The sequence below is a fragment of the Chaetodon trifascialis genome, chromosome 19, assembly GCF_039877785.1.
Source record: "Chaetodon trifascialis isolate fChaTrf1 chromosome 19, fChaTrf1.hap1, whole genome shotgun sequence".
NCBI lineage: Eukaryota > Metazoa > Chordata > Actinopteri > Chaetodontiformes > Chaetodontidae > Chaetodon > Chaetodon trifascialis.
Window position 1 is genome coordinate 11,914,657 of NC_092074.1, and position 143,680 is coordinate 12,058,336.

The following is a 143,680-nucleotide window of genomic DNA, read 5'->3' on the forward strand; positions in this document are numbered from 1 at the left end:
CTGATGTATTTTATTATGCAGTTATGCAGAATTAGCAGTAAATGAGACTTTACAGTCATCTGTCTTCCTCTCTCACAGGTTCAGAACTCCAAACATTCGTCGTTCGATCATGGAGTCATCTCCTTGTACACCCACACCTTTCAGGTCAGCCCTGGCCCTGCAGGACGCCAAGTATGGACCCCTCAAACTACTGGTAAGAAAGAGACTTCAACACTTTCTTGAGGCTTGAATTTGCCGTTTTTATCTCTGCCGTGTCTTTAGTGTCTTTGTGTCTCACGGGAGGATTTGTGTCTTTTCCAGAATGCCCCTTTGGAGCAGCAGATGGTGGAGTCCATCAAGCAGGAGCCGATGGAGTGCGCTATCGAGCAGCCTCCTTTGAAGAAGATAAAACAAGAGGTACTTTCCACTCAACATGAGCACGTACACATATGCAGGAATTCATGCAGACAAATGAAGTTTTGTTTTTTTTATTGAGAAAGCAAAGGTGAAAAGTAGAATACACTACTGGGACTGCAGCTGTAGTAGCACACGTACGTAAATGAGGAGAGCTTTTTGTAGGTTGCAAAACACACGTGATCAACTTGGGGAATAAGTTGAAGTCGCTGTAGTCAAGGAAGATCATTAGTGATAATTATGTACGTTGCGTGACCATGATGTGTTTTGGGTCCTAGGCGGAGTCCCCGTGTGAGAGGAGCCCATGTATGCAGTGGGAAGGACAAGACCTTCACACACAGCTCTTCTCCCCCAACGGCCCTGCACAGGAAGTACCTGTAAGCTCACATGTTCTCTAAAATAAAGCTGTCCTTGGTTACTCACAAATGTCCTCAAACTTTAATCTTCACCTCAGGTGACACTTAACCTCTGAATATATGAGAGTCCCCCCCCCCCCCCCCTTGCTTCCTGTACTGCTTTTCTTTGAGTACTGTTGTAATATTTGATGTAAATCAGCCTGACTTCTCTTGTTAACATATGCTTTCTACATCTTCCTGCAGGACCTGCTGACTAGCTCATTATTGAGTGAAGATGGACACAAAGCCTACCACCTCCCTCGCAGAGGCATGGGCAGCCCACTACAGGTATGTAGATGTTTGCATGCACGTGTTTCTTCATCGAAGTTTAAAATTGTGGCGATTGCATGATTAAAAACTCCTCTTTTTTCTTGCTAACTGCAGCTCAGTTCCTGGGAACAGGTGACCTGTGGGAAAACGGAGGAGCACGTTTTGGCCTCGGAGCAGAGCCACAAGTACATCAACACTTATCCTACGAGGACACTGGTCATGTAGACAGAGACAGACGTTGATCTGGAAACATCAACAATCCCTGCGCTGGACGCAGCGCCGTGGGTTACATATTTGTTGTGGTACAACAGTTGGGAGAGGCTCTACGCCATCAGTGTTTTTACACTCACACTTGTTGGATTTCAACCAACCAAAGACTATACAGTTTTTTGTTTTCAAAATCATTTTATATAGAATTTGCTTTTGGTTTTCAGAAATGTACGTCCTCTCACTTCTGGTCTCGTCATTGTATTTTTATCAATGTTGTATTATAAATGGGAAACGGTGGCTATATAATTTGCATTTGGGCTGTATTATTAATTCTGAATTTTGATATTAATATAAAGAACAAGTTGATTAATTTATTTCTTTTGCCTTGATTATGACTTTGTTGTTGTTGTTTTTTTTTTACAATTGGCCAATGGAGCAGTGTTGTAAGTTAAGTATTTAAGCCCTGTTAGCATTATCATAAATCCAAAGGCCTATTCATTAATTCAAAACTGACCTCTGTATTTCAGTCATGAAAGTTTTCTTTTTCTCTCTCTTTTTTTTGTACTGGCTACAATGGGTCTACTGAGAATTTCAAGTGTTTGGTCTTTGCCACCTCATACAAATCTTTCACTGCTGAACGAGAACAGCTACATCTTCATTGAACAATTAATTTTACTATGAATTTGTATTATCATGTTTTCCACCACAGAAGGGGCCAGCCTCATTAGTATTACCCAGTTACCGCATTGGCACCTATTTTTCACAAAAATGTAGTTTTCATTTCAACTTGCAATTTATTTTTGCCCTTGTATGAGGATACAATCAATGAACAAACATTATATTTGTTAAAATCTAAATATATTTAAATAGTATGTTTATACTAAATTTTTAAATGAGCTTCTATGTCTGAAACCATGAGCTTCACCCAGTAAGAGTAAGACCAAGCTGCACTTGAATTTTATATTCTCCATAAAAAGCAAGAGTACTAAACACTGATATATCGTGCTACAAACGAAAGCCCAGATGAAACTTTTATATGTTTGGTTTTTAAAACATTTCTTTGGATAGTTTTGTATTGTTTTGTAACGCATATCCAATCAGCATTTTGTTGTCTTACTAAGACTGCAGTAGACCATGTCAAACACTTAGCAGACAATCTTTTTATACATTAAATGCCTTGTTTTTATACTAGCTTTTGTGCTAAAATGATTTTCTAAAAGCATTTATACATGCCAAGTTTTTATGTTTTTTATACTTTTATATACTGCCTAGTAAATAAAGTGTGTTGCTTTTTTTACATCCTTGTCTTCAGTGTTATTTCTGAGAACATGATAGCAATTCAAAAGCTGTTCCTCAAAGACAGCACACAAACATTTCCATATATTTAAGCAGCAAATATGCCTTTATGAGCCCGAACTTTAGTACAAATAGCCTTTAGTGATTCAGGTCATAAGTGCTAGCAGTGTGAGCCACACTATCGTCTAGAGTGACTCCTCTGTTTAAAGTGAATGAACTGTTTGCTCTCCAGTTGCTCCAAAGTGTAAGCTATCTCTAGTATTCAAATTTTTTGTGATATTGTAGTATTCAAATACTCCACCCCGCCTCACACACAGTCTTGCAGACAGAAAGGTTTGTTGTCATGGGTTTGTGCAGGGCATATCATAAAACCTTGCCTCCATCTGCCACCAGCCAGGGAAGGAAATAAGCAAATGTACCCAACTGCCTCTTTTTCTGTGGACAAGGGACCACTCACGTTTTATACCTACGAGGAGAAAACTTTCTCTGGTGGCCCTCAACTCCTTCACACAAAGCTTGAGACTGTGAGCACATGTGAATATACTGCGTGCAGTGAGTGTATAAAACAGCATAGTCCTCATTGTTCTCCAAAAACACACACATGCACACACAGTCTCTTGAGGAGACTTGTTTTCCTGTGTGGCCATGAAAGCCAAGGGGCCCAGAGTCAGACCAGGAGCTATATTTACATCCCCTCCCTCCCTCAAGCCACCTGCACCCCCACCTCACCCTGATCCACCACAGTGCCCTCAAATATAGATTCCCATCTCAAGTATGGGTCTCGGAGGGATACATAAACAGAAATGACATTCATCACGACGGACACAGCTAACAGGAACTGTGATATTTAAGGCAGGACCAAACAGAAATAGTTTCCTCGGGGGTGCCTGCATGCTTACTGCAGTGACACATTTATATTTACATATTTAAAAGAACAAGTTGTGGTTTTAACTATTGTAACAAAAATGGCGTAAACAGAGAGCAAAGAGAGGTTGCTCAAATTCAGAAGATGGGTTTGAAATTCCCTGCGAGCAATTGTAGTGTGTGTGTGTGTGTGTGTGTGTGTGTGTGTGTGTGTGTGTGTGTGTGTGTGTGTGTGTGTCTTGTGGAAAGAGGCCAGAGCAAGAAGCAGACTTTCACACTGGGAATTTCACCATCTTCTACTACACCCAAAAGAAAAAAAAAAACACCCAAAGCCCCAAACCCCACGAGATTTTCAGACACCTGCTTCCACTGAGTGAGAAGGCAGCTGCCTGCGCGTGTGTGTGTATGTGTGTGTGGATGCACGGTGGTTTATTGACAAAAACAATATAAGATCCAGATGGATATAATAAGTCATAACATCCTATCACAGTTATTCTTTCTGGACCATAAAACTTCCAGCTCTGAAGCGTTGGCTCCTTTAATCAAGTGAAAAGTGAAACAGTAAATGAGGAATGCGACTGTGTTATCATCCACAGCAATCATTTGAGAAAGGCCACCGGAGAGAGTGATATGCACAATGGGGTACAATGCAGTCACACTGATGCTGAATTTTTTAAGTTCTTCTCAGTTTAGATCAAGTGTTTTGGGGCAATGTGAAACAAAGTAATACAGAAAAGTAGATGTTACGTATATTAATGTGCATGTAAAATAGTGAAAAAGGGCAAAGATGTCATTTATGAAAAATAAAAGTGCCATGTAAGCAAGTAAAATGCAAATCCAAGCATTTAAATTTCAGACTGAAAAAGATGACAAAGGCTGTAATGTTTTTATTTTGGTGTGTAATGGTGCAGCCGTGCAGCCGAACCCTAAATGACTCCTATTTATACCCTCTAAAAAACACTCACTGACCTTTCAGCAAAGGAGGAAATGCAAAAACGACGGCTATCTCTGTCACAGGCCCAAACACGGCTTTCGCAGTGTCCCCAACAGCACTGGTGTGATGGTAGCAAGGAGACTTAGCAGTGAAGTTAAGTTAAGTGCAGCGTGCAACTGGGTTTGAATGGAGCTTCAGATTTTTTGGGCTTTATTGGACAGTGTTTCTGACAGAAAGGTTAAAGGGTAAACATCTTAAAAAGCTTCTCAAGACAAAGGGACATTTTTCACCAAATAATCAGCTCTAAATGCCAAAGCAGAAGTTCACTCTCGCTACTACATTTTTTATTCCACCCTCCTTTCCCTTTTCAAATCAAACATGTCTGTCGCAAGCAGATTGGCTCATAAATTCAGTTTGACGTGTCACAATAGATTTATAGCCGGATGTTGCAGAAGTGGCGGGCTTCTGAACACGCGCATGCATACTCACAAGATGAACACGTTCCCTGCACTCACATGCTGGCCAAGTGTGCTCTGGGCCTGCATAGATTACTCTAGCCTGATTTCCTCATTCCCTGGGTGCTGTTGTGGTCGGAGATATTCAGGCAAGAGCAGCCGCTCCCTGCTGGCAGCGGTCAGGTAGGAGGGCTGGGCTTGGGCTGGCCAGGCCTGATAACTGCTCTACCCATCCATGGTGCGGAGATGAGGAGAGAAGCGGTGGGCAGAGAAGAAGACGAAGGATGAAGAGGCAGGGAGAGAGAGAGAGAGAGAGAGAGAGAGAGAGAGAATTGTACAGGGTTTGTGCTTCTGTGAGTTTATAGTTTCTCTCTGTGTTTAGATTCTGCACTAAGAAGGGCAAGAAGTGAACAGTTAGATGTTTGAGCAGAGTGGAAATATTCGCCTTGGCTAGTGCGCAAAAATGGGCTTCTATGTCTGAGCGAACACTGAAATTAATAGTTTGCATTAAAAGAATAGCTTGACATTTTGGCTCTAATATCATTATTCGCTGAGAGTCAGAGGAGACCATCAACACCACTCTCATGTCTGCGCGTTCAGTTTGCAACGAGAGGCGTTGTATCTCAACGATTTAGCGGTTACAAAAAACAGAAATGCACGAATAAAATTTGCGGTTTTCGGGAGAGCTACATGCTCCAGGAGTCCCTTCACAGCAGACATTTTGACTTGTAACGGCAGAAAACATTAGTGGCGCCTCTGCTCTGTTCAAGTGTTCCAGTGAGCTGTGACAATGTGACAGCGAGCCAGCACGCACAGTACCAGGACCCTAAAACTGAAGCAACTAAATGGAATTCAGCCATCATTCATTTCATTCCTCACACCTGCAGCCTACATAGCTTGTCACACATCCATAATTGATCTACCTCTGATAAAGAAATCAGACATATATATATTCATACATAAATGTGATCAAATGGCTTCTCTGTCTTAGGTCAGGAGGTCAGGCCTGAGAAACATGGAGGAACAACTCAAGCCCCCAATCGCAGCTCTTGTAGCTGAAGTCCAGCTTCGCTCTTTGCAAGAAAGCGTGCTGTATTTCCAAAAATGTCAGTATATCTGTATATTCTTCCTGCCGTGAACAATGCCTACAGATTGAGGTTCTGTGAATTATGTAGAAACTTGTAACAACCCGTGTATTCACAGTAATACAGATATTTGCGTGTCCATCAAATAGACTCAATGTGCAAAATACCACAGATCTGCCAATTTGTCAGCCAACATTACCACAGTGTTTATACTATCTGACTTATTCTGTCAGGATTTACACATGTGAATGTGAAGAAACACGGAGGATTAAAACCAGAACTTCCTACGGTTTTGGCGATGAAATAAAGTGAAATAAACTTCAGCAGAGTTTCATCAGAGCTCAAGGAGAAGTTGCGGTACAATGAGCCACCTGGCTTAATAGGTTTAAAAGTTAAGCAGCGTGGGTAATTCCAGTATGAAGTAAACACAAGCTTGATCCTGCCAGTGTGGGTCGTCCAAAAAGCTCTCGATGTGACAGAGAATCTGTTACAAATGGAAATAATATGGGACAAGTCTGCCCTGAATTGGCCCAATCACACCCACAAATAGAACAGTCTAACCTATATATGACAAACACTGCAAAGTCAGGCTTATTTAGTGTTAGAGGCGACACATTTCATACAATTACAATTCAGTAGCTGATCACTCAGACGAGCTGCTTTACTGCTATAAAATAACCTGGTATGTAAAGAGCACTATACTACAGCAAGTGCTGCTGAGATGTAGGTTGTGTGTGCGTGTGTGTGTGTGTATGTGTGCATGTGTGTGTGAATAGATGAGTTTTGAACACTTTTTTCAGTTGTCCGTTTGCAGATAGAGGTAAAGGTTCGGTACCCCAGCCCAAGTCGGTCTGTCTGCAGCCACGTGAGGACCATAACACACGGACAGCATGCAATAACCCACTTGCACCCACGGACTCACAATCACAAAATGCACACGCATGTTTATGGTCACACACAACCAGAAGACACAGATTGAGCAGATAGACCCCCGCCATGTGGAAAGAGAGACTGAGATAGAGGAGTAAGAGAGGTGAACACACTGAGAGAGAGCGAGGGTGAGAGAGATGGGGACTGTTGGAGCTGCTGCTGAAGTGATTAGACCCGTCTGTAACAGTTACTGTCACCCCAGATTTGGCTGCGATTCGTTTGGCCGTTTGTTTGTTGTTTCTCAGGACCAAAAAATGTATAGAGCAATGTGCCTGCTGCAGATAGCCCCAAAACAATAACCGTAAACACTTTAAAGTGGGTCAGGGCTGCAAAAAGTAGTGCCAACGGTGTCAAAGAGCAAAAAAAAAACCAAGACGTTTGGCCGTTTGATAACAGATTGACAAAGAGGGATTAAACAAAGCATGAAAGCATGAGGGATGGAAGCTTTGCTGTCTCACATCATAAAATACTGGACTCCTAACCCAGACATTACGTCCATCATGGAGTCCTAAACAGACTTCATTGGACTTTTATAGTTATAGGCCAATAAGCTTATCATGAAAATGAGAAATATTAAAAATATTCACACATTTTGTGAAAATCAAGCCTATAGTCTTAAAAAAACCCACACTTTTAATCAATGCAAACTTAATAGAAGGACACAGCTTCCAAATCGAGGCTGCAATCAAAAAATATTTGCTTTCTTTAGTAATGGTTTAATTATTTGGTTTTTAAAATGTTGAACCAACACAATACTGGTACCAGTGCCAGTGGGTAGACCCCTGTTGCTGGAATTATTTGGTTGGTTTTCTTCCTATCTGTAACACTAACCCAATCTTGCATCTGTGCCACACTGACCCCACACTCAGGACATTTGAACCCAGTGTCTGAGTGCAGGAAATGCCTGTCCAGCATCCAGGGTGATATTTTCATATTGTGTTCCTTGTCCGACCCGGCAAAACCCAAAGATCTTAACCTCCAGTCACATGAGAAATGTACATTTGACGGGGCTCAAACTGTAATACTTTCATTTATACTTGGGGCTAATATATCAGTTATTTACTATGTGCCCTGCACAAAAAAATACACCATACTGTTACTTCAAAATGCATCTGCTATACAGTGCATGAAAAATGTGCTGTACTGTCTTCTCTGTGCAAAGGTCTTATCTAGCATATTATGCATTATTACATATTTTTAGAATGTTAATGCAGCTGTCTGATTTCTTTAAGCTCTAGCTAGATTGCAGAATTGAATATTCCATTGACATAAATGTTGGAATGTGGACCGGAGAATAATGTGCATATAACATTCTTACAATCAGCCTGAAGGCGTATAAACGATCGTTTTCGTAGTACAAACAGTATGAAGCAACTTTTTAGAAGTACTAGAAAACATGAAGGAATATTTTTTTAAAAAAAGTATCTTCACCGCAAATAAATCTACCTCATTGAAGCAGGTGTCATGAGTTTAACAGGTTCTATATAAGAAACCACAAACACACGCGTACACTGAAATGGTGACACACACATGTGCACAAACACATGCACACAGTCATGCCCACAGCCTTCTGGTGCTGAGTTGTGTGGTCAGGTTTGTCACCCAGTTTCCTAACTTGCTGAGGCCAAGGCCTTTTCCCAGCAACACCCCTGAACACACACACAAATACACACACCCAGACACTGCCGCTCAGACCTCATTTTGTCTGCTTTCACATCGGTCTGTCTAGGTTTTCTTCATGACATGCAGGAAAACAGACAGACAGAAACAGATTTCTGGTAGAAATTTGGACGCAAGTGAAAGCAGTTTAATGATGTTTTGAATCTAAAAGACGCCTGGGAATTTCTGTGTGTGTGTGTGTGTCAGGGTGTGTGTGTCAGGGTGTGTGTGCGCTTGTGTTTCTATTTGGGTTCAGGTTTTGGTGGGGTTTCGGGGGGGTGACATGTTGCTAACTTTTTGTCTTGAGAACTTGTGCTTACATACAGTCACAAGTTGCCACCCCCCACCCCCCCACCCCACACACGCACACACACATTTACACAAAATGACATGTTTTCCCGCTCAGGCTTGGCCCAGCTTCCCTATTCACCTGGGTAAATAGAGCAGAAGGAAGGGCCTTTCAATGGAGCCCACCACACACACACACACACACACACACACACACACACACACACACACACACACACACACACACATTATTCAACATAACTCCACCCTGCACTACCATCACCACAAAGACTCACACTTCAATTCTTCCTCAATTTAACATCCACCAACACATACGTTCATCTCCTGAAACCCTCCTCTCCTCTCCTTGTCTCCTCTCCTTGTTTCGTTCCCTCTCCTCTGTCCGTCCACTCCATTGTTATCTCTAAGTGATCCCGACAAGTGGATTCACATAGCATGATCACGCCTGACCGCCCCGATTTGGGAGACTTGTCCCCGGGGTCCCCCAGCCGTCGATAAATCTGCCCTCGATCCCCCCTCCGCCCCTCCAAAACACCATCACATACCCCCTTCAGATACACCCCCTACTGCCCTTGAACTCATTTGGAGGGTGGGTGTGGTTGGAGGTAATGGGGTGAAAGTTGTGTGTGTGTGTGTGTGTGCGCGCGTGCATGTGAGCAGCAGGAGTGGGCATAATTGCACCAATAAGATAACAATACTCAGACCTCAGGCTAGTTTGTGGTCTGCAGTCCAAAACAAAGCTAGCCTGAAAAGGCAAAAACACACATGGATAAGCACACACACACACACACACACACACACACACACACACACACACACACACACACACACACACACACACACACACACTTTCTCTTTGTATGCATGACACCTGTTATGAAATGAGCTGGTGAACAGAGCGGCGACTGTCGATGACTGACATCATTAGTTCCAAGCAAATGTTCCTCTGTACAGTCGAGCTTCTCTTTTCCTGTTTGTGAGTAAGTCTGTGTTTGTGTGTGTGTGTGTGTGTGTGTGTGTGTGTGTGTGTGTGTGTGTGTGTGTGTGTGTGTGTGTGTGATACAACTGTTGAGAGGACATATGGGAGCAAAATGCATGATGAGGGATACAAAACAAAAAAACGGTACAGCTGGCAGCGAGGGCATCACACAGCTTTGTAGGACAGCACTGCAGAGCTCTGTGAAATGGTCATTATGAATAACAAGCAGATACGGACTCACATCTCGTAACACATGGATTGGAACACACAACTTATGTTGCAGTTATATAACATAATACTTAATACATGCTGCATTATGTAATATGTCGATGACACGATTCAAAATGAGGCTCCGTATAGAGTGACTGACAATAATTGCAGCTACCCAGAATGCTAAACATGAACACAAGCGAGCTCAGTGAAATGTCAGCACTCAAACATATTGTTTGACATCACATAAGACCCAAAACGGCAGCAGAATATCACATTTGAGATAATGGAGCCAGAAAATATTTGACATTTTTGTTTCAGTCAAATTAAAAAGCTGTCAATTCATTTCCTGTTGAGCAACATTTGATTTGGTGGCACGGTGGAACAAGTGGTAACATTGTCGCCTCACAGCTAGGAGGTCCCGGTTCGAATCCCGCTGTGGGCGCTGGTGGCGTGTCCTCCACCATGCCTTTGGTGCCTGCTGCTCGAGGAAAATAAGGGCCTTTCTGTGTGAAGTTTGCATGTTCTCCCCGTGTTCACCTGGGGTATCCTCCATAAAAATACCCCCACTAAAAACACGCAAGAGGATCATCACCTGACCAATGGTGACGAAAAGGGAACTGGTCCCCGGGCGCCGGTCGACTGGCAGCCCACTGCTCCTGGTCTGCCGCGGAGGAAGGACTGACCATGGATGGGTCAAAAGTGAGAAAGAATTTCACAAAATGCATGGCGTGTGCAGTTTCCCCCTCAACTCTGCGTGTTGTGTGCGAAATTTGTGACGAATAAAGGAAATCTTAATCTTAACCAAATGATTAATGACGAATCATTCAAGCTTTACTGCAATCATGATCCAGCTGTTAGAGAGCATGACAGGCACTGCTCATGGCTTTCCTCCACAGGTGGACCCCAGGTGTTGTCACATGACCTAAATGTGGGACTTCAGTCACTAGTTAGCTCCATGACAACTGAGCACGCTCCATATGAGGAAGACCAAAAAAAAGTGATTAAAAGCTACTAAACCGACCTTCAGTTCAGTCAAACTAAGCCATTGTTCTTTTCACCAGGGTTCACAACCGTTTTTGCAATACAAAAAGTCAAACATTTGGATATGATGCATAGTAAAATATACATGTTAAGTCTTCTATCTCCAGTATCCACCTTACAGAAACTCTTATTCCCTCTCTTTCAAACTCTCAGTGTTGTAGTTTTTTACTCATGTTAGCAAGTTTCATCAGCAAGACAAAGTCCAGCAGCTCAGTTGGTAGAGGTTAGACTATGTTCAGAAACAGAAAGAGTTAGATCTCTGCTGCCAGCAGACTGGAGATCTGAGGTCATAAACATGACGCATGATGATGCATTTGTTCATTCGGTTTCATACTGAAGCCCAGAAACTCCTGAATATTTCACAAAGCCAGCCTAGACTGTAAGGTAGGGTTTAGTCTGGCAGGTTCCTCCAATGTCCATTTATGGGCAAGTCAGGGCCAGGCTTAGTGTGCTCTGTCCTGACTTAAGGTGTCAGTGTTCTTTAAATGAACGTCCTGCTTCCTCGAAGTTCCTCAAAACTCAGCAAATCAGCCAGGTGTGCAGAAGTGAAAAAGCATAACCTCCCTCCCAGGCTCTCTTTTTTCATTCTTCACACAACTATTACGCCACTTTTCAGGTGCACAAAAGAGCACAGCATAAATGACTTTGAGGAGCGACCGTCTGAAAATGAGAGCCTTTATCCACATTTTAATGATTCATCCCGCCTCACCCTCCTCTATAACACTTTCGCCCTTAGACATGTCGGGACGACACAATTAGTTAATCTGAAAAATGTTACCGCGGCTCAACATCAGGAATGAAGACCTGCCCGCCAATTGATGGGGAGAAATGATAATAGAGTGATGGACTCATAAAGTAAAGATTTGTTCTTTTTTATTGGTTTTGTTGAGTGCCGGAGCGTTTACAACATACCCTGATGCAGATGTAAAACACAGAAATGCTTTTCTGCGCTCAACAATGGTCTGCGTATTAGATGATACACACACACACATACACACACCTACACTGACACTGACCCACTTCACATTGTCACCGTGAATGCTGATGTAATCCTCTTTGCTCTCATTTCTTCCGTGGAAGACGACAGGAAGAAGAGCAGAATGCTGACAAAGTACATACTTACCCGAATGTCTAAGTGTGCGTGTGTGTGTGTGTGTGTGTGTGTGTGTGTGTGTGTGTGTGTGTGAGACCATGCATTTTCAGTGTATACGCATGATGCTTATGTTGCCTTTCTTCTTTCGCCTTCAGTGCCAACAAAAGTTGTTAAAGGCCTGTGGGCCCAGCAGTCAGTGAGACAGAAGCGGAAAAGAAATGCAAACATGGGAAGAAAAAGAGGGAAAGCTTTCAGACAGAAAAACTTGTCTGTCCAAATTTGACTGACTGACATATCCACGGATTTTCATACCAAAATAGAGTTTAAAATCAACAGCAGATGAATGATCAGCATTTCTCCATCCCAAGCTTTGTTAGCCACGCAGGTCATCCATAGGCCTCCAGTGGCTGCAGAGACATTATGTTATCAGTGGCGGGAAATTCTGAGCAAACATTTCAGTGTGTGTGTGTGTGTGTGTGTGTGTGTGTGTGTGTGTGTGTGTGTGTGTGTGTGTGTGTGTGTGATAAATGTACTGAGTGATGCAGACGGCAGGTTTTGAGACACCTGTCCCCCTAAAGATAAGATTAACAGATACCAGGCGGCTGGCAAGGTGTGATTCAGAGCTCTTATCTGAGCTGATGTATCTTGAAAGTCAGAAGGCATGGCAACATAGTGCTGACACACAAATATGGGCACACACTGCAAAAAAGATTATGCAATAGGGAATAATCTATCTGTCTATCTATCTAGTACATCCTTTACATTTTGTTGTAAAGGATAAATGCTTACAAGCACCTTTCATGTATTTATTTTATGCCATTATTATGCTTAAAAGACAGTGTCCTGTCTCTAGGCTGCAGTCTATAGTTTGCATCAGATGAGATGATCCACGACAGTCAAGAACGAGATACAGAGCTTATGTCAGCGCTCAATCAGCAGTGGCAACTCTATTCATGAAGAAAATAAAGAAAAACAAAACAGAGAAATAGGAAATACACAAATATTGTGTCACAGTGATGTGCATTGTCAGCATTAAGACTGATGAACCAGCAGCCCAGTGCACAATGTGTTCTGGATTTTTTTTTCTTTTTCTCACACACGAAAAGCTTCCATATACAAAGAGAAGTGTCAGCATAATTTTGGGGCATTTCTAAGGAAATTTTTAACAAAAGTGATCTCAGCTATCCTCATCTGTTGCTCATCAATCAGCTTCATCTGCTGTCAACATGCAATTATGTTATACACCTAAATGCATTACTGTAATAACACACTGACTGGTTAAGTGTCCTGACATACATTTTCCTATTGTGTGACAGCTTTTGATTTATTTTTCAATCATGAAGTGCTCAACGGATTTCAATTTCACAACAAATCTGCAAATATAATTATAGAAATTTAATGCATTTGCCATGAAGAGTCATCACTATATAGATAGATGCATGTGTGCTTCAGTGTCTTCATCCAAGTGTGTTCATATGATGCATTCTGCAAAGACTTATGACATAAGCAGTAAAAAACAACAACAAAGTTTTTCATTTCAGATCAGTTTATTCATGTTTTACACAAAGCATCTTCGGTGGAATTAGGAATGTTACACACACCTTGAAAATTGGTTCATGCATGCATGTACACACACACATTTGTGCACACACAAAACACAAAACCACAGGCTTCACTGTGTAGTTATCTGGATGCAACATTGGGGTAATGTGACCAAGCAGAGGCGCCTGAGCTCATCAGCAAAATAAAGGGGGGGTTGAGGTGTGTGTGTGTGTGTGTGTGTGTGTGTGTGTGTGTGTGTGTGTGTGTGTGTGTGTGTGTGTGTGTGTGTGTGTGTGTGTGTGTGTGTGTGAACGTTTGCATGTGTGAGGATGTGGAGAGTATGTGAAGAGGGAGGGGGGGCAGGATTCAGGGTGGTAGGAGCACAGCCGTGCAGAGAGATAAGAAGCTGTGGGATTGTCGAGTCGAGAGGAAGAAAAAAGGCAGAGAAAACAGATGGATACAGAGACTCTTTATGTGTGTGTGTGAGAGAGTGTGTGTGTGTGCGTCTTACCACAACTTCACTGCAGTAGTGCTAGTGTTGGAGGTCATATTTAAAGTGGAAGCACTTCAAAATAATTATCAAATTGTTTGTGCTCACTAAAAATCTTTATTACTGGCTGCAGTTACACTCGCATGATTCACCCAAGAGATGATGATTACAAATATGATACATTGTTTATAGTGTATAACGTGACGCTCAGCCACACAAGGTTTACATTTTGAACTGGTCTAAATCTGATTTCAATATTAATTTCACTTTATATAAAACAGTTTTCACCAAGAATCCATTCCACTTTGATAAAGCCTGTTTTATTCTGCAGAACGTGAGTTAATAATGTACATCTGTTGGCCCTTATCCACTCACCACGTACCATCTGCTGGGTGCAGCTCTCCACCTTTCTTTTTATCAAAGAAGCCGTTAGCAGGGGATTCCCATTTCCTCTTCTTCCTCGTCTTATTCCTGCAATTTGGGAGCAAGAAGTCCACTAAAAGCAGAGAAAAGGTTGATGGTGAAAGGTCGGAGCTGGATGATATTCCTCAAAGAAGCCACAGTGTTAGAGAGCAGGGCCAGAGCCTGACTGCGGCTACACAAGACGCTGATACCCAAATAAGCGGTGAGGATTATTGTCCAGGTAGCGCATGCGTGTTGATGCTGTTGCTGCAAATACATGGATACACATACATGTCAGGGAGCTCACACACGTAGCTACTGTACATCCTGTGTACATGTAGGCACACACCAGCAGTCTCACACCTGCTTTTCATGTACATGTACACGGATGCCGTGTGACAAAAGGGGTGAGAAACAATGCAGCAAAAACAGTTTCAGCGCTGTCACGTTCACGTTTTCTCACCACACACACCCGCTGCACGGCTCAGCTGAGGTAAGCAAATTATGGCTAGGTTGTTAAAACCTGCTTTTCTCTCGACTTCATCGTCACACAGTTGCTGACACTCCTGAACACAAACAAAGACGCACACAGTACCTGTCGTGTTCCAGCCTTCCCGGAGAAATGCTTCATTTTACTCCTGACGGACGTCCACACGCTTGTACAGTGGACACTATGACAGTGGAAACCGAGATGAGAGAGCGCATGAGGAAAAGAGAAGCAGGAGTTATGCAAAAACAATCACACGACACAACTACGTCACTAACTGGATGAGTAAAAAATGAGAAACAATACTTAACGCTTAAATACAAACGCTGCCTGGTGATTAGTTTGGATTGTGATTAGTGATGTCTGTCAGTGGCGAATATTACCGGGAATGTGTGCGATGAAGAATTAATGCACACGTGTCTGTTCACATGTGTTTCTGTGTGTGTGTGTGTGTGTGTGTGTGTGTGTGGACATGAGCATCACCAGCAGTGAAGGTACATTCAGTTTAAATCGTATTCTGAGAATCCACGGGCCCACATCAGACACATGTGCCTAATGTATCACACACACTCATGCGCACAAGTGTACACACACTCGCACGCACACACACACGTGTACACACACATACACACACACACACACACACACACACACACACACACACACACACACACACACACACACACACACACACACACACACACACACACACACACACATACACACACTCAAACACACACCCTGTCATAAACAAAGAGTCCTGTGGGAGGAAGTGTGAGGGAGGGAAAGTACCCCATCAAGACAACAACAACAGCAGAGGTGCAGGGAGTGACAGCTGCTCACTGAGAGAGGCATGAGGGATCACCTCTGCACCATAACAACAAACACAACACAGTGCAGCGTGGCTGACTCCACGCTGCAGACGGGACAGACAGACAGACCAATGGACTCACCTGATGGACGACCAGATGTTGGCTGTCATGTACAGCTCTGTTGATTGTCAACTGACAGAGCATGAAGAAGATAAAGGTTTAGCCATTTGTGTATTGATAGGGGTAGATTTTTATGAAAAACAAGCCAAAAACACTTCAATGTGTGTAATGAGAATATAGTCTGTGAGCACTGCATGTCATGCAATGGCTTGTATGGTTTGTTTAAAGTCTCATATCTTATGTAAATGATGTAGCATCAATTAGAAATGCTTGCGTGTGTGTTTAATAGTTATGCAGGCATTACCTTGTGTCAACATCTCTATGTGTATTTGTGTTGTAAGTCAATATGCTACAAATGATTACAGGGGTGTGTTTGCTCCTCGCTCTTCACCTTGGCAAAGGCTGTGCTGCTGAAACACTGCAGTCACTGGAACGAACGTTTGAGTATTTCCTTCTTTCAGGCACTCTACAAAGCGTGGTATTGCATGACATAAACACACTCTTGGTCAGACACCTGAGGCACTCAGACTCTCCATGGCTGCAACATCCTGGAATCCCCTCTGTTTCATCCTGCTTTCACTCATACAGACAATGCGGCGTCACATTGCTGCTTTCACCTTTATCATTTTAATTTCTCAGTAAAGAGGCCCCATTCTTTTGTGGGCATGATAGGAACACAAAGCCCTGCCCAACTCCACCCATCCTGAGCACAAACCACACACACACACACACACACACACACACACACACACACACACACACACACACACACACACACACACACAGACAAACCATACAGTATCTGACCTCAGTAGGTCCCTCTCTTGACCACAATTGACTCCAATCAAATCTATCCCCAGCACAAACCATTGCCACACCTATAGCCCTGTGCTGCCCCAGCCCTGCTATTATGTAAGACAGAGGGCAAGGCTAATGTATAAGTAACAATCATTTCACACACAGACACACTGAGGGTACAGTCTTTGTTGTTATAATGGGAATCCCTGACTTGCTGCTTGGTTGTATCAAGATGATGACTCTTAGATTAGAGTCATTTTAGTCATATGTGGTATTGATAAGTGAAAGTTGTGAATCGCTTACCTAAGGGGAACTCCCGGCTGCAGAGTCACACTCACATACTCACATGTATGCATACACGCACACACCTGCCTCCAGGGAAACCACGTCAGCGGGCATGGCCTGAGATAAATTGATTATTCATTATCATACATAAAATGGTAGCAATAAATATGGACAGGAAACCCCCACTGCTGCACGTAACAGTCGCACCACGTAGAGGTATTTGTCCTGACTCAGTTGCTGTAAGTGTATTTGTTGGCACGCTAGCCAGGTGAGTTGTAAAGTACAGGTGCACAGCCCTCTGGACAGGCAATTGCAGGTTGAGGGGGAGTTTTTCATATGCAAACACACACACGCACATACACACACACACACACATAGGTTCATCCAGGTAGATAACAATGGTGTCATGTCATTTTATCACCCAAGATGATGTTACAGTTTCTTGTAAGGGGGACATCTCACCTGCAACATAAAGATAACCACTCCCAACACGCAGACGCTGAGTAAAACATATCCAAATATTTGCAATTCTGCCAATCAACTGCAAAGGATAATGAGAGTGTCCACCGTCTTTCATTTAACCAAAGAAATAAAACTGAATACTTGCACAACCAAACTGAGATGTTAAGAGTTTATTTTCCTCTCCTTTGTATGGCCAAGGCGCTAACATTAGCTATTACATATAGCCAACATTAGCTAGCAGCACTCTCTGAGTCTCTCCCGGTCTGTCCTGCTCTTGGGTTTCAATCCCCCAAATCGAAGCTTGAACAGGTTTATTAAGAGTCAAGAGGGTCGGTGCGCTGTGGAATGTGAGTTGCAGCGCGTCTAATATCTGCTTCTCATTTTCACGCCTGTCAACTCTGGGATTTGAACACTGGGCCATCCCACCAGCCTCACTGCTGTCAACATAGGAAGGGTTGACAGGTCTGATTTCCACCATATTTACACCTGGTATTGAAATGTGATCTGTATCTGTATACATTAAAGCACAATACATGATCCAATCCTTGTGTTTACATCTGTTTAAATCAGCCCGTAGCTGACATCAGCTTACTCAATGACTGCCAATAAACCAGCCATTGAGTAAGGAGAAACATAGATAGATAGATAGATAGATAGATAGATAGATAGATAGATAGATAGATAGATAGATAGATAGATAGATAGATAGATAGATAGATAGATAGATAGATAGATAGATAGACATGCAATACATAATCTAAAAGCACAGCAAGCAACGAATTAAAAGTTAAAAGTAGTAAATGTTTTCAAATGCCTCTCAGTGACAACTTTGGCAAATATATGTTAAGTTATCCCTTTCTTCCTGTAAATAATAATCCATTTACCATCTATATTGTTCTCATTTTTCATGCAGTTCTGTTAAATAGTGCATCTTTTGGTTGCTTTTGTGAATAGTGATATTATCAGTAATTAGGGGTGTGTCTCTTTCAGCCTTCTCACTTCCTTGCTCTTTGAACTTTGAACACAAGCAACCTATATTTTATGTTAGCAAAGAACAAATATCTGTACACTGTGTACGGACGCCAGCACGTTGTACGACTACCTCCAGCCGTGGTCAGGCAGATCCGATCACTTTCCGGTCACGAGGCATTAACAATAAATGAAAGCTTTATGATATGAAAAATGCTTTAAAGTAAAAGACAATATATATGCTAAGCTTCTGTCTTAGAGGCTGCAAACATATGGTATGCCTTAGTGTTAAATGTGTCCCTCTGAGGAGAAAACAGGCTGTTACTGAATCAGCCAGAGGCAGATCTTTTCTGGAAGGGCATGGTGAGGATTGCAAAACAGGAAACACAGGGCCTTGATAATTCACACACACACACACAGACACACATAGGGCACTTGCACACACAAAAAGTGTGTGGGCATGTTGCGCAGGGCCATTGGAAATGGGTTCAAGAGAAAAAGAGTTTGTGTGTCACAGTGACAGGGCCACTTCTGATGTTCCACACCTCAGTAAGGAGGCCCTACAGGATGTGTGTGTGTGTGCGCCAGTTGTGAAGAAGATGTATTCAGCGTTTACGGTAGGTGCCAAAATCATCGCACGGTGTGTTTGATGGAAATGAGGCTGTTGACTGTCAGTCGCTCTGCAGGACAAACAGGTACCAAAGGAACAAGGTCATGTTGAAAAAAACGAAAGAAACACGAAGGCGGAACATCACAGATGAAACGAAAGGAACAGTAACATGAGTAAGCACTCATTAAGATGGATGAGTGCCTCCTTCTCTTCATCTCTCTTTGTATATGTTTCTCTGAAATACACACACACACACACACACACACACACACACACACACACACACACACACACACACACACACACACACTCACACTCATCACGGAGTTGTCTTTTCTGTGAATTCTGGACGAGTTTGAACTCGCACATCGGCCCGTGATGACTTAAACACACACACAGCACACATATGTTGAACCAGCACTTAGCGCACTGTAACACTTCATCAGAAACATGATAGGCTTGTGTAACGAGGGAGTTATTGTTGCAGTTGTTATTTGTGACAAAAGAGGCTACATCCTTGAATACACATGCTTATGTGGCTGCCACGGTCAGGATCCCAGTTAGCAAAAGAAAACTGTTTCAACGTGCTTTGAAAACACTGTTTCTGACCTTCATCACATCCTCAAACTGCATCGAACCTTTTTCCTCTCTTATTCCTTTTTTTCCCCACAGGAATTGATATTATTGAGAAATGTATTTTATACCTTTGTCTTCATATAACATTCGGGAGCTTAAAGCTTAAAGACTGTCCCTTCTTTTAGAGTTTTTCTGTAACTCTCCTGCCTTCATCTGTAAAGCGTTTAGTCATAGGCGTTTCACATAAATGTTTGTGATGACTTTGCTTGGTCATGATACAACCACTACAGCCACAGCCATAACATCTCACAGTGTCATCTGAACACTTACAGAAAATTTCCACTGTTAGGCACATCAAGATAAGCAGTCGGTTAAAAAATTACAGAAGAAAAGGGCACAACACGAATATTTAACGAGAAGATCGCCAGTCAAACCTCAAATGAAAGAAAACTGGAAAACGCGATGGAGCTGTGGCTTTGGTTGAAGCCGCAGTGACAGCTGCCTGATCGGACTGGAAGCCTGATTTGTTCGATGTATTCGTATGGAAGAATGCATGTTATCTCTCTGTGTGTATTTAAACTTGTGCTTCAGACCAGTGAAGTGTTGAACCAGAAACATTATTAATCAAATATCATTACGTAAAAACTAATAATATTCAGACATGAGACCAAAATGTTTGTCTGAAAGGGTCTGAAGTCTTGTTGTGGTTAAGAGGCAAAGGTCAATTCTCTTGCAAAAATCCCTTTTGAGTTGTTTCACTGCTACATATGCAAATGAGTGCATGCTATTGCTGAATATTATATGTAGTTACAAAGCAAGCAGTCATTGCTGAATGAGTGTTACCATGAAGCAGCTCCCTAGAGTTGGTGTGGTGTTGTGGACTGAGTCAGCAGACCGATAGTACAGTAGTTTGACTGGGGAAGAGACTGTACAGTGTATGAGACTTATTATTGTTCCTGAGTCCATGCAGTAATATCAATCATGCAATCATGTGTTCACAAAGTGGTGAACCTCCCTCCATCCTTGCCTGTGATTGACTGAGCCTTTCCAGGATGCCCCTTTCACACCCAATCATGATACAATGAACCTGTTTACCTGTGGAATGTTGCAAACAGGTTGTTGTTTTGTTGCTCCTGTTTCAACTTGCTTGAAAGATGTTGCCGCATCAAATTCACAATAAGCAAATATTTACAGAAATCAATGAAGCTGAAAGGTCAAATATTGGCTAAACTGCACTGTTTTCAATTGTGTATATGTCAGCATGTTTTACTTATGCTTTACATGCTAACCACTAAAGCACAAATCAAACTCAAAAGACAAAGTTAAGAAGCCTTATGTAGGAGCTGGAGGCAATTTATTTAGCACTCATCGCTAAAGAGAAAGGCTGCACAAAGGTATGCTTTTGACCTCGCCATTATGAGGAACTTACTGTACTTGCTGTGTTATGGTTGGATGTGTGGTTGGGGGGGGGGGGGGTATTCTCTGGAACAGGATGTACTGTAGCTGTGCAAACGCCTGAAAGCTTCTTTTGCTTGTGTTTGCACATGAGATGAAGCACCACAAAAAAAAAAAAAAAAAAAAAAATAGATCCTTTATTGTAAGCCTCAGGTCCGCAATGTACCCATAGTGGGGACTCACCACAACCTGTCGGTCACCCTGCAAGTCTGAGGGTGGAAGAGCTACCACCAGATAATCTCAGCTTGGGATTTACTCTATCATAATGTAGACCTCCAGGCACATGAAAAAAGCACAATATTTTACAAATATACAGCTGAATGGGTAAGCTGGCAAGCAGCACAGTTGGATGCAAAAAACATGCAAATAAGATGCAAAAATGAGTCAGCGCTATGATGGAAAATTTCTTCTTGGCTCAAAGACACGTTTTCACTACAGTGAGTAAGCGAATAAAATGACTAGTCTTAAAGTTTCAGTCAAGATTACACCACAATCCAGTGGCATATTTACTGAAGTACTATACTTAAGTACAGTGAGGTCTTTGTTTGAGTATTTAGCATTTTGTGCTACTGTATTCTTCTACGCCTCATGTCAGAGGGAAACATTTCGCTTTTTCTACACTTATTTTATAGCTGCAGCTACTGGTCAGATACACATAAAAAGATGCAGAATTTTGAAATACAATGCACAATGCCCCACCTTTTTGTCCAGTATGACCCGTTACAAAAAGGCGGTGCCTTGTGAGGGCCCTTTGTTTTACATGTCTATGAAATTTCTCATCAGAGAGTTTAATTAAAACAATCATTCGACACATAAAGAGGTCACATTAATCAAGATTTTATAAAAAGGCAAAAATTAGAGGACAGACTCAGAGACAGAATTTGTGAAGCATAACTTTCTTTCCTGTCTTATTAATGATCTCACACCCCTCAGAGTTATCTTGCAACATATGTAACAGACCCTTAAGGGGGGACTGAGTCCTAGGTTGGAAACCACTGGACTAAACTTCCTAACTCTATATAGATCAGTTAAGACTATCTCCACCTTCCAGCTGCAGTAAAATGCTGCTTACACATATTCATATTATTTGATATATAATAATACATAGTGATGGTTCATTCTGAAAATTCAGCTTTTTAAAAACCAACATGGCTCAGTTCAATTTTTTGTTTCAAAACAAAACTCCTCATCTCATCTCTGACACAATTTTTGACATCAAATGACTTGCTAACTTCATAGCGATGTCTTTGTTGTAACAGAGAGAAAATGACATCTCATCTGTTACTCACTGGGACCAAAGATCCATCCATCCATTATCTATACCGCCTATCCCTTTCGGGGTTGCCGGGGGCTGGAGCCTATCCCAGCTACAATGGGTACACCCTGGACTGGTCGCCAGCTGATTGCAGGGCCACATGCAAGGACAAACAACCATTCACACTCACACCTACGGACAATTTAGAGTCACCAATTAACCTAATGAGCATGTTTTTGGTCTGTGGGAGGAAGCTGGAGTACCCGGAGAGAACCCACGCATGCACGGGAAGAACATGCAAACTTCACACAGAAAGGCCCCGCCTGACCCAGGGATCGAACTGGCAACCTTCTTGCTGTGAGGCACGCGCACTACCTGCTGCGCCACCGTGCAGCCCGGGACCAAAGATGATAAATAGATCACTGTGGAAGAGGCCATCATACTTATGTACTCAAACAAAACTTTGATTGTCAGACCTTTGCTTGTAATAGAGTATTTTTTTAGGTGACAGATGGGTTGAAATTGTATGTAGTCTGTGGACTGTGTGTGTGGCAACATGGATGATGTCTGACAAACATGCAAAATGGGAGTGTTTGCAGGTATAGCATTATGAAAATCACTTAATTGAAGCAAAGTGAGATAAACACATGTAGCAAAAGGTTAAAAACATGAGAGAAAGTAATGTTTTTTTTTTATGCAAAGTTCTTGTTCCAGGTGTTCCCCCCAAGGGGAGGTCAAAGGTCGGGGTCAGACACAGTTAGTAACCTTGTCCGAGGGCATCTCAGCTCAGCAGGTGCTCGTCAACACCAGCAGGCTATGTACATAAACTGTGTAGCATGCACAGTATATACAGGGATTAAAGGTCTAATAAACTACTTAGTGCCTGCTCAGCTCATAATAATTCCCCTGTATGTTCCCTAAAAGAGCAGGAACAGGTGGTGATGGAAAGAAATCCCTTCAGATCCAGCTGATAAATGAAGACAAAGAACAGGTTTGACAGCTCTGACTTTATCCTCCTGACAAAGACGGCGAGGGATGGATGGAGGCGTTGGGAGGAAGAAGGAAAGAAAGAGACAGACAGAAAAAAAAGTCACATCACAAGCAATTCCAGGTACATTAGTGGGTCACATGAGATGCCAGTGGCAGAGGCGGGAGGGACATGGGACACACCCTGACATTTTGTTAAAATGCGTCTGTATGAGTTTGCCTGCATGGTAAACAGCTACAAAGGTGGATTTAATCACTCAGGTTGACTCATGTGTAATCTTGGCCATGGAGCGCCTGTGTCGAAGCTTTCTGAACAGTTATGGAAACCTTGCGCTCCAGAGAAAGCCAGCTGATGCTTATCTAGCATCTTTTCTCATGAAGCTCACACTTAATCCCTCTGAATGTCTGTCTGCTGTCAGACCCTCACCCCCCCCCCCCAGCTGTAACCTGCACTGAAACATGCCCCACATTTTCCCATGCTGCTCCATATAGTATCTATCTCCCTGCCTTTGCTGACTTTTTCTTTTTTTTTTTTTTGGCTTCTACCTGGACCGAAAAACGCCGGAGGTTTTTCTCGTGGGAAACTCTTGGAGAGGTATGTTGCTCCGTGAGCAGGGAGTGAGAGTGGAATCCCGTTTTTCTGGGTCTAGTCTCACTCCCTGTTCCGCCATCCCATCCCGGGCTTGGTGTCACGATCCGCATCGTGTCAGGACTCGCAGCGGCGTTAGGAAACACTCGCCCGTTCTCGCTCAGCTGGATTCTGGAGTTTTGGTTGTACACAGCACCTGTGCTCTTTTTCACTCTGCCTTCTTCTCTGCTGCTTTCCTGCATCCCTCTGTGTTTCTTATCATCCTTCCATTATTTTTCTTTCATTTCCCATCACTCAGCAGGATTTCTCTAGGCGTCTACATTTCCATACAAGAAACACATTTACATTTAAACATTTAAACTACCTGATTTCCCTTCATGAAGTAAACTTCATACCACCTGAGTGCTGCGTGTTTACCGTCACACCTTTTTGATGAATAAAGAAGCAATTACATTTATTCTATTTTCAATTCTAACAAAAATAAGATAGATAAAAGCGATGATGGGAGTCATCATAGTTAAACTAGTATTAACAATGAAAAAGATTCAAAGACAGAGGACATTTGCTGCCAGACTTTACTTATCAAACTCACCAGTCAAGTCGGGTAAAGGACTTCTACTGAAGTCACATGATTGTCAGTAAGTCGCGTCATTTTCAAGGAAAACAACAAATGCTTTCCAGCTTAATGTGCGTTACGTATGTGACAGTGGTTTTCGAGGGAAATGTTTAAGGCTGGATATAGAATGCTTTTTCATAAATTAAAAAAGTGAAGAAACACACATAAATGGTAACTGCATTTCTACAGACCTTTTCTAGACGTGCTGACCACACAAAGTGCTTTTCAACACAAGTCAACATTCACCCATTAACACACATATTCACACTCTGGTGGCCGAGGCTACCATCTCGTCCGGAGCGATAACCATTCACAGACACACACACCGATGGCACAGCGTTGGGAGCAATGCGAGGTTCAGTATTTTGCTCAAGGACGCTTCAACACATAGATGGTAGGGGCAAGGGATGGAACTACCAGCCTTCTGATTAGTGGAGGCCCACCTCTCCCTCCTCATTATGCCGAACAATATGTGTTCCCATATTCTTCTTCAAGTGGGGAGTAATAGTAGCCTTAAAAATACATTGATTTCCCTGACAAAAGGTAAATAGGTCTCAATCATTTAATCTGTTAAATTAGGTTCTACAATAGGACCGTTTTTCAGTGCTTCCATGACGTTGATCATTGGTCTTATCTCTTTGGCTGAAAGCGTTATAATTCAGATATGGGTGTTAAAGTTGCCCAGAAGGTTAATAGTAAGGACTTTGGTTACAACGTGACCCAGCGCCACCACCAGGTCACACTTTTCTCTTGATGAACACTTGGTCCATGACAAAGATTGATGGCTGGATTTCCATTGAACTTGCTGTTCAGGTGTTGTTTGGCCTTATAGTACTTCAGTTGAAGCATAATGCAACAAATGACTGATACCATGGCATATAAAAAGTTTGGGCAGCTCTGACCTGACTGCTGTCGCCAATTGCTTGTTCATGGGGGACTTATCGGGTCTCTGGAGACTAAGAGTCCTGGTCTTGAACTGCTCGATATGGAAAGTGTCCCGAGGCAATTTCTTTAACTGGGAATAGCTGATCAAGCAAAAGATGACCTCATTTCCAAAAAGCGTAAGCGATTTCAATATTCAAAGCAAGATTACTTTTGTGTTTCCATCTTTTACAGTTTCAAAATAGCATAAAAGCAAAAGGGCCTGAAGCAAACGTTTGAGCACCCTGCATGGTCAGTAATTAGTAACCCCTCCTTTCACAGCCAGTCACAGCTTGTAAACGCTTTTTGTTGCGCACACAATGCTTTTAGTCTCTCGGTTCTTGTTTGGGGGATTTTCACTCATTCTTCTTTATAAAAGGCTTCTAGTTGTCTGAAACTCTTGCACACATTGCTCTTTTCAGGTCTAGCCACAGATTTGAGGTGTTGTTTAGGTTGGGGGACTGTGAGGATCATGGCTTTTCTTTTTACAGGTGGTGTGATGTTTACTTCCAGAATGTGCTGGTATTTAATTGAATCCATTCTTCCCTCTCCCAGTGTAATATTCCCCATGTCACAGGCCCAAAGCGTGATCAATCCACCCCCACCTTAAACAGTTGGAGAGGTGTTCTTTTCTTGAAATTCTGCAGCCTTTTTTCTCCAAACATAACTTTGCTCAAAAAAGTGGCCAAAACGTTCTTGAACTGAATTTTGTGGTGAGGACAGGGGAAACATTGGAACAGTACACCACCACACCAGAGTCTGTCAAACAAGGGTTTTGATTCACCTTTCTAGCAATCCTAAGAGCAGAAGGCTTTCTCAGTCTTCCAGACCTCAACTTGACCTCCACTGTTCCTGTTAACTGCAACAACTCTTTGCCATCTTCTTTTTTTAGCCTTCACCTGCTTTGTTGGCATCAATTCTACTAATTTTCAGAGTACTTGGCAGCTGCTTAGAGGAGCCCATGGCTACTGATAGTTGGGACAAGTGCTTGAGGAGGAGTGCTTATAAAGCTTTGAAATTTGCATCACCTGGTATTTCCTAACGATGATTGGGAGCCAGCCATAACCCTAACAAGCTGATCCAGGTCAGAGAACTTGGTAAAAGCTATCTTTTGACCAGCAGTGACCTCACTTTTCCATGCCACTGTATTTCCTCTTTCAAAATGATTATCAGATTACACCGAAATTGGAGGATGAAACCTTTCGTTTTGGACACTTCTGTGATGCTCCAGACTTGTTTAAACGACACTTTAAGCTGTTCAAGGAAATGGAAATAAAGGACTGGAGTATTTGACAGATCATATTTGCACATTTATGTTGACATTTCTTAGTAATTTGTTTGCTAAATCTGTGATCAAATCCACATTTTTAAGGGCCTGGATTGAAATTTAAAACGCACATTTCTGAAAGGTTCAGAATATTTAAAACCACGAGTTGTTCTTACCATAAAGTCTATATAAATAAACTGAACTGACTTGACTAAAACATGACTGGGGCACATGTTGATCTCAACAAAAACATGCAAATATAAGCAGATACAGTCTTTCCTTTGAACTTCCTCATTCCTGTTCTCCTCTCCCTGTTTCCCCGAAAGAGAAAAAGAAATGTTAGATGAGACCAAAACAAGTAAGAACTCTTGCGTGTGAAAAATACAAACCTCTGTGTGCATGTGTGTGTGTATTTTAATGTAACTGGAGTCGACCTTACAAACTAAGAGCCAAACATGGGTCCCATATCTCAATTATTTAAAAATATTTTTAACTAAAAGAGTCCGTCCACAAGAGCAGGAGATGCTTTTCCATTTTTTCATTTTTGTTTTGTGTCAGAATGAGGACAGGCAGCCAATCGGAGGTGTCGACGCAGAGAGAGGCAAGCAGGCAAGCTGAGAGGCCATGTGTCCGAACTGATGGGATAGTTGAATCGAGAGAGGAAAGACGAACAGACAGGCTGAGGACACGCAGGTCAAGAAAGAAAGAAGCAAACAGTCACAGACTTACGCTGAGATGAGACAGCAGCCGATGTCCCTGCGCTTCGCCATGTGGACATGAAAACACCAGGAAAGCGAATGATTCCCTGGACTAGCGTCTGAATGAGCGGACACAGAAATAGTGGATGAGAGAAGACAGCAGGAAGTGAGTGATATCATCTGACAGTATGAGACAGACACTGCAAAGCTTCCTGGGTCACTCACACACACACACACACACACACACACACACACACACACACACACACACACACACACACACACACACACACTCGTGCATCCGTGTGCATTTGAAGACTAACACTGATGCAAGTGGCACAGTGGTGACATAACCACAATCACACACCTAACTCACATATGTTAGGAAACGTTTTCTGCTTCCGCTTTAATCTCGCACATTTTGAAAATCTTCTCATGCGCCAGCCTGCAGCCTTGCCTTGTTTCACATGCGCCATCCGAACTGCAGCACCCTCTTTCTCTTCAGTGGGGAAGGTCAGCGTAGGTCAGATTAAGAGTTTGGGAGTGCGTGTTGTTGGGAAGTTAAAAGTAAAACTAACTCGATTTAAGTTGCACCAGGAAGCAAAACTGTGCAGCTTGGTCAAAAAAGAGGAAACAGTCTGCATTTTATGGTATAATCACCTCATAGAGAACTTACTGGAGGAAGTTTGATGCAGGAGGAACAACAACAAAAGTAATATCCAGTTATTTTATATGTATATCACATCAATAGTGGAACGCTGGGTGTATCCCTATACACACAATACACACGCATGCACAGAAGAAAAAGAGGAAATTGGCTCTCAATGAGGTGAACAATACTTGACATATCTTGACATATTTTTACTACACACTTCCCCTCTTTGTGACAACTTCCTCACAGTTTTCACTACTAGCGCCACTTACTACTAGAGGCTGCATATGAATGAAGAAAGATGCACTCACACACACACACATGCAGAAGGAGGGACAACGTGAAGAGAACTGTTTTGCAACCAGAAGAGGAAGGTACATGTGTCACTCATTCTTTTGTGATGCAACAGGGACAACTCAATGAACACACACTCACACTCTTACACACACAGGCTCACGGTGTCCCCGTGTCTTTTCCAGCCCTGTGTGCATTTTAAAATGTATCGCCTGGGTACATTTTCATCACAAAAAAACTCTTGTTAGCCCTGGGACAATGAGGGATCTCAGGGGGCAAGATGGAGCACGCAAGCAAGAATCCTTTCTTCTCCATGCTGGCACATGCACACGCACATACACACACACACACACTGAACTGACCCACCCCGCTTTGTACACTCACCTCTCCCCGCATCCAACTCACTGGCACAGTAGATTTGCATAGACATTTGCCAGTCAAATGAGATGCATGGAAAAAGTAGGAGTGGAACTCTGGAGAACAAACTCCCCCAGAATTCCCCTCTTCTGGGAGACTCCCGTATCACTTCCAAGAAAAAAAGATCAGGTGTGATTGGAGGATATCTATCTCGCATTGTTGGACATGCTTCTAATTGCTTCATCGTACTAAATTGTGGGGTTGGTTCAATGGGTTTGCACCTGCATGCAGTGCAGCTACAAAAACAGTGCACAGTAAGCTCCTCATGCACGCATCTGTGTTGCCCCAAATTATTTCAGAACAAAACTGTGTATTGATATTCTCAATAAACCTCAGCCAAATCAGCCTCAGGGTGGACTCCTCAAATGAAAGTGTTGTCTTTGTCTTTTGTTTTTGTTTTTAGGTGCACTGCTGATACAGATGGAACTGCTGACTTTGTGTCTGTGTTAATTGATGCTTGGTGGGTCGCTCGCAGGCCTTGATTTCACACCAGCTCATCAACCCTGTGGCCACGACCCTCATTTCAAGGTCAGGGTTTAGAAAGTGCTCCATTATTCCATGTTTTTCAGGTTGCATTTTGGAGCTTTTGGTGCTCATGAGCAGACGAATGGGTACAGAAGATCCCAGCGTCTGGTGAAAATCCCTCTACAGTCCTATCAGATGAGTTCAAGTACTCAACAGGTTTTAAAGTGGATGTTATTTAACACAATTACCTTCACCCTTGACAGAACTACATATTGTGAGTATCTATCTATCTATCTATCTATCTATCTATCTATCTATCTATCTATCTATCTATCTATCTATCTATCTATCTATCTATCTATCTATCTATCTATCTATCTATCTATCTATCTATCTGTGTGTGTGTGTGTGTGTGTGTACAGGTCATTTGGTTGTTTTGGTCAAGCTCACAAACCGCTCCCACCACATTTCAACCATTTATCCATTACTGCTAGCTAGCTAGTTCAGTTTATTTTACTAATCGGCTTTATCAATTTCAAACACGTTAATTTTAGCTAACAGGTTCAGTAGTATTTTTAGCTATTTAAAATCTGATGAGTTGCAAACAACAGTTAAAGGAAAGCACAAAGTAAAAAAAAAAAAAAAACAACAATAACTCTGGCCTGATGTGAATTGAACCTCTTTGAATTAACTAAGTGCCATTTTGACTATGCAAATGTGTGGGTCTGCCCTCGGGCGCAGTCAGTCCTTAAGTTAGAATTCTACCAAAGCAAATTTCACTCTGTTTTGGGTAATTAAGGATTCTGTAGGATGTTCCTCAGACTCCATGTCAGTCTGCCCTGACACCCCTTTGAACCTTCAGTGTAAAGATGAATAGTAGACAGGAGAAGATCACTCGCTTCACTTCCGCAGTAGTTTAAGTTATCCCTATCTACTGTATGACGCAAACATGAACACAGCGTTCTGAAAAAGCAAGAAACATGATTCTATAATGCAAGCTGCAAAGTTCATTTTACTAGATTTCACTCTCTAGATTTAACTCTACCATAAAATCTGGCCTCACAAACCACAAACAGATCACACTCTGATGCCCCAGATCTAGACAAAACAAACAGCATGCATGGACGAATCCACAACTAAAAGCCTTGTTTACAGCAGCAACAAAATTACTGAGCCCGTATAAATGTGACTTTGATAACAATATGATTGGACTAATGATGCGGAGCCGGAGGAACCGGCCCGACAGGTTGGACTGTACTTGTAATAACAAGCGGAGACGTGACTTACAGGAAGCGGCCTGCGGCAGGTCTGGGGAGGAATTGCATGACCCGGCAGAGGGTTGACTTGATGCATGCAGTGAAAACATGTGACGAACCAGGGCCCTGTTATAATGATGTCGAGGGCCACAGTCAATACTGAAGTATTAAAAACACTAGAAAAATGAATAGTCTTAAGTATTTTAGTTGTTTTTCCAAAGTATCAGGAATTCAAAGCCAACAGGAAATAACAGGAGGGAATCATAAGAGCTTCAGTGTTTATGAAAACAGAAGGTCTCTCATGTTACTGACAACCAGTTTTAGAACAAATACTCGCTGACGGCCTTTTAAAGGAGTACTACACCAACTTATTTTAATATTAGAGCTTATTAGAGATGCAGTTAAATAATCTGTTATGTGGCTCTGGAAGGGGATTTCCAAAGTTTGGGGAAAAATCATCAGAGCTACCTTAACTTATTCACTATTCAGTTCTTGGGAGTTGTAGGATCCAGCATTTTTAGAGCTTGACCAATACCTTTAGATTTTTCTTTTTAGGTCTGCTTGACCTTACGAAGAGCACTAGTCCATATTTGTAGGTTGTACCGTAAAGGTCAAAGGTTATCACCAGGGTATAGATTGGAACATCATAACATGAGAAAAAGACAGGAAACCACATTCAACCCACTCGCTTATATATTTTGGTGAAAAAAACACTCACTGTGTGATAATGAGTAAGTCACGGTATGCTGCTGCACCCTCTCTTTGGACATCTAACCAGGGAACAATCAGGCTGCTGGCACCTGGACGGAAATCTGCTGCTGAGACGTGCGTCAGATGGTCAGACAACACTGAAAACCCGACACACATCATGTACTTTTCATAGGCTAAAAGCCCTCTCTTCTGCCCACACACTCTTACACATATTTGCAGTATGCAAATTGTCAAAAGCAGCTCATAAATCTGTATGCATAAGCACACATTGAAAATAATAATAGTAATAATCACTACGCAGTGAACGCATGGACACAAACGAGTGTGTCCAGACGTACACTGCTCACTGTCCGTCATTCACACAGAGACGGAGCAGGTGAAATGTGGCAGGTGTGTTTCTGCAGGGTCTGCAGGGTTGTGTTTCATTTATCAGTGTCACAGGATAGGGGTTAAGAAAGTAAGATAAGAGATCTTTGCACGCGCGCGCGCACACACACACACACACACACACACACACACACACACACACACACACACACACACACACACACACACACACACACACACACACAGAGTCAGAGGTGCTAACAGGTTTTGCTCCTGGATATTGATCATGTACATATTTGTTTGCAGCGTGTTTTTCAGTGTGTGGGTGTTGCATGTCGGATCTCAGTACTGCATGACAAATTAACCCTTTATTTCCCCTAAGTGTACGCTTTACTCATTCCACAACACAGAGTGCTGCCTGGAAACCACCTGCTGCACAGTAGACGCTCAAAGTGCAGGGATGTAGTGGAGTGTAAACCCCTGTAAATCCAGTTTACAACCAATTTATTAGTTAATTAGTTAATGTACAGCTATATATATATATATATATATATATATATGTGTGTGTGTGTGTGTGTGTGTGTGTGTGTGTATGTGTGTGTGTGTGTGTGTGTGTGTGTGTATATATATGTATATGTATATATATATATTCTTTATAGAATCACATAATGTCATTGAGTTCAAAATCTCACAAACAGCATCAAAGAACAATAAAAACTGTATCACAACAAGCAACCAATAATCAAACAACAAATACAACTAATAAAAACAGTGCTAAAAATATAAGATAATGAGCTTTAAGATCTTCAAGGACAATTAAATAATTTAGCTTGTGGGAGCTTGCAGTTTACGGTGCTTACTACCTGGAACTAGCCCTGGAGTGACTAATGCACAGCGTGCATACAATGTGGAATATTCGAATTATTGAATGTGTACTGTAGTTGAAAGACTTAAATGAGTGAAGAGATCATTTGAAACAGTCGTGCACTGAAGATAACATCATGTGATGAATTATTCCTTCTTCTCAGTAAGGAAGTCTGTGTACCTTTGTGACACAGAAAGCAATCATGAGTACAAAATGTGTTATTAGTGATAAGGAGTAATGCTCTGTGGCAGAGAGGGGTTAGGGTTAGGCCAACTGACCTGACTGACAGCTCTGAATTTAAAATTATGATCTCATATTTAGGTATTGATGATTTTCTAAACTTATTTCTGAACATCTGCCCTGAGAACATCTGATCTGCAGTGACCTCCAGTCTCTGCCTGTGTGTGTGTGTGTGTGTGTGTGTGTGTGTGTGTGTGTGTGTGTGTGTGTGTGTGTGTGTGTGTGGTGCACGATAGCCTGAGTGGGGACAGGTGTACCAGAGCCTCGGCAGAGCCTCTCCAGCTGCATCCTATCCTGGAGTCAAGACTCCTACAGAGACACAGCTCGGCCACATCCACCCTGCCAAATCATAGCGCCTGCTCATCCAGTCTGCTCTGCCCTCGTCTCCAGCCCCTTCGTCTTGTCAGCCCCTCTCCCCCTGTCTCAGGCCTCACCTCGGCTTCTCCTCTCTCTCACAACAGAACAAACCAAATGGGGCATTTTGGTGTCTCAAGCCCGTCTCTGGTGTGACTTTAAAGCAAGGAAGAAGCATGGTGGTGTCCCATTGGTGCACAGATGCATCCTGGCTTTGGCAGTGGTGCCTGTCTCCTACACCAGTGCTGTAGGGCTCCAGTAGTTCCTTAAAATATCTGATCACATATATTATGTGCTGTCTGTTTCACAGTTGTGTGAGTAACAGACACCTCACACCTTTAAACTGACATTAATTCTTCTCATTCAAAGAAATAAAGCGAGATAATGCAAAGAAAGGAAGCATATACAGTGCATATACAGCAGGATACTGACTAACAACAGGAGATTAACCCTTTCGGTGCAAAGCACAGTGACCAGACAGACAGACACAGCATGCGAGCACCACTAGTTTCATTTTTCACTTTCTACACACACAGCCTTAAATCTTCATGTCACGGCAGAGAGCCCACAGAGGCGTCACCTCCAGAGTTTACTTGACATTTGCAGCTCAGATGTGATTATGTCAAGTTTCTTTTACCGTAGTAAAAAACATTTAAGGTGTGTTCCACTGAACGCACCCTTCATCTTCATATACGTGAGATCCATGTTACTCTCACACGGGTTTTGCCGAAAAAGGCCAAAAAAGTAGTACCTTTTCCAAGTTTGCATTTTGGAGGGAGATGTTATCAGCACAATGGGCTGATGGGGTGCATGTTTTCACAGAGGGAGTGGTTGGATGACATTTAAGGTGAAAAGAGGGGGCTCTGTTTGCAGTGTCAATATTTACAGTGACACATGCTGGATGAGTACTGACTGACTGGGGTGAACTCTGTATGTCTGTGTGTGTGTGTGTGTGTGTGTGTGTGTGTGTGTGTGTGTGTGTGTGTGTGTGAGACAGAAAGACAGAATTATCAGCATGAATGGATGTCACATGTTGTGCTCCGATGAACAGATTCAGCTCCTCAAAAACATGCAGTAACTATCTGTTTTGAGTGTGTGCGTGTGTGCGTGCTCATCTACCTAAAGCAGTACCCAAAACAGGCCCTGAGCACTGGAAAAAGTAGTGTTAACGATCCAAACAGGCCAGTAAGATAAAGTTTAGAAAAGTCAACCAGTTTAGTACAGTGTGATTTAATAGGTGACCAATCACAAGTGGACTCTGCATCTGTCACAATCTACAAGGCTCTTTTTGCATTGCAAATCAGAGATATGCAAATGAGGGAAACACAGGCCGTGTCTGTATCACGTCTCTGCTCACTACACTATCAGTATCTCTCATTCATTGTGCTTTCCCTCTTTTCAACCCTGTATTTTCACTAATTTCTTTATCTTCTCTTTTGAATACTGATCCCCATTAATCCTCTTATCATGTTTGCCACTGTCTGCCTGCTTCCCCTCCCTTTCGTTCTTTATCAAATTCTGCCTCATGCAACTTCTGCGGTCGTAAAACTTGGCTTTGAAATGGGTGAGAAAATGCGAACAACCTACTGCAAAACAGTTTCATGATTAAACAAGGTGACTCATTCAGCTTTATGTTCTCCACTGTTTGTTCTGCAAACTACAACTAAGTGCAGCTTTACGCTGTTTGACTTCAACCTGTCTTTCTTCTCTCTTTAAGTTTTTTGTGTACATATGAGCTCATAGCCCCCAGCTATGCTTATATCACAGAACTCATCATGTTGATTCACAGGTTGACTATTGTGTTTATACTGTTAACAAAGCAGCTGGGAGAGGCACCCATAATGAGACCCCTACCATTAAGAGTGATGGCTACTGCAGCTTTTCTACTACTGAAATGCTTTTACTGCCCTCTAGTGGTCAAATATTTTCTTGGAGCTGTCAGCGCCATGTGTCTGACTTCAGGTAACACACACAAATACAGGAGGACTGTTGAATAAAAAAAACATTTATTGTATTGTTCACAGTGCTCAGAGGTTGGTTGTCAGAACAGTAATATACAGTCAAGAAGTCAGATGACCCATCCAAACACCAAAATACAGAGATTAAGATTCAGTGTAAGTCTTGTTTGGATCACTTGATAGAGCATAGTGCAAACATGTCTATTCACTCAGGTGCACTGGTAGTTAGGGTTATCAATATAGAGAGTCAGAATCAATTTTGGACATCGTAGGCTTCATTGGAAGTGTTTATGATAATTACTAACAAGATTACTTTTTCTCCAAAGACATCAGTCGCTACGGTAGCTAGCATCTCTCCTGTTATCAGTTGATATCTGAAAAATCTGAACGGCTACAAATGAATGACGACTCCATCTGCTGATGGAGAGGAAGTGATACGATTGAAAAAAGAGCTAATAAAAGGAACCTATGCAGATGTATATCTCAACTCGCTAATTCTTAGTTTTGATCTTCAGCCTTTGTGGACAAGAAGACTTTTTTAGAGGAAATGAGAACATCTACAACTCCACAACAACTGGGATCATGAGGGTCATGACTGGAAGCTCTGGAACCACATCTACATGGGCCACGTGGTGGGATCTGTTTTCCCCACTGTGCATTTAAACATCAAGAATCTGACTACCATTGTACTACAGCACTCTGGGAACTGCACAGCGGTTACTTTGGACATGCATGACCCTTTAAGGGGCCAAATGAAGGGGAAACATACCCCCACCTCTGTGCATAAGGATAGTTTTATAGTTAGCAGACATGTTGGTATTTCTGTTAAATTCTGTCCATTCTTTGTGTCTGATGTCATGATGGAATCTACTGAGCTGTTTACCTAATACAAGTCTCCTTTGACCATCGCGGTAAATTCACTGACTTTATGAGTCATCCTGTTAATATGATGCTAATTATATTGAGTTTGGCATAATAATCATTCTGGCATAGAAAGGTTAAAAATACTTGTTCTTAATAGTGAAACCACCATGGCTCAGTGGCCTTGTTTCAGTGCTGATTCTGAGAGGTATTGAAAGGCAGCCTGACGCCTTCTGTCTCGACGAGGCCTGCACTACAGCAGCAATGTGTGACTGACGAAGAACAGTGTGCCCTTTCCAAAGCTTACATATAGCGAGAGTTTCAGCAAAGCCAGTGGAGTGCCAGTGAAGACATATGAATAATCTGCTTATTTATTACCAGAGCAATACATAGATATGAATATGTCCATATTCTTAAGCTTATTGCACTGCAACGCATGGAAGAGGCTTTACTTTTTAAAAAGTGTCAAAGAAATTCTTTAGTACATATATATATTTTCTATGAACATAACTTGTGAATATTATAAAAAGTACATTACGTGTAGAATATACTGTGTGTTGGCTGGGTTGTTAGAATCATAAAGCTCAGGCTATTCCTCTATAGCTCAGGGAAGACGTGGGGCCTGGGCCTCTGTTAGCACCGTGCCAGATGTGGGACAACCTCAACTATACAGATGGAGAGCAGAGTGGTTAAAAAAAAAATCAGTACACCTTACACTTGGACCAACTATATTTACAAATACTTTATAAACTCGGTTTTAGGTTATATCAGCTCCATGTGGAAATAAGCGATATGAACGATTTTAGAAGATGAGTTCTAGATTTTTCCTTTTAGTAATGATTGAACAATGAATTAGAGCCATTTGCAAATACTTATTAGCCCAAGTCTGTTCATATGTATGATATAAGTTACAGTGCACACAGTGCCTGCAGCAAGTGCAAAAAGAAAGTAATATAAACATCGTAGAGAGGTAACAGAGCGGTGAGTTGATGTGTCAGAACAGTACACTGGCACGTTGGCAATGCTGAATGGGTGTACGACGCAGTCCGACCGTACTGGGTGAGGATGAAACAGGAAACAAGCCGCTACAGTACTGTGAGTGTGTGTGTGTTCCAGTGTGCTGGTATGGCTGAAGAAAAACCAGGCAGAAACCGTAAGTGTAAGAAAGCTTGTCCAGAAAATGATAAAACACCCGTACAAAATGTATTTCACAGACAGACCAAGTTGCTGTTAAGGCTTTGTTGTAAATGAGTTTGTAAAGTGAGGTCATCGGATAAACAAATGCACCCATTAGGTTTTTACAAAGGTGACACCAGTGTAAGAGCTAGATTTCCCCAATATCCACACCCAGTAAAAAGTTAATACTCTGCTGACATTTTGGCATGTGAAGTGCTGAGGTTGGACATCACAGTAAGTTAAGATTACACTGTTTGTAACGTTACATAAACAATTAAAAAAAAAAAAAAAGGCTCTCGATTGTGTCCTTCCATCTGAAGCCAATCTGCATCAGTCCTGCAGGTTACACCCACAATAACACTGTACAGTTTTTGACACCTGGACAGACAAACTTAGTGCTCAAGTTAAGAACGCACTTCAGTGAAAAGTAGACAAGCGAGACACTTGTACGAAAGAGCATCCAACAGAAGTGCAAGCTGTACAAAAAGAGAAAAAGTGAAAAGAGCTTAATACAGTAAGTATCATCTGAAAGTTTAAAAAGCATAATATAGTGGATATATTCATATATTCCTCTCTCTTTCATATATTTTATCTTTTCCAGCACAGTCCTGCTGTATATAATTTTGGCTTTTTCATTTCTGTTTTGTTCTAGCAGCATTGTGCAATATTCGTCTTCATCGTCCCTCTTCTGTCACCAGCCATAACGGTTTAATTCTACTAGTGCCTTTCTTTGAGCCAGATATCACAGGGTTAAAGAGGAAGGCGTGGCATTGTCAAGTTAGCATATATTTACTTAGATCCATCCATCCATCCATCAGCCCCACTGCGAATCTTTCTCCATCTTCTTTTTTACCCTGCGGGGCTTCAGTCATCCGCTCCAGCAGAGGGAGCCATTTGTCATGATTCCAAGCCTCCCATCCAGCGCTCCCACCTTCAGAGCCTGTAAACAACCAGCAGCAGGAGAAAACATGCTGGAGGCCAACACGAGGTGGATAAACACTCCTCCTCCTCCATTCACAATAAAAGGATGAAACACCTCAAGAGAGAAGAGGAAGATTAAGGGATGTCTTCCTCCCCTCCACCTCCTCCTTCAGGCTCGGGCTCCTCGGCGTGGGCGTGTGTTTGCATGTCTGATGGAGTGTGTGCGTATCGTAGGCGGCTCCAGCGGGCCTTGTTCTTGTGCAGGTGACCCATCATGGTCTGGCTGAGCGGGCTGGGCTCAGTGAAGCGGTGCCACTCTTCAAACAGAGGCTCCACAATGTAGGAGATGAACCCTGAGAGAGACACAACACAGGCCAATCATCAACTGAGGAGCATCTTCAGTTAGGGATGAGTGAGGGCACAGAATACAGTTCTGGTTGTATGCAGGTGTGCACTCACCTGTCTGAATGGCTGGCACAGAGTCGGCCTGCTGGTTACACAGAGGACTGATCTCCAAGTCGAACTTTCTCTCCAGGTCACCTGTCAGGTTAACAGTATTCATATGTGTAAAATAACAATACATACTGATGCAGAACATCATAAAATCTACTGAGGCAAATCACTTTGATGAATACCAAAAAAATTATTTTTTAAGCCGTTCAAGACATCTCCAGCCGGGTTTCCGTCCAAATGTATCTGAAATTCTTAATGAATTTTGAGAAAATCCTCAAAAGAGACCAGAAATTAATGCAAATGTGTTGGTTCATCAAGTCAAGCAGTAGGTGGCGCCAATTCTCCATTCATTTTCTGCATTTATTTCTAATATATCTGACTTTGTGCTTAATAATATGTGAAAATGCAAGTGGGTTCGTGGGAAAGGTGGCCTTAATAATTTTGCTGTGAAGCTGACACTAAATCCTTCCCGCTGTAGTAGCATACAGTGTGTTCAAGGCATTTTGAAAACCACTGCAGCTTATGCGTAAGACACAAAGCACTTTTTCTCTTTGGTTTGAACTGAGAGGACGCCTGACTCACCCTGTCTGTAGAACTCCTCACACACCCTCTCACTCCACTGCCTGCTCAGCTCCCAAACCCGACAAGGATTACAGACGTCTGCACACTTCAGAGCAATCTGACGGCAAAGAGAGAGAGAGAACCACACATTACACACTGGAGAAAAATGCACGAACACACTGTGCTGACAGCTGTGAGTGCAGTATACCTGCAGTATGAAGTGCCTGTGTGAAGCCAGCTGGAGGTCCAGGTCCTGGTTGTCCAGATGTTCTCTGAAGGTCAACAAGAACTCATTCTGCCTGCTGATGTCTGTAGCCAGGATGAGAGAGCCCAGCTGCTGTTCCATGTCCTGCCTGCAGAGTAGAGGGGGGCGCCACTGAGCCAAAACATCAAAACAACTTGTGCCTCTGCTTATTTTTGTCTCTCACTGCAAATTATTTATTAGTAAGTTATCATGCAGCTGCAGTAGGTTAGCATTAACGACAGACAACTGACGCAGAGAATGGGACCGATGGCCGGCCAGCTGGCTTTCGTCGGTAAAATAGAACTGGGTTAAATAGAATTGCAGAAAAAATAGACTAAAATGTCACCAGTTTTCATCGACTAAAACTAGATGAAAATAGTCAGGGATAATTCTGACTAAAATAAGACTAAAATGCTCAGACTTTTAGTTGACTGAAAGTTGACTAGATTAAAAAGAGTATGAACGTGACTAAAACTAATAAAAACCAAAATGACAGCTTGACACAAAGACTAGACTAAGACTAAAATTAAAACAGGCCGCCAAAAACAACACTACTTCCTGTATAGTGGAATTTAGAGAAGGACCCACAGGGGAGGGGAGGGTTAGCGTTGGGGAGTGATCAGAGTTGGAGGTGCATGCTTTGTGTTGCTTTTCTGTATCGTTTACCATCGAAGTCGTAACAGTACGGCTGCATTGTGACTAAACTGTTATAAATTAATCAAGAGAAAGGAAAAAAATAGTTTATTACTGTTACTTGTTGATGTGCACTCATCTAAATAAAAAATCAGCTGTAAGAAACAGCTGTGTGTCAGGCTCTGGTGTGTGTGTGCGTGTTCTTACGACATGTCAGCAGGCAGGTGAGACAGCAGTCCTGACTCTCGCAGCATGCCCACAGTGGATCTCCAATGGTGGCTCTCCAGTACAGACGTGTTCTGTACAGGACGAAACGCGTTTCAGACGGACTCAGCGACACTAAACCTGCAGCACATGTCAACACACACACACACCGACACGTCAGCCCACCCACGTGTACCTGGTAGAGGGATGCCAGGTGATGTCTGGTCTTGATGAGGAAGGGCTGGTTGACCCCAGGATGGTCAACGTCGTGCGCGGCTGCTGCCATCAGACCCAGGAAGACATCCAGAGGACTCAACTGCTCCGCCAGCTACAACACAGCAATGGTTCACGGTGAGATGGTTGTTTCTTATGTAAGAGGGACACTTGTTTTGCTAAGCTGTCCTGCGATCATCCCATGAGGACTTTAACTATTTCACTATGCAACTGTACTTTTTGTGGTTTACATACTTTTTGAACAGGCGTTCATTTTGTGATTTAAATACAGAAGAGGACGAACATATTCTGGATAATTCTATAATGGAGAAAGCAAAACAGAAAGAAAAAAAAAACTAATTTAATTCATAACAGAGCTTGGTGTGTATCACAGCGGGAAGATAAATGCTTGTTCATTAGTACAGGACAAAGCAGCATATAGATCGAAGAAGCAGTAACCTTGACATCTTATAATGTGTGTGCTTGTTACCCAGAACACACCGGCACGTGTGCGGAGTTGAATTCAATTTATTTAAGTGCTTTTAATAAAACAGGTGCATCACAAAGTGCTTTACAAAGCAACAGAGGACACAAAAGCAATTACTGCATAAAGGGAAAAGATGCAGGGACACACAACGTGGTCAGGGGGCTTCTGGGATTTCTGCAGAATGTGGATGGATGTGTTGTCGAGTCTAAGTGAGCGGGAATTATCCCTGAGGGGGGGAAGCTAATAGGATATGTCAAGGAGAAGCTCAGGCCTGGAGGAGCCATGTAGTGTGTGTGTGTGTGTGTGTGTGTGTGTGTGTGTGTGTGTGTGTGTGAGAGAGAGAGAAAGAGAGAGAGAGAGAGAGAGAGAGAGAGAGAGAGAGAGAGAGAGAGAGAGAGAGAGAGAGTGTGTGTGTGTGTGTGTGTGTGTGTGTGTGTGTGTGTGTGTGTGTGTGTGTGTGTGAATAGTGTTATTCATTACCTTAGGCTCCTTCAGGTAGCAGTACATGGCTTGAGTGACATCTGCAGCATGAACAGCATTGTGATAAGGATTCTGGGAGTGGTAGTCCTCCTGCACCATGCCTGGCAAGAGAGGACACAAAGACAGAGCCCATGAAACGATCTCCACCTGTCACTGTGGCAGCGCTGCTGGTTGGTCGAACTCCTGAACACCACTGCTGCTACAACACTGCTGATTGAAGCAGCCAAAAAGGACAGAAGACTCGCAGTTATTTCACACAAAGTGAAGCAATGAAGCATTTTTAAACATATTGTTTCATTATGTATTTGTCACAAAGTATGTGGCAATGAAAGTATTTGCAGTGTAGAACCTATACACAGTATAATTCAATGGTTGACTGCATGTTTTTACAGAGCAGTGCTTTCTATGTGGTGGTGACAACTGTACTATGTGTAAGTACACCAGCACACTGATGTGTTTAGAAGAATACTTAGTACATAGCGTATTTGGTGTGCATGTAAATGTACTGTGAATGATCAATGTGCATCCAATGGACATCAGTTGCTGGATTCACTTTACAAATTCTGCTAATAACAGAGCTTGCCTGTCTTTTCAGCACAGCTTTTAAATAGCCTTCATTTTAACTAATCTACACTAGCTTGTCTTTACGTCTTGTATCTTTTGTCTGTAACTTTGCACTTTTTACACTGGAAGTCTTTCACCTGTAAAGCACTTTGAGCTGACCCAGTGTATGAAATGTGTGTTACAAATAAACCTGCCCAATCACTGACTCTCCCTCGCAGCTTACCGAGAAACCTGTGCAGTTTGACCATGTCCAGCTGGAAGTGGTGAATGAGACCATAGACATTGAAGAGATGGCACATCAGGGTCACCAGGCTGTTACCTACAAATTCATTTGAGAAAAAAACATTTTTAGTGCAGCAAGTCAACTGACTGAGAATCACATTTGACAGTACTCAGCGTGTAATAACTGCACTGTGATGGTGAGAAACAAAAACTTAAATTAACCTGTAACAAAAGAAACCAACACTGACATCTTATGATAACAAGCAATGTTAAATCGGTGAAAGGATATGGGCAGTGAAGGACAATCTGTTAAATTAAAGCCGTCTTACCATTTGTAAGACGATCGAAGAGGAAAATGTCAAAGTTCCAGGTGCCTACTTTTGATAGCATGTGCTGTAACAAAGGACAAAGTGATCCATGATTGACAGCTGACACACAGACAATACAGACAGCTGGAGACACAGGGGACCTGTGCCTCTGCATGACTGTCGGGTTGAGGGCGTTCTTACCGCAGCTTGTCCCAGGTAGTCGTCGTCCAGCAGGTGCAGAGACCCGGGGGTGTGGGGCACCAACCCCCTGAGCAGCCTGGAGGCGTGGCAGTATCTCTGAAAGCTCAGCAGACGCTTCACCTTTCTCCTGGTGCCAGACTCTACCTCCCCCTGCTGGGCACTGGCTGGAATTACAAGTCAAACAATGTGCTTTAGCAGACCATGGAGAGCTCCTGACAAATCATGTCTACATGAGACAAAGTAGTGCAGCAGTCACAGACGAGCATCTGAAAAACAGTTTCAAGGCTTCCTGAACTGTATGTGGCTCTGACTAGGTACTAAGGAGCAAGTCAGTGCAGGTTCATACCCCATTGGCTATGTAGACAGATGTGTGTCTCACATTTGGAAAACACACTTAACCTGAATTTAATGCACAAATACCACAATGGCCAGTTTATTAGGTACACCGAGCTAAAACTAAGGCAGTTTAATAAAACAGTCCTGCGGTAAATCCAACCTTCATGGTTATAATCTCCCGTTTTTATTGAAACAGTTTTAATGAGGTGTTCAATTTCACGGTCATTTAGGACGCTGCAGTTTGTGGTGATGTTGAATTGTATTGTGTTATTCTGACAGGCTTTTCTTTTATTCTGTCCACCCCATTTACATTAGCAAGAGTAGGCTTAATAACAGAACAGCTCTTCTCTCAAACTCTCAGTCTGAAAGGGATTCATAAAGAATTACACTGTTTTTGCTTTCTCTGGAAGCAAACAGATGAGAGCTGTGTTAGCAGGCATGCTAACGCTGCTCACACGGCCAGTTATGACACTTACTTTTGAGGATTCGCAGGTCAATCAGCGGGTAGGAGCCTCGTCTCTCAACCAGCAACACACCAGCATGACCAGTGTTCAGTCTGCCATCAGCTGCACAGACAGAAAGAGGAAAAGGAGAGGGTGGGAAAAAAGAGGAAGATGGATGAAGAAATAGAAATATTTGCTGTTATTGCTGATGTTCTGTTGCCCCCGAGATCCGTGAATCAAGCTTTCCAGGAGAAAGCAGAGAGAGGAGGTGAGTGTTTAGACTGCAGCGGGGGAAACAAAGGAAGAGAGCAATTTAAAGGCTGATGGCCAAACGATGAGTCGAGCAGCAAGAGGGGTGACGAGAGGACAACGAAGCAAAGTGTTCCCGAGGGCTGCGCATGTCCCGGAGCAGTGCTCAACACGATCAGCCTCATGACATCACATTCAGAGTTGTTCTTAAATCGGCCTCTACGAAACAAGAGGATCTTTGACATCGCTTAATGATCAGGACATCGCGCATCTGGTCCGGGTTTGCCCAGAGAGAATGGATTTCATGCCACAGTGCAGCTGTCGCCTGTCTGAACACTTCACAGCCTTTATTGCACTGGTGCTGCATTTGACTGTACCTTCTGTTCATGCTATAATCATTGTTGTTTTGACTGCAGTTTGTGTTTCAGATATGCTGACCGCACGTTTTCTCCTGAACAGATATCAAGCATTTTCGTCTGCTGTATGAATTTCACGTCCCAGAAGTCATCTGTTTGGTTTTAATCCTTGCTGAGTGAGCATTTATCAGCTGGAACACAGCAGCACAATGGATCCTTCAATACCGCCTCTGTTCAAAATGCGCAATGCACACACACACACGCACCCGTGCACCCGAGGCCACAAGACACAACAGAACAACGTCCTAAGTCACAGCACACGCATGCACGCACATGTAATTTACACTTGAATAGACTAAAAACTATGGGAATGCTGAATAATTTACAGATCAGATGTGAGGAACTGGAGCGTATTATGTCCCTGAGGTTGCAAAGTCGCATCACCTCTGTGACTCCTCCTTATGAGAGCAGCTAAAATACCTGTTAATGGCCTTGGAGTCACTGTGGTTCCTCCCTCAAGTTGCCAGATTATGCCTTGCAAGTGGTGTGCGGGCGGTTTTGGTTAATGTGTGCATGCGCTGCGCAGGCTCGTCAGCTATACATAAAACATAGGGTGGAAGAGTGGCATCATTCCCTATTTATGCATCTTGTAGTCGAAAAAAACAAATATAAACTGCTTGGGGGAAGTGACTCAGCCTGTTAAAGTGAGGCAGAAGAGTCCTGGCTGGCCTAGTTTAAGCAAGCAAAGGAGAGGAAGGGGGGAAAGCCTCTTTGCTTTTTTATCTGGCACGCTGGTGGGCAAAGAGGAAAGACATCATCTGGAAAAAACACCACAGACAAAAACACACCACCCTCTCCCTGCACTCCAGCTATCTCCATACTTCTATTTTATGTGTCACTCCATCCTTCATGGCTCTCCTATTTCTGTCTCCTCTTCTCTCGCTCCCTTACTACCCCCTCAACCTTCCCATCATCCTTTATTCCTTCCTGTTCAACAACTACACCACCCCCTCTCCCCATCTGATCCATCCTTTCGTCTCACCCCCCTCCTCTTTCTCTTCCTTTAACTGTCTCTGTGGTAAATAGGTCACCGTCTCTGCACGGCGCAGAACTGGGTCATTTAGGATGAAAACGTGAATCAGTTGGAAAGGGTGTTTAAAGACAGAGCAATGCACACGTGTCTCGTCAAACGCTCACTGCACATGTACGCACAAACACACTTGCAAATGAGGTTAAATCCCTGATTCCAAAACAACATCACACACACACACTCTTTCACACACGAACTACCTTCACTTGGCTTCGCTTGAATCTGTGGGTGTTTACGGCACAAACTGAGCTTCGGGGCTGTTAGTAAGTCAGACACACATCGCTGCCATATGTAGTGCCAACACTCGAATACAAACAGTTTCAAATGCACAGCGGCAGATGATGTGTCCCGCTGCTTCTGCGCATCCACACAGCTGGAATCTCCAGATACAGTTAGATGACTGGCAGTGCTGACACCTTTAATTTTCCGTGCGATTTGACAGTGACAGCGGCAACATGTGTAAAAGACAGGTCAGATCACAACAAGCCAAGGTATGTGTTAGCTTGATGCTAACACAAACTGTCTGAAAAATCAATGCTTTGGATATGTTTTACTCATCTAAAAACTGTGAAAAGCACCCAGAACTTAAAGGAAATGCTGCTTCATATCCTTCCTTTTATAGAGTAAGGATCACTTTCAATTAATCTGCCACTAACTCTTGACTACTTGATTAGTTGTTTGGTCCATAGAAATGTCAGACAGTAGTTATAAGTGACAATTTGCCATAGCCCATGCTGACATATTCAAATGTATTTTGTCCAACCAACAGGTCAAATTCAGCCAAAATACTACCTTTAATATCAAAGAATAGAAAACAGCGAATGGGTAAAATGTTGAACTTTGTAACATGTTACCTTTTGTACTTAAACTGTAAATACTGGTCTTTTTCAGACAGTTTCACTCCTCGCTATGGTTAATGCCAGGATGACTCACTATCACCTCTGACATGTTCTCACGGTGTGTCGACACATTTCGTATGTAGTGAAATCAAACATCGGTCAGATAGCCTTTCACGCTCTGGAGGGAGTCATCAAACGAATAAGGTCATCACGATGTAAAGGGAAAATCACAGCGTACATGGGTCCATTTTCCACCTTCTGAGTCAGTGTTTGCCCACAGGTAATTCCCCTCACTGTGAATCATCACTTCATCATAAGTCTTCAAAAGCACATTTAAGATTTATGCTCAATGTTTGTTATTGACTGATTAAACTATTATTCTCTTCATATCAGAGTCAAAACGTCAGCATCACACTCATTTCACTAAATTGCAATGAGATCACTGCTAGAAAAAACATTAGACGGCTTCAGTCCTAATGTCAATCTGACATTAACTACAAAATATCAATGTGTGAGGCCGAAAGCGAAAAATCAGATAATCAGATCTGATCACTGCTTTAATGTCAAATGATCCTTCCTCTGAGGAAGTAATTCATGTCAAACTGCCAATGCTGTTGCTTTGCGTCATCGGTGTTACGCTCCAGACAGACGGACAAAGGCTCGACTGATGGCGTCATGCCGGTGTCATCAGTGCAGCTGCAGCTCAGCAGATGGTAACACAGCTTTGTTTAATGGAGACTTTTGGACTTTACAGCTCAAATCCCTCATTTCACTGTCTGCTCGGCCCGAGTGTCTGAACTGCGGTGAACCTCGTCTCAACCCTCAACACTTTCACACACGCGCATGTTAACATGTGGCAGAGACGTGCTTGTCGATGATAATCTGTCACACACACACACAGTCAAAAATTTAAATACCACCGAGACACAGTCGAAAAGTCAAATGCAAAACAAAACCCACACAAAAACAAGGCCAGACACTTATTCATGACCTGTGAGCTAACAGGAGAGCACTATTTTAAATAGTCGAATAAACAAAGACACAATTCATAACACAATTTGAAGGAATGTGTGCAAAAAATTCCACCGCAAAGTCACACACGGTTTCCTGCCATCGATGTGCAGCACACACAGTTAAAGGAACACATACATTGGACATGAAACATTCATAAGGAGTCCAATCCCATAAGCTTCACTGTACTTGTAACGTGTGTTATGTGCAAGTTACCTTCCAGATGCGCACTCCTGGCCTCTATGTCATGCTTCACTTCCTCTAACTCTCCTTTCTCCGCATCCCCCCAAGTGCTCGCCTGACTTCTCTCCGGCACCAGGGGGCCTCCCTTGCGAGCCCTCCAGGCCGCCCTGAGCTGCCGTATGAGAGCTGGGAGCTCCAGGGCCAGCGACAGGCCCCCGCATGTCACTGGAGGCATCCTGAGAGGCCCCCAGACCGGTGAGCGCGGAGCCTCATCTGGACAGACCCCGACCTCGACCCCAACACCTAGACCGGAGTCCCGCATCCTGAGATCTGGGCCCCAAAGCCCCTCCAGCACTGGCATCGTCACACCAAAAGATGGATGACCGACAGGTGCACGAAAAGGAGAGATCAAAGTAAAGACGGGGTTGAAACTCAGGGGAGACAAAGAAGGGTTGTGTTAAAAAAAAAAAGTGGGAGAGGAAAAGAGAGACGGCGGAGGGAGAAGCTCACTGTCAGGTAGCCATCGGTGAGGAAGAGGAGCACAGACAGATAGAAGAGTAGCAAGTGTGGATGTAGGACAGAGGAATAAAGACTGCAGGGAGAGACAGGATCAGTACCAGGTAGGACAGAGGGACACAGAGAGATGGCTGCAGAGCAAGAAAAAAGGCAAAGCAAAGGGAGCCAGGAGAAGTGAGAAAAAAGAAGCCAGAATCCGTCTCTCCCTCTCTCCCACAGTCGGCCACTGACGGTCTCCTCTCTCCTTCTGCCGCATTCTCCCTCTCCTCCACAGTCTCGCTCGCGCTGATGTTTTGTGGAGCCTGAACGCCCCTCCCCTCCCCTGCCCTCCCCTCTCTGCTCCGCTCACTCACACACTCTCCCACTCTGCCGATATGCTGCTACGCCGCTGGCAGACCAATAGGATTTGTGTGGAAGCCTGCGGGCCTTCGGGTTCACGGACACAGCCTCTGTCTCATGGTCGGCTCAGCGGGAACACACAACACGGAGATGCACAGATAGACAAACATGCATCTAGCATTAAGACAGTGCAGACATTTAAAAGCATTTTAAGATTTTTGCTCATGGCCCTGATTTCCCTGTCACACTCATACAACTTGTTCTGTCCTAAACATAAAGGGGTTCAAATTACTAAGATATAAAACAGAGAAAAGCAGCAAATTATCCCACATGAGAGGCTTGAACCTGCCTGGAACTATCGATGAATCACACACCCGATAAATCCATCAACTAATCAATTATTGTTTCAGTACTAATTGTGTTTATCTAACCTCTGAGCATGCACGCTCTCTTACACAGACACCTTTGTTTCCAGGTACACTGAACACATCACATCAGACTGGAACAGAATGATCAACTTCTTGTGCTTGAAGGTAAAACGAGGCCATGAGTCAGCCTTCATTACGGCTCCGCTGGCGTAGAAACACTTCAGTGGATTTGTTTGGATTTATTTGTTCTGAATCCTCCCGTCCAGGTGACTAACTGGCCTTAGGTTTAAACACAACAAGCAAATCCTTGGAAGATTTTCAAAGAACTGTGAAAGGAGAGCAGACAAATGGTTGAATTCGTGGTGCAGCTGAGCAATAACTGCATGCAGAACGACAGTAAACTGAGATCAGTTCAGCTCGTCTCAGCGGAGTCTCGCAAAATGATTTTAACGGCCTTCAATGAGGCAGTTTTAACTCCGATGAAGTGAACATTCATCTGGGACTGAACACAACCAAAAGCTTTCCATGGCTGCTGAAAACCACATTTTAAAAAACATGAATACAGCTAAGCGAATGTAAGCAAAACCTACGTGTTCCTCTTTATATGCGTGTAATTGTGAAGAGCACAGAGCTTTAACCATTACATTTTTCCAAGGAAATGTTCCCTTGAGAAGCAGTCACATGCAGACAAAAGTACTGGCACGCACACACACACACACACACACACACACACACACACACACACACACACACACACACACACACACACACACACACACACACACACACACACACACACACACAGACGGTCACATAGCCTTGAACGACGACTGCGAGGAATCATGAGACGTAGAGCGCCAAGATAAAAGAAACAGGCTGTGAGAAAGTGTGAGAGGCGTGCAGTGATACACACTGTGCAGCACGGTGATAGCTCAGTGAATGTACGTTTTGCTGTAGCCGTGATCAGCAGCTGATACCGTAGAGTGAGATACTATATTTGCTTGTTAATGGAGTTAGAAAATCCACCATATTCACCAAAACACAGAGACTTTTTTGTCTTTTGGGTGACGGGTAGATAATGATTGCACGAGTTTGTTCCACTAAGTTTGCATGGAAAAAAAGAGAGAACTGCAATCCTTCTCACTCACGACACAGTGCTCTTCTTTACTTTTTGATCTTTGTTTGTTTTCATCTTTTTCTCTCTTGCTATGTAGCATCTGATGCGCCTCCTCCCATCACAAAAATCCAGCATGTTTTGAGGCATCGACCAGATAATGAGGCAGAAAGACTGGAATCTCTGAACACCACACACTCTGTGATAATTATCTCTGTCAGACTGTCAGCACCAACTGGCCCAGACTACTGTGAACTTGGTATGTTGAGTCAAGATGCAAAACCGTGGGTCTAATCGGCCCTACAATCAGACCAGCGGCAGGGAAACTATCCGTCTTCATGCTGCCACTTGCAAAAAATTGATAAAAGTCTGTTGAGAAACAAGAGAAAGAAGAAGAAACAAAACCAGCCGCTTTGGCCATCTATGAGAGACAACTGGAGGGAGGTCTTCAGCATTGTTCTTTCTCGTGTTACGAGATGCAGACGACTTCTTCTTCTTCCCTCAGAGCAGAAACATGTGAGCTAAATGTTTATTATGGTGGAGCTTATTCAGATTCAGATTCATCTCCCATTATGTGCATTAACTCTTTTTCAGTAAAGAGAAACTTCAAAATTTGCACTACAATACCTTGATGGAAACAGGGCTGATGAAACAATGCTGATGGCAAAGAACGAGAGGAAGATATCAGGGAGTCACAAGGTCAGTGTGAGTCTGGATGAGTACATTTGGGAGTCAGCCAGTGGACTGTTAGCACCAACAGATCTGTCTCTCTTTCTCACTCTCACTCTCACACTCACACTCACACTCACACACACACACACACACACACACACACACACACACACACACACACACACACACAGCATGCACAGTCTATGCATGACTGAGATTCCACTCTTTCTGTGTGTGTGTCGTGTGAGTGACAAACTCTTGCTTTCCATTCTCTTTAATGATGCCACCGCTCACGTTTTCTGGCAGGCCACTGTAGAGATGTGGCTCAGCCAGTGAATGAACTGGCCCGTCTACAGAGTTTCTCTGTCTACATCTCTGCCTGTTTGCGTACGAGCAAGTATGTCGCTTCATGCTTGCACGCCATGAAGCACGTCTTCAGGGAACTTTTAAACAGCTTTGACATTAACATGGGAGAAAAAAAAGGGTCCAAATTTTCAAAGCATGAGACTGTTATGATAAACAGCTACATTTTACTGTGTCCGGTCCAGATGTTACTGCAGTAAAATTTAACATTGTTAGAACAATTTGGTCTCATGACTCCTTCCAGAGTTTTGAAACTTACTGTACTGAGCCATTCAAGTGGACAGGGTATACACAGATAGCAGAAGTATGCCTCTGTGTTTACACTGGGCCAAAGGTTAGCAACAGCCTGAAGCACTGTTAGCGAATATTTGGGCACATTTTGGACTATTGATTTGCAGCTGGCTATACACACACACACACACACACACACACACACACACCCTTTTGCACTGAGGTATTCAGGTCAGTTAGCGTTCTTACCCAGCATGCGAACTTGTATGGCATTCTGCTCCGACCTTTTAAATGTGACTGCTCCACAACTCTGGGGCGGAGATAAAGAGGGAGAGAGAAAGACAGGCTGAGATTAATATTACAACACCCCAAAATACACACTGCTATCAAAGAGCATCAATGGAACTTGCTGATAAATAGAAACTGTGCGAAAAGTCACGGTGACCCTCTTCGCAAGGCCTCACACACAGACCTCTGAGTTACTTATTGTGATTAAATGATGGTGTAAAACTCAAATAAGCGAGGCCTTAACTTGGCCATGGTTGTCAGCGTAACACGTCTGTGTGTTGGTCAACAACACAGAAGTGGGTCAGGCAGCACACTGGCATAAACTGGCAACGATTCGGACATTAATCACATGCTTCCGCATGGCTGATCCTCATAGTCAGGGGTCTTGTGTCATCTTTTTCTATTTTTTTTTTTGCCGTTTTCTATCAAAGGTGTGTTTGTGTCAAGCCCAAGTCGCGTGTTTTTGTTTTGATATTTTAGGAAATACTGCAGGCAAAAAATCCGGCAAATCGTTCCATTTAGGAAGCTGGAACCACATGTCACTTTTCCATCATAAGCCAGTCCTACTTAAAGGCTGTAAACAGTGAAGTATTCATCAGTGAAAGTTGGTAAGAAGTGGTTGAAGACCACAGTAACCATGAATCTAAATCAGTGCTGTGACTAACACTTGTTTTCATTAGTTTTGTCTATGAAATGTTGAGAAAACAGTGAAATTCATACCAAGCCTGTCCTGTGAGTCCTGACTGATCAAGACAGAGAGCCCTGCCCTGTTTTTCCATTAAAACCAGCAATACTCTGCCCATCTCTCTCTGATTACTTCAAACTGAAGCACAGCAGCAATGTGGTAATTTGCCCTGATCTGAGGTCAGTGTCTAAGCCTAATTACAATAATGTCCTGCGGTACATTTCCCAGTTGAGGTCATCTATTTATAATAGCTAGTAATGACTATAATAGTTATAATGGCTCAGCATCTGTGTGTGCAAGAGTGAGTGGACTGAGTGCACAAAGGCCACGACAAAGACATGCACATATTTGATAGAAAGCAGGTACCTCAACTACCTCTTACTACATAAAGTGGAACTATTTTGGTGTTCAGCGTTGGCCCTGTGGAGGAAGACAGTCATAAAAATGCTCCTTGAGTAGGTGGATTTTCATCTAAATTAGCCCACTGCTGTTTACTGGCGGGCAGGAAACGGGCGGATGGAGACAAACCAGAGGCAGTGACGCGTCACTCACCCAGCCCACGTGGTTATGGTATGTTTACAGGACGTCCTGTGTCAAATGTTTTTCCATGATCTGTCACTCCACGCTCACATCAGTATTCAGCTCGCCCGTCAGACTGCTTGTGGCTAAGTGTGGTCATACTGTTTACATTGGAGAGGTCTGCTCACTGTCACAGATTCACATGAAGTTCTTGAACAGCTATACTGCGACTATAAAGTACGTGTGTGTGGCAGAAACAGACTGTAATGTCATGGTGTGTGTTGCTGCTGCTGTGCTACATTGATGCTCTGACACACGTTTTGGGCCATAATATGAATAATTATATAAACATATTATATAAAACTGTCAAATATGCACAACCACTTGACCTGCACTTCCTATACATATTGTTTATAATACATCTTATGAGCATTCATGTTTTTAGAGTGTAGCATAATGCCAAACCTTCCCTATAATGTTTCATGGCTGCCACCCTGTCCTCATGAGGTCTGCAGTATCCAGGCTGACTGCTAAAAGCTGTCAAAACACTGACACATTGCAATAACACACTGGCCTACTGTAACCCATCACTGCAGCTTAGAGAGGAGGCTATAAGAGTGCACCATAAAGCTGCTCCTACTATAAAAACACAAGGTCACTGAAAACTCACTTCCTAAAATCAAAATATTTAGCCCCTGTGATAACACCACCACATTCATTAAGGTATCCATCCGCCGTAGCACATAGCATACACAAAGTAGACTACGACTCGGTCATAATAAACTCTATTTGAGCACTAAAGACACTTCACATGAATGTAACACTGGTTTTTCGTTAGGTTTAAACAGGCCTACTCCAAAACAACTCCGTGTGCACAAGCCTGTGTGCGTCTCTCTGGCCAGTATAGCTGGAAAGTCACAGTGTACGTACCTCGACCATTAAACAGGACATTTAACCATCGCGGCCTCTCGTGGACAGCAGGTGAATGCGACGGAATAAGGCGCGTGCGGAGTGTTTTCATGTCACACGGGAAGCGCACGAGTGAGCCGCATACAGCAGGACGAAAGGTGACCGTGTCCTGGCTGACACCTGTTTCAAAAACACGAGCTATTTCACCCCCCTGCCGCCGCAGGAGCTGAGCTGACTCGCATTATCAGGACGAAGTCGGCTTTTTAAAAGGCGAGGTGAAGTTTACGCCCGCAGCGCCTGTGCGCGTGCTATTTCTATGACTGGTAGTGAGCCGCAGCGCGAGGAGAGGGGAGGGGCTGGGGTAGCTACAGGGACGGGACTTACGGGGAGTGCACCAATCAGCGCCGGATATAATCATTGATTGGCGTACAATTGGTGGCCTTCAATTAAGTAGTGCTTTCATGTGGAATATTTCACTGTAAGAGTGAGTGCGAGGGAAGACTTGTCGAAGGGTATTTCCCAAATGAAGGGTTGTTACTGGTGTGGAAGCAGGGTCAGATCAACCCACCAGAGGGCCCAGTGGGCTATATTTACTCAAGCACTGTACTTGAGTACAAATTTCCATTTTATGCAACTTTATACATCTATTTCACTGTAGTGAAGAAGTGGAATATTGTGGCATTGGTACATTTACTTGTTCCATCTCTGATCAGCACTATGGACTTCATTTGTGGTAATGTGGTAAAGCATAAATGTATGTTGCAAACTGCATGAAAGTAAGACTTTTATTGAAATGATAAAGGGCCCCTCCACAAGAAAGCTGTCGCTCATCATCATTTCAGTTCATATTGTGCTAAAGTTTTGCATACAGGAGTAACAGTTGCCTAGTTGATCATCCAGGCTGTCATGGAGCTGCTTATTATTAAAGTATGGATCGGTTTATGTCCTTGCTGGGCATAAGCAAGCATATTTACTTTCCACAGTAAAAGCAAAAACACAGTTTTGGAAACTAATTCAATTAATTCAACGAAAGTATTTTTTTCCCAATTTCATTAACTAGATTATAGTCTGTGAAGTCTTCCACAACTTTGGAAACATGACAAATAAATCCCATATGATGTGATGTGATGACCAAATACAGCATGGCTGTAGGCAACACTGCAGAGCATTTACTCACTAACATGCAGTGTTGGTCATTCTCCCTTACAGCAGTTTCCAGGAAAGAAAGAAAAGCCGAACGAGCGTACATGCATGTGTCTGTCTTCCTGTCTCTATTTTTCTGTGAAAATGTACCTCGTCAATGTTGAGTAACATTTCCCCTAATTCAGCATATACGTAGCAAAACGGATTCCATTAGAAGAAAAAACCTGAATGCATATCTGTTTGTGTAACAAAATGAATTTATCCCTATAAACACGCAGTATGTGTGTTTTTCTGAGACCTTTTAACCTCAGTGTACAGCGTAATCCCTGATTAACGCTGTCAGATTAGTGTGTGTCATGCTGCTCACAACAAAATCAACCTAATGTCACTATCCTGCCTGTGTATGTGCGTGTGAGACAGTCACAGCTGCAATATTGTGAGTCCAATCCAGCTGGAAACTAGGTGCTTTGTATAGCTTACATGTTTTATGGAGCCAGATGAAAATGTTGCAATGCTGCAGCAAGCTTTAATGGACTGAACTAAGAGTTGGTTTAAACACGATAACACACTACTGCAATTTTAATGGTGATTTTTATTCTGCCTTTGCATTTACTTCTGTCAAAAACACATATGATAGTTCACACATATTAAAACCCAGAAACATGGTTATCTGTGAAGGACAAAACACTGCTCACACTCTCAATGATTCAGAATTTTAGAAAACACCTCCAGACATCAAGAAAAAGCTGCTTTGATGGAAATGATTCAGTTAACTTGTACAATAAACTCATAAGAATGCAGTCAGTTCTCATCATAGTCTTGATGAGCACTGCTGACACCTGCTGGACTAGAAGTTAAATACAGCACAGCAGGAACATGAACCTCAAACACCTTCAACACATTTCCGTGCTGGGTGAAAAGGCTGCATTACAGCAGCACTGTAAAGAAGAACAAGCACTATTCAAATTGTGTTCTATTCAATTCTTAACTTGCTCTTACTATTTGATGCAAATTCTACTCATATTTTCTCACTTCTAAAGCCCTCACAGGCTTCACATGTGCATTATTGCAAACTTTAAGGCATCCATCCATCTCATCATCTCATAAGAAGATTTGGAGTAATATTCAGGGCTCGTGCACTCTTATCTGTAATTGTAGAGTGTCATTTTGGGTGAATGTCTTAGATATTATGTATGTGTTGCTCTTGTGTAACATATTTGAATACTGGCATGTTTTGTGTCTCCTTTATATGTTGACAGCTCAATGTGAAAGAGCAGGATGTGGGTGACAGCAGGCTGCAAACCGTCTGCAGATACCACAGAGTTATATGTTATATTTTATGGGAAATATGAAGGGGAATATGAGACTGAGCAATTTCTGGACTTATATAGAGAGATATGTTTCTTGTTCATCTATCCATTCAGCTACATGCATGTTTCTTTAGAGACATTAGTTTCCTTTAGTATAAATGCGAGAATCATTAAGTAGCGTGGTGAACTTTAAACATGACATTTCCTGGAAATGCAGGGACTGTTGGGTTTTTACTCTGCAGGTTGAGAATAGAACTTTTCCAACAGATATAGTGTGTGTAAGGCTAAGGTGCAAGAGTTAAATACATTAACATTAGGCCAAGCTTAAAAGTGTGTTTTATGCTGAATTTTAAAAAATTAGGCTTTTTCATGTAATTCGAACATCCTGAGATGGTTTCAGTGTTGGGCGTGCGTGTGTGTGTGTGTGTGTGTGTGTGTGTGTGTGTAAGAGAGAGAGAGAGAGAGCTCCAACCAAATCTATAACAGAGCATAACCTTAGCCACCAACCATGCACTGAATATACTGCAGATGTCTTTCTGCACAACAGTAACTGGTTGCATGCTTTTACTGTGTTGATTTTAAATGAATCATATGCTTTTTAAATAGCAACATATTTCCGTTTTGCATGCAAGTTCATAGTTATTGTGCACAGTGCTGCGAGGGACGTAGACAAGTCTACTGAAATTACTCACCTGCAGAAACTATTAAGTCACTCGTCCTTACCATCTGCACTTCATGCACCATTACCCACATCTGTTTACATGACAGGCCAGTAGGACATAAAAATCAGTTGTTTTTAATGTCATTGAAAGAGCACATTTCTCAGATCAGCTGAGTTTTACAGCTGCATCATACTGTACTATCAGTCAGATGTCCAAACATTAGATTGCATTGTGTAGATATCAATCATTTCTTCATGTGCTCATGAAGGCATAGTGTGCTAATAACCTCCTGATGAGGGACCACTTGTGGTTGTGCCAGTTATAACAGTCTACTGTAAGCAGCCAGGGCAGAGGCAGCATCATAAAGTTGCTTTACTTTGCAAAGTTGTCTATTGTGTACCCAACAAAATGCAACTTCAGCACAGCAGCCACAGCAGTTTATATCACCTCCCAAATAGTCGGTTTGTGGGTGGCCCGCCTGTCATATATATGTCTGTGCAAGTTTCCTCCGAGAACTGAAACAGAACTTGCTCATCTGTGGTATGCAAAGGGGAAAAGACAGAAGTCAGCTTTCATTTTTCTTCTTCACCATAGGCAAGGAACTGGCCTCCTCTTGGGCTGTGGAGTCTCAGATGGTATAATTCTGAAGATGTCTCTAAAAGATGCCCGACACACACCAACATCTCTAATCCGAGCAGCGAGGATGGATGTTTATTATCCGTTCTTTCAGTCAGTGGAGATGGAGAACCAGCGTTTACTGACGTGAAGAGAGGAAAAGTCCCGACCCACGTTCTGTTCTCAGGAGGTACAGTTTATTAAGGCTTTCAGCGTTATGAAAACAGTTTCATGTAATTCATGCGGGAGCGCATGATAAATGATATGTCATCAGCGTATAGGGAAAGCTAAACTACAAAGTTTGCGGTTTTGGATCTTCCTTATGTAGGTAGAAAATTTGTTTTCTTTATTTCAGTGTTATTTAAAAACTTAAGAATGTTTGAGTTTGTAAGAAAACTAAATTTGAGCATTCTGACACTCAACATTGCTGAACATGAATTAATGCATTACACATACGATACGTAACACGAACGTGGTGTCGATGAAACCACGCTGACGCTATGCATCATACGTTTGATTGAAAGAAAGAGGAGACAACATGGCGGCCTACAAAGAACAAGAAAACGTAAGTTAAACTCATAGGCTGAAAGGAACACACCGGTGCAAGTATTTAGTGAAGTACATGTAAGTGGAAGGACTGCAGTTTGGGAAGTTACTGTTTGTGTTTGGATGTCGGTTAACTTGGTGAACTGATCCCGTTAATTGAAGCATTAGCATTGTTAGCATACTGATGAATTTGACATTGATTTGAACACTCTGCTGTTAAAGGGATGCAGTTTGGTATCAGAATAAGGACATTATATTATGCTTTTCACTTTCATAATACATTTGATGATGATATTGTAGACTTCCATCGAGTGTGTGGACAATGCTGATGGATTTCCTGGTGTTGTTGTCTATGACGACACAACATTCCCCATTTCTTCACAACAAGTAAGATTTATACCATTCAGTTTTAGGTACAGAGTAAAAATCTATTTAAATCTATGGTCTTAAATAATACATTTTTATGTCATGTGTGATGTTTTGTTTTGTTCTTCGTTGCATGGCCAGGATGCCGAGAGGACTGCTTCGGATGAGGGACAAGGCCCTTACAGGTTAGGAGAGGCCAATTTGTCTGCATGCACACTTCCATCGAGAGGCAATTCGAAGCATTTATATGAGACATAAAGCCACTAAGAAATACATAAATGTGATGTGAAAGGATCAAAACAAAGTAAAATAGATGGTTAAAATGAGATAAAATGGAAAAATATACATTAAATGTACACTTATGCAATGTGTGGATTTCCTTAATATTCTCACCAATGTCTTTTCATACTACAGGTTTAAGTCTTTTCACGTCTCTGTCCAACTGTTGTTCTATAGTTCTGTGCAACCTTTCCAATTCACCCATTATGAGAGTGAGGAAGCTCCTGTGGACGGAGATCCTCCAGAGACTGTCAGGAATTCACTACCCATGTAAGTCCTTTCACACGGCAGCATATTACTGGATATAATGATTTTAATAACAGTCATTTAATTCATTCTAAATTTTTCATTTGTATTTCCCACAGTCAGGGGGAAGAGGAGGAGGATGAGGAGCAAGCTGACCGTATACTTGAAACGGCATATATAAACATGTGTCCTGAATTTAGCTGGTTTATGATAGCATCATTCTTTATCGTGTATTTTAGATTTTACATATTTTTTCTCATCACGTTTTATTATTGGTAGATTATAATAGCTACAAAAAATGGTGAATGTGTATTCTTATATCAGGTGGCCAATATGAGGATGTTGTTAGCCTTGGACAGAGCAGACGAGCTGTTTCCCCCTCTTTCTACTCTTTTTGCTAAATTGTTAGCGTCACTGTATGTCCGACTTTTTATTTGTTCTTACAATTCAATTCTTGGCAGGAATGTGAAGAAGCTATTTCCCAAACTTGTGCTGTTAATTAAAAGTTTAACCTTCCCCCCTAACTGCACTAAAACCAGACTTGTGACTTCTTGTTGGAAAATTTGTTGAACCAATTTAATTCCATGCAAAGACTAAATAATAAAATGTGCTTGTCATACCTGTCAAGAGTCTGTTTTATGGAAGGTGAACCACTCAAATTCCACATGGTACGATATCCTCAGTCACAAGGATTATTTGTCATTATGGACTTATATTTCCTGTGGATTAATTATGACCGACTGTTATATGACTAACCTGTAAATGCCTGTGTGAAACTCCATACTTGAGTGCTGAATAATGAATGCTTCAGAAAGATAATAGTCAAACTACAATCCATGCGGCAGTTCAGAAGCATGAAAAGCAAAACAGCTGCTTCAAACTCAGACTTGGGTAACATGCTTGAAAACTTCAGTCCATGGTTTGCTGTACAGTGGTCAGAGGACGAATTGATGAGACTTGCTGCTCAGTTGGGAAGCAGTGGCTCTCGTGTGTGGAGCCTTAAATACATGGCGTTCCTTGAATTTAAGCCTATGTCATGAAGAAAGACGGTTCAGTATACTGCTGGTGATTCCACCCTGACTTGACATGATCATTTTAAGATATTACAATTAGCACTGTAGTCATCTTTCTTCACGAAACAAAACCATATTTTAGGCCATTTCCTCCTCTCCTCTGCAGACAGTGTTTTGGCAGTTTGAACCAAATCAAGAGAGAGTTACATTGGACTTCACTATCTTTGAAACGTTTAAGCAAACAGTTCTCCAAAGGTTTGTCAAAGGTCAGAGTGAACACAGAGTGACTTCAACACAAGAACCTTCAACTGGACTCCTGTCCCCTGCACACTCTAAATTTCCATGAAGGCATGAAGTACTTTTAGTTGCCTAGTTTTCTGTTTTGTGCAAGGTTGGATTTTCTTTGAGAACTGAAACAGACTGAATTGCTGATTTTGGTAGAAAATGCAGAAGTATTTGCGCAAGTATATGAAACAATGTCCCACTCCCACAATTATAACTCAACTGCCTTGGGAGCGAACACGGTTATATGGTATGAATCAGGCTGAGGCATTCCAGTGGACCAAAGCAGACGAACAAGAAAAGGACAGCAAGTCTAATTTTGGTTCTGTGCATGGATCTCAGGAGAAAAGGTATATGTTTTGTCAAAAGTCATTTATAGACAAAGAAATATATTGTATGTTGTCCTACATGGTGATGTGATGTATGTGTGTGGTTAATTAGACCTCACAGAGGTCCAACTCCTACACGTTGTTAGAAAACTTCAATAAGAAGTCAAAGCAGAATCATTTGACATTTTGGGAGAGTATTGCTGTAAAAAGTCACTCATGGCAGGAGAGAGGTACTTTTTTTCATTGTATTACTTTGTCTTAATCTGTGCGAGAAATGAATGAGATTTTTCCTTTGTAACAGAAACTTTTAAAAAATCCGACGCAAATGAAAACCAGGTATCAGAAATAACCTTAGCCAAGCAAAGGGCTTCGTGAAATTTTTTAAATGTCATTTTGATATTTTCAACATTACCATAAAATATGGCACATAATACGTAAGGCTGATCTGACTCCACCCCGTTGGTGTAACGTAGTAGAGGTTTAGGTGCTAAACAGAATGGCGCCCCTCGATGACACAGACCCCCGCGTAAGTTTAAACATTTTAGGCTGTAATGAGCATATTTGTACAAGTATTTGATAGAGTACATGTAAGTGAAAGTGCTGTTGTTTGGGAAGTCACACTTTCATAATACATTTGATGTTGATATTGTAGCTTTCCACCGAGTGTGCCGACAACGTTGGTGGACTTCCTGGTGTTATTGTCTATGACGACTCAACTTTCCCCATTTTCTCTCAACATGTAAGGTTTATACCATTCAGTTTTAGGCACAGAGTAAAAATCAATATAAATCTATGGTCTTAAGTGATAAATTTTTATATCGCGTGTGATGTTTTGTTTTGTTCTTCATTGCATGGCCAGGATGCCGAGTGGACTGCTTCGGATGATGGACAAGGGCCTTACAGGTTAGGAGAGGCCAATAGTTTGCACAGCGAGGCAATTCAAAGCATTTATATGAGACATAAAGACACTAAGAAATACATAAATGTGATGTAAAAGGATTGAAACAAAGAAGTATATTTTCATGACTCTAATTTTATTCATTTATTTCTTTTTGTCCCATTTCATTCATAACAGTTGATTTCATGCTTTTATTTTTGCTTGTATTTCTTATTGAACAGTTGGTTCATGCTGTTTACTTTTTCATAAGGCTGCATATTGGACATAATGGTTTCAATACCAGTCATTTAAGTCAGCGGTCCCCAACCTTTTTTGCGCCACGGACCGGTTTCATGTAAAGCAATATTTTGATGTACCAACACAGAAACAAATAAAAACAAATTATTAAAAATACAATTCACCATTACCCTGAATGTAGTTGTTGTAATTAGTGGGAGCCCTGCGCTTGTTTCTCTTCAACGAGAAGGCTTCATTACCTCATTTTCGAGCCTGTCGCCACATATTACGCAGAGCGGGCTCGGTGCATGAGAATCACCTGAAGCGAAAAACCTGTATTTTAAGTAGGACTGCTGATATTGTCTCTTAAATGTAGCTTTCTTTTTCTTGGAAGTTGTAGGCTCTTCTTCTTCTGTCTGATCATTTGGCCTTTTCCACTTTCCGAAGAAGCTCTCCAAAGACGTTTGTTTTTTACTTTTACTTGTTTTTACTCATTTTGGCTTACTTTTTTTTACTACCGTATCATGTGACCGAGGGCTGCACGGTGGCGCAGCAGGTAGTGCGCGTGCCTCACAGCAAGAAGGTTGCCGGTTCGATCCCCGGGTCAGGCGGGGCCTTTCTGTGTGAAGTTTGCATGTTCTTCCCGTGCATGCGTGGGTTCTCTCCGGGTACTCCGGCTTCCTCCCACAGACCAAAAACATGCTCATTAGGTTAATTGATGACTCTAAATTGTCCGTAGGTGTGAATGTGAGTGTGAATGGTTGTTTGTCCTTACATGTTGCCCTGCAATCGGCTGGCGACCGGTTCAGGGTGTACCCCGCCTCTCGCCCATTGTAGCTGGGATAGGCTCCAGCCCCCCGCAACCCCGAAAGGGATAGGCGGTATAGATAATGGATGGATGGATGGATCATGTGACCGAGACAAGTGGTTTGACATGTGTACAGAGGCACAGGTGGATGCACCTGATTTTTAAAATAAATTTTCTTTCAGACTCTGATGATCAATAAAATATTTTTTGTTCAGTCTCTCTGTGCGGCCTGGTACCAAATGGCCCACAGACCAGTACCGGTCCACGGCCCAGTGGTTGGGGACCGCTGATTTACGTTATTCTAAAGTTTTTGTTTAAGTTTAAAGTTTTAAAGTTTTTGTTTACTTCCCACAGTCAGGAGGAGGAGGAGGAGGAGGAAGAAGAAGATGACTACAGGCATCTACAGCCATCAGGCATCAACATAATTGACATGGCACATGGAACTGTATGTCCTGTACTTAACTGGTTTATGATAGCATCATTCTTTATATTTTATTTTAGATTTTCTATATTTTTTCCTATCGTATGTTTTATTATTGTCAGATTATGATTCTAATAAAAAATGGTGAATGTGTATTCTTGTATCAGGTAGCTAGTATGAGGATGTTGTTAGGCTTGATCAGAAATAACCTCACTTTGTGAAATTGTTTAAATATCATTTTGATGTTTTCAACATTACTGTACATTGATAAAATATTGCACACAATGCTTAATGCTGATGTGACTCCACCCCGTCGGTGTGATGTACCAGAGGTTTTGGTGCTAAACAGAATGGCGTCCTTGGATGAAAAAGCAACCTGTCTAAGTTAAAACATTTTAGGCTGAAATGAATATGCCTGCACAAGTATTTGGTAAAATACATGTAAGTGGAAGTGCGGCAGTCGAGAAGCTGTTTGTCCTTGGATGTGAGTTAAGTCAGTGAACTGAGTTGAGTCAAGTCTATTCTTCTGAAGCATTAGCATTGCTAGCATGCTGAGGCATTTGACATTAATTTAAATGATCTGCTGTTAAAGGGACACAGTTTGGTATCAATAAGGACACTACAGTATGTGACACATTTCACTTTCATAGTATATTTTTGATGGTATTGCAGCTTTCCATTGAGTGTGTGGACAATGCTGATGGACTTCCTGGTGTAATCGTCTACGACGACAAGACGTTCCCCATTTCCTCCCAACAAGTAAGTTAGCTTGAAGTGTAGATTAAATCCGAAATTAAAATGTGGTCTTATACAATATTTATGTTTTGAGAAAGCTTGATTTCGATTTTCTTTTCTCTTTGTTTGGCTGTAGGAGACTGCTTTTGGTGCTGGACAAGGAAGTCACAGGTTTCTTACTTTAATGCCGTCCTGAATGTATGTTTGTCTGCTGCCGATGCCCCTCTTCTATCTGATTTACTCGTCCCTCTGTGCAACTGTTGTCCTGTAGTTCTGTGAGAATTCTGCAAACCTTTGAAATCGAGGATGGGGAAAATGCCTTGGACTGTGATCCTCTGGAGAGTGTTTCAAAGGCTAGGTATGACAACGATGATGATGATGATGATGAAGTCTCCATGCAGGCAGACCCACAGGTGTAAGGAAACAGCAGGTAAGTTATTTTCTGTGCCATTTTTCAAACTGACTTTTTTTTCCGGACGGTCATTGTTATGGACGTGTGTATCTGCATGTTTTTGGGTTTTCTTTGGATTATTGCATTATTTGTCCCTTGTTTTTATGTCTTCATAAGGCCACATATGACTGAATATATGAGATTTAGTGAACTCCGAACTTTTCTTTTGCATTTCTTGCAGTCTTGAAAGGGAGAAGGACACAGACTTACTGAAGACAACTCTACCTTGAACCTGCAAAGCTCATTTTGATACTTTGTTTTAGATTTACAGTGTAGCAAGACTCAGTTTAGAGCTTAGAGTTTAGAGTTTAGACAAGATGCGCTGCGAGGTTTGGCTGCAACAGTGCTTTAAAGTATATCCTGCCGAAAATGACCGTGCTACCAGCTTTAGAGATTATTTATATTATACTGATAAACAATGTACATTACATAACACATTGGGCATTAGCTTAGCATATTAGCAAGTGAACAGTTGGTAAGTAAACTAACGCTGTATTAATGTCATCTCTGAGTTACTGTAAATTAAATTGAGAGTCCATTGATTGCTTGCTGAGATGTTTCAGTCCAGAGTGAAGATGGGCCGAGCTGCTAGCACAAACAATGAATGTATGACGTCAGTGAGAACATGTGAATGTGAATGGTGACATATCAAACATTGTTTTCTTCAGTGTCTGTACTGTGGCCACGTTCGCCTCATTTACACTTCAGGTGTCTCGAGTGGAACAGAAAGCTTCTCCAGTGATTTCCATACATACAGAGGAGGCAATGTTCTGCTCAGCTGGGCTTCCCAAGTAGCTTCAGGAGCACAAAGACTTCTGTGCTCTGGGCTGTAGTGTGGGGATCCGCTCATTTGCACATAGCCTGGGAAAGTAATGCAATCAGATTGAAGATCTAAGTGTAAAGAGCACGTGTTATTCAGATACCTGAGGTGGATGTGGGTTAGCCTGGCCGTATGAGCTCTGCAAAAATGTGAGCATGAGTATGGTTTACTTTTTGACATAAGTTTGACACATGCAGATTTGTTTTGATAAGATTTATTTTTCTATATTATTTAAGACGACCATCATCTTGTTTGTTTGTTCTTATTTTCCTCACATTTCCTGAGAAAATGGTCAGTTGTTATAGAGGAGACAATCGAGGAATGTCAGATTTCTCCTCTCTAAATTTTGTGCCAGTGATTAAAGTGGAACAAGTTAAGAAGCTGTCTCTGTACCTTTCATTCTACACATGAGATGGAGATTATTGTGGCGACTATTTCACTAGATCTCTGGTCGCCAAGCAGCTGAATAGGGGAAATTGCCGCACGCGCTTCTTCAAAGAGTAGCCTGATTCAAATTCAAGCTAGGGTTTCTTTATTCCATGTCAAAATTTGATCTTCAAGTTTCAAACGTTAAAGCAGGTGGTCCACAAACAGCATCACAATATTAAAAGGAGTATGACAAACAAATGCAAGACAAAGGCGTAAGCACAAGGCATAAGCAGTCAGCAAAAGTAGGCTTTCCCCCATCACCCACTCACTACTAACTCACCTAAGACAGTGAACAGCTGATATTACGACTCCTTACCGCCACCAACACCACGTGATCCAATCACCAAGCATCATTACATAAAAATACATAAAATAGTAAATGTGTGTTCTTATATCAGGTGGCCAATATGAGGATGTTGTTAGCCTTGGACAGAGCAGATGAGCTGTTTCCCCCATCTTTCTACTCTTTTTGCTAAATTGTTAGCTTCACTGTATATCAGGCTTTTTGTTTGGTCTTACAATTAAATTCTTGGCAAGAATGTGAAGAAACTATTTCCCAAAATTGTGCTGTTAATTAAAAGTTTAATCTTCCCCCCTAACTGCACTAAAACCAGACTTGTGACTTCTTGCTGGAAAATTTGTTGAACCAATTTAACTCCATGCAAAGACTAAATAATAAAATGTGCTTGTCATACCTGTCAGGAGTCTGTTTTAGGGAGGGTGAACTGCTCAAATTCCACATGGTACGATATATGCAGTCACAAGGATTATTTAGCATTACTGACTTACATTTCCTGTGGATTACTTATGACCGACTGTTGTATGACTAACCTGTAAATGCCTGTGTGAAACTCCATGCTTGAGCACTGAATAATGAATGCTTCAGAAAGATAATAGTCAAACTACAATCCATGCGGCAGTTCAGAAGCGTGAAAAGCAAAACAGCTGCTTCAAACTCAGACTTGGGTAACATGCTTGAAAATTTCAGTCCGTGGTTTGCTGTACAGTGGTCAGAGGACGAATTGATGGGACTTGCTGCTCATTTGGGAAGCAGTGGCTCTCGTGTGTGGAGCCTTAAAAAACATGGCGTTCCTTGAATTTAAGCCTATGTCATGAAGAAAGACGAATCAGTATTATTTCAGCAACTTGTCTTAGCTCCTATCAAGCTGCCACGCATGTTCAAACAAACTTAAACTTAATTCAAAAAAAAAAAAAAAAAAAAAAAAAAAAGGATCTGCTATCCTTCTAAATGGACTACAACTAAAATATTATATTATATTATATTATATTATCCATCCATCCATTATCTATACCGCCTATCCCTTTCGGGGTTGCGGGGGGCTGGAGCCTGTCCCAGCTACAATGGGCGAGAGGCGGGGTACACCCTGAACCGGTCGCCAGCCGATTGCAGGGCCACATGCAAGGACAAACAACCATTCACACTCACACTCACACCTACGGACAATTTAGAGTCATCAATTAACCTAGTGAGCATGTTTTTGGTCTGTGGGAGGAAGCCGGAGTACCCGGAGAGGGCCCACGCATGCACGGGAAGAACATGCAAACTTCACACAGAAAGGCCCCGTCTGACCCGGGGATCGAACCGGCAACCTTCGTGCTGTGAGGCACGCGCACTACCTGCTGCGCCACCGTGCAGCCCTATATTATATTATATTATATTATATTAATAATTTCAACAAAAAGCTTTAACCCTATTTTGTAAGTGGTCAATTTGATTTCTTGGATCATGGTCAAAAAACTATATCGCTCCTGACTGTGGCTAGCGTTTCCTCTCAAATGCAGTCACCTGCCCTAATTGGCCCTAACAAGTATACTGCTGGTGATTCCACCCTGACTTGAAATGATCGTTTTACAGATATTACAATTAGTACTGTTGTCATCTTTCTTCGTGACACAAAGCCACATTTTAGACCATTTCCCCCTCTCCTCTGCAGACAGCATTTTAGCAGTTTGAACTGCTAAAACAGTTTGAACAGTTTCTGTAAAAAGTCACTCATGGCAGGAGAGAGGTACTTTCATTTTTTTTCATTGGGAGTGTTACTTTAAAATAATGTTTTAATCTGTACGAGAAATGCATGAGATTCTTCCTGTGGAACAAGTAGATGTCTTTGTGCCTTTCATTTTACACATGAGCTGAGCCGAAAGCATAACAACCATCATAAAAATAAGATCTGATTACCCTTATTTGTATGAGGCTAGATTTGAATCTGCTTTTCTGGAATTCTGTGTCATCACAAACACAACAGAAAAAACATGTTGTTATTGTGCTACATGAGACATTTTGAGGGGACTCCTCTTCTGCTATGAATCAGAAAATCATCATCTCTAACTCAGTGCACAAGGATGAGCACTGGAATTGTTTTTTCTCTCGGAGATAGTGGGCCATTCTGGACCATCATGAACCAAGGAAAAAGTCAAGGAAAAAAGAAACGTTTTTGGAGCACATTTTTTTAAGGGCATTTGAAAAAGTTCTAAATCCAAGGCACAATGGAGCTCAAATTAATGAAGTTCATGTACCTAATTTGGGAGTATTTTCACAGTGACGCATTTCCTCAAAGTAAGTTCATGATCTGAATACTTTTTCTACCACTGACATTGTTGCTTTTGTTGGCCTAGATATGATTTTGCCATCTTAGCAAGTGTCACAAATTAGTATCTAAGCTATGTCTTGTTTTATGTTGTATGGTTGTACCTTGCCACCTTGCCTCTGCCGTGTACAGCACTTTGTGACGTGCCTTTGAAAAGTGTTCCAGGTAGAGATAATGAGTATAAACTGAAAAAAATCCTCTTCTAATAAAACAAAAAAATATCTGACCCAAATGTCACAATCTAATAATATTATAATAATAATTAATTAGTTATATAGCACTTTTCAAAACAAGTTACAAGGTGCTTTACAAAGCCATAATTGATTTTTGGTAATTTGGTACATTTCAACAGCACATTCATAGTCTCAACTTTGCTGTAGATTATGTTGCAACAGAGTAGATGTAGTTGTACATATGGGTACGTTCATTGTATGTATGTAAGTCAAAGTAGAATTATTTGAGATTTTGGGAGAGTATTGCTGTAAAAAGTCACTCATGGCAGGAGAGAGGTACTTTTATTTTTTTCATTGTGGGTATTACTTTGTTTTAATCTGAAATGAATAAGATTCTTCCTTTTTAACAGAAACTCTTTAAAAATCTGACATAAATGAAAAATAGGTATCAGAAATAACCTCAGCCAAGCAAAGGGCTTCATTGTTTAAAAATCATTTTGATATTTTCATCATTATCGTAAAATATTGCACACAATGCGTAACGCTGATCTGACTCGACCCGTTGGTGTGACGTACCAGAGGTTTAAGTGCAAAACAAAATGGCGTATTCTGATGAAAAAGCAACACGTGTAAGTTTAAACATTTTAGGCTGAAATGAGCATACTTGTGCATGTAAGTGGAATGTGCAGCATTCATAGTATATTCATAGTAGATTTTTGATGGTATTGCAGCTTTCCATTGAATGTGTGGACAATGCTGATGGACTTCGTGGTGTAATCGTCTACGTCGATAAGACATTCCCCATTTCCTCTCAACAAGTAAGTTAGTTTGAAGCGTAGATTAAATCTGAAATTAAAATGTGTTCTTATACAATGTTTATGTTTGGAGGTAGTTTGATTTCTGTTTTCTTTTCTCCTTTTTTTGTTTTCTCCTTATTTTTTAACCATGCAGGATGACAACATAAGCACTTATTGTAGAAAAGAACATGGCAGGTTGCTCAGAAACACACATGGTTTGTAGATTTTAACCAGAAATTAACAAATATGTGCAAGTGTAGAGTATAAAGTATGATAGCATACACTTTCTGATTCAACGTTGTCAGCAGCCGGGGATGAATACGGTGAACGTGCTCTGTCGCATTAGCAGTTAGCTTGTTTAGTTTCACGTTCATTTACAGTCGTTTTTGTTACACTGGAGAAGTTTGGAATTGTAATATGGCAAATATGTGATGCACTGTACACTGGGGCAGCTATGGCTCAGCATGTAAAGCGATTGTCCACTTCGGTGATTTGATCCCTGGGCCTCAGCAGTCCACGTGTTGTTGCTGTGCTATCAGTGTGTTCTTGTGTTTGAATGGGTAACACTTGTAATGAGCAGGTACCTTTGCTGCCATATGAATGTGTTTGGGAATGGATGAATGCAGACTTGTAGAAGTGCTTTGAGTTGTCGTCAGACTAGAAAAGTGCTATACACTTTTTTGATACTGCAGCTTTCTGTCCAGTGTACTACTCCAATCCAATGTGGGAATAAATTTACCTTTTCACTCCAGGTGAATCTTCTACAGGCTAGTTAAAAGAAGAAATTCAAATATGGTCTTTAGTGAGGTAATATTATTTAACATAATATTTATATAGCTTTCATGATGTGCTTTTGCTCCTTACATGGCCAGGATGCCAATCAGGGGACTGCCTCTGGTGATGACCATCACAGGTGACTAGAGTCTTTTTGTCAGGTTCATGACACTTTGCATGTGCAATGCATGGACATTTTACTTACTGTTGTCTTAATATTGTCTATGTTGCAGTTCTGTGAAACCAAATGCATCCCCTAATCAGGAAGAAGAAGACACTGCCATGGAGTGGGAATCGACTGCCAGCCAGTCCCTGGCCAGGTGAAAATTGACTCAATCTAAATCTGTTCAAGATGGAAAGTGTGTTATTGTCCACTGAAGTGTGGTTGCAGAGGCTTTTAAGTACACAGTAAATGCAACATGCACATGAATGCAGCAATAACTTTAATCTAAAAACATCAGCATTTAGTATAGTATTTCACAGTGTGGTATTGATCATTTTTCTTAAGTACAGGATCTGAATACCTCTTTCACCACCTCTTATTAGTTCACGAATGACTTATCAGAGATATTGTGTTCTCCAGCAGCAATGTGGCACCATCTGTCTCCACCACTGAGGAGGAGACCCCAATGGAAGTAGATTAGATGAGCGAGTGCAAGAAAAGTTGTCATTCTGGTAAGATATTTCCGTTCTATCTCAGGCTGCTGATTAATGATGAACTAATGATGATTACTTACTCGTCTACTTATTCACATTCTTGCCAGGAGTCTGTCTGTCTCTTAAATATGAAGCTAGGGCCTGCAGGGACTGTGAGCTTAGTGTAGCACAAAGTCTTCACCTTGAGGTTGCCAGGCAACCAGAGAGGACTCCAGGAAATCCCTGCTAATAAAAAGTCCAGTGCAGACACCCTCGTGAAACCATGAACCACGAGCTTTGTTATCTTGAGACAGCAAAATAACTAACTTGTGATCTTGAGATATGAGCAGTTACTGGATATTTTAATGCTTTAATACTTTTTCGTTTTTTAATGCAATGATACAGTAAGTGACTTAGTGCTGGTGTCATTCTGTTATGCTGAGCAGGGCTCAGTATGTATAGGCTGTTTGTCACAACTGACCGTGTTTCAATCTGTTTATTATTAGGAACAAGAGGATCTTCATCACACCACCTGTTGGAGATGATGTGACGACATGAGAATTCATCTGCACAGCGAATTAAATTTTTTTTAATTGGAAAAACCATGTTGTCATTGTTTTTACTGAGCACAAACGCAAAATTTTCCACATTAGGATATCTTGTTAAAACCTGTTTGACCCCATAAATTGAAGCAATGTGTACTTACAAGGTGAATTCTCAAGGCTTTAAAAGGTTTAACTATTCATTATTTTAAAAGGATCACATCAGAGGAGTGAGCCGTCTTATTATTCTTAATATTAAAGTGTTATTATCCATCTGTCACTTATGTAGCATTCATAAGCAGAATATAAACATTAAATAAATGCTTTATAACAAGGCATAATGTAGGAAGATGTAGGTGGTTGATTATGAATTCATCAAATGTAACTCCCCCTCTGGGTATATGTAAGTGGATGCTGATGTATAAACAGATAATGAAAAACAATATATTAAACCACAGTTATAAACCATTTATTAGATATTTGCATAATGCTTGTAATTGCTAAATTAAGGGGACTTGAAGGGATTATTTTGGCTCTTTGACCAGCTGATCACTGCTGACTCTCTCCTGCTCTGTGCAGGTGAAAAAGCTGAAAATAACTTTTTTTGTTGCACTCAGACAGTGAGGCTGTGATATAGATGAGATTAACATCAGAGACGTGAGCCACTCCACCACTTTCCAAGGGGAGGGAACTTTCCAAAATCTGAAAAAAAAAAAAAAAAAAAAAAAAAAAGGATCTAGGAAACATAGTGTCCAGTTGCATGATGGGAATTGTAGGAGCTGGTGTTTTGGAAGCTTGGGGCTAAATTTCAGGATAATTCAACCTCTGCTGCTTTGATTTTGATTGTGCTTTTTAAAATGTGTCTCTTCTCAGTCCCTCAGCTTTATATATTGACCATGAAATAACATCACATGCTTGATTCTGGATGTGTTGCAATCTTTATTGCAGACTGAAGATCAATTATGTCTCACTGCTGTAAAAATGACAAATATTAACTAAAACTACATTTGGACATATAGTGAAATATTAGAAAACATGAAAACAAGAACAACAAAAAAAATAATCAGTGCACTTGAACACTTTAATCAAACGACTTGAAGCAGCAGTTGCATAGAACAGAGCTGTGTGAATCTCGATACCCACTGTCATTCATTTCACTTGGCTGAGGTAAGAATTAAGGCCTCACAAAGTGATTTTAGACACATGAAGGCAGGCAGCTTCAAGCTACTTAAACACATTATCCACACTGTATGAATAACACGAGAAACATAAGACAAAAACAAAACAACTGTAACAACCAAAATCCCAAACTAACACATTCAAGTCTCTCTACAAAGAGACGCTTCACAGAAACAAGCACTTTGCTCATTGTGAGACAAACACTCTTACAAGAACACAAGAACAAAGAAAAATAAAAAATGAAATGCGACTCAGTAGCTGCAGTAGTAATCCGTTTGTGAGGCACATCTGTGGGAGCTGTAGTTGGGATGGTGATTGTTGTCTGACTCTTAACATTTTGGGGTCAGATATGACTATTCAACAGGCTCAGAGGTGGAGGCGGCCCTGACTGCGTCTGGTGTGGACAGGAACCTGGAACAGAAGCATCAGATTAGTGGATCTCTTACTGCACATGATCTAATGTTGGCGCTGTTTCTACTACATCGTAATTAATGCCGCTGCATGTCCGTCATTGCAACTGACCAAAAAGCGACAAAGTCCACATAAGTTAATTCTTCTATGTGCCTATTTTTGCAGCATTTTTCCCTGAGTTTCAAAGCGATGACATCACAAAGATGTGATTGCAATACTTCAACACAGCAATATCAGATAGAGCCTCTTGCAGCCCCTTTCAGAGATGCTGTATTGCACAAATGATCATGTTCTTTCTAGAAACATAAGTTCATACGATGATGGGATGATTTCCAAAACCCATCTGCATTTTCTTCTAATATACCATGGAATTAAAGAACATATCAGAATAAACAGAGGTGTGTGTGTCAGGGGTGTGTCTCCGGGAAACAAACCTTGGGGGTTTCTGGACTGCCGAACGGTGACAGTTCTCGTGAATTCTCTTTGTCGGAGGAAGTGTTATGGCGATGCTGGGCGAACTTCCTCTTTAGTGCTTCAGCAATCAGAGCAGCTGGGTCATTGGGCAACGCTGCAACTCCCTTACTGCGTCTCCGTCTGATTGGTGTGCCCCCTGGTGATCTGCAAAGGAAAGGAGGGAAAATGCTTTGTGAAGGGGCAGGTGTTGAGAAGGTAACAGACTAAATGTAATATAAAGAACGGACACGAGCAGACAATAAATTAGGACATAAATCATCATTTTCGGATATTAATATGGCTGTAAAGAGTCTATTCGTCCAACTGCTCACCTCTCCACTGAACGCAATTTAACTTGGTTTAAGTTCTTGAGAACATCCAGCATGGATGGGATCCCTTTAACTTCTTGGAGCTTGAGTTGCCCCTTATTGAGGTCTTTCTCGTCCTTCCTGCGCTGGCGGATCAGCTCTATCACAGAAGAAGTCTGAGCGGAGGAGTCAGGGCAGGGAAGAGGTGGCGGTGGTGGTGGTGGTGGAGGAGCAGCACAGCGAGGCGTGGAGGTAAGCGTTGGAGGAGGGAGAGAAGACATCAGGGGAGAGCCTGGTGCATTCTGGGACTTGATCAGACCTAACAAAATGTTGAAAGAGCACAAAAAGGTTGATACACTTGCTCGACTTCAGTATAACCTGCTGAACACATTTGTGAAAAGAAGCTGAGACGAGGCACAAAGACTGCGAACCTGAGTCTGGAGCAGCAGTAACAATCATGGCGATCTGAGCTCGCAGTTTGAGCAGCTCGCTCTCCAGCGCTGTGATCTTCTTCAGGGCATCTGGATCAGTCGTCTGTCTTACGGGTCTGCCTCCTCTCTGGACTCGATTCAGGGCCGGTTCTGGGTATCTCACCGCATCCCGATTTACAGTAATTCGCTTCTTTGGAGGCAAATGGTTCCTATGGAGATCAAGCATCAGCTCTGCATTTATTTTAAATTTTATGAAATAATTATGGAAATGCACGTACTGTACATATATACACTTCACACTAGCGAACATAGCTTTTAAATACATTACCACGTTTGACATTTTCCTGTCTATGCAGACCAATTCAAATGTGTTTTCAAAGCTGCAAAATATATAAAACCATGCGACATGCATTAGAACAACACTGTAGGATTCTTTGACCTCAGAAGTTTTCTGGTTCTCCCTCTGATGTCCTTTTCTGATGGACAAATATCTTTACTTGGAATTAAAGTAACAGCTGCTGATTGTAGCTGTAGCATTAGCTAGTTAGCTCAGTTAGCTGTGCAGCTAGCTGACTCTGCCTGGATCGGACTGGAAGCTCGGACCAATGGGGGATTTTTTTGTTTGCTGCTAAGCGGCACTCAACAGCTACACTACTAAATATTGTTTACAGTAGCAAAAGCAGAAAAAGTACATATTCGTACCTCCCTAGCTGTATACAGTAAACGCAAACACTGATAGGCAGAAACACTTACTGACTTGTCTCCTGCTGTGTTGTTCCTCTGGGCAGATATTGTTTCATACACTCCATTATTCCCTCTGTGCTGCATTTGGCATCACAGTCCAACAGAAACTGTCCAAGGTGAAACTCACAGGAGCAAATCACCTGCGTTTCTGCTGTCACCTCAGTGCTGATTGTCTCAGCTGCTGCAGCAGTAACACTGAGACGCCCTGAGCTACCCCCTCCCTTTGTTCCAGTGCTACAGTGGACTCATACATGTGCTCTTTGACTCATAACATTTTATGAAATGTTTGATCTACCATTTTGCTCATATTAGACAAAAGATCTGGTCTGATAAATAGCCAATATGGCTCCATCCTCTGGTTATGCTTCATGTAAACCTACACTGGGAAACATTACCTCGACTCATATGGTGCCCACGTGTGTTCTTACCTGGTCTTGGCAAAGCTGTTGCCCTTGTCCTCAAACACCCACAGGACGTCAGCGAATGAGGGGATGGCAGGTGTATCTGCAGGGGGATCATCATAACCATGGGGCCTATAGGTGAGCAAAGGCACCTAAGGACAAAACGTGGACAAGGAGGGATTACACACTGACTACATGATGAAATAAGACAATCACAGCAAGCTAGAAAAAACTATGACTTAAATCCAGATTACACGTTAAGAAGGAGCAATTTAGCTCATCAAAGGATACGGTATTGCTTCTGTTTAGGAAAAACTATGCAGCATAATTTAAATCAGGTTACATATCTTCTTTGCAAATGTTGTTATATTCATGTATTCATAAAAAACAAATATATTCCAGTTGAATTTGACCAGATGAACACAAATATACAGTTTGATTTCATACCAACCTTCTGTTTTATTGTCGTTACTTTAGCAGTCATAATTAACTGGAGTGATTTTGAGTGATAATCTTCAGTCTGTCAGAAAACACAAGTCATACACATACCTCAAAATGGACACGTGGTGTTGGTGCCAGCGGGAGGTTGGTCCCGATCATCCGCACGATGCTGCGATACTGACCACACAGCTGACTGTCCCACACTGGAACCAGCTACACGCAAGACGACACACGCACACACAACAAATTCATTAAGTTAACTTTAAGGGAGCCCAGTTTGAGAGTCTGTTACATGATATAAACAGAAGTGTGTGTGTGTTTGTGTTTGTGTGTGTGTGTGTGTGTGTGTGTGTACTCACCATGTCTGGAGGCACTCCAAAGTACTCCAGGACAACGTGCAGCACATCCAGAATATCCTCTACTAAAGACATTGAAAGGACCTTTTCATGCACCAGCTGATGACTGCAAAGCTCCTCTTTCTGCTGACTGACTTGACAAGAGGCCAACACAGAATAGACGCCACTAAGTCACATACTTTACACCTGAAACAAAAGAAAACACACCACTCAGGCTGTAAAAATAGAGAACAAGTGGAAGTCAGTGCCTGAATCCATAAAGTCAAGCCAGAAATCTCAGTGTAGTCATGGACTCAGACATAATCCACATCCATTCCTGTTAAACTACTGACAGAATTGAAGAATTTTCCTCTCAGACAGCAAGAGGAACTTGACTATTGTAATGGCAGCTTTCCAGCTGCAGCTGATTCAGAACGCTGCTGTTTGAGTCCTCACAAAACCAAGAAAACACACCACATCGGCCCAGTTCTTGGAGCCTTACGCTGGCTTCATCGTGTGTGTCAAAGAGCAGATTTTGCAAATACTACCTGTCTCGGACAGGTTTGCCTACACGCATACACACACACACCTATATATAATCTCTATCTATCTAGATAGACAGACAGACACAGTGTTAATATTGTCTCAATGTCTTTTTAGGTCTCATTCAAACAATTTGAATTGTCTTGTTTGATGGTGCTATACACTAAATAAACCTGACTTTCCTATGAACATGTCTGCTCGAAAGTGAAAGAGGTTAAATAAACCTTTAATTTAATAAACCTGTGAAATATTTAAATTCATGTATCACCACAAGGAAACAACAGTAAATACAGAAAACACACTGTGGTTTTAACAGGACATTTTCAGAGCTGGAGGGGCTAGACTCCAATAAAACTAATTTGGGTATCTTATTTCAAACACAAATTCAACGAGCCCCTGGAGTCCATGACTGATCCAACTGTCAAAGTGTCACCTGGCGGAATCACAAACTGATGCTCAGGGAGGCAGCTGTCTCCCTCTGTGCCGCTGGACGCTGACTCGGCTGCAGAAGTGAACTGGGTCGACACAAATGAAGATCCATGGTGGATTTTAGTTTTTAAGTGGAGCTCTCCTTCAGTTCAGCGCAGCGCAGGTACGGACCCGGGATCCGCAGTGTGTCGCCCTGCAAAGCTGCATGGCTCATCAAAAGTACAATGCGCGGCGCGGGGAAACATGAGAAGTAAGCAGAAATATGTGTGTACTCACCGTGAACTCGCTGATTAGTAGCTACATTTGTCCGAAATCCTCATCATAACCAATGATATAAACTGTAAAGGCAGATGAACACGATGAAGTCCCAGCTTCCGTCTCAGCACGCACTCAGGCAGCAAGTCCGTGAAGTCAAATAAAGCTGCAGCAGCAAAACCTCCTTTGATTGGCTGTAGATGTAGAACTAGTACGAAAGACCAATAGGAGTGGACGACCGTGCAACGTTGCCAACGGTTGGTCGACCAATTGCGTGTCACGAAAACCTAGCACCAAATTCGTATTTTTGTACACGAGCTGGGTCTTCTCCAGGGTAAGAAAACATCGCAAAACATTATTTCACCACACATTTATCGCACTTTCAGGTCACTGTTAGTTGTAACAGCCATCTATGTGTGTGTTAAAGCCGTACTACTCAACAAAAGAAAATATCTTTCGTCACACTTGGCCAGTTTCTTCACTTTAAAAAGTAGCTAGCTTCTTAGCTAACTAGCCACAACGTTAACGCTCGCGCAACGACTTTACATGGCATCTTTAATTCGGCGAGTAGGAACTCATAACGTAAGGTTCCTCTCTTAAAAACTAACAATAGTTACCGTAACGTTATCTGAAATCACTTAGTAATAAATAATTATTTTTTCGGGACTGAATTAAGTTAGTTAAAACGTTTTGTTTACCGTGGCTTAACGTTAACCTTAGTTAACATGCTACATACGCACAAATACGTTACCGCTGTCAGTTTCAGGTCAAGTAAAATTAGCAAAGATGATGGATGCACTGTCGGTGGTGAGTCAGCTGCGGGACCTGGCTTCTGAGCCGCAGAACAGAGAGGTAATAGTCCAGGACCAGGGCTGTCTCCCCGGGCTGGTTCTCTTCCTGGACCACAAGAATCCAGAAGTCATACTTGCAACTCTTCAGGTTGGTGAAAGAGTCCAGTTACCATGGCAGTTATTTTCCTGTATAAAGTAGCTTTATGGTGATTTAACATTAATGTGACTTTGAGAATGAAATTGAGAAAATAAGGATGTAAATGAATTAAGATCAGCTTGTGCATTTAGCTAAGATGTAACACGTTGGTTAGCTGGGGTATACCTGCAGTATGTATTTTAATTCCTCGTTTGTCTTTGTCCTCAGACCCTGCGCTACTTGGCTGAGTTGTCCCCCAACATCCCCACCATGAAGAATGAACTGGGCATGATGGTGAGCTTAGAGAACCTAACAGGGAGGTGAGATGTTTTCTTTGCACTATCTTGCTTACATGTTGATGTGCATTCATGTTTTAACTGTCTATAGAGTATTTTCTTCTGCTTCTTTCTGCTGCAGTGCTCCCATTTTTTTCTCCTCATATGCATTTAGCATTTCAAGTTATGGCACAGATAGATTAACAGTTAAACATTAGCAGTGGTAGAAAAACCTAAAAGTGGTCCTTTTATGTAATGTAAAAGGTGTTCAGTCACACTAAAGCATAGAATGAAACACAGCCTCGTGATCAGACTGAGCTGCCATTTCATTTCACTTCAGTCATTTGAATTACTGTGATCAGGGTTTGTGACCAGCTTTCATTAAATCCAATATTTCTCCATATAGCACGGGCCTGTCTACTGACATCACAGCCTTGGCCCAGGAGGTGTTTGACATTCTGAGTGCACCTGCTAATCCTCTGCCACGCACACCTGAGAGGGAGAAGAGAAAGAAATCTCAGTTCTTTATCAACTCCTCCAACAAGAAGGCCAAGTCTGTCACTCTGCACATCCAGGGGCTGGACAGCATTGTGAGTAGGCTGACCGACCCACACTCACTCCTGTGCATGACAGGAGTGATTGTTGTTATCGCTAGCATGTTAATTAACAAAGTCTCCATCTCTTATCAAGGCCCAGCGAGGCTTGTGTGAGGAAGCTCTTCTGAAGGTCAGAGGAGTCATCAGCTTCACCTTCCAGATGGCCTCCAAGAGATGCACCGTCCGCATCCGTTCAGACCTGCCCACTGAGGTAACACACAGGGACAGACATTTACTGTCAGCATGTGCTTAGGAAGCAACCAGCCTGTTAAATTATTAGTTTATATCCCTCTGGTTATATTCAGTCAGAGCCACTGATACAGTTAGAAAATGATCTCTGGATGATAGTACCTAATTCCAATCACCTCCTTCTCCGATATTTCTTAATGTGCAGAGTTTGGCATCTGCCATCGCTGCCACTAAGGTGTTGTCAGCTGAACAGGTGGTGAAGAATGAGGCAGGAGAAGAGGTGAGTGCTGGTCATAAAACTCACATTTTGACTGTGTTGAAGACTTCACGGTACACTGTTGAAACCAAGAATTGTGATGAACAAAGAACTCTTTAACTTCCCTCCTCTCAAACTTTTCTTTAGGTTTATATTCCCTTGAACTCCCGTGGAGTGGAAGTACAGCAAAACTCAGCAATACCGGACTACCTCCCAGAGGAAGAGGACAGCCCAGAGAAAGAGGTCAACAAAGCAATTTCCCGCACCACAGCCAAGGAGGATTCCAGTGGAAGCTGGCTCAACACTGCTGCCAGCTTCCTCACCAAAACATTCTACTGGTGAAATTGGTGCAAATTGATTCCTTGAGATCCAGTGTTACTGGAGTGGACATTACTGGATTTTAGCAGACTGCAGGCCAACATCCTGGCTTTGTGTGCCTGGTCTGGCTGTCACCAGCCAAAAAAAACAAAAAACAAAACTACAAATTGTCAACATGTGCAAAAGCACTTCATCTTTTACCTCTGTTGTGCTTACTTAATTGAATGGAGGCACAGACTTGAAAAATATCCTTATCTCTGGACTTAATACTGTTTTTTATGCAGTATTTTCATTAAATGTAAATATTTTGTGTCAGACTTTCTAAGCTGCCCTTTTTCTCTACTTTCCTCTACACTTGGAAACGTGTTTTCCTGTGTATCCTGCTGTTTGTTGATAGTTCTATTGATTTATGTTGAAATAAATCTACAAAATGACATATTTGGTGTTCAGTGTAAACTTTTTGGAGAATTTCACCACAATTATACTGCATTTTGGATCAAAAAAGGACAAAATCATTGCAATACCACATCAGTGAATAGGTAATCAATTCAAAAAGTTTTATTTACTTGCCAAACAGTACGGCTGCGACAGTTGTGCAGTGATATCAGTTTTACAGTGGTTCAAAGATGTCTTCCCACAGGCCCTCTCATGAAGTAAACGGCCTGTTAGTTTTCAAAGCCTTGTGGTCAGTCTTAGTAAAATATATCTACTTTTAAACATAATTTATAGGATATGTATTTATAATATAATTTACAGCAAATTTTGCTTCTGTTAAAGCAAGTTATTTGCAAGCCAAGTCAAGTTACCCCGTGGATAACAGCATGCTATGTACTTCTGGCAGGGCCCAGCACTTCATAACCAGGACATGAGCAATCTTTCTGAAGTTTCCTTCCATTTTGGTGCTACAGCAAAATTTGAACAAAGAGGGAACTAAGTGAAGGTTTCAGGCGCTAAGAGAGTTGCATTGTTGGGAGATCAGTGAAAAAAATGCGTTTCGCTTGAATCCCTCTTCTGTCTTTCTGTCACGAAAAGCTGTACGAAGGACCAATCGCTTGACATTATACAGTAGCTCATGATGATAGAAACGACTGACAACATTTCATCATCATCTTTCAAAGTTTTTTTTTTTTTTTTTTAATCATAAATCAAGAAAAGGAAGCCACTGGAGATTTCGGGCACGTGGCCAGAATGCCAAAGCTCATACTGGGAATGCTTCATTTTAGTGAGTAGGTCACCTCATTCTTCCTATGATGCGGTAAGGCAAAGGAACATCAAGATTAGCAGCAAGTCTTCTCATATCCTTCATCAAAAAGATCAAATGAATCAGATTATTTCAGAATTAACATCACAAGCAGAAAATGATTTTAATCCATTTTATCCTTTGGCCAAAACAAAGGTTAACCTCCAACACAAGGCGGCTGAGCTACAGCGGAGTCCGACACTGCTCACCAAGTTAAGACAGCATAACAAGATGTTGGATGCAGCGTTGATGGGGTAAACAAATTAAAGGACAGGGCTGGACTTGACATCAAAGCAGATTTTTTTTTTATATCTCAATTCGAACAGAAACTGAAGACAGGGAAAGGGCGAAACAAAGAATCACATTTTATCTGTACAGCAATTAAATAAAACTAACAAAAAAAATCAGTAGTTTACACCCTAATTCTCAGACGTCTGAGAGAACAGTATTTTCATTTTCTCATTATTTAACTTAAACTCCATGATGCTCCAACGCCCCTGCTTCACCCCAATAATAACCTCTAGTCTCAAACACTGTAGACACAGCAAAAATATAATACATGACATGACACTTTCCTGTAGTCTTAATACAACTTCATCCACTGATGTCACACCTACATCCAATCTCTCCTGTAACACTTCAGTAGAAATGTTGAAACATGAGAATTTTGAGGTTCCAGTTAAAGAGAGCAAGTGCGTTCATGAAGTCTTGTAACTCGGAGCCTGTTGTGAGTTCCAGTTATAACGCCACTGATTCTGTCAGTCTGCCTGATTACAGTGTGTTCTACAGTGACAGAAAAAACTCTTCAAGTATCATGACTTTACAGCTGATCTCTGTTTACATTATTATAAGTCTCTCATTCAATCACACACACACACACACACACACACACACACACACACACACACACACACACACACACACACACACACACACACAACAAGAGAGTGATAAGATGGAACAGGCGTTTGATGCCCTCCTGTGATTCAGGACATTCGCTTCAGAATGAGGGGTAGTTGGGACTGTACACAGAACACAATGGCTGAGACAGAGAGCTGGATCTGTTCACCAGAGAGTTTGAGGGACAAGGAACTTCTCTCTGGAGATGCTTTTGGGAGATCTTTGGGAAATGGCTGCCGTGCTCCTCTGTCATGGGAAGGTGGCAAAGTATACCTCTGGAAGGGTCTTGGCTTTGATGCTACGAGTCCTTCCTTTGAACAGCTCTATGTTACGTCTCTCTGACCGTCTCACTCTCTCTGAGCGTGGAATCTCGGTCTAATGGGACATCAGGCAACATCTAAAAACCAAGGGCAACAAAGAAAAACGTCAATTACAAAGTCTAATGGACACTAAAAAAAAAAACAGTAGCAACGGCACCTCTTTAAAAACGATCTGTAAAGTCTCTATCTTATAAATAGTTGCTTGGCTTGTCTTCCCTTTAGGTTGCTCTTGATAAAACCATCTGCCAAATGTCTTGAATGTAAACTTAAATGCAGCTGACAAGCTGAAGCTCAGAACAAGAGGAGAGGATGGATGAAAAGCAGGAGATACGAGGATTAAACAAAAGTGAAGCTGCACACTTTGAGAAAACAGGACATAAGCTTGCAGTTGTCATCTGACAAGTGCATAGATCCATTGTGCCTCTGGATTACATGTGCTAAAGGCATAGGCTGGGGTATAGGCTTACTGACCTGGTCCCTGCTGGGCTGATATGTCCTCTATTCCGCTGAGAGGCTTTAGGAGACCGTTCTCCCTGAAGGCTAGGACAGGAACTCTCCCCTCCTCCTCATGCTGCTGCTGCTCCTCTCCCTCAGGAGGAGACAACCTGGAATGTGAAGGCAGTACAATCTCCTCTTCAAACTCCCCGTTCTCCCTGGAAAAACACAGGATGGACAGGAGAATTTATACCCTCACAACCGTCATGGATAATATCCGTGTGACGATTTGCATGATCTTTACCTCTGGTCAGGATGGCTCAGTGCTGTGGTGCTGGGGGTTGGGTCAGGTTGGCGACTATTGCCGTTGCTACTGTGTGTCGGTGATGCAGTCACTGCAGATGGACTAGGAGCAGCTGATGATGAGAGAAAACAGCATCATGAATGACTACAGTGTGTTTATTTTAAAATAATGCACAGGTATGGTTAGAGAAAAAGATAAATCACCTGCGCTGTCTCCATTCCTGTTAGGAACAACTTTCTAGAGATGACAAAGTACAAAAATAGAATGAACACTTACGAGCGACATACATTTTTCAGGTAGTCAGATACATTTCTTTTAAGCCCTTACCTTCTCTGCTGTGTCTGAACGTCTTGTTCTTTTCATGATCTCCTCCAGACGCTGGTGGGAAAAAATGGGTTTTATGTGCGCTGTGTGTGAGGAATATTCTGAAATATTATATGTGTGTGAACATGCGTCACCTTTTTTCTCTCCAGGCGTTCGGCCTCCTCTTTCTGGAAGTGTTTCTCTCTCTCCTGCCTCAGTCGCTCGGCCTCCTCTCTCTGTCGAGACTCTTCCTCCTCTTTCTAACACACACACACACACACACACACACACACACACACACACACACACACACACACACACACACACACACACACACACACACACACACAGTTTTACTTTAGTGTAAAATCGACTGACTTCTTGTGTGGGTCTGCTAAGTTCACTAGCACACTCTCTGACCTGTTTCTGGAGTCTCTCTGCCTCCTCTCTTTCTTTCTGAAGTCTCTCTTCCTCCTCCTTTCTCTCTTCCTCCTCCTTCATTCTCCTCTCCTCCGCAAGACGCTGCGCCTCCTCCTCTCTCTTTGCTCGCTCCTCGGCCTTACGGCGAGCCATCTCCTCCTTCGCTAACCTGTACAGTCAGGGATGCAGATACACATAAATTCAGTATTATACATCTCCTTGCATTCTCTCTCAGATCACACATATATTTAAATGCAGCACGGTCAGCGTACTTCGCCCGCTCCTCCTGTTGCTTGCGCTCCTCTTCCGCTCTCTCTCTCTGCTCCCGGGCCAGCCGACGATTCTCAGCCAGGATACGGCTCGCCTCCTCTGGATCTGTGGTGCCTGCTGAGGGCTTGGGGGCAGGAGGACTGCTTATGCTCTCTAGAAAACATCACAACTAAAGTTATGAGCAGATCATCTAGTACACATTATGAAAAAGCTGTACATCATTTCCAGCTAAAGGTGAAGTTCAGCATGTCAACCAGTAAATATTAGAAGATGAAAATCAGTAATGAGCTAGAAAGCTCAGCTTTGTTCCCACAATTCACTATCAAACTATAAATTAGTTAATTATTAAGAAGTATGATAATAGCGCTTAGGTCAGTGGTAACTGACCGCTGGCTGCTGCTGGTGGTGTCAGCTCGCTGCTGGGCTTGTTCTGTCCCAGTGGCTGAGGTCGAGGCTGAGGAGGACTGAGGACCTGCTCTTCCTCCTCCTCTTCTTGGGCTCTGGTGGGTTGGGGGCTCTCAGGTGTGATCCTGAAAGGACGAAGGTTTCCAGGGTCCTCTGCCCCTGGAGACTTAAGCAGCTTGGGGGTCGGGGGCCGTCCTACTGGCTTTTGTGGAGGCCTGTGTGCAAAAAGGAAAGCAGCATTTGGCCACACAGCACTGGTCAAAATTAGAGCAAATGTGTTCGACTAGTTATTACTGTTTGGACAGCCTTTAAATGAGAATCGCATGAAAACAAGTAACCCTCATAGCAAACCTTACAAAACTATTACACCCACTTCCTGTTCCCAACAATCCAGACCTCCAATCTGTCACAAATCTGCCTATGTAACTCATGTTGTCAGCATGTTGTCAGCAGTCAAGGGTGTGTTCTCCTACCTGCCAGGAGAGGGTGCTGCCACTTTGCTGTTCTTCTTGCCTGGGGAAGAGGAACGCTTGTTGGGGGGCAAAGTCAGAATGGGAGCCAATGGGAGTGACAGGTTGCTCCATGACTTCCTGACATTGTCACGGTCCTTGTGCTATTTGTGCAGGAAATGGAGGGAAAATCATTCAAAATGGGCAAGATTTTTTTTCCCACCCATTCAGGACCCAGTAAATTATTTAACATAATAATATAACAACTCTTCTTGGAAGTGTCCTTAGCAACACAGAAAGTACTTAGGTGGTACAGAAGGTGCCCAGACTCAGGTTCCCTACTGACAGCAGCAGAAGATGATCAGTAACAGGATTAGACTCAGACAGCCTTCCTTTGGCCGTGCCATAACCTTTGGCATCAAGCCATGACACCAACATAACAAAAGGAAAAATAAATAAACCATTGTAACTGTTGCCAAACTGAATTAATCTCTTCTTACTCAGACAAAGTCACAAGGCATTTATCATCTCCTGGGTGTAGAAATTAGTGTGGTTCTACATGCATTGCACTAAACCCTCACTCCTGTTGACACTAAACTACAGTGCACAGTATCTAAACATTATGGCACTGGCATGTTGGATTGGTTCTAGATTACGATGAGTTTGCGTACATGCATCTAAGCTCTATGCATGTGTCTCTGGGTCACTGTGTGGAATATAAAGTACAGAAGATGCCATCCTTCTAAGACCTTAATGGTATAAGCTGTGACATGGCAACAGACAGATGGACAGAGGGGAACAATGTGGTGTGTGTATGTGTGAGGAACAGAGCCAGAGACACTCTGACATATTATGGCTGACTGATCTGGGACATCATCAACATGAAAAAGATGAAGGAAAGGAAGAGGAGCAAAAGAGCAGTGAATCACTTAAGAGTGTGAGCCCAGTAAAACACCAAACAATGACAGAAAAATGCACCACTGATGTGTACGTGCAGACTCACAGAGACAGGAAATCTGTCATCATGTAGATCAGAAATATCAAAGTAAATACATTAGACTATAGTATGAAAAAAACAAGAAAAATATTATTATGTTCTCCAGATATTCAGTCAAACGCATTTGCATGCTGATGACTCACCTGTGTGGTGCCAGTAGTCCTCCTGCGGACAGTCTTGGAGGAAGACGAGGCCGTCTCCCTGCTGAGGCTCCTGTCATGGCTGCGGCAGTGAGGAAGTGGCTGGGCCTGCAGGGCCTTAAAGGACATGGAGCCCATGGGGTGGCAGGACACTGAGCGAGGACACACAGGTATGGCTATGGTGATGTAGTGCGGAGCGTTTTGAGGAAGGTATGGATCAGGGCAGCGTGAAGATTTATGGAACATCAGCGAGTGTTTGATAAACAGCAGCAAGGAGAGCGAGAGACCAGGAAGGAGAGGAAGGAATGAGAAGGATTGTCAGATGATTAATCAATGGAAGGCATGAGTTTGGGAGGACCAGCGGAGATGGTAGAAACAGAGAAGAAGAGAAAGAAGGCATTAGTACTACTGACTGGAAGCACAACTGCTACAGTAATATACTGCAACCATCACTTGGGAATTTTACATCAAAGAAACTGTGTCATGCTTTTAGGAGAAGGATTAAGTACGGCTGATTATGGAATACAGTAAACATGGAAAAGGTTGCATTCGCTTTGTGCTATTACACTTTAAGGCATCTAGCCAGCAGCGGTTTGGCAAACCCTCCTCTAAAAATGTCCCAGTGTTGGAAGCTTCTCTACTTTGTTAGACTCTGTCATTCAGTTAGAATAAACTATGAATTATGAAAGTATTACACACCGACACCACAGAGACCAAGTGACCATGCAGCAAAATGCACAAAACACCTTCACACACTGCAGACAATAATGAAGGTATAAAAGTATGCAGAGCAGAGAAAGCAAAAAAAACAAAACAAAACAAAACACTGTGTTGTGTGACAGTTAATGTGAGTGAGTTTTTGTGTATTTGATAGGAAGAACAAGGAAAAACAAACCTTTAAGAAATGGAAATGGTAGAAATACACAAATTAGTCTAATGTGTGCGCCTACACACACAAAGACACACACACACACACACACACACACACACACACACACACACACACACACACATACAAACTATCTAAAGCCATTGTATTGCTGGTTGGTAACAACAGAGGGAAATAGGGAATGATATCAATAGGGGAACACTTCCTGAACAGCTAACTTGTTTATACGTGTGTGTGTGTGTGTGTGTGTGTGTGTGTGCGTGTGCGTGTGCGTGTGTGTGTGTGTGTGTGTGTGTGTGTGCGTGTGTGTGAGCGTGTGCGTGAGCGCGTGCGTGCGTGTGTGAGCTTTGAGTGCCTGATACAGGCTGGTGAAGGAAGTTTCAGACGGTGTAATGCTTTAAGTCTGATTAACATCCGAAACTGTTCTGGTCAAGAGACCAAAATATAAAAAGCATAAATACTAGCAATACTATGAGCTGTGATTCCTGGTTTTGTGTGCACTCGTGCACAGCCTTTCTTTTTTCCACTCGGTACTGACCACAGGAACCAGGAGGGGTCTTTCATATGGGATGTGTGTATATTACCTGTTTGCTCTCCAGACAGACTCATGGCACTGCGGCTACGAGCCAAGTAGGAGTGTGTTGGCTGCTGCAGGCGGTTCACCACATTGCTCTCCCATGGCGTCAATGGAAGACGGCGCAGGCCTGAGCGTACACACACACAACACACACACACACACACACACACACACACACACACACACACACACACACACACACACACACACACACACACACACACACACACACACACACACACACACACACACACACACACACACACACACACACACACACACACACGTAACATTTGAGGTTTGATAACAATTAAAACTATTAACTGCCTACTGATTAGCCTAAGCAATCAGTCAAAGCAGATTAGAAATTATGCATAATTACAGTATTTGTTACCCACTCCTTTCCTCATACTGCAGAGCAGTGTAGGCAAGAGCTAAAGTAAAGTGGTAACCATGCAAAGGCAATGTTACACTTACACCTGCATGCACAAGTTTGTTGATTATGAAAGAAAGCAAACAGCTTGGAGTGAAGCGCAAACCAAGAGCAAACACAGGGAGGACAGCTTTCAAATATACAGAACAAAGGACATACTGCATCTGTATTTGAAGAAAATGGTCTTTATCTAACCCTGCTTCAAGAAATCTAGGAATTAATCTGGCAAATAATTCTGAAATAGTGCTGAAAGCTTTTACGCAAACAAGTTAAAATACTTGACCATGCAGGGTCCTTAGTACCTGTGCAGGGATTCTGGCTTTATTAATTTATTAACCAGAAGTAAACGCAACAATTAATTGATCTTCATGAAGATTTGATTTGACATGTAAAAGAGACAAAGGACAGGTTCTCAGGCAAAACATGCAGCATTGCTCACTCTGATGATGAAGCAGATTACAAGGTTGCAGATTTCAGAGTGACCAGCAAAGATACAACTGAGTTGGAAACTGTGCAGAGGAGTTTGTGTCTCTAATCTACGCTACTTTGTACTCAAGCAATGAATGGTTTCAGAGGTCGTGTTACACTCAGTAAAAGTGTGACACACACCTTTGGAGTTTGTGTGCATTTAGAGTTTGTCTTGGCAGCATAAAACTTGGCACATGACTACATGTTATGTCAACTGTTACAGGTATGTCTCTGATAGTTGAAATGTAGGTGTTGATTTTTCAGCTGGGATAAAAACAGCATACAGTGTTCCCACAAAAACAAAAAGATTATCCTACAGAGGATTAGAGAAAGGGGTCACGCTAGAGGGGGGGAAAAAAATCTTGATCCCTCTGATGAAACACACGGGAGTGCAAACGCTTGCACATATACAGCTATTAGTTGAGTGTGGACACTGGATTTGATAATCATATTGTAAATATTGCAGATTGCATCAACTCCTTGTGGGATTTCTAAATTCTTTATTTGGTTGTCAAATAAATGTCATGTCCAGGTTCAAAGCTACATAAACTGATACATTTATAGGCAAGAAAAATGCATGTAGAAGAAGGATTTTACTGCTACATATGTCACTATTTAAGGACGGCCAGCGTTTTCTAAATTAAAGTGACACAGTATGCAGGGTAATCACAGTTTCTTTTCTGAATTTCTCAACAGTTTCCAGCCCATGATCTTTTTTGCTTCGCAACTTAGTGTGAAACATATAATGAGGGACCAAACTGCAGAAAATTCCCAGAAAACACCTGTGATTCTGTGCTGGGTAGTCTTTCCCTGGTGTAGGCGGGATTTGGACTGAGCTTTGCTAATGACAGGGGTGGAGGTTGTTCTCATCTGTAAGCCTGTCAGCAACGTATGAACATCAGAGAATACATGATCTAATTGTTAAAGTAGCACTTAAAATATATACAGTTTATATTTCAAAGAATATACTGAGAATGATTCTGAGTTAGTTGAGCAGACCAACACCACTCTCATACTGTAGCTGTCCATTTAATATGAAGATACAGCAGACAGCCTGTTAGCTTAGTTTAGCATATAGACTGCAAAAATGGGGGTACAGCAGCTAGCCTGGTTCTGTCCTAAGGTAACAAAACCCTATCAGCACCCCTAAAACTCACTAATTGTGACATATCTTAGTTTGTTTACTCTGCACAAAATATTTTTTCTTTTAGTTTTAAGGGGGTTATGTGGTGAACTATTTCTTGACTGGGGGCAGTGACTTCCTGGTTAGCCAGCTAACTGTCTGCTAGCTGTAGGTTCATATTAACCGTATGGACATGGGAGTGGTGCCAACCTTCTCATCAAATTCTAGGCAAGAAAGCGAAGAAATGTTGAACTATTCTTTAGATGTATTATTCTTTTTTTTTCCCATGTGAATGTCACTGTACCCTAAAATGTCATTCAGTAAATACAAGAAAACAACAAGCAGCTGGACTGCCAAAAGTCTAGCTTACACCAAACACACATGACATACGATGCAGCCACAGAAAGGCTATCACAAGTGAAGTGTCATGAATAATACTGGTGTTTGTGTGTAATGTTCGTTTTTATTACCTCTGTCTGGTGAGTGTAGGAGTGTAGCAGAGGAGGAGGAGAGGCGCTTGGTAATAATGGGATCTGTGTGTTTGGATAAATTCATTGTGGACAGTGACCGCCTGTCGGCATCTAGAAACAAAGAAGAAATATGATAAAAGCAAATGCATGGTATTCTGAAAAGACAGAGAAAGACGGGACAGGGAAGGTAAGAGAGAGCTGGAGTCAGCAATCTCTGTTTGAAGGGTTACTCTAGTCTACTTTGGTTAAATATGGTTAGAGATGGAAAAACTAACTTGTTACTAAGGGGAGAATGAATTAGTGTTGTATGGGTCTTAAATGATCTAAAAAAGAAGCTAAAATGGTTTGAATGAGTGATCCTGTGTCCTGGGATATAAGTTCAAGTTACAAACTGGATTGCTACATGCAAATAAAACAACAAAGACTAATCATGCCATTCACATTGGCCTACATTTACACTAATGCCAGTGAGCTAAAACAGTGCTGTACAGTTACAGTGCTAGAGCCAGCGGTCTAACACTGGCTGGCTATCTGACACAGTGCTAAAATATTCACATTGGGAGGTCATTCCGTATCTGCGGTAGTGACTGAAAGCACTCTGCATGTGCTCCAGTCCAGCAAGGTCGAGTGGATAGAGGAAAGCCGACTCGACAAAACCTGGACCAGGAGGGGAAAGGACAATGGCAGAGAAACAAAGAGCAGAGAGGAGACAGAGGGAGATCCCAGAGCGAGGGTAAGAGAGAGAGAGAGACAATGAGAGAGTTTGAGAATAAGGGGGAGGGAGGGAGGAAGAGAGAGAGAGAGAGAGAGAGAGAGAGAGAGAGAGAGAGAGAGGGGGAGAGGCAGAGCAGGGTGTGAGTCAGCAATAACAACAGAGGGCAGGGGATCTGAAAAGTTCAAATACAAACATGGCAGAACAATACTGACACGCAGAGGCAGGCAGACATATTCACACAAGCGACACACTGTCAGACATCAGGAAGATGAGATTTCAGAAGCGTTCAGTTAACCTGAAAGCACTGATCCTTTCAGGAGGAAAAGTGGCTAAAATATACTAAGACAAATTCTCAAAACAATGGGGAGACTGTAGGGCAAGACGGTGCGTTTCAACATAGTACAATGACTGTGGGAGAGCGTTGAATTTCTGCAGGTACTGTGTGTATGTAAGGGTGTGATGTGTCAAAGTACCGGCTGGTGTGCTGGGAGTGTTTGTGTGCAGAACCCCTCCCCAAGACCACCGGTTGGGCTTCTGTCTGGTTCTCTGGCTCCTCTCCAACGTCCGAAGCATCACCGCCTCATGACGAGCCTTCAGTCACAAAACACAACAATGACAACATCGTCACCTAATCAGCATTAATAAAAACAACACCCCAACATGCAATTACTGCTGCAAGCAAGGAAGCAAAGACATTTTCAAGGCTGTTTTACCTTCCTAAAATATTCCCAGAATGTCTGGAAAAACATCACCAGTTCAGTTCTCATCGGAGATCTTTGTTCATCATGAAACTGTCCCTCTCTCTCTTTTCCCTGCATTTCATGTATGTATGTATGTAGTATTTAGTTGTATTTTCTCCTCAACAAGATGCTATAATTATGGTTATAGCTTTCTGTATCTTGGTAGTAAATTTTGAGGATAATTTTTCCATCAAGAAAGCAGCAGTGAGACTTGTTGGAGTTTGGAACATTGTAGAAATCAGCAAGACTAAGCAAGATTTTGAAGGTACACAGCAGAAAAATCCATCCTCTTCCATCATACAGCCCTTTAAAGCCACTGACTGCTGGAGGATGAGTCCATGAGAGAGTGTTGTGGAGAGGAGCAGCCAAACAACTCTGATCAATGCCACAATCATATAAGACCAAGCTAAAAAGCTCCCACAAACGTATCTTTCTATCATTCAGTCTGAATCAGCTCCCCAGCCTGGCAGTTACTGCTCAGTGCTGTGGGTGTGTGCTTTGTGCTACTGGCTTAGCTGTTGAATGAGAGTCTGTCGCTGTACAGTGTCTCACTCATGTCTTCAGGGTGTGTGCTGTGCTACAAGTGCAGCACATCACTGTCATCGCTAACCGTATCCAACTACCTCACGTCTCATTCATATGTCAGAAACCACCTAACATTATTTTTTCTAGAAACACAAAACAAGTCCAGTTGCCTTTGGAAGCAATTAGAAGTACCATGAATGAGAATCTTCACACATGTATCATAATGAACTGAAACACAGAGCACTGCTTACTCACTGCTGTCAAACTAGCATGTTAGTATGGGATGTTTTGTGTCCATTTTCTTTGCCATTCTTGTGTGACTAGCTCACTATAGCTTTAGCAATACATCTGCCTCACCTTGCAGACGACAGGCAGGTAGGCCATCCAGTTAATTCAACTCATCACAAATGAAATAACTGGATGGGCTTATTACAGGTCTGCAATAGTCATAGATACTGGAGTTTTTCCTTTATGATGTGCTCTTTTCACTTCACCTCCAACCACAACTTTTACTCTTTGACAAGACATGTATTTTATAGCCTCTCTAACTTTTGAAATCAAGCCAAAAGCAAAGCCTCAAAGCATTCTGTCAGAAATATTCGGTGACATTGTAACACAGACACCACATCCATGTTTCCTAAAGTCTATGATAGGGTGCATGAGTAAAAACTGGAAATAACTGTGTGAAGGAGCTGAGTAATGTTGTAATTCCAACTGACTAAAGAGGAAAGGGGCATAGAGTGTGTCTATGGTTCACTAAAAACAGATATTTATTAGCCTATTCATGAGGATGAGAACTATGTCGTTGTAATGGAGGTGTGTGTGCATGTGTGTTTGTGAAAAGATCATGATGTGTACATGACAGTGTGTGTCAGACCTTGTCTTCCTCTAGTTTCTGCCGTCGTTTCTCCTCCACAGCAGCCCGTCTCTTGTCCTCCTTTATCCTCTGGTCCTCCAGCCGTCTCTTCCTGTCCTCCAGATGCTTCTCATAGTGCTGCTTGGCTCGCTCCTCACGTGCCTGCCACTGGGCCTCCTTCACAGCTGAGGCATGGTGTGCGCACACACACACACACACACACACACACACACACACACACACACACACACACACACACACACACACACACACACACACACACACACACACACACACACACACAAATAGTTAATAATGACTTGATGCACATGCATAAGTGTGTTTACATGTATTTGCAAAGACACACAAAAAAAGTGTACAAAATCATATGCCACATGGACACACACAGGCTTATAGCAGTAGTGTGATGGGTCAGCTGTAGATCATGTGACTAGGCTTTAGCTCTCAACACACAGCAAATCCCTTAGACCCTCAGCTGGGGCCAGAGGTTTGACCACTGTACAACACTATGTACACACAACGCACTTCAGCAATGAAAACATACAAACATAAACAGGCCGTGACTTCCTAAAACCCATTTGTTGTAGTATGTCACTCGCACACTGATACAAAAACACATTCAAAACATTACCCTCCCTAAACCCTGTCCCATGGCCTGACCCATTATGTAACACTGATGCCATGGTAACGGGGGGTGTCTGGCTTCAGCCTAGACTTTATGTAACAACCAGACAAACGTCGGGGCACTTCACCACAGCTACCAACCAAGTTCAGTCATGATATGTTGCGGGAAAGACAAAAAGGAAAGTCAGGGATGCACTTAAAGCTTTCTACACAGTGACATACAGTGTACTCTCTGTCACACCCATCCACACACACATGCACACACCCATCCACACACACACCCCTACCCATACACACACAGTGAAAGAATACACACCATTCTGTTTCTCACGCTCCTCCCGGCGCTCACGGGCTAGCCTCTGTCTCTCGTCAATCTTGTTGAAGACCAAAGAGTCTGTAACACAAACAGCAGAGAAAACTACTCCACAACTGGGTTGAGGGACTGATGAAGACAGAACCAATCCTCTATTATGTCTCATTAGAACTTTTGACATGAGAGAAATATTTCCCTGTATGCCAGTGTGACTTACCTATTTTGTTGGCAGCATTGTTATTGGGGCTGCTGCTGGTGGTGGTTCGAGTTGGGGTGGGGGTGGGAGTGGGGGTCACGGTGGGAGTGTAGGTCTGCAAGGAGCCCGCGGAGCTGGGCCGGGTGGCTGAAGACGCTCTGCCATCCTCCGATTTGTACTGCGAGTAAGATGCTGGAAAGAAACATGAACCAGGCAAGTGTCAAAACCAAAAACTGTTGTGAGAAAGAGAGTCCAAGAGGGAAAACAAGAGGCAGAAAGAGAGACCAAGAGACAGACGATGTAGGATTGTACATTAGGAAGATCCATCACTGACAAAGTTTCAGAGTTTTACAACTGAGTAAAACTCTATCCTCCATGAGAAGCTCAGGTAGGTACTGTATTGAGCCCATAACAAGCTGTTTTTTAACACACTCATGTACTCAATGCTTCATACGTCCACTGGTGTACTATAGTCAAATATGTAAAAAAAAAAAAAAAAAATTACCAAAATACACTGCATAGTTAGTACATCCAGTTAATGTTAATGCATCATTTCTAATATAAAAATAGTAGTACTACTATTCAACTTGCTCTCTCAAATACAGAACACTCAGATCTCCATCATCTATGTCTTACTTCCAACTGATATGAACAACTAACTGCTATATGAATATGACAGGAATTGCTCGCTGATTTTTTTGGCCATTACCTATTTTTCTTTTAACACGATCACACGTGAAAATACACACTTACACATGTGTTGCCCCATGTTACAAGGGCTTAAGATATTATTTTTTGTAACTTAGACCTATGAGGTGCCAGGAACAACTCATACTAAAAGGTTGTTCTGGTATGATACACATAGCAATGTAAGGTCTATGTGCATGGAAGAGAAATGCATGCAAAAGACAAAAGAACAAGACAAGGTATTTGAATGAAAAAGAGTGATCATGAACCTGCTGGCCAAAAATGTAAACCACCTTCAACCTGACAGTCTGCCAACATTTAGGGCCTCTGCAGTGTAGCTGTATAAGAAACAAAATGGGCTAAAACAATATGTTCTGTGCTCCTTGTATTCTCAAATGTTGCAGTGTTTCCATTCAGCTCAGAACTAGGCTATTGATTAATGCTACTATCAGGCTCAGAGTGACTCAGCACTTTCAGGTCAGCCTCCTGGACACAGACACAGAGCTTAGCATTGGACCTGATGCAGAAACAGATAAGCCTGTCCCAAATAAAAAGCTGGCTTAATTAGTTAAGGATCCCAGGACAAACAGTATTAGAGTGGCAAACATTACTACATTTTGGTACATACAATGACACTGACTTGAAGAATTGTAGACTATATGCAGATGAGTGTGGTGAAGAGCGAGAGAGAGTGAAGTCTCCACAGAGAACAATCTGTCCCAGAAAGCCTAAAACTAAATCAAGTCAATCCCGTGAGCCAGACTAAATTGACAAGCTACAACACATGAGCAAGCTGTACACCCCATGTTACATACTACTTGACTTCTTTATCTCTTCACTTCAGTGTCATGTTTGCTCAGTCGGGTAATTAATGATGTCAATGGAAGTGAGGAGCAAAGTACAGATTCCATATTTACAGTGGACTTGCAGCTTGATGAACAAGCTCAAGTGCACTTTGCACTTAAATGTAACGACCAAAACTTTGACTGAATCCTCCTTTTTTTTTTGCTTAATTCATTGCTAGAGTTCATTAGAGTAGTGTGTGTAATATTTATATTAACCAGTCTTTTAGACATCCTAATGCACAAATGTTAGATAATATACTTTCAAGTACAGAAAGGATAGAGAACCACTGCACTGAGCATCAAACATTAATATACTACATATATTAATGCATGCTATATGTGCCATACATATAATAACTAAACTAAATCCCTACTAATGAATAAAAAAGCAACAGATAAAAGCCTTGGATGGTCCAAACCTTTTTGTTCCTCTTCCTAAAAAAATATAACTGTATGTTTTAACTTAAGGTACACTTGCTAGCTTTTTCCTGACTTTTAGATGCTTTCATGGCCCTCATCACAGCAGATGGAGTTTGCACAGTTATGCAGAGTATGTGATGTTGTGACTGTGCTGATCAGTTTTTTGACTGGAGTTTGTGTCTGCAACCAAAAAAGGGCAACCCCCCCCCCCCCCCCCAACAAAAAGGCATGCTATCCCCACCCTAACATACTGAGATGTTTAACAGTAAATCACAAAAGACACTACACTAGACAAGGACAAAAGACATGAGGTCATAGCTGCAAGAGTGTTGCATGTCACAGTCTATGGGACATCTACAGAGGTGTGCAAACAAGTATTAACAGGTTTACCTTGCCTCAGGTGCACCAGGCTTGGAACTGGTTTTATAATGGCTATTGTTATAACAGGAAAGGATGGTTAAGGCCAGGTTACAATAATGTCTACTATATGTCTACTGTGCTCTTTCCCATAAAATCATTTCCTTAAACAAAGATTAGCTCACTAAAGAGAGGAGTATATTGTGCTGCAGTCAAATACTATGCTGGAAATTTGCAAATGGCTTTCAGAGCCATTACAATGCAAACAGGATGTAATTCAACTCTGCGTCATAGAGTGGCTCTTTATCAAAAAACTTCCACAAAAGGGCATATGACCATAACTCTGCATCAAAAAGAAACACTCTGGTACAAAATGAGGAGCTCTTTCCATTTGTGCAAGTCAACTTTAAGTGACTGATGAAGTGTACCTTCTGACAAGCTGACCAGGACACTACACAATAAGCCAGTGGTGACAGACTAAGGGCAGAAGCACTTTCATGAATTTGACAGCTTGAACTGGAGCACTTCACTGAAAAGAGCTGGGAACACTCTGAACCACACAAATAAGGAACAATCCCTTTCTTTGAAAAGTCTGGCGCAAAAACACAAAGACACAGAACAGAACAAGAGGGACGGAGACAAATAGACACTGGTTAAGAGGAAGGAGAAAAAAAAGCACTCTCCATTTACAGTGAATTCATAACAAATACCAGTTATCACAACAGGAAGCATGCATGCACCAAGCAGTGAAATTATTAGTAATTGATCCGTATACTCTACATATCCACTCCAACAGAAAGCAGCTGTACATGATTTGTTTGGGAAATTTGGAAGCAGTGATATGATACTTTAAGAAAAATGGAGCATACATATGATTGACAAAAAGGGATAGCAATGGAAAAACAGGTGTGTGTATTAAAGCACAAATATAGTACAGCAGGTGTGTAAGATACAATGTGGCTCATATTCACATTAGTCTAGTAATTTTCCAATGCAAACAGCCAGATGTCCCATTATCAAGCATTTGTACATACAGTATGACACACATGATATTCTCAGTTAATGGATGTCGAATGAGCTCAGAGGTGTGTGTGTGTATAATAAAACAATTGACCTGTGAGAAGCACGTGGCTGTTTCAGACAAAAAAATGCACATCCATGGTCATCATTTTTGGATTCGAAAGTGGCAGATTGATGATGCCGGGAGTATAAACAGACATGAACACATAGTGAATTACAAAACACTGCGACAACATTCATCTGGCTGCCTGTACCAATTTATCATCCATATTCATTTGAAATGAACTGACATTTCATTCATGACCCTAAAGCCGTTCCAGCTTTGTTCTCCACATCCTGAGAGTGTTTCCCACTTAGACTCAATAAAACAAAGCCTGATGTGGCAGTGACAAGTCTCACCTTGACAGAACTTAAAAAGAAGTCTTTGGATATAGCTTTACATATGCCAGTGTCTGTGACAGAGTTTACCAGAGTTTAAACAGAAAGTAATGAACTGGTTCATCATGCGTAAATAAGGCATATGAAAGAGGTCAGATGAGGTCAAGGGACATCCTGTGGCTTTGAGTTGCAGATGAGGCTGTGTGCAGATCAGGGCAGCATAAACTTTTAGTTCGGCTACACATTACCCTAAAGAGTGAGTGACTAGAATATAAATTAACCCTTAGAAAGAGAGAATAAGTATACATGAATGAATGTCTTGAATGCAGAGTTGGATGAGGACTGATCTAAGAGTCATGCTTAATGAAGCTCCATCCTGGATTTGTGTACTCGCATTTCACATCAGGACTTTTACTTATCACATTAGTGTTTACTCCCACACTTAGAAAAGGACAACACAACTTAATTTTTTGACATCATCTCTAATTTATCTGCCTTTATATCCCTTCCTTCAACATGTTTTTATACAGGCAAAATGGTGGATTTAGGACCAAAACAATGTCTGGTACCTTGCTTTGACCGCTGCACTATGAAAAGGGTGTACAACTGCTTCTTGCGGCTTCCTCCCCGTGAGGGGTCACAACAGCAGATCATCTGCTACAGCAGATCATCTGATCTTACTGGCAAACAGGGGGCCCTGCCCAACTCAGCACATTTGACTTGGCATAGGCGTTTTTTCATGGCAGATATCCTTCCTGAAGCAACCCTCCCAATTTATGTGGGCTTGGAACTAGCAATTAGGAATGCACTGGCTGTTGCATCCCCAGTGGCTGAGGAGCAACCTCGAGTTCAGTGTCTTGCCCAAGAGGACAGAGGGAAGTGGGGATGAAACCCTCTGACACTCTTTGGCCACAGCCAAAGAGGGTCCAACTGAACTTTTCAAAAACTTTAACACAAATAATTCATAGTCTCCAAATACACCGTCATGTGCAATTTTCTAACATATAATGTGCTGGACTTGTTCCTGGTGCAGTTGTGTCATCCTGCTGTCTCTCACAGCCTCGTCCATCTGTTGTAGAGGTCATTAAACAAACAAACCTCAAATAGCAGCACAAATGTTTGCTCTTCTGCCTAGACAGCCATTTAACAGCCTATGCAAACACACCAAAGACAATTTTATTCGAAGTGTAGTGCCAACTCCCTGTGATAAATGTTCACCAGTTATCCTCCTAGGACCCTCAGCACCTTCTGCCATGCTTACATATGAGCTTCCTCCCTATTTTCCTACCCAAACACAATGTGGGAAAGCTATGCCACAAATTACTCACACATAATCATCTAATGAGAAAAAGAAACTTAGCAAACTTTCAACACACTGGATGTAAGTAAGAACAGCTTTAAGAGTGTTTGGGGTTTTCAAATCCATATTGGGTTGACAGTGTAGGTCTCATACCCCTTTTGATGCTTGAGGTCAATGTGTAAATAGGGTGGGATACACTTGACTTAAAGCTGGATAAAGTAGCCATGTTTAATTTCAAATCCAAAGTGCCGGAGTACGAAACCAAAATGACTGTCCTGTTCCTTAGAGGCTGCATTGTACTTGTGTTCACTTCCTACCTTGGAGTTTGTTCAACCTGTGCTGATTTATCAATAAAATATGCAGAAGTCCTGGGATCAAATCACAAGTTTTTACCTGGATTTTGGTTCATGATTCCAGGGGTGTCAATGCCAGGAGGAGACCTGTTTAACCCCTGGATGGCGTCCCACTCCGACTAGTCGGATCGGAGGGCCAGAATCAACATGCTGACTTCCTGAATACATCCTACACAGTGGAAGATAAGCTTGAATCCAAAGTCCATCGTGCAGTGAGGGGGACGAGGGCAAAAGCAAAAGGAGAAATTCCAAACAACTGAAAAAGGGACCACCCAAAACTCAACTTTTTTTTTTTCCAAAATAAAGGGGAAAGCAGGAAGGGAGAAAGCGAGAGGGGTCAGCTCTGGTCAGTGTCACTGCCGTTGAGAGCCGACTGAGTGTGAGACAAGTTGTGGCAACTCTCCAACCCCCATCCTTTTGTCCATAAGTGTGTGTGTTTATGTGTGTATGAAAGAGAGAGTGAGACATGGAGAGAATGTGACTGTTTAATCTGCCCCTCCCTCCCGCAGTGCTGGTGTGTGTGTGTGTGTGTGTGTGTGTGTGTGTGTGTGTGTGTGTGTGTGTGTGTGTGTGTGTTTGTGTGTGTGCACATGCATGCGTGCGTGCGTGAACATGCTCCCCACCCCCAATCTATCTGCATTCATTGGCAGTCAGATTAAATGGTCAGAGTTAGCGATTAATGCTGTGCTGTCCGGGACAGTGGGTAGCAGGCAAGCACGCTGTGCAGCTCCTGCCTCCCCTGCAGCCTGAGAGGATTAGCTGCTGCTAATGCTAAGCTAAACGCTAAGCTCCAGTCAACAGAAAAGCAGGCAAAGGGGGCAGGGGTGGGAGCCTTCCTTTCTAGCCCAAGGACAGGCAGTCAGGTCTAGACAACAGGCACACGAGAAGAGGGTGCTACTGCATTTGTTGCACATGGCAGGTACCAATTGCAGGTCAGATGACAGTGGGTAGTTCTAGAGTCACCCTGTCACTCAGTATGCCTTTTGACAACAGGGCCATGAATAATAAAAACTACTGTGCCCAATGTTCTCTTCTACAAGATGTTTTAAGAAATGTAATATTTATCAAAATTTTGTTTAGCAACTTTAATATTAATTTGGAGTTGCATTCAACTTGGTATAAGAAGAAGAAGAAACTTTAGTTGTATAGCTTATTTCATGCAAGAAATGCAGTCACAGTGCTTTACAACGAAGGAATTACCTGCATCAAATGCTTCACAATCAACAAGACAGAATGATCATAAAAACAGGGATAGAATGGCATAATCAATGTAAAATAAGATGGAGATTAAAACCCCCTCGCTACTGACAAACCCACTTGAGATGACAAACCCACAGATTAAGAATAACAAAAAAGCACTTTTCCTCAATCAATGTCAATCAAAACTCCATCTGATTTCCATCTCTGCTCATCCAAACTACTAAGTCCAAAACTTATTCGCCCAAGCACTGAAGACCAAGTTATGCTTTTGCACCTCTGAATGCATACTGTTTTGGCATGTTGATGAGTAACAAAGATTGCACTATACCTGATAAATCAAAATGTATGCTGAGGTTGAACTTAACATAACAGTCTTACATAGTGCATATATACTGTATATACTTGTTGACTGTTTAGCCAGTTCCATGCATAATACCTGCACTTGCTATCTTTAAAAGGAAAGACAATATCGCAGCATGATCGGTCATTTTAAAAATTCTAGTGTTGACCAACTTAGCAGTTACCTGATACTTTGAGATCAGGCTCAGAGCGAGAGTTAAAATCATCTCTTCATTTCCCCTGCCTTTCTCTGTCTATTCTCCTCTATTATTTATGGTTTGAGTGAGTTACATGCTTGCCCCATGAGGAAACTGCAAAACCCTTAGTATAAGAATCATATCTTACACTGAAAGTAAATGCAATCATTTAGTTTTGTAATCAGAACAACCTTTTGTGTTGTTTTGTTCTTTCATATCATATAAACCAAATTATTTAGATCCATGGAGTCAGGGTTGCTTAGAGCTGGGTAAAACTAATATCTGTCAAAGAGCAAACCCTTCCTCGGTCAGTCTGTACAGCAAAGGTCGGACCTGTTAACAGGGCTTGAACCAACAGAATAAAAGATTTGTTAAAGGTTTGTACATTTATACCTACTGTGATTGCAGACACATGCTGTCCTGGTGACTGATTGCTCTGCTTACTGATGCATTACAAGCACATGCACATGTGAAGTGGACTGCACCTTCACTCTCATCTGCTGCCCTTGTGTTGACCCAGTCTTGCCTTGTCAGCTGGTTTACACACACACACAAACACACACGCACGCACACACTGCTTTCTCATCAGACTTGTCAGCCACCCATCTCCAAATGGTTGAGCTTGATGGGTTAAGAAGACTTTTTCTGCAAGAGCAAACAGCAAACAGCACGCGCACACACACACAAACAAATATACACACAATCTCTCTGTCTGTCTCTCTCTCTCACACACACACAATTAGTGCCTTATTATCCTATCCTACTTAGAAATACACATGTACATTTGCCTTTAATGCTCCACAAGTTAAGATCATTTTTTCAAACTGTCCACTCCTATGACTCTCCAGAGACTGGTTAAACATCTCTCTGCCCCAGTTGTCTCTCTGTCCCAGATATTAATGCCCTCGATCACTCACACACGTACACATGCACAATTCAGGTTCAAATTAAGCTAAAACAGCACAAAGTGCCAAAGCATGCTAAGTCATTGTGCTCTCCATTTTACACCCCTGTCAGTTTCCCTATATCCTCATACCTCTTTTCTTCCTCCTGCAAGCATCTGTCCGTCTCTGCCCCTCCTCCTCCTCAGTGATGGTGAAGAGTGCCGGGATGGCTGAACGGCTACCTTCCTTCCTCAGCTTCCGCTTAACCCGCGAGCACCCACCTCCACCTCGTTCTCGTCCTTTACTTTCTGGCATCTCATGCCCTGTTGCTAACCCTTGAGCCCTTGGCTAGCTCACCCAGCCCCATCCCATCCCACCCTGTAGGGGTAGGTGGTGGTGAGGGGGGGTCAGGAGTGGACAACGGTGATGGATGGGGTCACCTCTGAAAGCCTTCCTCTCAGTGAAGATGTAGACAGTTAACAGCTAATGCTAATAGCTAATTCCTCTGGGTGCACATTGCTGCTCTGTAACTGAGACAGCAGAAAGAATAGAGAGAGAGGAAGAGAGGTGGAGGAGGAGCAGGACAGAATAAAAAGAGCAGGAGACGGAAGGAAATTGTGAAATGTGGTGGATGACAGGAAAAGGTTAAAGAACAGTAAAGAATAAAGCACAGTGATGATGACTGAGGGTGTGAAAGACCACACTGCCTACGATGGCAGTGCCCACCACAGAAAAAGAGTGAAAGAGACAGAGAGTGCGACAGAGTCTGAGCTCCTGTAGTCTGGCTTAGAGAAGAAGACTTAATCCACGAGACTGGCTCGGTCGAGAGCTGGAAAAATTGCACTCGTCTTGACTCCCTCACTTCTCAAGAGATGCTGCTGCTGCTGCTGCTGCTGCTGCTGCTGTCACTACTGCAGCCCCCCTTTCCCCTCCTAGCCTCTCTCTGGCTAGGCTTGTTTTGTAATGCAAACTTGTCAGAAGAATCACATCACACAGGCACTTGCTGTACAGTACAGTACACACACACACACTGACCCACAGACACATGGATAACAGAGGGTAGCAGGGCCGTTAAAATATTCAGTGCAAATCCAGCAGTGGAAGGTGAGCCGGTACCGGTAAAGGGTTTCTCTGACAACAGCAGCACATGGACCAATGACGCAGTGGGACAGTGGAAGTGAGATAGCAGAGGACAGGCACACTGTAATGTAACACACATACACATACACACACAGACACAGGCGCGCACACACACACTCACGCACGCACACACACATGCACATGCACACCACTCCACGTACACACCTAACCAAACAATGCAGTACTGGAGCTGTCTCTAAGGAAGGGGTGTGTTCATAGAGCACATGGTGTCTGTCCCCGCCCCATTCTCTACTTAAAGAGCCATCAGCTATTTGACATACCACGGCTGTTCAGCAAATATGGAAATCATGTCCCCTTGGTACTTCACAGGAACCAGGAAACAGAAGTAACAAAAATGCAGCTCCTCAATATTTATATCTGAGCAGTATTAGTACACTTATATTTCCCTTACATTTCATACATTGACACTGCATGTGCACAGGATACAAAAGGGTAAAAAGAAAGAAAAGCTGCTGAGCTGAACTGATGGGGCAATAAAGTTATTAAATTATTACAGGCCACGTTATTGGAGGCCTGTCCAATAACAGGGCAAACATCAGCCTGAAGAACCATTATCTCATATCTACCAAGGCAAATACACAGGGATTAAAACAACCTGCATGACAGCTTGAAATCTCCAGGCCAACAAGGCGGTGTGGATCAAAAAAGTGAGGAGGCAAAATGATTAAAGGCACAACCACTGATCGGCACCTAGGAAACCCACATCTGAGGCACTTCTGGTTGTAGCTGGAATTACATTTCGGCCCACTTTTGCAAAGCAAATAGCCAAATATAGACAATATCTCTCAGAGTATCTACTAAAGAACAAATTCAATTCATACTACCTTCAAATATATATTAGATAAAGAATTTCAGGACAAGACTTGCTGCTTCATCTCCTTTGGGAGCACATGCTGTACAAATACGCATACTGGTATTCATGAAAGAGCAATCTGATCTTTGTCCCTGCAGGATAAAGTAATGCTGTAACCCTACACTCAAACTGGATAGGCCAGGCGACACACCTTTCTCACACCTACTGGGTATGTGTACAGACACAGACATGAGAACAGAAGAAATGTTTTGACTGTTGTATAAACAGATACATTTAGCAAAGCAAGTATATAAGCTTATTTTTACTTCTTAATTCTAAAGATAAACAGCAGTTTTAGATGATATGTCCACATCACGTACAGTAAAAGGAATGACTGTGTTTCTTTTGAATGCACAGGCGCTGTGAACTTAGTCCTAGCTATAATAGCTGAGGAAGTTTTCAAAATAAAATACAAAACTTCACTTGTTGCACAGTACACAACAGCATGATGTGTCAGCAAAAACATTAACTAAAAGCTTTTGCCCAGAGCATATTTTCATTATTCACTTGTGCTAATCAGTTTGCTTTGTATTTGTTTTACCTGTGTTTACTATGCTGGGGCCCTCAGTGGCATGAGGTTTGACACAGTATAAAATACAAACAACTACAATGGCTGTAATACAAATAGGGCTAGCTGATGCTGATCACAGAGATACACACGAAATTCCTACAACCTGCATGTGGATGAGATGATCAGAGGGCAGGATCCAGATTAGGAAATAATATGATAACGGTGGTACTGTGAAAGCTGTCCTTCCTGCCAGTCAGGGCATGTGTGGACAGTACTACAGTGACTGGTGTTACAATGAGCAGAGAGCACCTCAAGACCTCAGGCAGCTTAACTGAAGAAAAGAAAGATGGCTTCAGGCCAAATAAATCTGGCAGCAAGAAACACGATGACGTGTAAAAGGTTTCCTATCATGCAAACAAGAGTCATTTAAGGAAATTATAAATAAAAATAATAAGAAAAGAAAATAAAAGACCCTGTCTGAAGGGAAGAGAATGAAAATAAACTGAGACACATTCACACCTGGTAACACGACCAAGCTCCAAGGGGTCTCGCAGTAGCAACCAGTAAGAAATCAGTTTGTCAGCTGATATAAAAAGAGATATAAAAACTGGTTGTGCCACAGAGTGAGAGAAGATATAAGAAGCACTTTATGTGAGTGGAAAATGGCAGATTTGAAAGAAGAGCTGATAATCCTGTTGGACAATCATCCAAACATCAGAGTGAGCTTCACTGCTGTGGTTAAAGGTGCAATGGCTTGTGTGTCTTAAAGCTCAAAGCAGCATGGGAATGTGAGATAAATAATGCACATGGAGGGAAGGTGTATATAAATACTAAGGTAGCAACAGAATTGGACAGCTTGAAAGCATCAGTTCATAGAAAGCAGATGCCAGGGGTTTGCAGCAGGGTCATATTAGACTAATATAAAGAGGCATTCATAGGAAAACTGAAAGATGATGATGACAGCAAGGACAGAAAGAGGAGAAAGAACAGCAGCAAACAGCAAAGCTGTGAAATTGTGAGCTCCTTGCAGCATAAAGCAGGTGAAGTTACATCATAAGCAGGATACTTCTGGGCCAGCAGAGCTTATCGCTCAGACCTCTGGAGGTGTTGTGCACCTAACATTGTCAAATAAACGATATAAGACAGGTGCGAGCCACCTGATAAGCTCAGTGATGCTGGGTGGGTCAACTTGAAACATACGTGTGTTAGGGTTGCTAGTGAATGATGATGACGCTTGTATCACAGCATACAGTGCAGTGTTATTGTTGTTTTCTTTTTTATTGCATTTAACTTTGTTTTAATAAAAAAACAAAAAACGTTTTAGCTTTAAACCCTCCTGTTTTGACTGCCCACTACCACAGGAAAAAAACAAAACAAAAAGAAAACAAAAACAGTGTAAGAGAAGGTGCACATTATTCTTGTTTCTTTCATGATGGCGACACCACTGGCCACAAGCGGCCATTGCTTCGACGCTTTGGCCTGAACAGCAAATTATTATACTGACAGCAGCTCAAACACCACCAAAACACACAACCACTTTATTTTGCTTGTGGGTTTCCCTATAAAATATTGATATTAACAATGAAAGACAGCCAGACAAGTCAAAGAGAAGATCAGTTTAAAAACAAAACGCACTGAAGTGAAGTTATGAGAGGCCATTTTCACTGCTAACGTGAACATAATAAATGACGATGACACATGATTTTACAGCTTGAAGCGCAGGTGTCCGGTTATTCGGTGCTGGAGAAAACCCTGGGATATTAACAAGCCTGTCCAAACTGTGGACACAATAAAAAAAATGTCTTACAATACCTGTAAAAGCCTAATAGCAAAGTTGTAGCCTGGAGACACGTTATGAAGCTAGCTGCCCATTTCCATGAATTCACCTGTCACGTCAAGTGAGGGAGTGTTTGGACAAGTTGACAAAATGTCAGCAACAGGTGTCTGCCAGGCCCGGAGGAGCTCAAAATGTCTCTCAACAACCACAACGACGGTAAAACTGACATTAATAGTACAGTTTAGAGAACATGTCGTATGTAATAAACGCTGAGCAACCGGCTGGGTGAGTCGGGCTGATAGTTAATCCCGCTCCCGTGACCGACCCGGCTCCCACAGACTTGAATCTCTCTCTAATTCACCGCCATTGTTCAAACACCGACACACTCCACTGAATACCCTCCGCTGAGCACCACCTAACAGCTTCAGCAGCGCGAACATGTACAAAGTTTGTCAGTGTCAACTTTTCTGTCGGTGGGAGCTCACCTTGGGACTCCGGAGGAGATGCGTCGCTGCCATCCTGGTCCGCCATTTCTCCTGACGTCAGCTGAGAGGGATCAACGGCTGGAGCGCGCGGGACCAGGCTGGACTGATCCCGAGACAGAGAGGACACCCTCCGCCGGACAGGTGGGGGACAACACGGGCCGGCGCCTCAGCTCAGAAGTACAACAAGACTGTTATAAGCACATATAAGAGGGCGAAGAAACTTTTCTCACTGTATTAGTTTCAGTCATTTGCACTTTTGCTTAATTTGGGGCTTTAAATGCATTTTATAAATAAGACCCAGCAGCCAGGCTGATCTGCCCACCGAGTTACAACATGTGCTTCATCTGTCTTAATAATGATATCAGTAGTTGAGAGAAGGGACTGCTTGATAAACTTGAGATGGGACAAGGTGGACAGGAGAAACTGCACGGTCTCAGGTCTGTCTAAAGAATTATGCTGACATCTACTGGCAATCAGGGATATCAGTATGGTGAAATCATTGTGATGGTGCCTGATCAAGTAGAAGTTAGGAGAATCAAATTGTGCAGTAGGCCTACTTCAAACACATGATCATTGATGGAAGAAGGATTCATATCTGCATCTATCCATCTAATCTTTTATGTAAGTAATAGTAGCAAAACCACAGTGCAGCAGTGCTGTCTTACAAGTAAAAGTCCTGCATTCAAAATGGTAAGTAAAAGTACAAATGTATCAAGAAAAAACACTCATTTGCAGAATGGTTTCTAGGAATTAAAAGGAAATCAAGGGCCTGCTCACCATGCTCATGCTCTGTTACGATGACTCTGTCATAATCAAATGTCTAAGATGCACAATACCAGCTAATTGAAAGTCAGCCATCGTTAGCTTTATTATTTACACCTGTGCTTTTCCCACTGTGACGTGACAAAACATCCTCCATGAAAAAGTCCTATAATAGCAGTGTAAACAGTCCCCTCCATCCAGGTGCAGTAAAGTGAGAGAGAGTGTGAAAGAGCCGTCAGTCAGGCACAGTCTGATCACACAGTGCAAATGGAAACACCTGTGTGGGCTGACTGTGGGTGTGTAGGGGCTGTAACACATTAAGTTGTCTTTTCTCCAGGTACTAAAGATAAACTTATGCTCTGTTACGACTTTAACCTGATCACCTGCTCAGCCGATGTCTCAATGCCCTGTATCCCATCTGTCATGTATTCCCCTAGCTTTGTAGCAATGCATTTTGTGGTAATCCAGTGGGTTTTAAAAAACATAATTTACCTTAACAAGAGTTTTTCTTCCAACCAAAAAAGGAACACTTAATCAGTTTCAGTTTGTATGAAAAACTGAAAATCACCAAATTTTCAAAATTTCTAGTAATATCCAAGGATTGGAAACTGGCAACCCAAAAATCACAAACTCTGCATGTTAAGTAAATGGCTATAATCCCATATGACCAGCAGAGAGAGCCCTCCTCTTACATTTGGAATTTTTTGACTCATCAAAACTACACAGTCCCTTTATGTGTGGTTCAATATCTTTCCCATTAGGTTTCATTGATACGTCAATAAGATGTTTAAATCACCATTATCAGCCAATTGCACACCTATTAATAATGAATCAAGTATTGTTTAATGAAAGGAATATTTAAGCATGAATAACTGTTGCTTTGATGTACCCACAATGCCACATTACCACAAATTTATCAGTTCACCACACACCAAAAGCTGGTGTTAATGAGCAAAAACAGACCACCGTTATTTCAACTATCCCAGTTATATTTGAGCAGGGATTTGCTGTTCCTGGCTGAATGTATGCTAATCTCCACACATATCGCTGCTATTTGCCAGACTGTGCAGGCTTACCCCCCCTCTGGACCCCCAATAAAATGGCTACTGATTGGTGCACAGAAAACTGCAGCCATGGCAACCAGCTGTTTGGCAATTCCTCTGATGGTGGAGGTGGAGGGAGGGGGTATTGGCCTGTAGGTATATACTCCCAGACACTGACAGACGGACAGACAAACACTTCTGGGCATCTCTGTGGTGTCTGACAGGGTCGGAGATACGAAGGATTGGAAAATACTGATTGCAAAGGCTGAACTTTGCTTATTCAACCCTCTTATATAAGATTTAACCCAAGCCCCTCACCCCCCCCCCCCCCCCCGCTTATTTTTCAGACAAACCCCCTCCAGACAGAGCCACCCACTGCTCTTCCTCTTTAGTGTCTAGTGTCTGTTTCTGTGTGTGTGCTTGATGTCTGCTTTTGATTTTTCCATGAAGCCGTGAAGGTTAGTCATGAGGTTCAGGGTGAAGTCAGTAGGTGGTGGTTAAGCCTGCGGTGACGTTCAGGGTCGTGTGTGTTTGACGGTGTTCACATGTGTGTGATAAAAGCCTCCCTGAACTGTATGTAATTGGTTCCCAGGGGAGAGGGGTCTTGAGATTCTTCCTACACAGGAATAAATCCACACCACGAGAAGTCTTGGCGTGGCATACAGTATTTACCTGCTGGACTGAAGTGAGGGAACAAACATAAATATTTTGTGCTTGACCTAAATGTGCGCAAGATTTGAAGGGAATGGATGTCAGACATTTCGCTTTGGGATGCTTATCCTCAGTTGATTAACGCTCAGGCCTCTTCACAGAAGATCAGCAAAGGCTCGGGGTGGGCTGGAGAGGAATAAGCAGATCGAGGAACCGACTGATTTTGAGGACAAGCGACCTCTTTGCTCATCTGGATTAATTTGTGTGTGTATGTGTTTGTGCGTGCACTTGCACACGACCCAGAGCATGGACCAGCTAACATCATGTAAGTTTCTTGACTAAGCTGGCTGGTTTAACAAGCAAGATCATCGCTCTATATATCTAGAGGGACGTGGCATTAAAGCCCCTTTAAACCTGGTTTCAAATCTTAAGGGTTGTTAATAAATAAGAAGCAAAAGTGAAATTAAACTTTTCATTTGTATTTACATTCTGCACCAGGCCATTAAAGCATGGCCTGTAATGCATCCCATGTTGCAATGTCACTGACAGCAGCTGAAGGCAACATAGAAGGTAATTATGCAGTGCTGAACAAGTGCAGAAAATGAGGGAGATGATGAGGTAAACAATGCATAGGCTGCAAAAATTCATCTGAAGCTGCTGCTGTGTTGAGTAACACATTTCCACCTACAAAACACTCATCACTTCGCCATGAGCAGATGTCAGTGTGGTGGTGGCAATGGATTTTCACAGTTTAGCTGCAGATTTTCATGACTCCCATAATCTTAATCCCGTGTATTATTCCTCACAAAACAAGACTGCGCTTGATGTTTCATTGATTCGGTTTTGCAGACGTTCTTGTGATAGTGAAATCACACGCACTCTGGCAGTTAATAATGAAGCAAATTGCTAACTGGTGCTGCCATTTAGCAACAGCTGTAACAGCTGAAACAGAGATGATGCAGATGATTAACTGTTAATTGTTATGACTAACCACACAGCAGAGTTTATGCTTTGACCTGGGTTGGCTTTTCACTTCTGTTCCTTTCTCTTATCACTTTTCCTTTAAGTCTCTTTGTCTGCTTTGGTTGCTACTTCTGTCTCGGTCGCCCCGTGTCTTTATCCTCGTGTTACCTTTTGAGCAGCAGACAGTCGGGACAATCTCTGCATAGCAACAAATCATTCCAGACCAGTTTCTTCAGCCTCACTGTTCATTTTCCTCATCACGTTCAAAGAACAAAGGAAATCAGACCATTCACGCTGTTTTAACCTACCCAGGAGTACCAGTCTTGTGGTTTCTTATTGGTCATTGTTCTATTATCATACAGTTCAGGTCCGTTTCTCTTTCTTTTGATAAAAACTTATTGCTGTGGTTCTCACACATTCCTGTTGTTGATTGTACACTTACGAGGATGCTAAGCATGTCCGTGTTGTTTTGGTAGCATCATGATAATAGCCTCTTTAATTATCTCTGTCTCTACATAATTCACTAGAAACAGATGGCATAATGGAGAATGATCTGATCTCGCCCCCTGCAGATAGACAGATCCCCCACCAGGACTCCCCCCATGTTGCCTAAATAGACTTGCCCTGCCTTGAGCACACACACACACACACACACACACACACACACACACACACACACACACACACACACACACACACACACACACACTCAGCTGTACACTGCAAGCTTTATCTAGCTATGAGATCCTTTACAGCTGACCAGTCTCACCCCCCTGGGTATGCACAGGAAGGGCCAATCGCAACGGAGAAAACAAACCTGAAAAACAAGTAGTTCATAGACAAACAGGCCAGCAGACATATGGGCATGTGAGCCAAGTAAATAGTACTATTAATTCTAAATCCCTGCAATTAATCCCTCCAGTATTCGCAGTTGTAATGTCTACACAGTGTTTACAACAGCCGAGTTTACTGTCTGACATCCAGGCCTCAGGCGTTACAGCATCAGATACACAACACTGATGCTCTGTATGCACCCCTGATAAATATTGTGTACTACCTGTCTGTTCTTAAGGTTTGACAGAATAATCACCAATGAGCATTAATGGCATCCGTAATAATGTTCGACTTCTTAAAAATTCATCTGGTAGCGATGTCATTAATAATGTACAGCTGTCATGTATAATAACCTCACAAAAGAGTGTGGGCTGTTCTTTCCTGAAAAGGCATACTTGATCATAATGTTTCATTAATTATTCAGAATTAATTAATACACCACTGCACAAGTAGCAGAATGTAATTACGTATATTTACTCACTTTCTCTACTTTAGAACAGCTTTGAGGTTCAGTTACACTACTTTATACTTGATATTGTACTTTTTAGCCCTATATTGAGAAATACTGGAATAAAATTCTGGTAATTGTATATAAAATACTTAAATCCAGCAACAGTTTGACCAGCTACAGTAGTTACATGCTACATATACTTTGATGCATCAGTATTAGAAATCTAATATCATCGTATATCAGTCAGAGCGGCCATTTTTCTTACATACTTTCATGCTTGTACATTCATCCTAGTGCTTTCATACTAGCAGTATGTTTTAATGAATATTTTAAATTAAGGACTTTTACTCATAATCAAATTTTCACATTTTCTCATACTGGTATTTATACTTAAGAAAGGGATCTAAATATTTCTTCTGTCATTGCAAAGTACACAGTTAAAATCCTCTTAATATCCCCATCACGTACTACTACTGACATTAGTCTCTGAGGTAAATGTTAGTATAAAAGCTTTGAACTTGATCTCACTCAAACTGCTGCACTAAAGCAATTCCAGCATTTTTAGCCAAGTCTGCTCTCTGTGTTCACTTCCAGTTGTATTGGTAGTAGTAATAGTGGCGACAAAGTCTGTGTGGTGTTGTACACGCCTACATCTTTTTATGCTTGAGGAGCAAGAGTTGTAACATTTATGTCAGGAGTGCTAGAAAATTGAATGGACTCAGTGTAGTGAAATTAAACAGATTTCCCACGAGATGCACGGCAGGTTTTTCCACACACACGTGCACGAACACACACACACACACACACACACACACACACACACACACACACACACACACACACACACACACACACACACACACACACACACACACACAGATATGCACGTGTGCATGTTTGTTATATAGTATTTATAGAGTCGTGAAAGGAGGCTGTTTCCAGGGATTTGGTTGTACTTAGTTGGAGCAGAATAAAATATTCAGTAAGTGTTGAAAACACATTATCCTGCTGGAATTTACTCAGTTGTCAGTTCTTTCTCTGCTCTTTGTTTGTACTACTACATCACCTGCAGGTTAAAAAGGTGATAGTAGGGACAGACTCCAACCCGCCATGTCCTCCTTACCCACAATGCAGGGTAAATATGTCTCATGGAGATGACAGAAGAAAACATCACCCCCCTCCTCCTTCCCTCTGTCTGGCTGAATTGCCTGTCATGTGAATGAATGAGCAGGCTACAACAGTGTGACACATCGCCCCAGCATTCGTCTGATGCTGCGGTTGGGTTCCACAGCAGTGGAGACGAGATGGGATCTATCTTCCAGATGAAGGGAGATGCTGCTGGTGTCACCCTGTCTCTCATCACTCTCTTTACCACCCTGGTCATATACAGTATCTGTCTGTCTTTTGCTATTCTCAATCTGCTCCCTCCTTTCTTTCTGTCTCCCTGAAGTATTGGCATGATGCATCGCTGCATCCACAAGGGAGATCGGGGGGAAAAACATAGTGAAGTAGAAGAAGAGCGTCAGGGCGGAGAGAAGGAGAGGAACATGTAGGATCAAGAGAGAGAATGGAAAAATGAGGAGGGGGATGGGAAGACATTAAATTTACAGTGGGGTCTGCTGGGCTACTTAACATTAGGAGATACAGTATGATGTATTGCGTATTGTGTTCCTTGAAAATCTACTGTGGCTTCAACAGGATGAACAGCTCATGAAAATGGCACTCAGTCTCATTTGATGTCACCCATCCATCCATGCAATTCCCTTTCTTCTGTCAAACAACTGCCTCCACTCACATCTCTTTTAATATTCCGAAAACACCATGACAGCCACTCGAGGACAGTGCTGGTGTGAGATTTGCTGGTGTGCAGCCAGCTGACTGAACAGGGCACGCTGGCTGGCGGGGGGAAGCTCCAGCCTTTAACTATTCTCCTCACATTCACCTTGCAGTCCCAATTATTCAAGGCAGCGTGCGCGAGCGCTCCCTGCCAGCCAGCCAGCCCCAGCTGTGAAAAGTGGGTCATGGAATTTAAAGGCACACGAAGCCTTGTTGCTCTGCACAGTCGCGCTGGCAGCGCTTTGGCTTTATGTTCCTTCCAACACGCAGCAGCAGCAGTGTGTGTGTGTGTGTGTGTGTGTGTGTGTGTGTGTGTGTGTGCAATTCTGTTTCCTGCAGTGAAATCCACAAGGCTGTTTGAGAATGTATGTCAGTGCATTAGAAGACAGTCATTATGATGAGTGCATGTCTCCCACTCTGTCTCTCTCCTCCGTAAACTGGCCTATATTCTTCCACATGACTTCCCTTTAGGAATAAATATATATGAGCTTTGATTCGCAGTGACGTTGACTTGTTCCCTCACAGACTAACGAACATGCAACTTTAAGTATCATTGTAATAAGTCTTTCACAGCGCCCTCACAAGAATCTGAGTTCAGTGAACACTTTCTACCTAGCAACAATGTACAGTAGGACAGTAGGCCAGTCCATATGGGGCTAGACGTGCTGCAGAGAAAGGCTACTCATGCGTACATTGAGCAATAATGTCATACTCTGATGAGCTGTTTGCAGAATCAGACAGCGCACAGGACTATCTACTAAACTACCACCACATTGTGTCGCACCGGAAGGAACACATTGGCGACCATGATGCTCTAATGCTCCTTATGCAGAAACTAGAATATCACACATACCAAGGAACCATGCAAAAACACACACACACACACACACACACACACACACACACACACACACACACACACACACACACACACACACACACACACACGTATACAAATGCACCCACTGTATAAGAGTCAAACACTTTTGGGACTCTCATATCTGTCTTGTTTATACAGTTACAGCCAGCAGCTAGGTAGCGTAGCTTAGCATAAAGACTGGAAACAGGAGAAACTTGTTATCTTTACATTTAATTCAACACACAATACATAAAATGTTCGTTTCTGAGCTTTAGAATTGCTAGTATGTGGATTTTGTTGCCTTCAGACAGAGTCATGCTGGTTGTTCCCCCTGCTTCCAGTCTTTATGCTAGGCTAAGCTAACCAGTTGCAGGTTGTAACTTGACCATTACCAGACAAGAGAGTGGTGTCGCTCTTCTTATTTAATCTCAGTGAGAGAGCAAATGAGCATACTAAGAACAATATGGAATTATTGCTTAAAATAAAGTGGAAAGAATAAAATAATCCAAAAAACCCACCAGAGATATTTGTTTAAACAGTACAGAGTCATTCTGAATTTTTATTATCAGCAAAAACAAACCACACACCACATTACATTTTAAAAACAAGAACGCTTATTGTGGATGTACAGAAAAACAAAACTGCAGCTGAAAAACTGAATATTTTTGTCTTAATAATAATAATAAAGGTATAAAAAGGAAAGTGTTTCATTTTGTGAAATAAAAACCTTTGGGCCAACAAAATGTTCCCCTCAACATGCGACTTTAAAAATACATGCAAACGTAAAGCTCTCTAGAATCGACACTTTCAAAATACTCTCCACATGAAATCCCATAAATTATAAAATATCAACCTATTGCCCCTGAACTGTTTCTTGACAGAGAAAATCCTATGGAGTACCTCGAGTCCTGAATGCATCTCAGTGCCTACAATGGCTTCCTCTTTCATTTTTCCTTCCAATTCACTGATCCAGAAATCACGTGATCTTTTTCAAACAAATCGACCATTGCTAGCCAGTCCGGTTCAGACTGAGGAAAGGAAATGCAAAGAGGATGCCACTTCACGCCGTATGCACCCCGTCAATAAAGACAAACACATCTCTTGCAGACACAATTCTCTGGCATCAATCGACAGTGTAGATGCGTCTTATACGACCAAAACCTGGGAAGAACATCAAAAACAGCACCATTTTTAAAATTTTCCTGGATTCTCTCCAACGTGACAGTCACGTTGTTTCAACACAAAAAAGTTCTACAAAGTCAAACATGGCAGCTAAGTCAAAAAAGTATTTTTTGCTTGATTATAAGTTCATAATATCTATACTCTTTATCAGTGTTTTTCTCTGTCATTAGCATGCAAGACGGGTGCTTTGCAAGTGTTATGTTAAAATCAAACATTGCCCTGCTTTTGTCTTTGGCAGCTGAGGGTAGATATCACACGGCAGGTTTAGGTCTGCTCCATTCTGGTTGGTTCACGATTGACTGCTCGGAATTGAACCTGGGCCCAACCCCATAACACGAGTCATGATTGTACCAGAGGTTTTTGAGTGTGTTGGTGCACAGAAGGTCATTAACAACAATAAATAGCTGAATCCACCTCTTAATCCTGGGGTTATGCAATTACAACATATTTTCTGCAACCTGGAAACGTTCTGAAAAGCTTAAAATTCTTAAACAATTTCTATGGAAATGCTGTGTCACACTAGTGATGTATGACATTTCGGATGTAATACTCCCAGTTTTGGCACACCTTCCCTTGCAGGACCTGACAGGTTTAAGTCTTTCAAGTTGTCCAAAGGTTCTGACTCAATTTGCCTTTAGGTTGTCAGTAGTTAAGGTTCAGTGCTGAGAGAAGGGTGAACTGATCCTGAATATCCTTGAAGGCAACATCAACCACTATTAGTTAGCAGAGTTAAGTGAACCAGAGCGTGAGAAACAACTATAACGTTTGGGCTTTGTGCTTAAACCTAAACGGACAACTGATATGTATTCTGATGAGGGAGAGCAATGAACAACACCGCTGAACATGGTGAGTGAAAGGCTGCCAATCATACAGGTGCTGTCGTCTCATACGGAGAGCTGCAACACCCATCATGCCTCACTGTGGTGAAAGGTGGAATAGAACATTGGTTAAAAAACAAAAATCTTCATGCTATTTTAGCCTTGTTGGCTAAAATGTCCCCACTCTTCCCCGAATTTACGTATCACAAAAGGACAGAATTGATGTATTAACGCCTTGTGCTTGAAACAAAACTACAGAGCTCCCTTACAAGCACTGATGGAGTAAGGATAAGGAGGTCAACTTTGAAGTATTGGACAAAAAAAAACAAAACTGTTGAAGACCACATTTCAATCACATGAACAATAAATGGCAACTTACAGTACATTTTTTTAAAAGAAGTAACAGCAAAACACCTCAGTAAAAAATAACAAAATCATGAAGCACTGTGTTTACATAGTGCTACAGCTAATTGCACACCTACTGCAGTACAAATATTTTTTTTTTACCATCTCCCTTTTTTGAGATTTGTTGGTGTTTTAGTCTGTATGGCTGTTGGGATTACAGCGTCGGCTTGTAACATGGCTCTGAAATGTGGAATTCGGTGGCGTTGGTGTTAAAGCACAGTTGCAGTTCTGGCATGTTCCAGGGTTTGACATTTTATTGTGGCTGTATGCTATTGAACCATGTCGGCTCTGTTTTGCTTGAGTACCTTTCAACAGTCAAATATTATAATACACCTTGTTATTCTGTGTGATTGTGAAATGAATGACTAGTGCTATATGCATGGAGTTCATGGTGCAGGTTGCAGAATAGTTACTAATGCTGTTATGTTTAGATAAGTTAATCTTTGTGATGACAGTCCATGTTGAGTGGGTTCAGTAGGTGGAGCTGAGATGACGTAGTTTATGGTTGATTGATGGTTGACATTACAGCCATTATAGGCCCTTCTTATTTGGCGCACTGAGTTTTCTCATTCCCCTTATCCTGCCCAGCAACTCACGGACAAAGTCCTGCAAGGAGGAGACAAAAAAAGAGTTAGAGACACGGCTGCACACACACATTCACACACTTTGACACGCAATTTATCAAATGAGATTATTATATAATCCCATGATCCCAGAATCTTCAGAGATCTGCAGTAACAATGACAGTTTCTGATCGTTTTTGCAATCTATTGCAGGTATTAATGTCAAAGAACATGAGTGATTGGCAAAAGATGAATTTTTAAAGAGGAGTTCAACATTTTGGCAATAGAGTCAGACTACGAGGACTGATTCCACCCTCATGTCTCTGCACTAAATATGAAGCGACAGCTAGCAGCCAGTATATTTACCAAAATACTGTAAAAGCAGCAGCAGTTTGCTTTATGGTCTAATATTAGCATTTAATGCAACATTACAAAATGCTGCTGTCAGCTGTTCATGGCGATGAATCACCAAATGAATTAAATTTGTTTTTTAGGCTATAGGTAACTGTACAGGAGAGACGGAGCTCAGGATATCGCTGGTTCAATTCCAGCAGGGGACCTTTGTTGCACACCATCTCTCTCTTCACCTTTCTCTTAACTGTCAAACTGTCCAATAAAGCAAAAAATGCATCACCCTCCAAAAAAACATAAAAAATCTTATGTAGAAATATAGAAAAAAAACAGGATCAGGGACTGAAAACAATCACTGAGAAACAAATGCTGACATGGCAATGATGAAATAGCAGATTATGTAAGGAAGGAGGACAAAAAGAACCCACATCTCCAATTTAAGCAAGAGGCTGTATAGGGGTCCATGATAGTGTGGCTGCAGTGAAGAATATGCTGGAATATAATCCCCCTCATTATACCCAGGGTGACACTGCTTATGACCTGATTACTGATGCCTCCCCCTGCTCTATCTCCCTCTGTACCTCTCCTCGTCCTCCTCCTCCTCCTCCTCCTCTCCCCATCTTTCTCCCTCTAGCTGTCTTTTCATCTCTTTGTAATGGCTCCCTTCCCTTTGTCTCCTGTTATATTCCCACTGTAACTTTTTTCTAACAGTGCTCTCCTTTTTTTCCCACCCTCCCTCCATCACTCTCTACCTTTGTCACATTCACCTTTTCTCTCCATTCCTTCTGTCTCTCACTGTTTATCCCCAGCTGATGCCACTTTGTGGGATTGTGTTCAAAATGGCATCTGTGCTACTTCACTGTCAAGGGATTACAATGTGTGTGTGTGTGTGTGTGTGTGTGTGTGTGTGTGTGTGTGTGTGTGTGTGTGTGTGTGTGTGTGTGTGTGTGTGTGTGTGTGTGTGTGTGTGTGTGTGTGTGCGCGTCAGCGGCTGTCAACCTGGCTGGACACTTCTGTAGCTTTGGATATCGCTGACCTTGTACACACACACACACACACACACACACACACACACACACACACACACACACACACACACACACACACACACACACACACACACACACACACACACACACACACACACACACAGTTGACAGATGGGGAGTCCAGGCTGGACAAGCTCACCGTATGTAGAGGTAATGTGATTGGTCTGTACTACCTTTAATCACCAAAATAGCTTAACCCTACCTCACCCGAACCCAAACACTTAACACCTCTACACACAAACACCTCTGCACACAAACACACACCCTCACACGCTTACAAACACAAATTAACCATAATCCACTTCTGAACTAGTAAACTTAGCTAATGCCTACACACTGCGAACGCTGTCAAACAGCCTGTGTGTGTAGCGTCTGTCTGTTTTTAACCCTTTGTCGTATTTAGGTCAGGATGACCGAGTGTGTGTGTGTCAGCAGACATTAACCACACACATGCACATCTGGGACGGTCAACATACAGCGCTCTATACACTGCAAATCGAATCGTCCATGTGAGCATCAATAATGTCTGTCTACACACAAGCTGCTAGGTCATTGATATTGAGCATGTTGTAGTGTAGATGACACACACACTGAACATACTCACCTCTGTTGGTTTGTAGCAGTCTGTTAATGATTCCTGCGAAAGAAGCAAAAACAGGGCAAACAGAGTGAGCTGTCGGAGGATCAGATGCTTTCAGGCATCACCCTTGAATCACTACAGCTCTAGGACGTTAAAAATAAAATGCAAAATGAATGTGTTAATAACTGGGCGATTGTAGACAACACGGTGTCATTTCATGATACTTTAAGTGCAGCTACGGTTAAACTGAGAGTTAGAAAATGTCAATGGAAAAATCCAACATATGGGGTTAGGGTTAGGGTACAAAAGTTAGCAATGCCATTTTATTCGCTCACAGAAGACTCAGTAGACCAGCATGCAAAGCAGTCACGTGACAAATTTGACTACAGAGTGAGGATTTTATTAGAAAGCATGCTGTCGGGCTCTTGAGGTGTGTCCAGGAAGCAAAATTTAGATCATTCAGAGGCTGAGCTGTCACACAAACACTCATGCGGTCAGTGCGTATGTTGCTTGCTAATATCTGTACAGTTGGGATATTAACTAACTGCACAAACAGTCCAGCAGTCAGAGTGAAAAACCCGACATGATAACTCACTTTGCATTCTGTCTGAACACAGCGGGATTTGTTAAAAATAGATGTGTAGCTACAAACACAGACACACACAGTCACAGGGGTATACCTGCAGTTTGCTGGCTCTCTCGTCATCGCTGGTGACCTCCAGCAGGTCGTCTATGTCTATCTCTACCTCTGGCATCTCTTCCTCCTGAAACACAGAAACACTCTCAGTTATGGAGCTACCGAAAGAGAAGCGATGGAATGCAAACCAGCAAGGAAAGGAGAGAATCTTTGTGTTGGAATGATGCTGACAAATTATGTTTTTAGATCTCGATTATACACGTTCTCTCACTTCACTTCCTTTATTTCACTTCTCAGCTCAAATCCACCTCATCCAAATCACATCTCTGCTCCGAACAGCCCAAACATATATTTGCCTATTAGGAGCACACATCATATGGAAATGTCATTGCCATCATGCCGCGCTGCCGGGGCTGGGCCGTTTAGTGGCTCTGTGGTTAGAGGCTGTATTCTTCTCGGCGCCACTTCAAAGGTCCTGTGTTCCTCTGGTTCATTTTATTTTTCACCACAAGGCTTGTGCAAAAGAGGCATGCAGGGAGGATCAACTTTTCCCTCCCAGTCACCACATGATGTGTCTCCTAAACTCTCCCTTCTGGGAATTAAAGCCGTAGAAACTATGTGCAAGTGCAGCTTCTTGGTCCTTTACCAATGGCTGAACTGCAACAACATGCTGCATGATTGCAGCACAACGAACTCCGCTGCCATCACTAAACAACAGTACCATCACATTAGGTGTTTACACCTCATGACTTATGTCCAATGTCAACATTCATTGTCACTGCAGGAAGTAGCATTCCCTTTATGTGAAAAGTGAGGGCGTGGAGGTCAAGTCTTTACATGCAGATGACAGCAGTTTGCATCTTGTTGCAGACCTGCTGTTATGTTTTCCGTTTTATTAACTTTAACCACGATCTTCCTCTAAACTTAACAGTGCTTAAACTTAAACCATATTTCATTTATTGTAGCCAATATCTTTGAAGAGCATGAGCAAGCAAGAATTTAAAGACATTGATGATACATTAAAAAAACATTGAGAAAAACATGTTGAATGTATTCGGGGGATGTGCAGAATTGTCCAATACTGACCTTCTGATATCATCTTCCATCAGTGCAGTCAGGTTCCAATAAGGAGCCCTGTCCAAGCTTTTATCGTTTTAATAATCCTGATCATGTTGATCATTTGGTTGAATCATAATGGTTCACCAACCGTTGACCCCATATAAAACCATGACCAGCTGTTTAGAGTAAATAAATTCACACCGATGACTGTACGCTAATGGCCAAGCCCGCAGAACCAAAGCAGTTGACCGGTTCAATGCTTCTTTAAAAAAAGGCTTCAGCAAAACACAAAAACTGTAGTGTCTCACAAATGTATGTACTCTGAACAACACACGACTTCTTGTTAGCCATAACACCAAAATAAAGCGGTGTTATTTTAGCTTGACCACCCTTGTTGGACTAACTTTCACACATCACAATAACTACCAATAACATGACAATAACATATGAGGATGATCCCTGCTTTCCTTTACCAAGGACGCTTCAATAATAATACCGTTTCCGGTTTTAAATCATGCCATGCTCGTGGGTGTGTGTGTGTGTCGGTGTGTGTGTTTATGCCTCTCGCAGGACTCCTGTATGCTATTGCCTGCAGCATGGACTGGTATTCAGACGCAGGAACATGGAGGATGGAAGGACGATTAGCTCTCAGCATTAAAACTCAGCCACTGTGATTTCATTTTTGCGTGGGTGGGTTGATGTGCATAGAATAGAATTAGCTCACAATTATACCTTTGAAATTACAATACTGCATATAAGACAAGCAGCAAGTGCGGTACATCATATGCAGTTTACAGTATAGCGCAGATGAGTTACCTCACCTAGTGCAAATGAAGTTTTTCATACTAACTGCGAGGATGAATGTAAGACAGCAGCAGCGTCGGTGCATGTTTTACCTAACCTCATAGCTGTGGTTTACGCGGTGAAAAATCCCACTTGACATTAGTGACAATCAGACCTGGCTTGCAAACACCTAATTTGCATTTGTACACACACTTTTGCACACAAGGCTACCCCACCTTCATCCTTATTCCTGAGCTGTTAAGAGGCATTTACACAACCAGCATTTTAAGCATCTCAGTCTCTCTACAGGCGAGCGTCCCCTTCGACCGCTCTCTCTCAAATCTCTCTCCTCGTCTTAGTGAGAGGGTCTCGCTCTGAAATCCCCCGTCGTTGAGGAAACAGGAAAGAGGGAGGAGAAACGAGGGGATGAGGCAACACATATCAAAGCCTGTCATCTGTTAGCATAGAAGTGTGTGCGCTGTGGAATCGGAGGAGAGAGGTTATATGCAAATGCAAAATGTCTTGAGGAGAGATGAGTTATTTCCAATTGAGGAGAAGAGAGATAACTAGAGATGGAGAGAGAAAGAGAGACAGTTATATTAAAGGGACAGGAAGAAATGGAAACCTAATGCTGCTGCCATTTAAAATTCTCATCATTAGGTATTTTTTTTCACGTCAATGTCGTCCTCTATGCTGTCCTACAAAGTTAATTTGCCAAAACTGAATTGGTGCCAGAATCTTTGACTTTACGATATTTGTTCTCACGTATAAAATGGATATGACATGGAAATGTGCAATTTTGGAAGAAAAAAAACATGCAATATTACAAGAGTCTGCCAGGAGAAGCAACAAAACTGACGGGCACTGAGAGATGGCCTTTTAAATACAGAAGAAATCTGGCAAAAAATGGAGTTTAGCAGGTATGTCGAAAGGTCAACTTGTTTACACCTGACAGCAGTTACCTCTGAGCTCTGAAATGTGAGCACAGCGCAGAGATCGTGGCCTCGGTCATGCGGTAAATGCCAAAAACAAAAGATGAGATGGCTGAAAAAAGAAAAAGGGAGTGGTGTCTTACTTGCATACTGCGATCTGTTTGTTTCTATAGGCTGAAGACAGAAGCTTCAACCTAATAATAGAGATGAGTAAGTGAATTAGAATGAGCAACAGAGAAGTAAAAGCCTGTCAGAAAAGTGAATGTAACACAAGGACCTATGGGGGTTGAGGGGAAACGGCAACACTATCTATCTATCTATCTATCTATCTATCTATCTATCTATCTATCTATCTATCTATCTATCTATCTATCTATCTATCTGATCTGTGTGTGTTTGTGTGTGTGTGTGTGTGTGTGTGTGTGTGTGTGTGCGTGCATGTGTGTGCACGTTTTTGACTATTCCACTTGTCAGCAGGCAGTCCGTCTCCCTCTGTCAGTGTGATTGGTGATGACTAGGGCAAGCATGGCCTGTGTGTGAAGCAGGGCTGCAGGCAATCACCAACGACGTGCAAATCTTCACACACACACGCACACAATTTTTGCCAGCATCAATCTTCTGCACTCACCGCAGGGCTTTGTCTCTTGTCTGTCGGTGGAGCTTATGAAAAAGCACCTAATTGTGTTAAATATACTGCATGCAAAGCCAAGAATGGAAACACTCACACACTTAACATGCAGATAAACACGGAACTCCTTGTTGTGCTGCTGAGAGTCTAAAACTGTTGAGGTCACACCCACTACCTCTGGGGAAAATAATTTTCCATCATGCCAGCAGTGGAGGGGTGACAAAATGACAGCGCGTACAGCAGAGGAGACAGAAAGGGACAGGCATGACACACATACACACACTCACAGGAACACATTCAACATAATGCCAAAATAAGATCTAGTATAGCTAGATATTCCTTGACTGTGTGTAAGAAGAGGAGAGGTTTTTTGCTGTTTCTTTAATAAGATCCCAAGCGGAAGAAAGAATACAAACATAAACTAGACAGAAGTAAAGACGCAGCCTTGATATGCCTGCAGCATACAAGGGAGCAAAGGAGAGACAGGGGCAGTCATTTGCACACTACATACAAATGCTTTCCATGATTTGACTATGTAGGACATTCACATGGCAAACACAACAAATTAAATATACTTAAAATGCCAGCATGCAGATGAGCAATTGAATGAACAATTGAATGAACAATTACTTGTGGGGCACTAATGGCCCAGAATGGAACACCTGATGGAGACTGTCATCTATCTGTGCAGAACTTGTTATTTGCATTATGATTGCAAAAACAAATAGGCAGTGCACTGGTAGCATTAGCATATAATTTACAATGTGTACATAGTGTGAACTTGGGCAGGAATAAGAACTTGTTTGTCTGGAAGTATTACAGAAGAACAGAAGCAGCATTTGTTGCAGATGAAGGCAAATCAGTGTGTTTGTTATGCAGAAGAAAGACAGAGTGGTGAAAACAGGAAAAGAGGGTCAGTGTGTATCTGATGTGTATTGTGAGGATGGTGTGTGCAGGAGAGGTAACAGGGAGCCAAGTGTTTGTTGTAATGAGATGACTATGTATGAGCGCCAGCAAGCAAAAGGGAGCTCGAGAGAGAGGCAGAGCGCGAGATAGGCCAGCCAGTGTGTTTGTTGTTGTGCAGCGAAAGCGCGTGCATGTGTGTCAGACTTGTTTTCACGACAGCGAAGCAGCCGGCAGCGTTTTCGGTCTGGTTCGTCTGTGATGAGGTGAATCAAAGCTAATGTAAGCGGCCTGACCCTGTGACTCACAGCAAACTCTATTCAGACTCTATTCAAACACTCTCCACGAACAAAGAGTCAAACTCCTTGTGACAGGGAATCACTTCACTTGGCCAAGTGATTCATGATTATTCCTATTCATAGCCTACTTATATGAACTCGAACTACCAGTTGTGGTATTGAATGGTGGCTAAGACTACTTAGCTACTTAACTTCCCGAGGAGATAAGTTGTATAGACAGATAATTATGTTAGGTAGGGTCAATATTTTTTAAAAGGTTTCGTATTGACTGTGCTGTGCACAATCTACAGTTAATGATTGGATAATGGCTGGGTGGCTAGCTGCTAACTTGCTAACTTCAAATACAGCGGTAGAGTTCTGTTTCACCTCAGAAATAATAATAATCTGTTTGAGGAGAGACTGTCAAGAGACCATTATGAACAGCAAGCTAAGGCAACATTTCCAATGGATGCAGCCAAAGGCATCAGGAAGCTAGTTAGCACATAGCATAAAACAAGTGTTCCTTAAAAAATGATAATAAACTCAATGTCACTATTGTAGAAAGACAACATTTTCAAGTATTTCTAATGAAATGTATTGTAACAAAACAGTCAAACCCACAGCCAGTATAGTCTAAGGTATTGTAATAATAGCTTGCTCAGCTAGCAGTAAACATGCTATCAGATTAGCTCGTTAGCGGTAGGGCTAAGTCAGCTAAGCACTTTGGTCATATGCCATGAAACCTTGCATTGAAGGACTCTTGAGTTTTTACTCGACCATTTTAGCGGTGTTGAAAGTGTGATGTTTGAAAGCTGTACTATGAAGTGATAAATCACTTCACCATTTATTATTTTAGAATCGTAGTGCCACTGCAGCCCTGGCAGCTGCCGAGTGTGGTGCCTGCACTGTCGCTTAAAGATTTTGTGTGGACAATCATGGCAGCTGTCAGGTACAGATGCTGAAAATGGAGGCTTAGCAGTTGACACTGCTGTCTATCAGATGTCATTTTCTGTCATTTTCAGTGTGTGTGTGTGTGTGTGTGTGTGTGTGTGTGTGTGTGTGTGTGTGTGTGTGTATTAGAGAGAGACAGACAGACAGAGACAGTGTGGTTATGTTCCAGTGATGCAAAGTGTGCAGGAACATTCAGTCTGTGCCTGTAATGGTATATTGAAATGAAGTGCCTCAGTAATACACACAGAATGTGGCTGACACTGACAGATCTCCCACATAACTTAGATGATATTAACACACACACACACACACACACACACACACACACACACACACACACACACACACACACACACACACACACACACACACATCTGATCTGGTTTCCAAGCTACTGTATCCAGTAAATAAGATAATAACGCCCATGCTTCTTTAATCACAGCTCTGTTTGCAAATGATAAAGATTATAGAGAAAAAAGAACAGAGAGTTGGCAGAGAAAGGTAGGACAGATATGAAAGAAGATGAGTTTTAATAGTAAGGACACGCTAAAATGTTCAGATGATAATATAGACAAGGAAAAGCCAAAGAAGAAAAGGTTTAATGAGAGCAAGCGGTTTGTTCAATTAAGGGCCGTGTGGAGATGAGAGCAATGGAGGTGAAAAAAGAAGTTAAAAGAAATGAAGAGAGGGATGTATGAGAGCAATAACTCGAATACATAAGAGGAGAAAATGAGATACAGGGAGACGATGAGGCAGAGGGGAAAGAAGAGGAGGATTGCGCAACACAGTAAAACCTCACAGCTCAGCTTTCTTCCTCTCTCCGCACTGCCATGCTGTGTCACATCAAAGCAAGGAGGAGCTCAAGGTGGGATGGATTCATCTCATGAGAGAGTGTGAGATGAGGCAAGGAGAGACGCTGCTGCACAGAGAAGAACGGAGGGCGATGACAGGATGAGTAAAATAGCTGAGAGGCCTGGAGGATCAAGGTGAACAAGAGGACAAAGAGAAAATTAAGTGAAATGATAAAATAGAGGCTTGCCAGACTTCCCATAAAGGCATCCATTTCTCACAAAGTGAAGGAAAAGGTGCAATGGTCAAGAGAAGTGTTTCTACAGCTCTTTTCCCCTCCTTTCCTCCCTCCTCGCCTTCGAGCGCCTCCCTCTTCGCCCTCTAGCGATGCAGTTTGCTGAAAGCATACAGCACGGATGAAGTGACTTCACTGGATAAAGTTAGCTGCTGCAGCAAAACCTCTTTCCCACGCTGATTCAGCTGTACTCCAGAGGACACTGTATATCAGAGGGGGGGGGACTGCTCGAAAAAGAGGGTTGGGAGGAGGAATTCATCCACAAAGGAGAACTGCAGTCGAAAATAACAACGATTCTGCATGCTGAATTTTCTGCTGCTAATTGTGATGTAAATGTATTAATCATACATACGGCCATTAGTGTGGTAGCTGCTTCTGCACAAAGGGGCTTTGGTAACTGACTTCAGATTAATCTCCAGTAGAATTGCAACTTTGAGAAGAACCTGACTGAGTTCTTGCAGTCTCCATGTGGTGTCTCCATAACCCTGACACGTTGTCACATTCTGAGGAGGTGCAAGTTCACTGTAGCTAGCCTACAGCGTAGCATCGGCAGCTAAATGCATAGGCTACGAAAGATGTTGATCCTCCTACTGATCACATTACACATGAAAGACAACACCATCCTCAACCTGCACCAGATCCTAAGATCACTATCATTGAAGTGAGGACTTGCAAGAAGCAGCTTGATATACATGAACAATAGATTTGACAAGAGGCTTTCTTTGTGGCACCTTGAAAACTGTTTGTTAAAGCTTTTTGTGCAGTACAAACTGGAAGCCCCCAACAACACCATCCTACAGCAGCTGCTGCGTACACACGCTATGAAATCATCTCCTCTATCGGTTAAAATCCTGATTTAAAGCTCAGCCTAAGTATTGCTGTGGATTCAACCACGAAAATGCAAGCATCTGTCTTGTGACTCTATTTCACAGTTTTGCGATTCGGGGGCGCATGATTCATTTCACTGTATTTACTAAGCATACAGATCCTCCCTGAGGCTAACGTATCGACAACTGGGGCCCATTTGGACCTTTGCTCTCAATGCAAAGCAAAGCCTCCAGCCAAACTAGACTTAAAATGTCAATACCACCGGGGTCACAAGCAGTCAGCCAGTCAAATTAATGGATTTATTCAAATTCAGAAGCGACAAGAAAAACCTATATAGTATAGTATAATAGTATATAGTAAAAGCAGTTATGTGTCAGTGATAAACTTACTTAAACTCAGCTTTTTCACACATTTCATACAGAAGAGTGCTTGCTTACTGATTGGATCTTTGTCAAACACGCAGAGTCATTCAGCACAGGGTAGACGTACAAGTAAACCACACACCCATGTGAACACACCCCTCTGACTTTGAAAGTCAAAACAATAATCTTCCTTCTCTCTGATCTCCTCTCTCTCTCTCAGTCTCCCTCTCACAGACACGTGTGAACGACGGCAGTGTTTTGCATCCTCTCACACTGCCAACCATAGAGAGTGAGTCAGTGTTCGTACACAGCCAGTTTATAAATCGCGTCGGCCTGCTGACAATGAAACCAGTGATTAACTGGATCATCTTGGGATGGGAGGAGATGTCATAGGGAGACAAGAAAGTCAGTGTGTGAGCATGAAAAGTCAACATCTCTTCCTTTCACGGTCTCAGCGGCTTTCCATTTTTGTGCAATTCTGGTTGCACAATTTGCATCTGGTTCTCCCTTATTCTATCAGTCTTTAATCACGTTGCAGATGCCGTGCTGTTTGAAACAAGTCTGAAGACTAATTCCCATAGTTTCAAACTGCTAGTCTAGGTTGAAACAAATTTAAATGATTAAAATGAAAAGCAAATTCAACTGTGGATTGCCAATTGCCCTTGCCATTTTAAGACTTCTTTTTCTTGTACCACTATATCTTGGGACTTGAGGGCTATATTTACAAGACCTATAATCCAAGTTAATAACCTGCAGACATTTTCTTCTTCCCAGATCTTCTCAATTTTCAGCCTTTCCAACTTTATTTCCCCTTCTATGCAGCAGGCAGACTGATCTGCCACCCCAGGGTAGATAGGAACATCTAAACACCCCATGACAGCATTATAGTATCACAGCTAAGCCTGAAAACACAGCATAGAGGGTTAATAGAGTGGGAAACCATCAAGGACAAGGGGGGTGGAGGGAACCAGGAAAGAAGCAAGAACTAGAAGACAAGATGAAAACTTGCTTAGATCATTTCATTTTGTCAGCCTTGCTTTTGTTTTCTGATGATTACTGTCTTTGCTATTTTTCCAGAGTGATCACTTGTCACATGTTAATTGGATGTTATTCCATTTTTGCATAATATTGACATATTTCAGCACTGTGTTCTGCAGTGGCCTGCATCATTCTTGGCGAGGTTATCACATTACCGATGCAGCAAATAAACCTTTTTTGCATGTGTGATTTACGGTGTCAACTACAGACATAAAATGGCTCATCTGCATGTATGTGAAAGCCACAGGGATGACAGCGGAACAAAATGCTCAAGTCACAGAGAGGAGGAGGCGGAGGAGGATAAAAAGAGGTAGGTGGGTGTCCCAGAGGGTCAGAAGTTGAGATGAGAGAAAAGGAGGAGAAGCGTGGAGGACGACAGCCAGATGAAGCATCAAGAGAGAAAACAGAGAGGGAAATTGTACACATTGTAACCTTTGCACTAAGTTTTGCTTTCAGGCAGATATTTGACACCTTTCCGCCGCATGTGTGTTTATAGCTGTTTCGACAGCTGGTGGCTATCTGCCTGCTAAAAGGCCTTCTTGTCAACACCTCTGATTTGTTTAGCAGCAGACGCATGTATCCGCAGGTGCTAGATGAAATGTGTCAACACGGGCTCGGACGTGGATGCGAAGCATGTGTCTATTTTTGGCGGCGCAATTTAAATGGGGCAGAGATACATGTCTGGCTCCCCAAATACAGATAACAATGACCTTCCCGCCAGATCCATAAACAAATCAGGGTCACATGCTAAAACAAACCATCCTATTGACTGGCTAAACCTCCCAATCTGTCAGCGTGCATGTAATAATTACATTAATGGTTGCCATTCTGGATCCAAGTTTATCATCCCCTCCTCCTTTTGTACAATTTTGACCTTCAGAGGAGTGTAAAGCACATTGGATCGGTGTAACATGGACCTGGAGCAGTAACCGAGAGCAAAATAATGAGGTAATCAAGCTTGGCTCACTTCCTGTCATCAGTCAGAGTGAGATGTGTTCAATTGATCACTGAACTGAATCACATCCATCAACTGTCAGAGGTGATGGATGTGCATCTGAACGGGCCAATAAGGAGGAAAATAATGAAGAAACACCTAACAGCTCCCTGAAACATCATCTGCTTACACCTGTATGTCTTCGGTATGTGTGCATACAGTATATCCAGTCACCTTAATGGTAACACAATGCATCTGTCTTTGTGTGTCAATATGTGTGTGTTTATCCCTGGCATGCTATTCCTAAACCTATCGAGCGTCACTAATGACTTGGCTTGAATTGCACTGTTTACTCCTCTGCTACCCTATGAGGTTCACATGATATGAGGTGGGTCTCCTTCCCAGCAAGAAAATGGGAAAGGCGCACAAAGGGGAACGTTATTGACAAGGTCACAGGAAAAAAGCAAGGGGGGAGGAGAGAAAAATGATACAGACAGAAGGAGATGACATTCTGCTTCACCTAGAAGTCAGCGGTGATGCCAGGGGAACGAGAGGTCAGCAACAAAACTCAGCCTCCTTTGTCCACACACACAAACGCCGCCTTGAGACAGCCCTCCTACACAAAACCATGTGGAGAATATGCTCCATCTCCTAGTTTCCCTTGCTCCATTTGGTACGAATATATACACTGACCTGTGTGTGTGCATGCATCTTACAGTTGACTACAGGGCTCATGCTCGTCCATTCATGGAAGAGTACCCATGACCACTCGCCACCCCAAATCTGCCAAAGAGCAGCAGACTATCATCAAACCGAAAAAAGCATGTAGGACCTATTACACACATTCACAGAACCCCATAGACACACACACACACACACAAGGCCCAAGGGCAGAGCGCTGTGTGTCGGCAGTGTCTGTGCTTGTACACATGAATAAGCCTCATTGAGTGGGGCTCTATTGACGCTGAGCCATGAAAAAGTAGGCCATTACAGTGTCTCTCCCCTCATTCTGCTGCATGCACCCCGACAACACGCATAAAAATGCAGAGTCTGCGAGGCTGCGACAGATTAACCACTCTGTCAATCTCTGTCGCTCTGTTACTCTCTCTCACACCATGGAAAGGCCTTTTTCTGAACAGCCATCATTGACTGCGTTGAGGTGCTCTCAGGCAGACAGACTCGTCACTGTGCTGACACATTCGGCCTTTTAATCACCTAGACTTGACCTCAGCAGGACTACGCACTCCAGGTTCAGTCTGCACAAAGGATGGAAAAATGCAGTTTCTAACCCACAGAAATACAAAGAAGTTCCATATTTACTCGCTCTTTGTTAACACATCCTTTAAAGAACGAGGACTGAGGATTGAGTCAATTTTTAACATCAAGGTGCAACCAAGATCAGAGCTGAAACAAATATCTTGAGTCAGAGGGAGAAAACGCTGACATCGTTTTTTTAAAGTGTGATGTAATTGTGAGCGATGGTTTTGTCACACGAATATAGCAGAGAAAATGCGGGAATAAGAGAATATAGTTGAGGAATACGCTGTATTAAGAGCTGTACTGGGAGCATTTGGGCCCTTGGCTTCTCTCTCTCCTTTGAACGGCAAAATGAACAGAGGCGAAATATCCCAGGGAAGCAGAGGGGAATCCATCCCTGACAGAACTCACCTTCTGTTATCACCCTGAATGAGAGACAAGGAGAGGCTCAAGGCGAATTAAAACCAATGTCGGACACAAACATTGTAATGAAAGATGACAAAACGAAAAGGAGAAGGAAAACCGACTGGCTCAACACGTCATTTTCCCTAAAACCACAAATTGTCCCTTTTATGCTTCGAATTTTGAAACAAACACGATGTAATGTTTTAATTGGTGAGCTATGGAGGTGCTGGCAGGTGGGTTTTATTAACTCTGGACAGAACCAGGCTAGCCGTTTCCCCCTGTTTCCAGTCTTTAACTGTATTGCACAAAATCTCAAAATAGTTCCCTTTTACGATGACTTGTGATTTTGAGTTACTTGTAATCTTATGGGCAAATACTTGAGGTCTTTGCTTTTCAAAGTTTTTCAACCATATGACCTGAGACAGGAGGAACTGGAAACAGAAATTTTCACCTACCTGTTATTGGAAACAAAATCCAATTTTGCCTGAGTTAAACATCCCTGCACTCCATTACTCACTCACACACACACACACACACACACACACACACACACACACACACACACACACACACACACACACACACACACACACACACACTCTGATGTTCCGTAGTATCGGGTTTTCTTATGATACTGATACACAGGCTGACCTTTAAGCCAGACCAGTGCATCCAAATCAGCAGTCTCTCCCTCTCTTAAACACACACACAGTCAATGCGAAATACACACACCTGTGTCTATCTTAGGTCTGAACATGGAGGTGTGAACAGGCATGAAGGGAGTGTAACTTCCTGTTTACAGTCAGGTGACCAAACATCATCAGTAAAGCAGTTAAGCCCACCTGCTCAAACACTGCCATCATCTATCTATTCATGGACAGTTGCACAGATGAAAGTAAGTCCTAACAATGCACCAAAGTGACAATGTGTCAAAATAATGATGTACTGCTTTCATTACCTTCTGTCCTCTGAAATCCTGCCAGCTTTCATGTCTTTCGAGTGCCAGTCAACACCGCGCTTATTCCAGCAGCCAGCGTGATAGCAGACTGGCAACAACGCCAGCGAGCCAGGGGATTATCATGTGATGTTATCCCATTTGCTGTGTGAAAGACATAATATGAGGAGGTATCATGCTGCTGGGGATATCTGCCCTGAAATCCACACTGCAGAACTGCCGACATGAGACTGAAGTCAAGGAAAAAGGGATATCTGCAGAAAAGGGTAATGCAACAATAGTGAATTAAAAGACTGATTTGTGTCCATCCAGAAATCAGAACAGACTGACTGCATCCTGCAGCTGGGTGTTTTTGACTATTCAACTATGCATTTACATTAAACAAATCACATCCATCGGCAGAGAGAGGAAAATGCTGCCTGACCGAGATGTGACTCTCTGAGATGGACAGAGGGCTGGTGCACTAGAGCCCTCATCGAAACATCAAATAGATCAGTCGATCCATGCGGGAGAGCAGCATGCGACTTGTAGATCAAGTGCACCTGCTGACGGCAGACTGACACACAGCCAAGAGCTCAGCCGGCTTTGAAATGTAAACCAGCCCATGCTCAGACAGGCTATGCAGCTCTTTTCAGCTTGAGCAAGAACCACAGCAGGACAGTAAAGAGAGGACGAAGACGACAAATAAGATGACAGAAAACAGCAGCTTAGGGTTAGATGGCTGTAGAAAGATCCACTTTTGGTAATGTTTTAGTTGACAGAAACCATTTTGGCACCGCAGGAAATCCTAATGGCTTTGCACACATAGGGACAGTCTATTTGCTTTCAGTATGGTAATGTAAAGTATGCAATGCTCTGTCAGCATAGGGACAACCTGAGACAGACAATAATGCTTTGATGTTGACATTCAAGATCCTGCTGTGACTGTGCAGGTGGTTCCCTTCTGCACATGCACATGCACCGTTGTCAGTTTTAGTAATGCAGCATATCACAAATGAATAAACACATGCCAACATTCTCACACAAACGCACCTTGTCTTTAATTTAAATAAAATGCCACCCCCCACCCCCCACCCCCCACAGTGGAGTCTGACAGGTTCATGTGTGCACGCACGTGTGGATGCACGTTCACATCGCCTGTTTCCTCTCTGATTGGCTGAGTCTGGTGACAGACACACTGCTTGCCTGCCGTGTGCATATGTGTGTGTTTGTGCAGACCCTCTGTTGCAAGGAAGGGGGTCAGAGCCAGGGGGGAGGTGATTGGCTGGAGAGGAGAGTCACAGCATCAGCACATCCCTAACCCACTGCCCTTCTTTCCTTTCCTCCAGTCCATCCCATCCCCCCACTTGGCTCTGGCAGCATACTGTGTGTGGCACCGGGCGCGCGCGCGCGCACCCCCCCCCCCCCCCCCATAGAATCTCTCTCAAAGACCTGAACGCACACAAACCCCCACGACATCCCCCTCCTCTTTGAATGTTAAAGAATGCGACTTGTGAACGTGAGAGCGCAGAATAATGGGGTTGTCAATAACGTCTGGCGACAGATCCCCCCCCCCCCCCCCAAGGTGAAAAATGTTTAAAAGGTCAGAAATTTGGCTCAGGCACGCCAGATGAATTCCAACACACAGAGTGGCGTCAGACAACCAGAGAAGCTGAAACATGGTTTAACATGCCTTTTTCTGTCGAGGACTACATGATTTAGGCATGAATACAGGTAGACTAAAGGATATTAAATAATGAGCCCATTGCAAAATGCAGTTTCTCAATCTACACTTAACTGTAATCGGCAAAGCTGCACAATCCAAAAAGATCGACGCGCACGGTGCGTAAAAGGCGCAACCGTGCGGTTTCTCTCACTCCCCTCTACATCCTCGACTTCCTTGAACCTTGTCACCCCCCCCCCCCCCCCCCCCCCCCCCCGGCACGCGAGAGAGGTGACCATATATTGTGTCAAAGTCAGGGTGTCCAGCAGAGAGCCACGTTCATTACACCAGACAGCTTTTGTGTCGCTTCGACACCCCTGCCATTCCGGCCTCAGTCATAAACCAGCAGGTACCAGCGTTGCAGAGGACAAAGAGACATCAATAAAGCTAATGACTGTTTAGTGGAGGATGTTAGGGTTCGCTGTAAATACGGGTCCATAGTCCTGACGCCTTTGCAGAGATCGGGAATTTGAGCATCGACAATACAGATGAGACGAGCTGCAGTTAGCTGATCCAGATGATGCAACTCAAGGCATACAGCAAGCATAAACTCGGCCAAATAGAGCCAGAAATCCACCAATGAATGACATTAAGTGAGTCTGAATTTGATGTAAGGTTGAATTTAAGCCCGTGAAATCGATAAAGCAGGGATTCAGGATTAGGTTCCCTGTGTGTCATTCTGGAAGCTACCCTTGTCATTGTCCACCTGTCTCTGGACGTGCATATGGTCTGGAAGCCAAGGTGTCGGTGAGCACGGCGCGCACTCACCTCGCAGTCGTACAACTCGCTGAGCTGCTCGATGATCCACTCCTCCAGGACGAGTCTTTTCCGCAGCTCTTTCCTGTCGTACTTGACCGTCACTTTGCCCTGCTTCTTCTGGACCGGGTCGTCCCCGGCGGTGATGGGGCCGGACCCCACGCAACCCACGCCGGTCGCCGCTTGGAAGAAGACGCGGCTGCCGGCGGTGGGCAGCGGGGCACTAGTTTCGGTGCTGGCGGCCGACATTGCGGGATGTGAAGGGCTTCTTACTGAAGAAATGTGTGAATGAGCGGGGGCTGCGGTGCTGAGAGGGACTGGGTGCTGCACAGCAGACAGGAGGCTGATGAAGAGCTTTTAAACAGCTGCTATTTAAAGCGCAGCGCCGGAGACAGCCGAGGAGGCGGAGCGTGCGCTGTAAGAAATGAGCATCCTAGGCTCTTGTCTCATGTTCAAATTAACATATGTGTCCCTTAAAAAACAGAAAAGCCTTTTTTTCTGACGGGTGGCGTGAAGTTATGGGTTTCAAACACCGTCTCATAAGGGGATCGACAAGTAACAACTGTAGGATATGAGTTCCACAATTACTAAAAATACCAGCGGATTGAGGGAAGTTGTGTAATAATTTAAAATGAAAACTCTTGAAATGACCCTGAAAGATGCCATTAGCATGTTCTACAGCTTGTTTTAGAATTTACAAAGATTTCTAGAGTGATTTGTGATCAAATCATTACCTCAGATCGGTACTTTTTACAGTGCGCCAGCCAAATTCCCTCAATGGCGCTTGTCTGGAGAGCAAGCAGGTGCTGGAGAGCTTCAACAGAGGGTCTTTCCCAGTTCTCTCCGTGCATGCTCTTTTGCCACGCTGAGTTATTCCTCATTTATTAAACCACCTCGATTTGTGTCTGTTTGTGTGACACACAGATGTGCAGAAAAGGCTGATATGCACACCTGAAACTGGTTCACCAGCATGTTTTCAAATAACTGTGAACCCAAAGATTTCCGTCTGGCATGCCTCCCCTTTTCAGACTTTTGCGCCACCTGTCGACTATGTATATATTTAGAATTGTTTTTACTGCACATTATAAAACATTAATCTGTCCAATATATAATTTGCTTTGGTGTCGGATCACTCCATAGTCTTCAGTAGTTGATGTGAAATAATCCAAATTTACCGTTTGATTGCGCTGGGTGTCCAAAAGATAAAGCGCATGTCTGCTCTGCCAGTCTGCATAACACGTTGAAAAAGCCACTTTTTCAGCATAATTGTACTAATTAAATGTTAACTTATCGCTTTTTATTAACGTGTCCACAAAATTCAGGCACAGTGGCAGTGTTGTTTTTTTTTTTTTTTTTAATAAATAAAAAACATTTTTATTTTATTTTTTTTCAGCAGAACTGCAGGCTGATCGGACATTTCAATCAAAGTCAGCTCTGACTCAGCCCACCTCCGGTAACAGGTGGGCTGACTCACAACTGTTTCATAACGTCGGGTCTGAACTCCGCTCAGGCGCACTGGCGCACAGGTGTGCAGAGGCCCTCTTCTCTCGCTCCGGTGGATCATGGCTCTCCTGTCCGTCCTGGCGGTGCTCCTGTGCTTGGTGATTGGCTTCATGCTGGTGAAATCACGGGAGACGGAGACCACCCCGACCTCCCCGGGAAAAACTAAAGGGTGGCCAACGGCGGGCTCCAGACCGTGGATGGACCAGGATTTACAGGACGACACAGAAGCCACAGGGAGAGAGGAGGGTAAGAAACTTCAGCCACAGACCGAAGCAAACTGTAGCTTTAGAATGACAATTAAAATCAAAATTTCCACTCAGAAAAAGCAGTCAGCATGTGCGTGAGGCTTGTTTGCTTTGACTGGTGCGCGCAGTGATGGAATGCAATGATTTGCTCTCAGTAAAGGCAGACCTTCATGTAGTTTGAGTATTTCCATTTTAGACAACTTTATACCTCTACTCCACTACACACCAGAGGCAGATATTTTACTGCATTACATTTGTCTGACAGCTTTCTTTACTTTGCAGATTACAGGTTTACATTCCCGTCCCACGGAGCCCCCATAGGGTCACGACGAGAGTTTTTTTTTTTTTTTTTTTTTGCTTAACCTCATAGAACTTTGCGTTCCCGCAACGTCACTTCATCCTTGGTACCCTAAGGGGAAGGTGTTTGTTATATTTGAACACGATACAATGACGCTGACTCTTGTAGTCTGCCGTGCACCTGCTGGGTTCTTAAAGGTAATAGTGTGTCCACTGTTACAGTCGAGTACGCATGAGGACAGACAGGTGCGTGTTTTTTCATGCACTGGCCCATTTTCAGATTTACACATCCATTTCAGAAAAAGGGGAATACAAAAAAATAATTTGTTTTAATCTAAGTAATCAGCCTGGGAAGTTTCATGGTAATGTAAAGTTTCTAAAATGTCAAATTGTGTGAGAAATCCTCACTAGCTGGGGAGTTCCATGATGATGTATTCACCTGTTGTGTCTACCCTTAAACTTTATACACATTATCATTATTTAGTACAGATGTTCTTATTAATGTATAACAATTCCAAATTTTCAACTGCTCGCTTCTGCTTTTTCTCTGTCATCCATTCAGAGGATGGTGATTGCGTGGACAGCTGTCAGGAGGAAGACCATCCCCATGTCCCCTTCTCATCACCACGTTACCCTGAGGAGACGATGCTGGAGAGATCCAAGGATTTATACACTCTGTTAAACCAGCGGAGGTCTGTCCGGTTCATCAGCCCAGAGCCGGTCCCACGAGAGGTCATTGATAATGTCATCCGCACTGCAGGCATGTGCACATTTCAAGACAAATTGACCGCTGTTAATGTGCTGTGAGCCCAAATACAAACATCTGGCTGACGGTTAGATGCAGTTATGTTATGTTTTTTTTTCCTTTCCCTCTCCACATCCTCCTTCTTCTGCACAGGTACGGCCCCTAGTGGAGCACACACAGAGCCCTGGACGTTCGTCGTGGTGTCAGACCCAGAGACGAAGCACCGGATCAGACAGATAGTGGAAGAGGAGGAGGAGGTCAACTACCGTCAGAGGATGGGGGACATGTGGGTCAGTGATTTGGCCAAATTAAGGTGAACAACTGTACACACACACACACACACACACACACACACACACACACACACACACACACACACACACACACACACACACACACATTTATATCAATGTATTTGTACTAGAGCAAAGTACTACACAGACATCATTTAATCTCCCTTTTCTCATGATGTCCTTCCGCTTGCAGGACAAACTGGGTGAAGGAGTATCTGGATGTTGCTCCATACCTGGTTCTCATCTTCAAACAGACCTATGGGATTCTACCAAATGGCAAGAAAAAGACACATTACTACAATGAAATCAGTGTCTCCATATCCTGTGGAATCCTGTTGGCTGCTTTACAGGTAAAGAATGGCATCATCCTCTTTGTCATAAATCTGTTAAAAGAAGAGCTGACAGAGTTAAGAGTCTACACAGATCTACATGGATCTCCCCACCCTCTCAAAAATGAAAATGCATGTAATAATGGATAAACTTAATACATTTTTGCATTTGTCACATGAAAGTATAATGCTTGTGCTTTCTGTCCACTCGCTCATCAGAACGTGGGCCTTGTTACCGTCACTTCGACGCCCCTGAACTGTGGCCCCAAGCTCAGGCTCCTCCTCAAAAGGCCAGCCAATGAGAAGCTGCTGCTGCTACTTCCTGTGGGTTATCCTGCTTCTGACGCCACAGTGCCTGACTTGAAGCGCAAGCCTCTGCATGATATTATGGTACATATTTGAGAGAAGAATGAAATGCGAAAATGTCTTCAATCACCTTTTTTGGCCGCAGCTGAAAAATCATTCCTTGTGTAATTGTTCTTACTATAGACTGAGTTTAATTTTGTGTTTATTTTATAATATTGATCACTGTACTTGTTTTCCCAGAAATTAAAATAGTAAAACAGTCTTATGTTTTCATTTTCAATTTCATTTCATTTCAATTTCATTTCAGTTTCCCCTATTCGTGAATTTGCCGCATGGTGGGAAAAATACAGTCTATCTTATCTTTCATCCTTATTTGGGAGTCACATCAATTATAATGACTAAGAAATTATTTATTGATATGTCACCATCTTACACTCAAAAAAATATGGTACAAAGTTTTCATAAGTGCAAGAATTGTATCACATGACCAGGTAACTCTTAATGAAGTCATCAGGTATTTTTTATCTAACATCATACTCATCCAAGTGCTGTAATCTGAGCTGCCCTGTCATGCCTCACCTGCCGCCTCTGGGGGTCAGTGGTGCCCAAAAACCAGGTAAATCACGGATAGAAGAAGACGAAAGACCACATTGCGCAGGCGTACACCACGTACACCGTTGAACAGCGCTGCCTTGGCTGGATGCTAACTGGCTAGCTAACGGTCTGTCAAGTAGCACACATTGGGTTAGAAGGGGGAAGCGCAGCGGTGGAGAAGAAGGGCGACCCAAGCGCCGCTACGAAATGGCCGGGCAACAGTTCCAGTACGATGACAGCGGCAATACCTTTTTCTATTTCCTAACGTCCTTCGTCGGACTTATTGTGATCCCAGCCACATATTACCTATGGCCCCGGGATCAGAATGCTGGTAAGGCCCGATATCTGGCTCAGTGCTAACTTAGCTAGCTAACAAACTAACCTCAGCTATAGTAACGTGAAGCCTCTAAACAACATTTTGGCTTGGAGACGCTCACCAGTCGGCAGCCCGCTAATCTGACTATCTTGTTAGTACATGCAGAAGTTGTGCAACCTAACCAAAGGTTGCATTAACTCACTAATATAAGCTAGCAAACGTTGCAAATCACGTCTCTCTTACAGCTCAGAGCTTAGTACAAGTCAGCCAGTGCAGAGTTATCTCAACAGCTTTACCAGGTTTCCCACTGGTTATTCACCTGTCTTAACTTCACGTATCTAGCCAGTATTGCCTAGTTCAGTGGGTAAACATGAAGCTGAGTGCTGGCTAGTTAAGATAAAGCTTCAACGCCAAATGCTAGCGCCACTCTTGCAGGTTCTCAAGCGTACCTTTATGCCTTTATTGCCCTTTCCTGATATACGCTTATCAGAGGACAGCGGTCTGTTTGTCAACAGCAGAATTATGTAACATAATCTAGCAAACTTTACTCAGCTGGTCTACTCGGAACAACTGAAAGACAGGTCACCATAGCTTGGAGCTTTAGATGTTGCTAACAGTTAGTATATTAATGTCATGATTAAAGACAAACTATCCAGTGGAAGTGAGGTTATCCTAGAGCACGTCAGCATGAACTAAATCATTTCTTGTCCAAGCTGTGTTACAGTTAAGTGATACAATTTCCTGAACAGGCTTAATGAAGTAAACATGTACCTGTCCCTGCTTGGCAAACAGTGATCCTTCACAAATGACTGTGGCATTATCAGTATTGGCTGTGACTGTTTTTGTGGTACTGTTGTGTCCATAACGTCTCTGCTGTCCATCCTCTTTCCAGAACAACTGCGTCTGAAGAGCCTGAGGAGAGTCCATGGCCGCTGTCTGTGGTACCGGCTCAGGCTGATGAAGTCGCAGCAGAGCATTGTTCCAACACTAAAGTGAGTCCGGTGATTTGGATTTGCAGATTTTGTAATGAAAATAAAAAGGATGTACACAAATTTGGGGAGGGGCAATGCTTGTGGACGCACAGATTTCAGGCGACGGGATGACTTATCAGGCCTGCCTTTCAAAGAGTTGATTATACTTCTGAATTAGTCGCTGTTGTTAGTTATTTATGGAATCATGTTACGAGTAAAACCCAAGTGCAGCTTAAGTGGCATTACTCTCATATAAATATCTTGGCACAGGGTTGGCCATAACTTGCTTGGCAGTATAATTGCAGGTTTGCTCGTTTTTTTTTTTTGTTGTTGTCAAATGTCAAATCACTCACTGCTGTCTGGGTGTGACTTCCCTGTGCTTCATGCATTGAGAAAGCTCAGTCATCCTCCCACCACTGGAGCATACTGATTCACTCAAGTGTGTGGACAGAGATTGTCACTTTAGTGTGAAGATGAGACAGAGGCCACGCTGTCCATAATGCAGGCAGACCTGAGCCTCCAGTTTATATGTGTGCTGAAGTGCTCATTTTCGGGTAATTTCTGGCACAAGCTTGGCTCGTGTTGCTTTCATGTGTAAGCCTCTTGCTGTTGGTGTAAATACTGTGCTGCACTGTTTAACATTTCTGTTAATGTGACCTTGCTTTTCTCAGTGTTGTTTATTCACTCTGCACGCGTGGGTTAATGGAAAGATGGGTGTTCAAGTGCTCTTCAGTGTGTCACTCTGCCTGTCTTCTCTCACTTATTTCTCTCCTTGTCCGTCTCCCCTTCGTTCTGTCTCAGCCTTCTCTGCTGTTTGTCTTCATACTTCCACTTTCCGCTCCTCTTCTGTCACTAGCCCTACATCCTGTTTTTACTCAGAATTCATAAATTGTTTATTTACATGGGTGCATTTGTGACTGAAGCTGGTGGAAGCATCCAGCATATTTATGAAGCTGAATGAATCAGATTGGTTGTTTCAACCTTTTCTCTCAAAGTCTCAGTGTCTGTTTCCTCTTCACAGCTGTATCATAATGATGGCGTTTATTATAGGAATCCAGCATGTATTTTTCTGGTCGAGCCGCTCAGACAACTCGGACTAGTGAGCAGTTGTCATGGCAACAGATGCTGCAGAGCAGGCCATGGGGTTTTGCCATTGTCATGGAAACAAGTTCAACTTCCATGCATAAGTACCAAACAACAACAATGTGGGAGCCCGATCGGCCCCTCTGCTTGTATGCAGTAGATTAAGATAAAGCCCTTTGGACTCTGTCACACTACAGCCTAATGTTTGCAGCTTTGAGTGCTGAAAGCTGGTTTGCATTGCAAATCGGCCCTGCAGAATATTTCAACTCTAAACACCTTGAACAATTACAACCCGCAGCGTGAAAGCGTCTGTTAATAATGAGACAGGCCTGATGTTGTCTCCAGAGAATGCAGATGTTTGGATGTGATGTTTTTTTCCCTGTTTGTGTGTTGCTATTTTCAGGAAAGCGGCCTTATTATTTGGCTGGGCTGTGTTCCTTCTGCTAGCCTACAAGGTGTCCAAGCTAGACAGAGAGTACCAGGAGTATAATCCATATGAAGTCCTCAACTTGGACCCGGTAAACACACATACAAAACATAAAGTCTGCCGTATTCTCCAGAGTTTCTGAAGTGCTTTTATCTTGTATGCAGAAGATATTAGAGACATAAAATGTGTGAGATAAAAAACAGGATAAAATTTTTTTTTTTTTCTGAGGTGCTTTTGAGACTCCACACTCTTCTCTTTTTTGTATTGTGTCTTTTACAACACAAAGAGTTGCTGTAAGTGTATATCTGTCTCCAGGGTGCATCGCTGTCAGAAATCAAGAAGCAATACCGTGTACTGTCACTCAAGTACCACCCTGACAAAGGTGGTGATGAGGCCACATTCATGAGAATTGCCAAAGCCTATGCTGCGTAAGTGTCGGCTTTGTAAGCCAAACAGCAAGACCGCATCTGTATTTGCACAATGGATAAACAGATGATTCCATCTGGGGTCATTAATTGATCTGCTCCCTTGTCTTTTTCCACAGTCTTACCAACGAACAGTCACGAATAAACTGGGAAACATACGGTAACCCAGATGGTCCAGGAGGTGAGTGAAGCTACCCTAAATCCCACAGTATGCATTCGCACTTTCATTTGTTGACACACCGTCTGTGCCTCACGCTGGTGAGTCAGCCCCTTGAAGTCATGGACGTGTTAAACAAAGGAAGATGAAATACCAGTGAGAGCTGACACCCCAAGCCTGTGATGAAAAAGTGTCTATCACTCATCACACACACTTCTGGGTGTTGGTAATGCGTGTTTGCTGAGAAACAAAAATAGCACGTTTATAGGGATTTTGGTGGCTTCTAAAAATGGATTATGTGGTTATGCCAAAGTTGCCACACAGCCCAGTGCTGTCTCTATGTCTAAATAGGGGATTTTGCCATTTTGGTCCATTGCCTGCTCTGTCTCCCTCTCCAGCAACCAGCTTTGGTATTGCCCTGCCTGCCTGGATTGTTGACCAGAAGAACTCAATGCTGGTATAGTTTTATTGATTATGTCAATGGAGTTTTAATCGATGAACCTACTTTGATTTGCTTGAGATGTATTGTATTTGACAAGCAGCGAGCCAATGACATCAATAACCCAAAGACCCAAATATTCCACTGGAACACTTATTCATATATTAGTTGTGTATGCATACTTTTATAGCTTTAATTTACCATGTGGCTTTTGCTTTCCTCTGTAGGTGCTGTTGGTATATGGACTAGCCTTTATGGTCATCCTTCCTGTTGTTGTGGTAAGTTCTCGGTCCTCGCCATCATTTAAAAGCAGATTCTGTGCAGTTAAAGTGTCCTCACTTTTCTCTCTATTCCTTTCTTGTTTATTCTTCTGTAACTTAGGGCACATGGTGGTACCGCTCCATCCGATACAGTGGAGACCAGATCCTCATCAACACCACCCAGCTCTTTATGCATTTCATGTACAAGACCCCCAACATGAACATGAAGCGTGAGTTTCCCTCCCAACACTGGGAGTCACTCATAATATACACGACGATATACAACCGCAATCAAGCTGTATCCAATAAAACTGGGACACAGTGAGTGTTCGTGTAGTTAATATATGACATTCTCATAATTCTTATTATAATTTTCTGTGTAATGATTAATACACCAGTTCCTTGTATATATTTCAGATTAAACAAGCTTGACTTACTAACAAAACAGATTTTTGACTCATTTTGATTGTCACTAATTCTGCCCTGCAGGGTTAGCCATGGTGTTGACAGCAGCATTTGAGTTTGACCCTCGCAACAATAAAGAAGCCACCACACGACCTACAGACAACATTGAAGTGCCGCAGGTAATAACACACGTCAACACAATGCGCTCACGTGCAAATGAGAGCAAATGTGAGAGCTGTGTGAGAGCATGTGTGAGTTGCAAACGTGTGTCTGAGTGTAGAATTCAAAGGGAAACTTGTGTCATAAACAGCCTCTCTGTCTGTCTGTCTGTCTGTCTGTCTGTCTGTCTGTCTGTCTGTCTGTCTGTCTGTCTGTCTGTCTGTCTGTCTCTTCTAGCTGATCCGTGAGTTGGGAAACATCAACGTGAAGAAGAAGGAGCCTCCGTTCTGCTATCCTTACAGTTTGAAGGCCAGGGTCTTAGTGCTCGCTCACCTGGCACGCATGGACATATCAGAGGAGTTAGAGGAAGGTGGGACACTGAAATTTGAGCATTTTACATTTCCAAAGTTACAGTATCTTTTACCCTCTGAGGTGTGACAAGTTCTGTTCTAAAAGCTGCCAAGGGGGCTGATAAAGGAGGCTTTTGATGCATTTCATATGCTCACACAACACACAGTGAGTTTAGTTCAATGTCAGCCTTCTCCAGCAACACAGGTGGCCTGGGACTGCTTCTTTAGATTTCCAAAAATGGGAAGTAAAACAGCTGTACGAGCTGTTTGGAGTGAAGTTCTGAAGGTTTCCGTATGAATACACAACCCACGTCTACACTTGTTTTATACTCAACTAGGACAAGCTGTTTAGAGCAGTTTTAGGATTTTTCCCCGTATCTGTTTGTGAACCGTTAAACACAATCCTGGCAAACATTATTTTGGAGAAGAGTTAGAGCTGCAGTAGTTAGTACACCATGTATGCACTGTTACCCTGATACACAGCGAGCAAGTGGTTGTGTTGATGACACTGAATGTCACTGCGTCATACTCTTCTCTGCTTGCCTGCATTTGTCTTTCCACTCTTTGATATTGCATATGTGCCCAAATATGTGTAGCATTGCTATCAACGTAGACACAGTCATCATCACAACGAGTCCTGCTCCTTCTTCTGCTTGCTCGCCAGGCACCACCCCAAAATAGCTGTAGCATTTCCAGTAGGTGAGAACGTGTCTGACACAGATAAATGTGCAGCATGTATGAAAGGGCATCTTGGATCTCATTCTGTGGACATTTTCTGGGGTTCATGAAAAAACAGCTTTGGTGTCTCAGCTTTGTGTTCAGGACGGGCAGTGTGATGTAGCGGTGCAGCTGCCTCGGCAATATTCGACCATTATTTGCATAATATCAGTATTTTTTAAAAGATTTCCTACTGTGGCAATATGAAATACTTCAGGAACGTGTTGTCTAGAACATGGTATGTGTGTGTGTTTCTGTTCCAGATCAGAGGTTTGTGGTGAGGA

The 143,680-nt window shown here is 42.5% G+C and overlaps 8 protein-coding genes and 3 long non-coding RNA genes across 21 annotated transcripts in view; 7 read left to right on the forward strand and 4 right to left on the reverse strand.

Moving 5' to 3' along the window:
• Positions 1-1,917, forward strand: part of myb (v-myb avian myeloblastosis viral oncogene homolog) — an 8,777-nt gene extending 6,860 nt beyond the window's left edge. Inside the window, exons 11-15 of the mRNA XM_070987322.1 lie at positions 79-193; positions 301-396; positions 672-770; positions 993-1,076; positions 1,173-1,917. Of these exons, the coding sequence (XP_070843423.1) occupies positions 79-193; positions 301-396; positions 672-770; positions 993-1,076; positions 1,173-1,283 (505 nt within the window). The 3' untranslated portion in view covers positions 1,284-1,917. The remainder of the gene's footprint in view (positions 1-78; positions 194-300; positions 397-671; positions 771-992; positions 1,077-1,172) is intronic.
• A 32,502-nt stretch (positions 1,918-34,419) lies between these two features.
• On the reverse strand, positions 34,420-105,603 carry map7b (microtubule-associated protein 7b). Of its 9 annotated transcripts, XR_011603352.1 has the most exons (21): positions 100,902-101,113; positions 92,791-92,961; positions 92,577-92,654; positions 91,637-91,800; positions 89,968-90,085; positions 89,335-89,436; positions 88,780-88,890; positions 87,969-88,064; positions 86,293-86,412; positions 84,823-84,995; positions 83,707-83,846; positions 83,216-83,448; positions 82,831-82,981; positions 82,559-82,727; positions 82,294-82,398; positions 82,163-82,213; positions 82,039-82,072; positions 81,836-81,947; positions 81,568-81,749; positions 80,787-81,173; positions 34,420-34,434 (listed from the first exon to the last, which is right to left on the reverse strand). XR_011603352.1 is itself a non-coding variant. In XM_070987682.1 (20 exons), exons 1-20 carry the CDS (start codon positions 105,580-105,582, stop codon positions 81,163-81,165), a joined length of 2,367 nt encoding a protein of 788 aa, XP_070843783.1. In that variant the 5' UTR covers positions 105,583-105,594; the 3' UTR covers positions 79,558-81,162. The 9 variants fall into 9 exon arrangements, 8 of the variants coding, with proteins under 8 accessions (XP_070843783.1, XP_070843780.1, XP_070843779.1 ...); XM_070987682.1 differs by lacking the exons at positions 34,420-34,434; positions 100,902-101,113 and adding an exon at positions 105,537-105,594 and having other exon boundaries at positions 79,558-81,173; XM_070987679.1 differs by lacking the exon at positions 34,420-34,434 and having other exon boundaries at positions 79,558-81,173; positions 84,823-84,971; positions 100,902-101,114.
• LOC139347885 (3',5'-cyclic-AMP phosphodiesterase 7B-like) lies at positions 35,033-53,385 on the reverse strand. 3 transcript variants are annotated; one of them, XM_070987729.1, is made up of 13 exons: positions 53,067-53,385; positions 50,894-50,954; positions 43,347-43,436; positions 42,535-42,698; positions 42,355-42,418; positions 42,027-42,122; positions 41,240-41,340; positions 40,256-40,387; positions 40,063-40,154; positions 39,187-39,331; positions 39,000-39,096; positions 38,424-38,504; positions 35,033-38,317 (listed from the first exon to the last, which is right to left on the reverse strand). In XM_070987729.1, the coding sequence occupies exons 1-13, from the start codon at positions 53,085-53,087 to the stop codon at positions 38,100-38,102; spliced, it is 1,362 nt and encodes a 453-aa protein (XP_070843830.1). In that variant the 5' UTR covers positions 53,088-53,385; the 3' UTR covers positions 35,033-38,099. The 3 variants fall into 3 exon arrangements, with proteins under 3 accessions (XP_070843830.1, XP_070843829.1, XP_070843827.1); XM_070987728.1 differs by lacking the exon at positions 50,894-50,954 and having other exon boundaries at positions 53,067-53,252; XM_070987726.1 differs by lacking the exons at positions 50,894-50,954; positions 53,067-53,385 and adding an exon at positions 47,075-47,824.
• On the forward strand, positions 56,776-60,739 carry LOC139347293 (uncharacterized). Its single transcript, XR_011603317.1, has 3 exons — positions 56,776-56,965; positions 57,622-57,708; positions 60,696-60,739. It is a non-coding gene; the product is annotated as an uncharacterized lncRNA (long non-coding RNA).
• On the forward strand, positions 57,806-58,528 carry LOC139347319 (uncharacterized). Its single transcript, XR_011603319.1, has 3 exons — positions 57,806-57,872; positions 58,144-58,236; positions 58,332-58,528. It is a non-coding gene; the product is annotated as an uncharacterized lncRNA (long non-coding RNA).
• On the forward strand, positions 69,197-70,161 carry LOC139347289 (uncharacterized). Its single transcript, XR_011603316.1, has 3 exons — positions 69,197-69,287; positions 69,554-69,642; positions 70,110-70,161. It is a non-coding gene; the product is annotated as an uncharacterized lncRNA (long non-coding RNA).
• Positions 71,063-76,233, reverse strand: mtfr2 (mitochondrial fission regulator 2). Its single transcript, XM_070987605.1, has 8 exons — positions 76,097-76,233; positions 74,873-75,055; positions 74,622-74,726; positions 74,100-74,224; positions 72,928-73,136; positions 72,521-72,815; positions 72,170-72,353; positions 71,063-71,735 (listed from the first exon to the last, which is right to left on the reverse strand). The coding sequence occupies exons 2-8, from the start codon at positions 74,942-74,944 to the stop codon at positions 71,691-71,693; spliced, it is 1,035 nt and encodes a 344-aa protein (XP_070843706.1). The 5' UTR covers positions 74,945-75,055; positions 76,097-76,233; the 3' UTR covers positions 71,063-71,690.
• On the forward strand, positions 76,375-79,074 carry armc1l (armadillo repeat containing 1, like). Its single transcript, XM_070987507.1, has 7 exons — positions 76,375-76,409; positions 76,836-77,014; positions 77,231-77,322; positions 77,684-77,867; positions 77,968-78,084; positions 78,268-78,342; positions 78,466-79,074. Exons 2-7 carry the CDS (start codon positions 76,862-76,864, stop codon positions 78,658-78,660), a joined length of 816 nt encoding a protein of 271 aa, XP_070843608.1. The 5' UTR covers positions 76,375-76,409; positions 76,836-76,861; the 3' UTR covers positions 78,661-79,074.
• A 7,861-nt stretch (positions 105,604-113,464) lies between the features above and the next one.
• ppp1r14c (protein phosphatase 1, regulatory (inhibitor) subunit 14C) lies at positions 113,465-133,732 on the reverse strand. Its single transcript, XM_070987979.1, has 4 exons — positions 133,388-133,732; positions 118,564-118,647; positions 117,908-117,940; positions 113,465-115,946 (listed from the first exon to the last, which is right to left on the reverse strand). The coding sequence occupies exons 1-4, from the start codon at positions 133,622-133,624 to the stop codon at positions 115,872-115,874; spliced, it is 429 nt and encodes a 142-aa protein (XP_070844080.1). The 5' UTR covers positions 133,625-133,732; the 3' UTR covers positions 113,465-115,871.
• Positions 133,733-134,889: 1,157 nt separating this feature from the next.
• iyd (iodotyrosine deiodinase) lies at positions 134,890-137,464 on the forward strand. The gene is made up of 5 exons (XM_070987741.1): positions 134,890-135,124; positions 135,983-136,180; positions 136,319-136,478; positions 136,652-136,808; positions 137,007-137,464. The coding sequence occupies exons 1-5, from the start codon at positions 134,938-134,940 to the stop codon at positions 137,187-137,189; spliced, it is 885 nt and encodes a 294-aa protein (XP_070843842.1). The 5' UTR covers positions 134,890-134,937; the 3' UTR covers positions 137,190-137,464.
• A 283-nt stretch (positions 137,465-137,747) lies between these two features.
• sec63 (SEC63 homolog, protein translocation regulator) overlaps positions 137,748-143,680 on the forward strand; it is a 12,892-nt gene continuing 6,959 nt past the window's right edge. Inside the window, exons 1-11 of the mRNA XM_070987423.1 lie at positions 137,748-138,018; positions 138,896-138,995; positions 140,461-140,575; positions 140,800-140,912; positions 141,029-141,090; positions 141,465-141,523; positions 141,733-141,783; positions 141,887-141,995; positions 142,255-142,349; positions 142,567-142,699; positions 143,660-143,680. The exon at positions 143,660-143,680 is cut by the window's right edge and continues 72 nt beyond it. Of these exons, the coding sequence (XP_070843524.1) occupies positions 137,895-138,018; positions 138,896-138,995; positions 140,461-140,575; positions 140,800-140,912; positions 141,029-141,090; positions 141,465-141,523; positions 141,733-141,783; positions 141,887-141,995; positions 142,255-142,349; positions 142,567-142,699; positions 143,660-143,680 (982 nt within the window). The 5' untranslated portion in view covers positions 137,748-137,894. The remainder of the gene's footprint in view (positions 138,019-138,895; positions 138,996-140,460; positions 140,576-140,799; positions 140,913-141,028; positions 141,091-141,464; positions 141,524-141,732; positions 141,784-141,886; positions 141,996-142,254; positions 142,350-142,566; positions 142,700-143,659) is intronic.

Coding starts and splice junctions, on each gene's coding strand:
- LOC139347885 (XM_070987726.1), bottom strand. CDS start 47,402: ATGCCAGTGCTGGAGGGGCTTTGGGGCCCAGATCTCAGGATGCGGGAC. Junction 40,155..40,255: donor ACCTGGCATCCCTCTACCAG/GTACACGTGGGT, acceptor CGTCCTGTACAG/AACACGTCTGTACTGGAGAG. Junction 38,505..38,999: donor TGAGGAGTTCTACAGACAGG/GTGAGTCAGGCG, acceptor TTAACCTGACAG/GTGACCTGGAGAGAAAGTTC.
- mtfr2 (XM_070987605.1), bottom strand. CDS start 74,944: ATGTCTTTAGTAGAGGATATTCTGGATGTGCTGCACGTTGTCCTGGAG. Junction 74,225..74,621: donor CACCACGTGTCCATTTTGAG/GTATGTGTATGA, acceptor TTTTGTCCTTAG/GTGCCTTTGCTCACCTATAG. Junction 72,354..72,520: donor AAATTGCGTTCAGTGGAGAG/GTGAGCAGTTGG, acceptor TTTCCTTTGCAG/ATCACCAGGGGGCACACCAA.
- armc1l (XM_070987507.1), top strand. CDS start 76,862: ATGATGGATGCACTGTCGGTGGTGAGTCAGCTGCGGGACCTGGCTTCT. Junction 77,323..77,683: donor TTAGAGAACCTAACAGGGAG/GTGAGATGTTTT, acceptor TTCTCCATATAG/CACGGGCCTGTCTACTGACA. Junction 78,343..78,465: donor AGAATGAGGCAGGAGAAGAG/GTGAGTGCTGGT, acceptor ACTTTTCTTTAG/GTTTATATTCCCTTGAACTC.
- map7b (XM_070987678.1), bottom strand. CDS start 101,064: ATGCCAGAAAGTAAAGGACGAGAACGAGGTGGAGGTGGGTGCTCGCGG. Junction 92,655..92,790: donor CAATGCTGCCAACAAAATAG/GTAAGTCACACT, acceptor TTTGTGTTACAG/ACTCTTTGGTCTTCAACAAG. Junction 81,750..81,835: donor CTGAGCCATCCTGACCAGAG/GTAAAGATCATG, acceptor GTGTTTTTCCAG/GGAGAACGGGGAGTTTGAAG.
- ppp1r14c (XM_070987979.1), bottom strand. CDS start 133,624: ATGTCGGCCGCCAGCACCGAAACTAGTGCCCCGCTGCCCACCGCCGGC. Junction 118,648..133,387: donor GCGAGTTGTACGACTGCGAG/GTGAGTGCGCGC, acceptor TCTGTGTTTCAG/GAGGAAGAGATGCCAGAGGT. Junction 117,941..118,563: donor AGAGAGCCAGCAAACTGCAG/GTATACCCCTGT, acceptor CTTCTTTCGCAG/GAATCATTAACAGACTGCTA.
- iyd (XM_070987741.1), top strand. CDS start 134,938: ATGGCTCTCCTGTCCGTCCTGGCGGTGCTCCTGTGCTTGGTGATTGGC. Junction 135,125..135,982: donor AGCCACAGGGAGAGAGGAGG/GTAAGAAACTTC, acceptor TCATCCATTCAG/AGGATGGTGATTGCGTGGAC. Junction 136,809..137,006: donor TCCTGTTGGCTGCTTTACAG/GTAAAGAATGGC, acceptor CTCGCTCATCAG/AACGTGGGCCTTGTTACCGT.